We start from the raw sequence: 143,437 nt of genomic DNA, 5'->3' as shown, positions 1-143,437 counted from the left end.
TCCTTCCACTGTGCCTGATGCAAGACACAGAAGAACTATCTCCTCTCAGAAAAGGCAGCTTTGCAAGAGTCGGCGCTTTTCCAGTCAGGAGGCGCACCTTCTTGCAGAAACAACGGGGACGTTTGCTGCTCTGGTAATTTTTATCCCTTCCGATTGTCAAGATAAATCTTTGTGAGTCTTAGGAGGGAAGGATCCCACCAACTTTAATTCAGCGAGGAAAAAAGGACCCTAGCTTTGTGATGTTTGGGCAACTAGAGTTCCTGTGTCTCATGCCTGCCTTGGAGGAGCAAGCCCAGACACCAAGGAAAGGGAAAAGCCCAGTTTAAGATGTCACAACAAACCAGAGCTGGATCCTAAACCAGGAAGTCTCCAATGGCAGCACAACATGAGCTGTGGTCTGAACGCAGTCATGCGTTTCCTTTTTTCTTCAAGAGGAAAAAGACGGGGAGGTTCTTTGAGTGAGCGACAGTTGAGCATTCGGTTACTGCAGAGTAGGGGGTTAGGAGGACAGTCCCCCTGCTGCCTCGCCAAGCTTTGGAGGACCAGGGCAGGGGCCTCTGCATGCTAAGCCAAGCAAGGCGGTTCGTGCCGGAGCGCTCCCTCCTCTGGGGCTGCCTCCTCCGTGGATCTTGGCAACGAAGCCCTGGGGATGGGCTGGCCTCACCTTGCCGGCGAAGGCAAACAAGCAGCTGTACCCTGGGTGTGTTGTGCTGTTGACTCAGCAAGTGTTTGAGCTGGCAGGGGCCGATCTGGGCCAGACTCCAGGGACAAGAAGAGGCAGCCATGCCTCCTAGGTACATGCCGAGTGAGGAAGATTAGGCAGAGAGAGAGAGAGAGAGAGAGAGAGAGAGAGAGAGAGAGAGAGAGAGAGAGAGAGAGAGAGAGAGAGAGAGAGACTGGCCTAGGGTTGCCAACCTCCAGGTACTAGCTGGAGATCTCCTGCTATTACAACTGATCTCCAGCTGAAAGAGATCAGTTCACCCGAAGAAAATGGCTGCTTTGGCGAATGGACTCTATGGCATTGAAGTCCCCCCCTTCCCCAAACCCCACCCTTCTCAGGGTCCGCCCCCAAAATCTCCAGGTATTTCCCAACCCGGAGCTGGCAACTAGGGTTGCCAACCTCCAGGTACTACAAAACAATAACCTTTGCTGCAAATGGGGTTAACTCTAAATAAAGATCGGCACGTAGGTTCAGTATACTATAACCAATGCAAAGTTCAGCCAACACAAATTCTCAACGAATTATTAGTACCACATAACTTATTTACTCCTTATATCATAGTAATAATGTTTATTGGTACAGTCAATCAGACCAGTAAAAGCTATACTTACTCCTTATATCAATCAATATATTCAGGCATTAACAGCATGCCTAAACTTATCTAAATTCCACGCAAAATACACAACGACACAATTATACATAAGCTTGACTTAGCTAAATTGCGCTAGACCAAATCAGCATACAGCCGTAAATCTGGAATGTAAATACAAACTATTCCACAAATCCGTGATAATACAGTCAGGCGCACAGTTCATCAGGTAAAGTCTACAGTCTTGACATAAGGAGTAAATAAGTTATGTGGTACTAATAATTTGTTGAGACTTTGTATTGGTTGAACTTTGCATTGGTTATAGTATACTGAGCCTACGTGCTGATCTTTTTCTCCTGCTGTTATAAATGATCTCCAGCTGATAGAGATCAGTTCACCTGGAGAAAATAGCCGCTTTGGCAATCGGACTCTACGGCATTGAAGCCCCACCCCAAACCCCGCCCTCCTCAGGCTCCGCCCCCAAAACCTCCAGGCGTTTCCCAACCCGGAGCCGGCAACCCTAGACTGGCTCAAAGCCACCCAGCAAGCTTAGTGGCCAAGCACAGAGGAAGCCAGGGTGGGCATGTCCTGCCATCCCCTTTAAGCAAAGCACAGACCAGTTCCCTGCCCCATGCAGCTTACATGCGAGCCGAGCGGGCAGGACTCCACCCCTCTCCCTCCCTTTCACCAGCGCTCTGGCCAAGGAGCACTAATGCCTCGGGATGATCGACAAGCGCTTCGTTGCTGATCTTTCAAAACATTATTAAAACACATTATTAATTAAAGTCACATTGGACATAAGACTACGGACAACTCTTTAGGCCCCAGGGCTATAAAACACCTGACTTGCTTTTCCTGGGACTGGGCGGGGGGGGAAATAGTTTGTGCTCAGGGCTCTCCTGCCCCTTCTCTTGGCTTCAAAGTGCCCAGCAAAGAAGCCGGAAGAGCATGAAGGTGTTTGTTGGGGAAAGGGGTGGGGTAATCCCTCGCACGGTGCATGCAACCAGCAGGGCAGGTGCTAGAAGCAGGACGTGCAGACCTTTGGCTTCTCAGTGCTGCTTTGTGCAACTTCCCCCCCCCCCCGCCCACACCATCTCCCTGAAGCAAGAACCCCTCACCGCGCACCACCAAGCGGCGGAAAAAAGATACAAAACTCAGGAGCGGCCAGACGTCAGTGGGAAGCCCACATGCTGGGGAGGGAGGCGAGCCCCCCCACACTCCTTTTCTCGCTAGTGCTCCCCCTCCGGCCAGCCGGCCTCTCCCCCAAGATCTAGGTTTGCACATTCGTCCATAAGCATATTAAATAGATGGGGGATGCGGTGGCGGGGGGGGGGGGTGTACAGCAACCTAAGCTCCGGAAACGGCCGCTGTGGCTCTCGAGGCAACACCGAATCTCCAGCATGATCAGCACATCGTTTCCTTATTTGCCTTCTGCAGTCAAGGCGATAAGAAAACTGCCTGGGCCGATCCTTTCAGCTTCACCGCCAGCCAAAATCCTTCCCCTCTGTTGTCCCCCCACCACCTTTCAACTTAATAAATACTGACTAATTACATTGTACTTTCCCATCTATACACCTGCGGCCCTCAAATCAGCCCCAATGATCAATCAAGTCATTCAGTGCACCATGTTCACAGACATGAACACATGAAGCTGCCTCCTACTGAATCAGACCCTTGGTCCATCAAAGTCAGCATTGTCTACTCAGACCGGCAGCGGCTCTCCAGGCAGAGGTCTTTCACATCATCTACTTGCCTAGTCCCTTTAACTGGAGATGCCGGGGATTGAACCTGGGACCTTTTGCATGCCAAGCAGATGCTCTACGACTGAGCCACAGCCCCTCCCCTCACAGACGACAGAGATAACAGAAGCCTCTGGGCATGGGCAGAGTGCTCTTGCTCATGATGAAAAGGAGAGAGAAATATAGCCTTAATCTTTTCGGCATCCTGAATGATGCGGGATGCGCACAGTGGGAGCACATGCGTACTGGTGGTGGGGAGGAACCCCAGGAAATAAAATAAATAATTGTCCAAGCCCACTGCAATGTCTCAATTTTGTACCTTTCACCAGACCACAGGAATGAATAAATCAGCTCCATCCCTTGGAGAGGTTCATGTGCACAGAAGGATGTGCCCTGCGTTTTGGCAAAGCTTGGGGTGCAGAATTTGGGGCTGCCTCGGTGTCAAGTCCCCCCCCACAAATCTATTAACATTAATTTGCATTATTTTGGCTACCACTACTGCTTCTGGCAAGGCACCGCCTCCCCCTCCCTGGAAATTTGAAGAAGAAGAAGAGTTGGTTTTTATACCCTGACTTTCTCTCCCACTTAAGGAAGAATCAAGCTGGCTTACAATCACCTTCCCTTCCCCTCCCCACAACAGAGGTAGGTGGGGCTGAGAATTTGGCTTCACCTGCTCTCTTTTGTTCTCTCTCCTCCTGCTTATGAGTAGAGAGTTGTTACGATCCGCATTCCTCATAAAGCTATGCGCGATCTAAGCCAACAAACCTGATCAAGGACATCTGCAGTTATCACCCTTCGTTCAAAACACTATGGGCCACTCCCTGCACACTTATTACCACACATCACATCCATGAGAGAAATCAATGTGAAGCATACGAGAGTGTAGACAGTAATAGCCCAATAGCATTTGTATCCCATTCATGAGTGCCAGCCAAGAGTGCCTCCCCCTGGGAGGGCCTGGCTCTGGTTTATTACTCTCATTTTGAGATGGATTGTTGCTAATCCTGAATTTTTGCAATGCAGGGCGTGATCCCCAAGCGTGCAAGGAATTTCACCACCTTGTTGCCAGCAATTCCCCAAACCTTGTTTACAAAGTCACCTCTGGTAGACTGGTGGAACCAAAACTGAAATTCGGTCAGAGTGCATCAGAGAGATTTAACTAGCACCGAAATGGGCCCTGGGACAGGGCATCGGAACAGCCTGCTGGATCCAACCTGCAGGCCACCTAGTCCTGTTTTTGCTCAGTGGGCAACCCGATGCCCCAGCAGGAGCACAGAATTAAAACCTGCTCCTGTTTTCACCCAGCAACGGCCATTCAGAGGCGCACTGGAGGCTCCATGGAGGTTCCATTGAACCACCCTGCTAGCAGCTCTTGACAGACCTCACCTCCATGAATACGTACCCAGCCCCTTATTAAGCCATCAAAGCTAGTCTTATATCCTGTGGCAGTAAGTTCCACAAGTGAATTATATGAAGCAGTCATCCGCTTTGACCGTTCTGCCCAGCAGCGTCACCGGTTGCTCCCAAGTTCAGTCGCTTGAGCAGAGGTAGAAGAAAAATTCTCTCAGGCCACTGGTCAAGGCCTCAATGGACAATCTCATTTTATGAGCAGGTTCAGACAGCAGAAACCAACATCTTTGAAATAACTTGGTGCCCCTCTGGGGCTTTAAAGGTCACAACCAGCACTTTGAACTGTGCTAAAAAAAGCACATGGGAAGCCCTATCTGTTTTGCTGTAGGATTTTGTACTAACTAAATCTTCGGAAAATGAGTATTCAAGGCAGCACCTGCTGTGCCACCTCACAAAAGTTATAAGAACATAAAGAAAAGCCATGCGGGATCAGACCAAGGCCCATCAAGTCCAGCAGTCTGCTCACACAGGGGCCAACCGGGTGCCTCTAGGAAGCCCACAAGCAAGACGACTGCAGCAGCACCATCCTGCCTGTGTTCCACAGCACCCAATATAACAGGCATGCTCCTCTGATACTAGAGAGAATAGGTATGCAGCATGACTAGTATCCATGGACAGCCCTATCCTCCATGAACATGTCCACTCCCCTCTTGAAGCCTTCCAAGTTGGCAGCCATCACCACATCCTGGGGCAGGGAGTTCCACAATTTAACTGTGTGTTGTGTGAAGAAATACTTCCTTTTATCTTTTTTGAATCTCTCACCCTCCAGCTGTGATCGAAGCATGGACAACTGTGGCCAAACTCAGGAAAGGTCACAGCTAGTGTGCTAACCGAAGTGGAGGAAGGGTAGTAGAAGCCACGGAGGTGAGTGTAACTTCTTTCCATGGGCCCAGATTTAAAAGACCCCTGAAGCTACAAATCTGCTCTTTCCAAGGGAGCCCAAACTTTTCCAGCAGAGGCTGACCCCTTCCTCCCGACCTGACCACCACATCATCAACCAATGATGCCTCGGGATTATTTGGGGTGAACTTCACTTTACTGGCCCCCACCCAGCCCACTGCCACCTTCAAAGTCTGCTTTATATCCGCCTTCTAACTGGACTCTGTTGAAAAGGAAAAAATAGGGCTGAGTGTCACGTCAGCTGACGGCAACTTATCCCACATTTCCAGCAATGCTGTACTCTTTCATGAGCACATGATGAACAATGGGTCATTATTCCAAAATAAGGTACTTCTAAAATTGTTCTCTTTTAGACGCGTAGAGGATCTCTGGATGACTAGAAGCTCGCCTGATTTCCAGAAAACGAAAGCCGAGATTCTCCAAAGGCTAATCCTGCCCCCAGTTTCAAGAGCCGCACTTGCAATGCAGATGCGGAGTGTTAGTCATCTTTGTCTCTCAAAGATTTGCACAAAGATTAAGAACAGAAATAACGAGCCGGCACACGCAAGAGCCGTAGAGCTTCTATCAAAGTCCAACCACAGAAAATGACATTTGCAGCAAAGGAGGCCATAGCATGTCCCAAACAGCACAGGCACCAAATTTGAGAGGGGAGTATGGACTCTGGCTGTGTTCACATGAGGTGGCACCAGCAAAGGTGTGTGTGTGTGTGTGTGTGTGTGTGTGTGTTGGGGAAAAATAATAACAGAAATCAAAATGTGCCATACAACTCCACTCAATCACCCTGTTCTGAAACCTCCAATATATAACTGTTCAACACCTGCACAACCCTACCAAATTGCACAAGCTAAAAACTGCAGCAAAATTAAATGGAATTGAATTGCATTATTTGGAATTGCATTTAAGAGGGGACATGTTCATGGAGGAGAGGGGTATTCATGGCTACTAGTCAAAATGGATACTAGTCATGATGAATACCTATTCTCTCCAGGATAAGAGGAGCATGCCTATTATCTTAGGTGCTGTGGAATACAGGCAGGATGGCGCTGCTGCAGTTGTCTTGTTCGCGGGCTTCCTAGAGGCAGCTGGTTGGCCCTGTTGTGAACAGACTGCTGGATTTGATGGACTTTGGTCTGATCCAGCATTGCCTTTCTTATGTTCCTATTGCCCTGGGAATTGGAGCCACGTGCACACAAGAGCAACGACACATGTCAGAAACCGGGGACAGTGGGACGGGACATCGACAGTCCTGCAGTGCCTTCAGTACCCAGAGAAGGGGTCAGAAACTGGCATCCTTCAGGGCCAATCCAGGCCTCCCTGCAATGTTCTCAGAGGGTCCTCAATTGCCAAATTAAGAGGGAGGGGTCACTGAGCAGTTTCTGTGGCAAGAGGCCATTTTGCAGGGGGGGGGGCTTCCGCTCACCACCAAAACTCTGCTCATTAGGAAAAGCAGCTTCCAGCCAGACTAGCTGCTGCCCAGATTTCTCAGGAAACATGGAAGAAACTTGAGCCGACTCTTGTCCTGCACTGGAGCAGTACTGCCAAGATGGCTTTTAGCTAATTAAAACAAGAGGGGGGTGGACACTGACAGCAGGTCAACAGGTTTCGAAGAAACCTTTCCCCGCACGCACACACCCAGAGTATACTATCAGCAGTTTGATAAAGCAAGTGATCTTCCGTCAAAGGGTTTACACCAGAAAGGAGGGACGGAGCAGCCCGCCCCCTACCTATTCAGAATTTGAACTGGCCGAACACAAAAGCCACATGGCACAGCGTCTGGGTTGTGAAAGGAACAGGCAGGGTTTGCCGATCACTCCGGGCACGTCTAAAAACTGGGGACCAGAATTCAGCATCCTCAAAATCTCATCATTGCTTTTTTAAAGAAAGAGGTATGTAGTCCCTATGGGTTTTGAAGACCGTCTTGGAAGCACGTGACCCACGTGTGCCAGGTATTGCCAACACCCAGCACAATCTAAGAAGCAAGTCGAACCAAGATTCTCTAGGGGCTGCCTCACATAACCCTTCATCCTTCCCCAAGAAAAAATTATGTGCCTAATAGAGCCAGAACACACACACAAAACCACCCCAAACATGTCACGATCAAAGCCTAGCTTTTTATGACACAGATTCTCAAAGTCCTTAAACACAGAGCATGCACCAAGCCCTGTGGCACAGAGTGGTAAGCTGCAGTTCTGCAGTCAAAAGCTCTGCACACGATCTGAATTCGATCCTGACGAAAGTCGGTTTCAGGTAGCCGGCTCAAGGTTGACTTAGCCTTCCATCCTTCCGAGGTCGGTAAAATGAGTACCCAGTTCCATAAGTGCATGGCAGAAATTGAACAGATACAGCCTCCACCATTCCTGAACTTCCTTGCTAGCAAAACCTGCCCCTGTTAAATTTCTGCTGTTTCAAGACAAGGAATATAATGTGGTAATTTGAAATACTTAAACGTGAGCATCTCATTTCCAGCATTCAAGGTGACCTTCCTTTCTGGGAATGGTCATTTGGGCCGCTTATCAGCTAGATCTGCCTCCCCGTCCTGGGCTAAGGGGCCTGTCAAATGTTAACCAATCTGTGATCCGATTACACCCAGGTTCACCCAAGAGGCAAATAATTCCAAAGTAGTTTGTAAAAGATATTTCACACTTTGACGTTACAACTTCAAGAGTAGCAAAAGGGTGTACGTAAGGGAAACGAAACAGAAATTCAGTGGCATCTTGAAGACTAACACCTGACAAAGAAGAAGAAGAGTTGGTTTTTATATGGCGACTTCCTCTATCACTTAAGGAACAATCACACCTTCCCTTCCCCTCCCCACAACAGACACCTTGTGAGGTAGGTGGGAGTGAGAGTTTGGAGGGAACTGTGACTAGCCCAAGGCCACCCAGCAGCTTCATGTGTATGAGTGGGGAAACAAATCCAGTTCACCAGATTAGCATCCGCCACTCATATGGAGGAGTGGGGAATTAAACCCAGTTCTCCAGATCAGAGTCCACTGCTCCAAACCACCACTCTTAACCACTACACCACGCTGGCTCCCAGAGAGTGGTACAACCATGCAAAGCAATAACAGGCCAGAGAATATGACAGGGTCTAGAAGACAGCGGCCCTGACCTGGATGGCCCAGGCTAGCCCAATCTTGTCAGATCTTGGAAGCTAAATAGGATCATCCCTGGACAGTACTTGGGTGGGTGACCACCAAGGAAGTCTAGGGTGGCTGTACAGAGGAAGGCAATGGCAAACCACCTCTGTTCCTTTCTTGCCTTAAAAACCCTATGGGAGCACCATAAGTTGGCTGTGACTTGATGGCATTTTCCACCACCAGAAGATACTCCCCACAAACCACTTGCCTGGTCTAATTTTCTGCCCCCTAACCCTGTCGGTTTCAGGTAGCCGGCTCAAGGTTGACTCAGCCTTCCATCCTTCTGAGGTTGGTGAAATGAGTACCCAGCTTGCTGGGGGTAAAGGGAAGATGACTGGGGAAGGCACTGGCAAACCACCCCTCAAACAAAGTCTGCCTTGGAAACGTCGGGATGTGACATCACCCCATGGGGTCAGGAATGACCCGGTGCTTGCACAAGGGACCTTTACCTTTTTTAACCCCGTAAACAAAGTCTGCCTAGGAAACGTCAGGATGTGACGTCACCCCATGGGTCAGGAATGATCCGGTGCTTGCACAGGGGACCTTTACCTTAACCCCTTTATAACACCCAGACTCACGGCATGCCACAAACCAAGTGGAGATGCATCACCGCCCAAACTGCACCAGATGAAAAACGCCTACCGATTGCAGAAAGGTTTTTTTGTGTGTGCAAAGATAAATAAAACAAGCTAAGAAGAATCTAGGTTAAAGAGTCTTTCTGTCCCCGTATTAGACAGATGCCTCCCCACACTCTCTGCAATGCCAAGCAATGGCTTGTATATGTAAACGGGCCATTAAAGTTACAGGAGGACAGATTTTTCACGTCAAATCAAATGTAACATTGTTTTACCAAGTCAGTTGGCCTGTTCAGCAACCAGTTCTCAAGAGTAGCAAATTGTCTGTTGGCCCCCTGCGTGAATCTGGCCTTGATGACTGCGAGGCAAGCCCGTGAACTCATTCCATCGAAGAAGACCGGAGGGGCATCAATGGCAGGTAACGTCCAGCCTCCATTTGTGGCGCTCATTCAAACACGCAAGGCATTGCCTAGTGATGAACTCACACATGGGAACCCGTCTCCGGGCAAACAAGATCCATCCTCTGTTCTCCCAGGAAAAAAACCCCAGACTCTGATACAGCAGATCTAGTAAAGAACCATCTGAGAGGCCTGGGAGAATGGCGACCCTCAAAACCCCAGGAAAGCGCCCCTCGCCCATGCCACGCGGCCTGTGCCAAGCCCTGACATTCAGAACTGGAACACAGCCCATCGCACAAATGAAGGCTCGGGGTGTGCCAGCCTCAAAGTCTCCCCAGAGAGAGGAAGCTCTCAGACAGAGAGATATTTATGCAGCTGAACGCACCAAAGGAATTTAACAGATCCAGAGTCTTCAAAGCCAGAAGGAACCGGCGCATCGCTGAGCTTTCGTGCAGCCCCAGGAGATGTTCTTTCTTAAGCATGTGCCCCCATGGACCCCCTCAAGATGGCATGCTGTGAACTCTCTGAGCCACAACCTGCCAGAGCTTGGCACTCTGGCCAGTTTACACTGCCATGGTTGGGTGTGTGTGTATGAATCCGGGCAAAAGGGCCTTTGAAGAAGAAGAGTTGGTTTTTATATGCCAACTTTCTCTACCACTTAAGGAGGAATCAAACCGGCTTACAATCACCTTCCCTTACCCACAACAGACACCCTTTGAGGTAGGTGGGGCTGAGAGAGTGTGACTAGCCCAAGGTCACCCAAGCTGGCTTCATGTGTAGGAGTGGGGAAACAAATCCAGTTCACCAGATTAGCATCCGCTGCTCATGTGGAGGAGTGGGGAATCGAACCCGGTTCTCCAGATCAGACTCCTCTAAACCACCACTTTTAACCACTACACCCCGCTGGCTTTGAACATGTGCAAAGGGCTGAATGACCTCTCCCCACAAAACAACAATTCTCTACACATCTGGGATTAGGAACTGGGTTTCCAGGCCAGAAGATACAATGTCTAAAATGGCATTGGGTGGTGTTTGAGTTTTGAACATTAACAAACCAGGATTCAATTGGAGAAAATGTCACCTGGGAGCATAAAACATAATGTCCTACTGATAAAAAACAGCCATCTCCGTGAACCTCTCTTATAAAAGCAGACCTTGGGGAAAGGATCCCACAAAAGACACCAGCGACAACAGAAAATGTCTTTCCACCCAGGGAATTCACTTGTGGAACTCTCTGCCACCAGATGTGAAGTCAGCCCCCGGCTTTAGCCAAAGGTCAGACCAATTCACCCCGGCCTGGATGGCCCAGGCTAGCCTGATCTGGTCAGATCTCAGAAGCTAAGCAGGGTCGGCCCTGGTTAGTATTTGGAGGGGAAACCACCAAGGAAGACGAGGGTGGCTGTGCAGAGGAAGGCACTGGCAAACCACCTCTGTTAGTCTCTTGCCATGAAAACCCTCAAAAAGGGGTCGCCATAAGTCGGCTGCGACTTGATGGCACTTTACACACACACACAGGCCATTTATTCATGGAAGGTTTTGCATTGGATTTGCCACTCTATAGCTGCACATTTTCCCCATCCGGATTCTCAAACCTCTGCATGGGGGGCTTATTGTTGAGTTTTGAGAATCTGGATCGGGAGAAAGTGCATCTAAAGAGTGGCAAAACCTCCCAGGCATAAATGGCCACACAGACCAATTCAGGTCCGACTGCTCTGCGAGGGCGAAGCGGAACCTCCCTGTGCCGAGGCAGTCTACCTGCGAGCGCCAGACCCACCTGCCGAGGAGGCATCCTCGCGGTCGGAGCCGCCGCTGCTGCTGCTGCTGCTGGTCCCGCGGCCGGCGCCCCCCGGCTCGGGCTCCCCGCCGCCGCCAGGCGACCCCCGCTCTGCGGAGCGGGGCTGGCGGCTCCGGCGGGGCAGCGGGACGGGGGGCTTGCGCGCGCGCTGGCCCGGCGGCGACCCCCGGGCGCTGCCGAGCGCCGCCTGCAGGTAGCCCGCCTTGAACCGCTCCTCGGCCAGGGCGCGCTGCAGCCGCCGCAGCCGCCGCCGGCACCGGCCCAGCTCCTCCTGCAGGCCGGCCGCCGAGCCCAGGCGCAGCGCCGGCGCCGCCGCCTCCCCGGGGAACTCCGCGCGCCAGTGCGCAGCGAACGCCAACGCCGCCGCCTCCTCCTCCGCGGCCTCCGCGTCCCCCATGGCGGCCCGGCGCGCAAACTTCGCGGCGCTCCTGCCTGGAGGGGCTGGGCTGGGCTGGGCTGGGCTGGGGCGGCCCCTCTCCGAGGGGAGGGACCCGCCTCCCCGGCCCTGCGCGCGCGCAGGGCGCTCCGGACCGCTCGGCCCGGGGTGGGCGCGCTTCTCGGCAGCGCCTCGGGGCTGACTTCGCTGGAAACGTCCGCAGCCGCTTGGGTGGAGCGCCGGATCGGGACCCCGGGGTGTTCCTCCTGGCCGCCCTGCTTGAAAGGGCAGGGGCAGCCGACTTATGGCGACCCCTTCGGGGGGTTTTCCTGGCAAGAGACTAAATGGCCATTTATTCATGGAAGGTTTTGCGTTGGATTTGCCACTCTTGAGATGCACTTTTCCCCCCGTTCATATTCTCAAAACTCGACAATAAGTTGCCATGCAGAGTTTTGAGAATTCAGATGGGGAAAATGTGCAGCTATAGAGAGGCAAATCCAATGCAAACCCTTCCATGAATAAATGGCCTAACAGAGGTGGTTTGCCATTGCCTTCCTCTGCACAGCAACCCTGGACTTCCTTGGTGGTCTCCCGTCCAAATGCTAACCAGGGCTGACCCTGCGAGGTTTTATTATTAATAAAAGCGAGGTTTTATTATTAATAAACTCTTGAGTAGCAGATATCACCTTTCTCCTCTTTAAACTTTTCCCCCACTGTGATCATGAGGGCTGGAGGCATATCTCTTTAAAAAAAAGTAGGTGCAGATCCCCTGGAGTGTGATGGAGTTTTGTGTGTGTGTGTGTAAAGTGCCGTCAAGTCACCGCGCCGACTTATGGCGACCCCTTATGGGGTTTTCATGGCAAGAGATGAACAGAGGTGGTTTGCCAGTGCCTTCCTCTGCACAGCAACCCTGGACTTCCTTGGGGGTCTCCCATCCAAATGCTAACCAGGGCTGACCCTGCGAGGTTTTATTATTAATAAAAGAGAGGTTTTATTATTAATAAACTCTTGAGTAGCAGATATCACCTTTCTCCTCTTTAAACTTTCCCCCCCCTGTGATCATGAGGGCTGGAGGCATATCTCTTTAAAAAAAAGTAGGTGCAGATCCCCTGGAGTGTGATGGAGTTGTGTGTGTGTGTAAAGTGCCGTCAAGTCACAGCCGACTTATGGCAACCCCTTATGGGGTTTTCATGGCAAGAGACAAACAGGTGGTTTGCCAGTGCCTTCCTCTGCACAGCAACCCTGGTCTTCCTTGGTGGTCTCCCATCCAAATACTAACCGGGGCTGACCCAGCTTAGCTTCGGAGATCTGAGGAGATCAGGCTAGCCTGGGCCATCCAGGTCAGGGGAATGGGAAGAAGAAGAAGAGTTGGTTTTTATATGCTGACTACTTAAGGGAGACTCAAACTGGCTTACGCCATTTATGCATGGAAGGTTTTGCTTTGGATTTGCCTCTCTCTAGATGTACATTTTTGAGTTTTGAGCATTCAGATGGGGAAAATGTGCATCTAGAGAGTGGCAAATCCAAGGCAAAACCTCCCCTGCATAAGTGGCCTTACAATCACCTTCCCTCCTCCTCCCCACAACAGACACCCTGTCAGGTAGGTGGGGCTGAGAGAGTGTGACTAGCCCAAGGTCACCCAGCTGGCTTCATGTGGAGGAGTGGGGAAACAAATCCAGTTCACCAGATTAGCCTCCGCCACTCATGTGGAGGAGTGGGGAATCAAACCCGGTTCTCCAGATTAGAGTCTACCGCTCCAAACCACCGCTCTTAACCGCTACACCACCCTGGCTCCCAAAAGAGAGGGCAGCACGTCTCATGTGCTCTCTCAAAGCCTCTGGCTTCTTGGGAGAATCTTGTTCTGGTGCGGGTCTTGCTAGAGAGGCGTTTTCACACATGCTGAATAATGCACTTTCAATCCACTTTTGATGCACTTTGGCTATCGTTTGCAAGTGGATTTTGCCACTTCATACAGTAAAATCCAGCTTCAAAGTGCTTCAAAGTGCTTAGGGTTGCCAGGTCCCCCCGGCCATGGGGGGCGGGTAGGGTTGCCAAATCCAGGTTAGGAAATTCCTGGAGGTTTGGGGGTGGAGCCCGGGGAAGACAGAGCACTGGGCAGGGGCACAAAGTCCACCCTGCAAATAATCCTTTTTCTCTAGGAGAACTGATCTCTGCAGTCTGGAGATGAGCTGTAATTCCAGGAGATCCTCAGGTCCCATCTGGAGGCTGGCAATGGACCTGTGAAGAACTGGGTTGGGTTATAAAAACATGGGGGACCAAGAGTGTTGGCAGAGCAAGAGTAACACAGTGGAGTTGCACAATTTGATTAAGGTGTAGATACATGTTTATTACGGAACTACGTACTGTTGAGTAAAGAGTAGAGACGGAGATAAACTCCTAACTACATAACTAGCTGAGAGATCAGAGTTAGAGTCACAGAAGAAGGAGGATATTGCCCTAAGAATATCAGTCTGGAGTCAGACAAGAGGTGACACTTAGAAGGAAAGAAGGTCTTGCCCTCACTATCCTATCTAACTGCTCAATTGTTGCCCCCTGTAAGACCTTCTCATCTGTGCACACTAGTCATTGCATATTCCAACAAAGAGAGGGTCCTTCAAGTCCCTCATCCTGTTTTCCCAACAGTGTCTAGCTAGATGCCCCCAGGCAGCCCATGGGCAGGGCTGCAGCACCCTTCCTCCCCCACCCCAACATCTAGTCTTCACTGCTTCTGGATATGGAAGTTCTATTTGGCTAGTATGGGTTGACAGATCTCCCCTCCGCGACAGCTGGCTGGGCAAGCAGCTCAGGGGAGCCAGTTCTGTGTTTGGGCTTTTTTACTAAGAAGCCTTGATTGGGGAAAAATTCTGTAGTTAACAACGTCCTGGATGATTTGGGGGGGCACAGTTGCCCACCTCCAGGGCGTGCCTGGAGAAAGTTTCCCTGGTTGCCAACCTCCAGGATTTGCCTGGAGAAAGACACTGTTTTTGCCAACCTCAATTGCTTGCCTGGAGACGAATTATATGGTTGCCAATCTGTAGGACTTGCTTGGAGGAAACCTCCCTTGGTGCCAAGATCCTTGGACCAATGAGGTGGCATCATCTGCTCCGACTGGCAGTGGCTCTCCAGTCTCAGGGCAAGTACACCTCCCAGAAAACCTTGATCTAGAGATGCCCAAGACCTTGCGTATGCCAATCAGGGGCCCTGCCAGGGAGGCACAGTCCTTGCCAGTTAGGAATGGGAAGAATCCGCTCATCTCCACCACAGCAACCATTAGGGCCACACAGCTGCTCCAAGAGATCCTGGACGTTGGGGGTGAAACAGGTGCCGAGGAACTGCATGCCCCCCTGCAAATGTGCTTTGTAGTTAGCAGCTCCTAGCCTGGCACGGCATCCACCCACCTGTTGAAAGAGGGTAGCAGAGGTCAGGGCAGCCATTGCCCTCTTTTTGCCTCAGACAAGGACCCTATCCCTACAACTCCCATCCAGCCCCCTGCCAGTGGGGCAGAACTGTCCATTTCCTTCTCCGCTGCCTTGAATGGTGCCCACACTTAGCATGATTCCTGGCAAGACCACCTTCCATTGAGCTCCAGCGTGGTGTGGTGGTTAAGAGTGGTGGACTCGAATCTGGAGAACCGGGTTTGATTCCCCTCTCCACATGAAGCCTGCTAGGTGACTTTGGGCTAGTCACAGTTCTCTCAGAACTCTCTCGACCTCACCTACCTCACAGGGTGTCTGTTATGGGGAGAGGAGGAGAAGGCAATTGTAAGCCCCTTTGAGACTTCTTTCTGTACAGAAAAGTGGGGTAGAAAACCAACTCTAGACAGAGGTGATATGATAACCATCTTCAAGTACTTGAAGGGCTGTCAAATAGAGGATGGTGCCGAGTTGTTTTCGGTTGCCCCAGATGGTTGGACCAGAACCAATGGGTTGAAATTAAATCAAAAGAGTTTCCGTCTAAACATTAGGAAGCACTTTCTAACAGTTAGAGCAGTTCCTCAATGGAACCGGCTTCCTCAGGAGGTGGTGAGCTCTTCTTCCCTGGAGGTTTTTAAGCAGAGGCTAGATGGCCATCTGTCAGCAATGCTGATTCTATGACCTTAAGCAGATCATGAGAGGGAGGGCATCTTGGCCATCTTCTGGGCATGGAGTAGGGGTCACTGGGGGTGTGTGGGGGAGGTAGTTGTGAATTTCCTGCATTGTGCATGGGGTGGACTAGATGACCCTGGTGGTCCCTTCCAACTCTATGATTCTTCTTCTCCTTCTCTCGAGAGTGACAGTCCTTTGGGAGGGGCTGCAGGCAGAGAGGCCTTCTCTCAAGGCAGGCCAGATTGGCATCTGCCTCTTTCTTTCCTCAAAATTGGCTAACCCACCCCAACCTTGCAATGTAGTGCTGCCCAAGTGCCCAGCTCCCCAGCAGGCTCATTTGGCCTTTGCCTGGCACCACAGAACCTTTTCTCCCAGTTGTGGGGCGGGTTTGGGAGGACTTGCCCAGGATCCCTCTTCTATCAGTTTTCATGGGTTGTGCCATTCCCCCGTTCCCAACACCTCCAAGGCCTGCCGGTCAACGCTCCTTTGCTCGAATAGGCAGTTTTGTAGAAACAAATCAGCTAATTAAAAACAGAAAGGAAATGGATTGATGGTTTTCCCGAGAAGGAGGGGCTGTCTGGCACTATCAACCTCGTCTGGCACTATCAACCCCTTGGAACGGGGGGGGGGCAGTGCTGATTTAGCATCGACTCTGTTGCATGCGTACACACACACACACACACACATGGCACACACAATGAAAGCAAAGGCTCTCTCTGGACCTGGAGACAACCAGCTATTGTGGCTGGGGAGAGGAATAAACAGCTAAGTGCTTTCCTGGATTCCCTCCCAATGCTGATGGAGCAAGATTCTGCTCGGCCTGGTTTATTACGGGGGACAGCTCTCTTGGGACTCCCTGTGCCCCCCCCCAGACCCTCCTCCAGTAATATCTCTTCAACAGTCACCAGCCACCGGAGAAGGGTCGAGCAGAGAGCAGCCAGAGGGCTTGATAAAATAATAACGAAACACAAACTAAAGGTAGAGGCTGTGGCTCAGTGGTAGAGTATCAGCTTGGTATGCAGAAGGTCCCAGGTTCAATCCCCGGCATCTCCAGTGAAAGGCACCTGGCAAGTAGGTGATGTGAAAGACCTGAGACCCTGGAGAGCCATGAAGAGGGGCCATGGCTTAGTAGCAGAGCTTCTGTTTGGCATGCAGAAGGTCCCAGGTTCAATCCCCAGCATCTCCAGTTAAAGGAACTAGGCAAGTAGGTGATGTGAAAGACCCTCCGCCTGAGACCTTGGAGAGCTGCTGCCGGTCTGAGTAGACAATACTGACTTGGATGGACCAAGGGTCTGATTCAGTAGAAGGCAGCTTCTGGTGTTCATGTGTCCCTGGCTCCTCTCCCCACATGGCAAATAAAAATTTGGAGAGTGCCAGAGACACTTTGCAAATATCTTTATATGCATTTTGCATGCAACCTGTTTGTCAATGCTGCCCTTTCAAGCCTGCTCCTCCTGTGAGGTTGACAACGGCCTTTTATGCAGGGGTATTCCCCGCAGTCACCCCCACTGACTGCTTTGGGGCTTCCTTTTGATTATGCATGCCTTTTCTGCCCGTCAGAGGTCTCCCCGCGCGTTTTGCCTGCATTTTCCAGATTCTGGCTAAAACAGCATCTGGAAAACACTGGCAAAATGCGCGGGGAGAGCGAGGCGACCTCTGATGGGCGGAAAAGGCAGGCATAAGCAAAAGGAAGTCCCGAAGCAGTCAGCAGAGGTTGACTGCAGGGAAACGCCCTTGCATAAAAGGCCAATAGCGCATTCTGCTCAAGGAGGAAAGTGTCAGTGGTGGAATGTTGACAAACTATGCTCTAAACTGTGGGGAGGGGCCGTGGCTCAGTGGCAGAGCATCTGCTTGGCATGCAGAAGGTCCCAGGTTCAATCCCCAGCATCTCCAGTTAAAGGGACGAGGCGAGTAAGATGTGAAAGACCCCTGCCTGAGACCCTGGAGAGCCACTGATAGTGTGAATAGATAATACTGACTTTGATGGACCAATGGTCTGATTCAGTATAAGGCAGCTGCATGTGTTCAAAAGTAAGACTGCTCAGAATGTGGTCAAAATGCCATTCATATATAGGAAGGAGCTGCTTAGGGAGGGAATACGCCCAGCTCTTGCAGAAGTGGGATCTGGCGGCAGGGGAACCCCCCACTCCCTGACCCGGCCAGCAGCATCTGCCAAGCACAGCAGCTGCTCTGAAATCTGCCCCTGGGCCACATCGGCATTTTTGTGGTGACCTCTCGTCCCCCCACTCCTGCCATTCCCACGTGGGCAACAAAGGCCAGGAATTGTTGTGTGGGCACAGATATGGTCACTGAGTGGAACTTATGCCAACTGCAGACACTCAAAAGGGCAGCCTTGTGCCAGGCTGGCAGCCCAAGACTGCCCCCATGAAGCTGCGGCCTGCGGCATCACAGAAAAGGCAGGGCTCAGGGTGGGAGCCTGACAAAGTAGCATTTGCTGAGCCCCCTTACCCAAAAAGTAAAGAGCCTTCCTTCCTTCCTTCCTTCCTTCCTTTCCTTCCTTTCCTTTCCTTTCCTTCCTTTCCTTCCTTCCTCTGTCTCCTTCCTTCCTTCCTCTCTCTGTCCTTCCTTTCCTTCATTCCTTTTCCTTCCACCTACTTTTCAGCCAAGAAGTTCCAGCTTTGTGTGTGTATGTGTCTTTTTTGTCTGTTGTGATGCTTTTCTCTGTCTCCCTCTCTCCTTCCTTCTTTTCTCTCTCTCCTTCCTCTCTGTCTCCTTCCTTTCTTCCTTCCTTTCTCTCTCTCTCTCTCCGTCCTTCCTTCCTTTTCCGTCCTTCCTTCCTTCCTTCCCCCTGCTTTTCAGCCAAGAAGTTTCAGCTGTGTGTGTGTGTGTGTGTCTTTCTTGTCTGTTGTGATGCTTTTCTCTGCCTCCCTCACTTATTTCTTTCATGCATCTCTAATTCAAGTAAATTGCTGAATCTTCCTAAAAGGCACAATTTATATTCCTTTCCCCCACCCTCCGCACAATGATAGAAGCTTCACCTGGAGCAGATTGGTCATTTAACTTACAAGGAAATTTCTCAGTGGGCCACTGCCCTAGAGGGCCACTGGTGACCAGGAGCAAGCGGAGCTAAGCTCCAGCAGCTCTGTCAATGCCTCGGGGACCACTCAGTTTGAGTGGACCTCGGTGGACATGAGGAGAAGTTGGACTTGGTGGTGGAAAGAGCTGTGAAGTTGCAGCTGACATATGACAACCCTGTAGGGTTTTCAAGACAAGAGATGAACAGAGGTGATTTGCCATTGCCTGCCTCTGTGTGGTGACCCTGGTATCCCTTGGTGGTCTCCCATCCAAATACAAGCCAGGGCCATCCCTGCTTAGATCGGGCTAGCCTGGCCCATCCAGGTCAGGGCAAAACCCTATATACCTGTCAAGTATTACAACTTCCTACAGAATTTGGCATGCTCTGCTTTCATTGGCTTTTAAATAATCAAGGTTCTAGTCCTGAGGACTATTGAGATGAGAGCGCCTTGCCCCAAAACCCTCCCCAGCTCTTCCAGTGCTGGAGCTGAAACTGTCCAGGGATGAAATCTCAGGTTGCTGCAGCCAGTTGTTTTGCAGCTGTTAACACTCTTAGTTACAGATGTTATAGAATTGATTTTGGCACTGTTATGCTACTGAATGAAGGCCCTGATCGGAATAGTAGAGGCTAGCCCGATCTCAGAAGCTAAGCAGGGTCAGCCTGGTTAGTACTTGAATGGGAGACCATCAAGGAAGTCCGGGGTCACTATGCAGATCCAGGCAATGGCAAACCACCTCTGAACGTCTCTTGCCTTGACGTCACCATAAGTCAACCATGATTTGAAGGCAAAAACACACAAATAAAGGATGAAGCAGAGTCATGTTCCATCTTGTCCTGGCTGGTACCAAGCAGCCACACTTTGGTCTTTGCCCAGCAGAGGATGCTAGAGTCCAACATAATCTCCTTCCTGGCTGTCCTTCCGTCGCCTCCTACTACCAGAACACGCCTGCGGGATCACACCAAACCCATCTAGTCCAGCATCTGTTTCCCACAGTGATCAAAAAGATGTCCTGAAGCAGGGCCACCTTAATGCATGGGCCGGATGGACACTTGCCCAGGGGCCCCACGAGCATAGGGGCCCTATGCCAATCTGTGTATGTTATGTGACTTGCCATAAATAAATACTACTACACAGTAGTCTAGACTATACTAAACTATAAAATAATATTTGCTACAATGTTATTGTGTTACAAATGGACATTGTGATTTGTCTCTGATTTAGTATCCCTGGGTTAATATTTCAGTTTTGTTGAAGTGCCAATAAAATAAATATACGTTTAATATTATTGACCATTTACTTTTTCGGTTCTTGTAGGTTATCCGGGCTGTGTGACCGTGGTCTTGGTATTTTCTTTCCCGACGGGAAAGAAAATACCAAGACCACGGTCACACAGCCCGGATAACCTACAAGAACCGATGAACACTGACCGTGAAAGCCTTCGACAACATTTACTTTTTATTCCTGTGAGTGGTTGTCATAGGGGCCCCAGCACACTGGTTTGCCCAGGGGCCCATAATGCTGTTAAGATGGCCCTGCCCTGAAGGCCCAGCAATTCCTGGAGATTTGGCGGATGTAGCCTGGTGCGGGAGGGGTTTGGGGAGGGGAGGGAACTCAGTGGAGTATCGTGTCATAGAGCCCGCCCTCCAAAGCAGCCATTTTCTCCAGGGGAATTGATCTCTGTAGTCTGGAGATCAGTTGTAATTTGGGGGGATCTCCAGGATCCACCTGGAGGTTATTCAAGTACCAACCCTGATTAGCTTCCAAGATCTGACGAGATCAGGCTCTACCATGCTTAGGGTTGCAAACCTCCAGGTACTAGTTGGAGATGGCCTGCTATGACAATTAATGTCTCCATCTAGGCATTAGGAAGAACTTCCTAACAGTCAGAGCAGTTCCTCAGTGGAACCGGCTTCCTCTGGAGGTGGTAAGCTCTCCTTCCCTGGAGGTTTTTAAGAAGAGGCTAGATGGCCATCTGTCAGCAATGCTGATTCTATGACCTTAGGCAGATGATGGGAGGGCATCTTGGCAATCTTCTGGTCACTAGGGGTGGGGTGGGGGTAGTTCTGAATTTCCTGCATTGTGCAGGGGGTTGGACTAGATGACCCTGGTGGTCCCTTCACATGAACACATGAAGCTGCCTTATACTGAATCAGACCCTTGGTCCATCAAAATCAGTATTGTCTACTCAGACCAGCAGCGACTCTCCAGGGTCTCAGGCAGAGGTCTTTCACATTACCTACTTGCCTAGTCCCTTGAACTGGAGATGCCGGGGATTGAACCTGGGACCTTCTGCATGCCAAGCAGATGCTCTACCACTGAGCCATGGCCCCTCCCCTTCCAACTCTATGATTCTATAATTCTATGACAACAGATCTCCAGCCGATAGAGATCAGTTCCCCTGGAGAAAATGGCTGCTTTGGCAATTGGACTCCATGGCATTGAAGTCCCTACCCTCCCCCTAACCCGCCCTCTTCAGGCTCCGCCCAAAAAAACTCCCGCCATGGCGAAGAGGGACTTGGCATCCCTAACCATGCTGCCTTCCCTCCTTTCCTGAATCTACAGTTCAACAATTTCTTTGTGTGCTCCCAATTATTGACTAGCTTTAGTTGGGCCACAACCAACATATTTTATTAGAAGTGCCCACATTGCATGCCTGGAGTTTTAAAACCAGTGAAATTTGGGGAGGGGGGATACTAGTACACCAAACCCATCTGTTCCTGCCCCCCCCATCCACCTGTGCCAAGGAGAAGAGCCCCAGATGTGTCTAGGGGGTTTCACTCACACAACCCCACTGCCCTCCCACACCCCACATGCAGGGAATGCCTTTCTCGGAAAGCTGCCATTTGAGTGAGAAGATGAAGATTTACAGTGTGGTGAGAAAGGATTGCTCTTCTTTCATCACCTCTCTGGGCTGCTGGGCTGATCACACATTTCTGGCTCCCTGGAATCATAAATTTCCCTGGTAGGAAAGCAATAAATCAGAAGGGGAGAAGGCATTTCCCCATCTTGATCCCACCCCACATTTCCAAAAGGAAACCTGTGGGGAAAACGTCTAAAAAGAGATGATAAGGAAGAGGCAGAGTCATGAGACAGAATAACAGGCTGCAGATGATAGATTCCAGCTTCAAATGTTCCTTGGCATTAAAAACTCCCTGCAAGAAGGAGAAAGATTCTATCTAATTTATTTGCTTGCTAGCCTGGTTTTCCATTTGCTGGGGGCGGGGGGGGGGTGTTAACAGAGGAGAGCATTTCCACGGTACAATCTGCTTGCAGCCAGAATCAACACAGTCCATCTCAGCATCTTAACACTTTGTTCTTATACATGAGTGAACCAAACCTTTCTCCCTTCTCTGCTAGATTTCTAATTGCAGGAAGTTTTGATGCAAAGGGACATCAGAGCTGGATTCCACCAGTGGCAAATTGGAACAGTGCAGGCCATTCTAACACATTCAAGGTTTTGAAAAGAAAATTTCTTTATTTATAGGTTGTGTCGTCTTATGTGTAAACTAGGCCTGCCTTCCTTATCCGACACATTTCTGTTTGCAGGGAGTTTTTAATAGTGGGGAGCCTTTTAAAATGAGATCCTTCCTTTGCGATCTCCCCCAGCCTCCCTCTTCTCCTACACATATGAACCTGGTCTAGCTGCGTTTTTTGCAGTATCCATGTTGATCAAGATTTTACACTGATCAGCTTATTATTTTATTATTATTATTTTATTCCATGTATAGTCCGCCTTCATTCCCAGCCAGGCCAGGCTCAGAGCAGGTCACAACACTGAAAACCTATTTGCTGGTCTCGGACCGTATTAAACTTATTACATTTAAAACCATAAAACTAGGGCTGCCAGGTCCCTCTTCGTCACCAGCGGGAGGTTTTTGGGGCAGAGCCTGAGGAGGGCGGGGTTTGGGGAGGGGAGAATATTCAATGCCATAGAGTCCAATTGCCAAAGCGGCCATTTTCTCCAGGTGAACAAATCTCTATCGGCTGGAGATCAGTTGTAATAGCAGGAGATCTCCAGCTAGTACCGAGAGGTTGGCAACCCTGCTGCTACAGCAAGGTTCCTTGTGGGTACTTAGGGCCGGGATGGAATTTTGTCATGCCTACAAATCCTCCCCAGGGGTGATAAACACTTAGCTGGCTCCCCCAGAGGCACACACAAAAAAATTGCTTCTAAATCACCAGCCCTTACCTCTCAGTTATGTCTGGTGAGCTATTAATTTAAATTCTCCCCCTCGAAAAACATTGGCCTCTTTTGTCAAAGCGAGATTCCAGGTCCCAGGAAGGGATGTGCAGGTGAGCGCCCAAAAATATGTGCTAATCTCTTTGAAGTCTCCCTTCCCTACCTCCCCTTCCCCTCGGGCTCTTGCGGCTGATTTACGAGACGCAGGCACCGAAATTAGCCACCGCTCGGAAACATCCAAGGAAGGGCAAGGCAACAGACAGCCGGGCCGGCTACTAATTGCCACTATCGACTGGCCACAAATCAGAGACCGAGCCCAGGAAGCCGTTCCCGGGGCTCGACTGAGGCCCCGGCAATTTGTCAGGCGGCGCATCCATCTTTCACGAGTGCCTCGCACGCAGGCACAAGCCTTTCACGCTGATGTCCACCAATGTGATGGACAACACGGGCGAAGGATCTACCTTCTCCATGGAGGAACCCGAGCCGAGGGCGGCCCTGCGTTTGTTTCCTTTGTTGAATGAAAATTCCACAGGATGCTTCAAATATAATCATGTTTCCTAGCTGGAAAGCACCTGGACGCTGGGAAACATGAATGAAGGTCATCACACATGATGAAAGCACGCTCGCTGGTTTAAGAATGCAAGTGCGGCCTTGCTGGATTGGACCCAGGTCATGTTTCAAAAAGCAGCCGAGCAAATGCTTTTGGGATGTTCACCTTCTTTCCAGTTATTTGCATTTGATGTTCTGAAGTACACTGCTTCTGAACATGGAAGTAGTTCTCTGTTTTCTCCATCCATCTGTCTATGGTGTACTAGTAGGGTTGCCAACCTCCAGGTTCGCCATCCGCTATTACAGATCGGCCACAAGCCTTGCTTATGGAACATAAGTTCTGTGGAACAACGACCTACCATCATGGGATTGCCAGAATCGAAAAAGCTTATGCGAAATAGGACCCTCTACCAGAAACCTATCTTATCTTGGCATTCTTGGACTTTTTCCAACCATACGGTCGTTTTGCCACTTACCTTGCAATTTGGGAGTGTGCACGTTTATTTGTTGTGAATATTGTTCCTGTTTATGCTTATGCGCTCACATTATATTTTCAGTGTTAAGCATTGCAGTTTCTTGCTTCTTGCCATAAGTGTCCACAGTTTGTTTGTTTATCAACCTCCAAGTACCAGCTGAAGATCTCCTGCTATTAAAGCTGATCTCCAGCTGATAGAGATCAGTTTGCCTGGAGAAAATGACCGCTTTGGCCATTGGACTCTATGGCACTGAAGTCCCTCCCCTCCCCAAACCCCACCCTCTTCAGGCTCTGTCCCAAAAACCTCCTGCAGGTAGTCGAGAGGGACCTGGCAACCCTATGTACTGGAACCCAGGGACAGTTAGAAATTGCATAACATTGCTGAATAGGGTTGCCAACCTCCCACTGGAGATCTCCTGCTATTACAACTGATCTCCAGCCCATAGAGATGAGTTCACCTGGAGAAAATGGCCACTTTGGCAACTGGACTCTATGGCATTGAAGTCCCTCCTCTCCCCAATCCCCACCCTCCTCAAGCTGTGCCCCAAAAATCTCCAGGTATTTCCCAAACAGGAGCTGGCAACCCTATTGCTGAAGCTTAGAAAGTCTCTTTATAGTCCAAACCTGGAAGGGAGACCTATAAATTTGTTTCCCCTGGTTCTACGATGGACGAAAAGCAGGCTTTTTTGTATTTATTTGTATGTATTAAAACAGCTTTATCTCACTTTCCCCCCAATGATTCCAAGTGGGTGATATTATACCATCTTTCTATCCCTCTCTCTCTAGACTGACATGCTTAGAGACCTTTCTTTGCTACCCAAACCATACATGCCTTCAGGGTAGGGAAGATCAGCAATGGATGCGTCTAATATTGCTAAGCTCTAAAAAGGGCATTCTTTGTACTGCTGCCAAGAGAGCGCCAATCTGCTGGCTGAAACACAGGGTATGAGCTAGCCCAGACGTCTCCCTGCCCTGGGGGTCCCTCATCCCACCACCCGATCTGAAGGGACAGGAAGGCCTTTGCTGGAAGGAAGGCACTTCTAGTCCCTTTATCACCTGCCCAAATCGGTATTTCCACTTCCTTCCTTCCTGCTCCTTGGGCAGAAGGCGTAACTGGGACCCCCCACCCCAGCGAATTCTTCCACTTTGCAGCTTGGTGGCAGGTGTGGGAGAGCGTCAAATCTCCTCCCTTTGGAGATGAACGGATGGGAGAGGGAGCAGGTAAGGGGTGATACACGATTGCCCTGTTGATCTATCCTGTGAGTTGCTGCCCTGCGGATCTCTGTCTCAAATCCAGCCCCTGCAAATTTGTCCACCAGACCCTGAGGAATGAGCGGGGAAGCTGCCGGGTTGGCTTTTTTGACTGCTAAAAGCACTGCAGCTTCTCAGGAAAGAGCTGACATCTTTCCCAGGGGGTTTCTTATTTGAGACATTCAGCATTAAAAGTCACAAACCAACCATGAAAGAAAATTAAACTGATTGTCTGTCTGTTTTTAAACCTTTCAGTCCATTGAGACAAACTTTTGATCAGCTTCCTCCCAGCCCTGCAAAATCACCCAGACAAAAAGAAGTGGGCACAAAGAGGGTGCAGAATCACCCCTGCAAGGAGAGACATCGAGGGCTTTTTTCCCCAGCAGAGACTAAACTGGGGACTGCCCAAGGTCACCCAGCTGGCTTCATGTGTAGGAGTGGGGAAACCAACCTGGTTGACCAGATTAGAATCCACCACTCATGTAGAGGAGTGGGGAATCCTCCAGGTATGAAACAAATGAAGTTCTTCTTTGCGTGCCATGACTGCAGGATTCACACTTCCATAAAGGTAAGGTAAAGGTCCCCTGTGCAAGCACCGGGTCATTCCTGACCCATGGGGTGATGTCACATCCTAACATTTCCAAGGCAGACTTTGTTTGCGGGGTGGTTTGCCAGTGCCTTCCCCAGTCATCTTCCCTTTACCCCCAGCAAGCTGGGTCCTCATTTCACCAACCTTGGAAGGATGGAAAGCTAAGTCGATCTTGAGCCGGCTACCTGAAACCGACTTCCGTCGGGATCGAACTCAGGTCGTGAGCAGAGCTTTTGACTGCAGTACTGCAGCTTAACACTCTGCACCACGGGGCTCCTAACACACACTTCCACAACATGTGGCTAAAAAAGAGGATTTGTTAAACGGAACCTCCATGTGCAGGAGCAGTATATCTCTGAGTGCTGGATGTCAGGGATGAACAATTGGGAATGGTCATGCCTGTCAGAGACTCCTTGTGAGCTTCTGTGGGTCATGGTGTCGTACACTGTCAGAGACGGAGCGAAGTTGTTTGGAGATTCACACTCTCGGTGGACGTGCTTGCTTTTTAGCTTCACGACCTGTGCAGAAGAAGAAGAAGAAAGAAGGAAGAAGGAAGAAGAAGAGTTGGTTTTTATATGCCGACTTTCTCTACCACTTAAGGGAGACTCAACCCGGCTTACAATCACCTTCCCCTCCCCTCCCCACAATCGACACCCTGTGAGGTAGGGGGGCTGAGAGAACTGTGACTAGCCCAAGGTCACCCAGCTGGCTTCGTGTGTAGGAGTGGGGAAACAAATCCAGTTCCCCAGATTAGCCTCCGCCGCTCATGTGGAGGAGTGGGGAATCAAACCCGGTTCTCCAGATCAGAGTCCACCGCTCCAAACCACCACTCTTAACCACCTCAATACGCTATAAAACATATCAGTCAGCCCCCTTTCCTTACAAGAAAACCAACATTCTTCTGGGTGACAAATGCCAGAAAGCAGTCTGAGTCTGCCAGAGCCCGGCAACAAAAGCGTTTTGTGACATCTTCCAGATCAGGGGTGTCAAATATAAAGACCCGTGGTGGACCAGATCTGGCCCCTTGAAAGCTCTCATCCGGCCCACAAGCCTGCTGAGGCAGCCACAAACACACACACACACCACTATCTATCTGGGCTGGCGAGGCATGACCAAGCCTGACCAAGTGACATTTATGTCATATCCGGCCCTTGTAACAATTGAGTTCAATATCCCTGTTCCAGATCAAACAAATCTGTTGTGGCAAACGATTTGTGCACCGTCATGTTGACATGCGCTACAGCCACAACTCTCTCTTGTTATGCATCATGCAATCTGCACCAAGATGTTGCATGAAATAATCCTGTCGCTCTGTGACCCTTCTATTTTCTCCATTTGGGTTGACTCCCCAGCCTTACGGCCCTTTCCTCCTCTCTCCCCCCCCTCCTTCCGAGAGTTGGAGTGGAAGGCGCAACTAAAGGCATGCGGTTGCCCTCTGTGCAGAAGTACAGCTGGGGAAAGGCTCGGCCTGCTGGCCACGCCTGCTCCTTCCCGTGAGCCAGGGCCTAGCCCAGGATACCTGGAGGCAGGTCATAAAAGGGACCTGCAACAAGACTCCACAGGGAACAATTGCGATTCAGCCTTGCAGAGGTCTGAGGCAGAGGCTGCCTCCTGGAATTGCCGGGCAAAGCTCTGCGCAGGGTTGACAGCATCGCAGGGAAGCGCTTGACTGCGCCATGCCCAGCTCGGCTCCGGAGAGAGGTGCAAGCCAGCCCCAGGAGCTCCATGGCGGCGGAGGAGAGCTGCACAGCACACCGGCATGGAAGGCCCGTTTCCTGCAGCCCAGCAAGGCCAAGGTCGCCCCAAGCAGCAGCACGGAGGAAGCCAAGCAGAAGCGCAAGGCCAGGCCTATGCGCTCCAAGGCCCGGCGCATGGCTGCCAACATCCGCGAGCGCAAGAGGATCCTGGACTACAACCAAGCCTTCAACGCCCTTCGACTGGCCCTCAAGCATGACCTGGGGGGCAAGCGCCTCTCCAAGATCGCCACCTTGCGCCGGGCCATTAACCGCATCGCCTCCCTGTCCATGTCTCTTCGGTCTGTGTCTCGGTGGCCCTGTGCTCATGCGGAATGCCACCGGCCCTTTGGCCAGGGAAGCATCAAAGGCCCCCTCCTCCCTTCAAGCGTCTTTCAACTGCCTCAGGAGGCCAACCATGCTGACCTGCCGCCCTCCCAGCCACGTCCCACATCCCCGGCATGTGGCAAGTGCCTTCCGGACTCTTCTCTCCAGCCTTTTTATGAAAGCCCGAAGGAGGGCAACCATGTCCCCAGCCCTGCTTATTACACCAGCGGCCACTGTCTCCTCGGGAGCCGTGCCGCCTGCCAGCCAAGACGTGTGGACCATGGCCGAAGTTGTCCTTCGGGACCTTTCCCTTGGGAATATGGATTTTTCTCCTCTCCTCCCATGGCTTGATGGACAGAGGCGACACCAGAGGTAAAGCACATTTGATCTGGGATCTAACCGGGACAGACCATGGATGGATCCTTGCCTGGCAGCCCCTGAATAAATTAACTTCTTTGGCCCCTAAGCTGATTTGTAAAGATAAGCAGCAACATGCCAGTTCTGGATATTGCCAAAATATAATTTGCATCTTCCAGATGCTAGATTTGGACAAAAAGCATAGTTGCTGTTATTCCTCTCTGGAATTCATTGACATAGGCTCTGTCTGAATGGTCATTCTGACCCAGAAACCAGTCCAACCACACCATCCCCGGGAGGGGGGATCCTGAGGAGCAATTTGAGGGACTGCTGATCAGGGTGGTAAAATGCAAAATGCTTTGGGCCAACCCTGTTCTGATCCTGTCTGCCAGCAGTTAAGCTCTACAGTCGGATCCTTCTTTCCCTTGTCTGCAGTTGCAATCCTAGGCACGCTGACGGGGGAGCAAGTTCCATCCCGTGGAAAGCAGGGAGGCTTCCTTACAAGTAAATATGGTCCTGCCACAAGGGTGTTTTCACAGCAGCAACTTTTTGTTCTCAATAGGACACTTGTGAAGGTTGCCTGTCCCCTGCATTATAAAAATGCATGAAAGGGAATAGCTATTTGTTTAACTGTGTCTTCTGATCACTACAGAACTTCTGTTCGATTTAGCAGTACAAGATTTATACCTGGGCTCTTCCAGTATATGAAGATTTAAGGGGGGGACAGCCGGACCAAGATAAAAGACAAGGCAACACTTCAAAACAACCTGTGAAGAAGTACAGAAGGGAGGAGGGGGGAACTCACCTTCTTACTGGTGATGAAAAAGAGTTAAAAGTCTTGTTGAAGGCTTTCACGGTCAGAGTTTATTGGTTCTTGTAGGTTATCCGGGCTGTGTAACCGCGGTTACACAGCCAGGATAACCTACAAGAACCAGTTAAAAGTCTATTTAGAAAACATATCCTGTTACTTGAGAGAAATAAATGCACCAGGATACAAGTGAATCCAATAACTACTACTTGCAAGAAGATATGAATGCGAACAATCATTAGTGAACATTTTTTGAGGCATTCAGCTCATTGGCAACAGGTTGCAATAAATGTTATTCATCTGGCCTCCAGGGTTTTTTTTTATGGGTGTCTGACCTTCAGTGATATCATTTGGTTCTGTTGTATTTTTCTCATTCATGTCTTCTTGCAAGTAGTTATTGGATTCACGTGTATCCTAGTGTATATATTTCTCTCATGTAATTGTATATGTTTTCTAAAAAGACTTTTAATTCTTTTTCATTCTTAGTGGTAGGTGGTTTTCTCCCCTTCTGTACCACCGTAAGATCCCCAGTTCTGTTTTGTTTTGAAAGATATCCTTGTGATTGCTGTTAATTCCAGACCCTGGCTGCCTTAGAATCGCTCCTTCAACTTAAGTAACCACAGTTACGTATGTGTGTGTGTTAAGTGCCGTCAAGTCGCTTCCGACCCTATGAATCAAAGTCCTCCAAAATGTCCTATTAGCCTTGCTCAGGTCTTGCAAACAGAGGGCTGTGGCTTCCTCTATTAAGTCAAACCATCTCTCATGCTGGGTCTTCCTCTTATAGGACCACCCTAATCAGTTATACCCTTCTAAACCCATTGATGCCAGTATTTAGAAGTGTATAACTTTGCTTTGGATGCCACTGTTAGTTGGGAGGGGAAAGCTTCATGTTCAGATGCCGCTCCATTCCACAGTGTCAAGGATTTATGGCAGGATGTTGAAGCTCTGGTCTTGGTAAGCCCTAAACCCATGTTAAACCATGTCATCTCTGGTCTGAGCTAAGAAATGTAATAAAAAGTGTTAAATCAGAGCAAAATTGCCCAGTTTGGTTAGCTGTAGGGGCAAGGACAAAAATGGGATAGGGCAGAGCTGAGTGGACTTATTTGGTACCTGCAAAAGGAACAAAATATTTCTTCACCCAATGCATACTTGTGGAACTCCCTGCCACATGATATGATGAGGGGTGCTTGCTGAGCTGGCTTTAAAAGAGGTTAAATGCCTGGAAGAAGGGAGATACACCAATGGCTGTTAGCAATAACAGCTGAATGGAACCTCCAGGTTTAGAAGCAGTCTGCCTCTGAATGTCAGTTGCTTGGGGGCAACCACAGGGGAAAGGATTTGACGTCTTTTCCTCCTTTTGCAGGCCTTCTGAAGCATCTGATTGGTCACTGTGGGAAACAGGATTCAGGGCGAGACGGACTATGGTTCTGATCCAGCATCTTCTTATATTCCTATGGTTTAAATAGAACTGTGGGGGCCGCAGTTGGAAACCAAAGTCTGGAGAACCAGAAAGGCAGCTCTCTATGTAGTATTGATTTAGTGGGTCCCAATAATCCCACGATTCAGACGACTATTTATGTTGGCTAGACTAAATGCCATTCCATCAGGGGGGTTAATAGGTCGTTTAAATAGGGTACCATACTGTGAGAGAGTATGTCAATGTGGTTCTGGCCAAATAGACACTCCTCAGCATTCCCTGTTTAGCTGTGACTTGCTCAACGAGGCTAGAAACAGATGGATAAAGCCTTTTATTTGGGAATCTGACTCTAAACTGGATAATCTGAGGGTTCTTTTAGCAGGGGTGGATTTTAATATTACATTGGCAGTAGCCAAATTTCTTTCCCAGTCAATTAAAATTAAAAAATACTAATTGCCTTATGGGCTATTCAGATAGTTCCTCCCCCCCCCCTTTTTAATTTTGATCTCAGTGCGACATTGTTCAAGGCTGAATTGGCCATGTGAACAATATTGTTAAAGTAAGTGGGTCCCAATAAAAAAGTTGGAATCCCCACTCTGCCGTGTAACTTGCTGGGTGACCTGGGGCCAGCCACACACTCTCAGCCTCGACCCTGGCAAGTATTTGGATGGCAGACCTCCAAGGAATACAAGGGGTACAGTGTTCCCATATGTTGGATGTGACTTGATAGAAAACAAAATACTTTTTAAAAGGGAGGCCCGTGACCTGGATGGCCCAGGCTAGCCTGATCTCATCAGATCTCAGAAGCTAAGCAGGGTGGGCCCTGGTTTGTATTTGGATGGGAGACCTTCAAGGAATACCAGGGCTGCTACACAGAGGCAGGCACTGGCAAACCACCTCTGTTAGTCTCTTGCCATGAAAACCCCACTGGGTTGCCATAAATTGGCTGAGATTTGACGGCACTTTACACACACACACACACACACATATAAAAAGGGATGCCACTGCTGTTCTTCTATGTTCCTCAAGATGGCACACCCCACCCCTTAAATGTTCACGGATGGCAATTTTGGAAATTGCTGGATTGAAAACTAAAATTTGGTACACAGGGCTGAAAGGGGGACATTTTTGCTTTAGTTCCTTGAGACTGCGGGCATGAATTCTGCAGTTTAACAGTGGCCAGCCGCAACCATCCCAGCCTCGACCAACAAACCCCAGGGTGGCACACACTTTGACAGTCTTCAAATTAGAGCAACAACAAATAAACAGAGGAGCCTTGTGGCACCTTCAGGGATTTGTTGAAGCATTGGATTTTGAGGACTTCATCAGATGCATGAAGTGAATTCTCAGACATATATGTATGCACCAAAGGGGGGGGGGGAATGGTGATGGTGAACTGTGGGTTTAAAAGGCCAAGATATGCAAGTGGTCCAGCTGGGACATTTCTATGCCAAACTGAAGAGTAGACAAAATAAACACAGGGACCATTTGCAAGAGGTGATAACACCATCCATTTAGTAATCTTCAACAATTCAACATGTGTAGGGGTAAAAAAGGAGCCCCATGGCGCAGAGTGTTAAGCTGCAGTACTGCAGTCAAAAGCTCTGCTCACGACCTGAGTTTGATCCCGATGGAAGTCGGTTTCAGGTAGCCTTCCAAGGTCGGTGAAATGAGGACCCAGCTTGCTGGGGGTAAGGGGAAGATGACTGGGGAAGGCACTGGCAAACCACCCTGCAAACAAAGTCTTCCTTGGAAATGTCAGGATGTGACATCACCCCATGGGTCAGGAATGACCCGGTGCTTGCACAGGGGACCTTTACCTTTTTACCTTTGGGGTAAGAAAAGTGTTGGCTCTCTTTCAGCCCCACCTAACTCCACTGGAGGTTGAGCTCTCTGGAATGGGGAGGGGCAGGATTTCCAGAAAGGACCCTTGAGGGATGTATTGGGGGGGGGGTGCCACACAGGCCCAGGACAGGCAGGGGGTGGCTGAGAAAGCTGGGAGCAATTGGGGGCAATAGAGGGGGAGGGGCTGTGGCTCAGTGGAGGAGCATCTGCATGGCATGCAGAAGGTCTTAGGTTCAATCCCAGCATCTCCAGTTAAAGGGACTAGGCAAGAAGATGATGTGAAAGACCTCCGCCTGAGACCCTGGAGAGTTGCTGCCGGTCTGAGTAGACAATACTGACTTTGATGGACCAAGGGTCTGATTCAGTATAAGGCAGCTTCATGTGTTCAATAGATCATTAAGGAGCAGTGGCCCCGTTTGAGGATGCTGGTTACACATACACACACCTATATCAAGCTATGTTTAGTTCTATTCATATTGCTGGTAATTGTGAAGTACAAGAATGTTCCCACAACAAATCCTTCGAAATCCCATTTGTTTGCAGTTCAGTCTGAAATGTATCCAACCGGAGGTCAGCCTTTTTAGGGGGGCTGCGATTCTCTTTTCCCGCTCTTCCCAAAGCCTGAAATGGTACATCTGCAAGAAGTTGGGGTGGGGGCTGCCCAGAAGGCCTGCCGACAGGGGGGGCTGTGGCACTCTTGTTTGGGGGGGGGCTTTTGGGCACGGCTGGGCTCAAGACCCCTTTGTAGCCAAACACCCTCCTGGTCCCTTTGGAGAGTGGTCCACAGACACTCAGACTACGGAGCAAATCCTCCCGATCTCTCCCAGGGCTTCTCCCTCCGCCTTCAGCCTGCAACATCTGTCCTCAGCCAGCTCCAGCTGTGACTTCCTAATCTCCAGCTGCAGGGCCAATTCAACCACTTCCCACAAACGTTGCCCACTATATTAACCACACCTCGCTGGAGTCGATATCCTCCCAGGCAGAGAACCCACGGGCGTGACCAATGAGCCCAGAGATCGATTACCCCCCTCTTTCATTCTCCAAGCATGCCAGAGAAGAAGCCACACAAGGGACTTCACCACTTCAGCCTAGGAGGGTGGGAGGGCTTTACCCTTTGGAATACTCCCCCCAGGGCTCAAAAAATCCCTGCCAATGTACAAGTGCTCTTTGGGGTCAGATATATTCAAAACTTCACTTTTGTTAATTATGTGTCCCTATTTGCCACCAGAAACTTTCTCCTTTTAATTTACTTTTTACTTCATTTATACCTCACTTTAATTGCTCCCTAGTGGGGACCCAAAGCAGCTTACACCAGCCTCCTCTCCTCCATTTTATCCTCACATTAACCCTGTGAGGTAGGTCAGACTGAGAGTATGGGACTGGCAAGCTTCAATGTTAGAGTGGGGATTCAAACCTGGGTCTCCCAGATGTTAATCAGACACTCGAATGGCACTACGACACAACACTGTTTACTGATCTTAAAACTAATTGTATTGTTGCACTATAATGTATACCTACTACCTATCGTATGTCCTATTTTAATGTAATATTGTCAGTTAAAAAGAACTTCCCTACAAAAAGAAATAAAGCACTGCAAGCAAAGAGAGAGGGCAGACCCTTTCTTCTGCTAGTTTTCTGCTTGCAAGGAGTTTTTGGTGAGAAGGAACATTATAAGCTGGAATCTGCCTCCTGCAGTCTTCGAATCATAGAGTTGGAAGGGACCACCAGGGTCATCCAGTCCAACCCCTGCACAATGCAGGAAATTCACAACTACCTTGCCCCCACACCCCCAGTGACCAGAAGATGGCCAAGATGCCCTCCCTCTCATCATCTGCTTAAGGTCATAGAATCAGCATTGCTGACAGAGGGCCATCTAACCTCTCCTTAAAAACCTCCAGGGAAGGAGAGCTTACCACCTCTCGAGGAAGCCTGTTTCACTGAGGAACCGCTCTGTTAGGAAATTCTTCCTAATGTCTAGATGGAAACTCTTTTGATTTAATTTCAACCCGTTGGTTCTGGTCCGACCTTCTTGGTGCGGTCCATCCTCCTGTTCGGAGGCTCTGCCGCCACCTCCTCCTCCTGCGGGTGGGAATTAGTGCCTGACATTTTCGTGCAGCGTGGTGTGTGTGTGCGTGGGGTGGGGGGAGACTTTTGAATCTCCCTGTCCTATAAAGATCGAATTAAGCAAGCTTTCCAATCAGGTTTCCAATAGGAAATAAAACAATCCCAATGTGGATTCGTTGTGAAAATAGATCTCTTCTGCATTAATCACATCCATCAATTTGCAGGAGAGCCAGCAGGGTGTAGTGGTTAAGAGCGGCGTTCTCTAATGTACCGGGTTTGATTCCGGGCTCCTCCACATGAGCGGCTGACTCTAATCTGGAGAACCAGGCTGAATTTCCCACTCCTCCACATGCAGCCTGCATCCGTGGGAAGAAGCTTTGAGAGCTGGCGTGGTGTAGTGGTTTGGAGTGGCGGGCTCTAATCTGGAGAGCCGGGTTTGATTCCCCCACTCCGCCACATGAAGCCAGCTGGGTGTCCTTGGGCTAGTCACCGTTCTCTCCGCCCCCCGCCCCCTGCCTCACAGGGGGTCTGTTGTGAGAGAGGAAGGGAAGGTGAGTGTAAGCCGGTCTGAGTCTTCCTTAAGGGGTAGAGAAAGTCGGCATCTAAAAACCAACCCCATTTACGCACGGGAGGTTTTGCCTCGGATTCGCCGCTCCCTAGATGCACATTTCCCCCGTCCGAATTCTCAAAACTCTGCATGGGGGCTTATTGTCGAGTTTTATGGACGGGGGGGGGGGGAAGCGCATCTAAAGAGAGGCAAATCCGAGGCAAAACCTTCCGCTGCCGCACCCAGGCTATGGTTACATCCGCCCAGATCCTCCTGATCTGACAGTTACCGACAGCCCCAACTAACCAGCTGCCTGCCACAACATGATAGCATGCTCGCATTTCTGACGAGACCTCCCATGCACAAACGGCACGACTCTTCTTCGACTCTGGAGAGAAGCCAGCTCGGGCTTGGGGCTTCGCTTCTGGGGCGTAAAAGGCGCGGCGCCTCTCCAAAGGGCAAAGGCGCAGGGTGGCCCCGGGCTCGCTTGATGCAGGCGCCGCCGGCTGGAGGACGCCCCGGCCCCCGGAGGACGTCCACCCCGACCCCCTCCAACTTAACCCAACCCAACCCATCCCAACCCAACTCAACTTAACCCATCCCATCCCAACCCAACCCATCCCATCCCATCCCAACCCAACCCAACTTAACCCAACCCATCCCATCCCATCCCAACCCAACTCAACTTAACCCATCCCATCCCATCCCAACCCAACTCAACCCATCCCATCCCAACCCAACTCAACCCATCCCATCCCATCCCATCCCAACCCAACCCAACCCAACCCAACCCAACCCCGGCGGGGCGTCCCGGGGCCGGCTGGCCTGGAGGGAAGGCAGGCAGGCAGGCAGGCAGGCAGGCAGGCAGGCGGGGCCGGGCGGGGCTCCTCCCCATGAGCTCAGCGCCCGGCGGGGCGGCGCAGTGGAGCGGGAGGCTGGGGCGGCAGAGCAGGCAGCGGCGTCGGGGCGTCGGGGCTGGGCATGGCCATCAACGCGGAGGCGCCGCTGGCGCGGGCGCTGGAGGGCTCCCCGCCGCCGCCGCCGGCCGAGGCGCACGAGACCGAGGCGCTGCTGACGGCCGCCCCGCCGGGCCAGCCCTCGCCGTCGGGGGCCGCGGATCCGGCCCGGCCGGCCGAGCCCAACGGCCACGGCTGGCCCTGCAAGGCCGGCTCGGAGGGGCGGCTGGAGGGCGCGCCGCGCTCGCCCTCCGGCCTCAGCCTGGGCCGCGCCTCCTCCACCCTCACCGCCTCCCACCTCCACGAGCCCCACCGGCCCGACGACTACCTGCTGCTGGCCATCTTCTCCTGCTTCTGCCCCGTCTGGCCCGTCAACGTCCTGGCCCTGGTCTTCTCCATCATGGTGAGTGGCCCCGCCGCGCCTCGGGGAGGGGGCCAGGGCAAGGGACCCCCCGGGCAGGCGGCCTCCTCCTGGGCCCCCCGCCCCAGGGGTCCGCTGGCTGGCTGGCCGGCTTCTCCAATGCCCACCCAAAGGGGGATCTGGGGAGCGAGCGGGAGACCCGACGGCCGGGCGGCCCCTTCTCTCCAGGAAAGACCCCCGGAGGGGAATCTGGCAGGCTTCTCCAAGGGGAGGGAGGACGGGCGTTGGCTGCAAGCGGGGCCGGGATGACCGCTGCAAAGACGCCTTGCCTGCAACCCAAACGCTGGAGGGACATCGGCGAGAGCAGGCGGGAGGGCTCCTGCGACTCCCTCGTGAAATAGGCGAGCCCTACACCCCAGGGAACGGGCTTGAAGCGAATGAAAAGCGCCCTTCGCCATGCCCATTCGGGCTGTTCACTCTGCAGAGTGCATTAAACTCTTTGGCCATTGATGCGTGGAAGGTTTTGCATTGGGTTTGCCACTCTATAGCTGCGCATTTCCCCCATCTGAATTCTCAAAACTCTGCATGGGGGCTTCCTTGAGTTTTGAGAATATGGATAGAGAGAAAGTGCATCTAAAGGGTGGCAAAACCTCCCAGGCATAAATGGCCACGCAGACCAATTCAGGTCCGACGGGCCCATCAACTGCTCTGCGCGGGCGAAGCGGAACCTCCCTGGGCCGAGGCAGTCTACCTGCGAGCGCCAGCGCCTCCAGACCTACCTGCCGAGGAGGCATCCTCGCGGTCGGAGCCGCCGTTTATTCGTGGAAGGTTTTGCATTGGGTTTGTCACTCTGTAGCTGCACATTTTCCCCATCTGAATTCTCAAAACTCTGCATGGCGGCTTATTGTCGAGTTTTGAGAATCTGGATAGGGGGAAAGTGCATCTAAAGAGTGGCAAATCCAATGCAAAACCTTCCATGAATAAATGGCCTTTGCCTCTGATGCTCCTTCTGGTTCGCAAAAAACACTCTCCATACACCAGTTAGGTTCAAGCCCGGCAACACCTTAAAGCCCAACAAGAGTTTCAGGGTCTCAGCTTTCCAGAGTCAAGGCTACCTTTCTCAGACACCAGCAGAGTAGAAATGCAGGTCGGAGTCTTTGGCCAATTATGCATAGGAGGTTTTGCCTTGGATTTGCCACTCTCTAGATGCACATTTTCCCCATCCAAATTCTCCAAACTCAACAGAACTCATGCAGAGTTCTGAGAATTCGGGTGGGGAAAATGTGCATCTCGAGAGCAGCAAATCCAAGGCAAAACCTCCCTGCAGAAATGGCTCAAGTCTCCCAGTCCGAAGGTGGGAGGGGTGTTGTAAAGAATGCTTGTAAAGGATGTAGAGGTACAATACATTTTGTTATTAGCCTGGTTAGAGTAGAGGGGAAATACTTGGGAGCAGAACATTAGCATCTGTAGTCAGATAAGTGCCACGGCACCTGATAGTTTTAATGTGCAAGCTACACTCTGGACAAGAGGCTATAGTTAGGTGCCCTCTGTTTCTCCATATTCTCTCCTAACAGGGGAGGGGCCTGGCTCAGTTTGTAGAGCATCTGCTTGGCATGCAGAGGGTCCCAGGTTCAATCCCCGGCCTCTCCAGTTAAAGGGACCAGGCAAATAGGTGATGTGAAAGATCTCTGCCTGACACCCTGGAGAGCCGCTGCTGGTCAGAGTAGACAATACTGACTTTGCTGGCCCAAGGGTCTGATTCAGTAGAAGGCATGTGTTCATGTGTTCACACACAGTGAGATAAGAGTACCCAGTTTTCAGGGGGTGAAGTGTAGACGCCTGGGGAAGGCAATGGCAAACCACCCTGTAAACATAGTCTGCCTAGTAGACATCATGATGTGACATCACCCCATGGGTCAGTAATAACCCGGTGCTTGCAAAGTTACCTTTAGTGAGATAAGAATCCCATGTCTCTATTCAGTCCTGGGGGGTCCATTTCCATGCCCCCCCAGCCATTGCTTAGTCCGGTTGGAGTTTGGCCCCACATAGGGGTGCTCCGAGGAGTCTGTCATTTGGCTCCTGGGCAGCTTTCGCACATCCTTGGATAACACACTCTTGATGCACTATGGCAGCCATTTGCAGCAGCTGGATTTCCTTATGTGAATGACTCACCTGTCTGGATTTCCCTGGTCTCTCCAGAGGGAGCTCCTGCCTGGTTTTGCTTGCCCGAGTGGCCCTAGCACTAGAGTGAGTGAGTCGTAGCGCAGGCCAGATGTTTTCAATTTTGAGGGCAATCTTAAAAACCATCCCGGGCAAGGGGAGAGACAGAGTTGAGAGGAGCCCGGAAACTTGTGATGCCCTGTACTCATCAGGAAGAATGCTTCTGAACATGTGCAGAGTGACTCCATCACCAAGGAAAGGCCACAGCCTCCTGCCAGGGCCCCAGGACTTGGTAGAACAGAGGGTGTGGTTGGCAGGTAGGACTTAGCATCTCTTTGAAGAGCCAGCATGGTGTAGTGGTTAAGAGCAGTGGTTTGGAACAGTGGACTCTGATCTGGAGAACCGGGTTCGATTCCCCACTCCTCCACATGAGGCTAATCTGGTGAACCGGGTTGGTTTCCCCACTCCACATGAAGGTCTCCCATGGAGACCCAAAGCGGCTTACATCATTCACCTCTGATCCATTTTATCTTCACAATAACCCTGTGAGGTAGGTCAGGCTGAGAGTGTATGACTCAGTTCACCCAGTGGTGTAGTGATTAAGAGTGGTGGACTGTAATCTGGAGAACCAGGTTCGATTCCCCACTCCTCCACACGAAGCCGGCTGGGTGACCTTGGGCTAGTCTCAGCTCTCTTCAAACTCTCTCAGCCCCACCTACCTCACAAAGTGTTGTGGGGAGGGAAGGGGAAGGTGATTGTAAGCCAGTTTGATTCTTCCTTAAGTGGTAGAGAAAGTCGGCATATAAAAACCAACCTTCGGCCTCTTCCTCTTCTTCTTTCTCCTCCTATTCCAGGGGAGGTTTGAGAGTCTGTCTCTCTGCACCTCCCTCCTCCAGGGGCATCTTCCCTGCCCACCTCCTCCCAAGCCTGGCTGTGCCTCATTCTCTCCAAGAAGCTCTCAGAAACAGGGGGCTTTCTTGCCCCACAGCCAGCCTGGCTTTAGCTGTCCTGCTTCTCCCCTCCTTGATTCCCAAGCCAACCACCTGCCCACTGGCCAGAACACCCTGAGACCACACAGAGCAATGGGGGCTTCTCCAGCTGCTAAGCCGGGTATCTCCACTCCCCCCCCCATTTCTGGACACAGCCAGTGTTCCTGGGATATTATAAAAAAGAAACCGTACTACTCATGAATACAAAATTGACTATATTCTGTTCTAAACACTAGGATACATCAACTTCAATAACAAAGTGAATACATACAATATCTACAATTATACACATATGAACAAAAACAGACAAACAACACTTCTGTGTACAGCATAACAGCTATCTCCAAAAAGAAGGAGACGACTCGATATCAGCAGCCCATTTTCAGTGGGAGCTTAAATGATTAAAAAATGGGAAAACTGTAAACTCAACATAAGAGTCTTTAATATTTTTGATATAAAAGTATACACCTCCCAAACAAGTTAGAACGGGCTTTATCTTGTATTTTTTGAGGCTGATGAAGCTATGCTTTGGTGAAAGCGCTACATATATCTGGAATGGCGTTTCCTCCGTTCTTCTCGCTTTCGGTTCTGTCTAGCACCTTGGAGTGAGTGTTTCATCTGGATGTGAAGTTTTTTCCGTCTTCTATTTGGACTCCTTTGCTCCTTTTTGGAGATAGCTATTATGCTGTACACAGAAGTGTTGTTTGTCTGTTTTTGTTCATATTGTAGATATTGTATGTATTCACTTTGTTATTGAAGTTGATGTATCCTAGTGTTTAGAATAGAATATAGTCAATTTTGTATTCATGAGTAGTACGGTTTCTTTTTTATAATATCTAACGTTAACAGTAGAGTGAGTCTTTTTCTAGTGTTCCTGGGATGGCTTGCCAAGGGAATGTGTTTTCCAGGGCTGGGGAGGTGCCTGCTGGCTGGCAGAGACTTCTGCAGCCTTCGAGGTGAACTTGGCTCTGGAATGAATGCTGAGGAAGGGAGGGAAGGAGGGTTGGGAAGGGGCCGGGTCCAGAGCCTGCTTGGAAGCCACACCCTTAGACCTTAATCCTGCTTCTGTGAAAGTGGATAGTCAGTAGACAATGGAAGGTTTCTTTCCATGCTCAAGCGAAATCTTTTTTTAAATTCAACCTTGTTTTTTTAAAAAACAAGTTTGTGCATTGAAAAGAGCATCTAGGATGGAGGTTTGATCCAGAGGAAATCCTGGGCTCTGTTTAAAGAGTGTGGTAGAGTTGGAAAGGGGCAACCCAAAGGATTCAGAGACCGGAGGACCTTCTGTACCTGGAAAGGCTTAGAGGTTTTTCAGTTTTTAAAAAGATGACTAAAAATGGGGGGGGGGACATGACAGAGTTTCATAACATTGTGCAAGGTGTGGAGAAAGCTGACAGAGAGACCTTTGCTCTCTCTCCACCATAACACTCAGATTTGGGAGGGGGGTCACCCAATTGAATTTATTGGTAGCAAATTCAGGATAAACAAAAGAAATTCAGGATAAACTGGAAAGCCAGATTATGAAATGTGCTGTCACAGCCAGAGGTTTAGATAGCTTTCAAAGGAGACTGGGCAAAGACTTAGATGATTGGACCATCAAGAGCGCTCAAGCATGATACCTGAGTGGAACCTCCAGTTTCAGAGGCAGCGTGCTGCTGAAAGCAGATGCTGTTGATCACCCAGTGGGGTCTTTATACCCTTCCTGCAGACTCCAGCCCAGGCAGGAGCCTCGAATCAATCCTCCTGATTTCTTGCTCCTTTGGCACACTTTAAGAGCCTCTTCCTGTTTCACAAACAGGATGACTAAGGAGAAAGAAATGGGGGAGTTTTCCCTTTCATGGGTCAAAAATGAGTCTGCGTGGTCTAGTGGTTAAGGTGTCCGACTAGTATCTGGGAAACCCAGGTTGGAATCCCCCACTCTGCCATGGAAAACTTGCTGGGTGACTTTGGGCCAGTCACACACTCTCAGCCCTGATCCTGGCTAGTATTTGAATGGGAGACCTCCAAGGAATACCAGGGTTGTGACTCGGAGGCAGACTATGGCAATCCGCCTCCTAACATCTCTTGCCTTGGAAACCACATGGGGTTGCCATAATTTAGCTGTGACTTGATGGCAAAAAAATGAAAGAAAAAACAGGGAGAAGCTTTTCTCCCTCTCTCATAATACAAGAACGCAGGGTCATCTGCTGAAGCTGGAGGGTGAGAGATTCAAAACTGATAACAGGAAGTATTTCTTCGTACAACGCATAGTTAAATGGTGGGACTCCCTGCCCCAGGGTGTGGTGATGGCTGCCAGCTTGGAAGGCTTTAAGAGGGGAGTGGACATGTTCATGGAGGAGAGGGCTATCCATGGTTACTAGTCAAAAGGGATACTTGTCGTGATGCATACCTATTATCTCCAGGATCAGAGGAGCATGCCTATTCTATTAGGTGCTGTGGAACACAGGCAGGGCAATGCTGCTGCAGTTGTGTTATTTGTGAGCTTCCTAGAGGCCCCTGGTTGGCCCCTGTGTGAACAGACTGCTGGACTTGATGGGCCTCGGTCTGATCCAGCAGGGCCTTTCTTATGTTCTTAAAGAAATGGGGGAGTTTACTCACCCTTTCATGGGTCAGAAATGGCAAAAATCCCTGTTAATGACCAAGCTTGTGAGGTTGTTGTTATTCTGGACTGATAGGTGGTACCAGTGTGTGTGTGTGTGCCATTATGGAAAAGGTGGGCTGAAAATAGTGAGCAGAAAAAAGTGGGGGGCAAAGGACCAACTTCTCCTGAGACAGACTTCTACGAAATCTGCAGAGCCAGTGTGGTGTAGCGGTGAAGAGTATTGGACTAGTATCTAGGAGACCCGGGTTCAAATCCCCACTCATGCCATGGAAGCTCATTGGGTGACCTTGGGCCAGTCCCAATCGCTCAGCCTAAACTACCTCACAGGGTTGTTGTGATGCTAAAATGGAGGAGAACAACGTAAGCAGCTTCTGGGTCCCCACTGAGGAGAAACGCAGGATACAAATGAAGTCGATAAATATATAAATAAAAAGAAATGGGAAAGCTTCTACTGCCCGGTGTAAAGACAGTTTTCGTAACCAGCCTTTTGACACCTCTTCTTAGTGTCCTGGCCATCCCATCTGTGGGATCACCAGAAGTGTGGTGGGGAGGGGGACACAATCCAGCTCAAAGGGGCTTTTCTTCACCAGTGAGGGTCGTGCAGATGGTAGATGACGCTGGTGGGGGGGTGGGAGGGGACAGCAAAATGAATGTCTGAGAGCAGTCAGGCTAGGGAAGAGATTGCTTGGAGCTGTCCATGGTAGCACTTTCCCTCTCCAAGGGAAAAAAAGCTTCCAGCCCTGCTGACTGGAGACTCTTTCCCTGGAGATACCGGGAACCAAACCCGCAATCTTCTGCACTGCAAGTACATGCTTAGCCCCTGAACCCCTGAATAAATAAACCCCTGAACCCCAGAGTAAATGTTTGAATACAGGTCTCCTTGCTCCTACACTGACACTCTAATGCGGGGATCCCCATGGGCACTATGGTGCCCGCCGACACTTTTCCAGGCACCCATTAAGTGTTTTTAGAAAGTGGGTCAGGTGGGGCTTGTGCCCCCCCCCCAGGGCTTCTGAATGGCCATTGGAGAGTTGATGGGGTGTGGAGATCTTTAAAAACATTACTTTGGCAGGAGCTTGCCAAGAATCTTCACTGTGCGACTGAAGGATAGCTGTGGACGGGGGCAAGGTTCCTCGGTCTTTGGCCTCCCCACCCCAAACACCATCCCCGCAGCATAGGTGGGGGGGATGTCCTGCTTATGATCTAAGACCATTTGCTGACAACCCACTCTGCTGCATGTCCACGCTAACAGGACTTCAGGCAGTGGAACTCCCTGACCAGGAGGTCTGTTAGCATCTCTCTTTCAGTCTTCTGGACCCTTGCAAAAACAGAGGGTGCACGGTCTCTTAAGTCCTTGATGCTGTTTCAGTCTATGGCTTCCATTACTGAATTGCCAAGCTTTATCACCCACTGGCATTTTGTTTTGTTTTAAAGTTTAATTGCTCGTCTCTTGCTGGCTTTTATTCTGCAGCTTCTGGATTGCCGTCCCGCATTTTAAAAGACCTGTTTTATAATTTTGGCATGTTTAAATTTCATGGGGTGAGGCCCCCTTGTGCACCGTTTGTATGACACAAAGCTGGGATACAAATATGCAAAATAAATAGGAGTCCCGGAGAACCTCTGAGACTGATGGAATGCATTCCGGTATAAACTTTTGTGAGTCAACTTGCTTTGTCAGGGGCATGAAGGTGCATGAAGTGTACATCTATTAGGATGATATTTTTATCTACCCAACAGACAGGCCATGGGCAAGGAGGGGAGATGCTACAAAGAGAGGCCAGTTTAAAACAAGACCCAGTCCACAGCATAATCAGAGTTTGTGAGGACCACTCTTGGCGGTGGTTATTAGACAGGCAATGTTGTACTAACATAAAACCTCATCTAGGAAAGTGCGGTATGAAACGAGAGAAGGAGAAGCGTCACAGAGGCAGAGCTGAACTAATCAACATGTGCAATGTCATTCGCTATAATGAATAATTGTACGCAGTCAAGTTGCAACTGACTCATGGCAACCTCTCATGGGGTTTTCAAGGCAGGTGATGAGCAGAGGTGGTTTGCCAGTTGCCTTCCTTGGAGAGACTTCTTTGGGGGACTCCCATCCAAGTACTAACCGTGGCTGACCCTGCTCAGCTTCCAAGCTCTGACACGGCCGGGCTAGTCAGGGCTGTACTGCTATCTTGTATGTTTGTGTGTTAAGTGCAGTCAAGTCTCTTCCGACTCATGGTGACCCTATGAATCAACGTCCTCCAAAACGTCCTATCAGCCTTAACAGCCTTACTCAGGTCTTGCAAATTGAGGCCATGGCTTCCTTTATAGAGTCAATCCATCTCTTGTTGGGTCTTCCACTTTTCCTGCTGCCTTCAACTTTTCCTAGCATGATTATCTTTTCCAGTGACTCTTGTCTTCTCATAATTTGACCAAAGTACAATAGCCTCAGTTTAGTCATTTTAACTTCTAGGGTCAGTTCAGGCTTGATTTGATCTGCAATCCACTAATTTGTTCATTTGGCAGTCCACAGTATCAGTAACACTCTCCTCCAACACCACATTTCAAAGGAGTCTACTTTCTTCTTATCAGCTTTCTTCAATGTCCAGCTCTCACACCCATACATAGTAATAGGGAATATGATGGCATGAATTAACCTGATCTTGGTTGCCAGTGTCACATCCGTACACTTCAGAATCTTTTCTAGCTCCTTCATGGCTGCCCTTCCCAGTCTCAATCTCCTTCTGATTTCTTGGCTGCAGTCTCCCTTTTGGTTGATGATGGAGCCAAGGAATACAAAGTGTTGAACAATTGCAATTTCCTCATTGTCAACCTTAAAGCTGAGTAATTCTCCTGTAGTCATTACTTTTGTTTTCTTGATGTTCAGCTGTAGTCCTGCTTTGGCACCTTCTCTTTTAACTTTCAGCAGCAGCAGTAGTAGATAAAAGCTATCTTGTATAGACCTCCCCTTATGGATGTTAACTCTTTCAGCTCTCTCTCACTTCCTATTGTTTCTGCTTATTTTGCAGTAGACATATATTTCTCCTGTTTGTCTAACTACGGTTGGATTCAGAGTCAACTTGAGGACTGTTTGGATTGGATCTTGCCTTAAACCAGCTTCTCTTCATGTAATTCCCCACCCCAGCTTTTCCATTGTGTATATAAATGGAACAACCTGATGAATGTACACTCCCATGCATCTGAGGAAGCGAGTTCTGTCTCACAAAATTAATGCAGTTAATTGAGAAAAGTGCCATGGGACTGTTGTTTTGATTTGTTGCTGCAAATTAACATCTGGAATTAACATTTTTAAATGAAAGCGATGGATTGGGAGGGGAGTTCAGTGCAATTGGAGCACATAACCTAACCTAAATGACCCCCACCAGTAAAATCTCTGAATATAAGAATTGAAATTGAGTTTATTATTAATTGTGGTCTCTCTGGACTTAAAAAAAAATTAGTTCAAATGAACAAGCAAAAAAGAACCCTAAAAATCCAACAATTAATTTAAAAAGAAAAAGCTATATTTAGAGACAAAAATATAACAGCAGTGCTGGCAGAGATACCCATAGGTTTCTAGAGAAGGTTTCCAAATATCTAAAAATAAGTCCATCCACAATTGCCATGTATATGTCAAGCGTTCAAATATTGATAAAGTTCTAAGGTCCTCAGTCCATTCATTTACCAGAGGTGGGCATTTGTGTCTCCAATATTGTAATACTTTTAGCTGTAATAAGGGTCTGGAGGGTCTGTTTTCATTAGTGGTTCCTCTGGATTTGACAGCAGAAACTAAAAGTGAGATTCTAAGCCAAGATAAACCCTTCTCACCTCCATGTCAGAGCTTCATGCCTAGTCAGTATCCCCTTCCATAACCTCAGAATAGCTTTTATCTCCCTCCGGTTTCAAACCATGCCAACGGCTTGGATAGCTGGACGTTACTCCCGAACACCGTGGGCCTCTCGCCTATGTATTTGTGGAGCCGCCCCAGAGGACCTAACTCACTACACCTTATTCTGTCCTCTTTACACAGAGCCCAGATCTAAATTTCTTGGAGCATTCCTAAAGGGCCTAAATCATTTTCCAGATCCAGAGAAGCTTCTCTTTCTCCTATCAGACGCCAATCCGGATGTTTCCTACAAAGTTTCACTATTTGCTTTAGCAGCCAAAAAAATCTGAGCTAAAGCTGTTTTTTAATCAGGGAGTTTAACAAACTTAATTACTAGCTTATTGGGGGTCAGACTGTTTTAAAGTTATTTCAATGTTATTTTATGTTATTTTAATTATTTGTATGATAGATTGTGATGGCCTTCGGCCACAAACAAACTTTATCATCATCATCATGTCCATTGACTTCAATGGACTTGGAAGTGTTTCTGTGCTTAGATTTCCCGTTAGGGTTAACATTTTTGCTTGCTTATGTTACTTTAATTATTGTCATGATTTATAATGCAGTTTTAAATCTGCAAAAATGCTTCACAACCATTAACCATCCCATTTCAATAACCCTGTAAAATAAGCAAACGTCTGGTGCCCTTTTCAAAGGTACTTGTCCCAAATTCTCTGCAAGACCGTATTTGTTCCACCCCTGTGACTGACCCAAAAAGGATTACATGATGCAAAATAAGCAAACGTGCTTGGCTGCCCCTTTGATGCACTGCAGAATCCGGCTTTTCTTGGCACAAGATTAAAAACAAAACAAAAAACCAAAGGTGTGACTGCCATGGGAACCAGGTTCTGATATGCAGGGATGACTGGGGAGAGAGGAGGCCCCAAATAATGGGAGGGGTTTTGGTAATAATGAAGGGGGCCCATTGCAGGGAGAAGAAAGGGCCAGCTCACCTGGGGTCCGGATTCAGGGCAGGAAGGAGTCAAGGGACTGAGAAGGTGCATACTAGTAATTGCTAATCTTGCACTAGATTTTATATTGCGTGCTAGACAAGCGCCGGAATCATGAACTAAATCACAGGATTCATACTTATCTCACCCTGGCCATTTATACACGGCTGTTTCCTCGCAGTCACCCCGCCAACTACTTATGCTGCTCGGCACTCCCACGAGACAGTCCAATGCCTCTCTCCTTTCTGCCAGTCTAGGAACAGTGGCCAGCAGGGAGATATGGATGGTGCACACAGGCTCGGACGCGTGGCCAGGTATCTCAGCATCCTTTCTATCGTCCTGGGTGTTATCATCATCATCTTCTGCTCGTTGAAGTTTGCAGGTAAGTGCCACAGCAAAAGATCTTTTGCAGGTTTTTTTGGGGGGGGACTTACAGGACTTTTTATACGCTCCTGACTACCATGGGATAATCTTTCCCCCTCATTTTTACATGTGTAAAAGATTGCTTTTGAGTAAGAATTACCTGCATTTAGGGGAACCTACCCCTTTGTGTTTCTGCTTGGGTCACTAATCTGGATGTGCCCTTGGTTTGAATGAGGCTAGTTAGAGCAGTGATTCACGCAGAGATACAATGATCAGTATCCCCTGAGGCATAGGTAATTTTGTTGCATCCCTGATTTAGGAGTGAGTCTGCTGCCTTCCATGCATCTTTGTACACAGGTGTGGCAGAATGACCAGCCTCCAGCACAAGTTGATCGGAAAGGCTACTGCAGTAACTCACAGAGAGATGCAGCAGGAAACCTCTTCTGTGGGGGATCTAATGAAGTTTATCTCTTGAGGCTCACTTGCAGCCTGCTCTGCACTTCTATCTGACAATCACTGGCTCGGTTCCCAAATTCTGGTTATTTTTTAATACATTTATAGAATTCTTAGTCCCTTTACAATCAATAAAGCCACAGAATAACAGCACATTTGAGGGGGTAAAGCAGAGGTTGCAATGGAGATACCAAATGCTTTAAGAGGGGAGTGGACACATTCACGGAGAATAGGGCTATCCATGGCTACTAGTCAAAATGAATTCTAGTCCTGATGCATACCTATTCTCTCCAGGAGCAGAGGAGCATGCCTATGATATGAGGTGCTGTGGGAACACAGGCAGGATAATGCTGCTGCAGTCTTGTTTGTGGGCTTTCTAGAGTCACCCGGTTGGCCACTGTGTGAACAGACTGCTGGACTTGATGGGCCTTGGTCTGATCCAGCATGGCCTTTCTTATGTTCTTATGTAGGGCTTTAAGAGGAGTAGACATGTTCATGGAGGATAGGGTTATTCATGGCTATTAGTCAAAATTGATACTAGTCCTGATGCATACCTATTCTCTCCAGGAGCAGAGGAGCATGCCTAATATATTGGGTGCTGTGGAACACAGGCAGGATAATGCTGCTGCAGTCTTGTTTGTGGGCTTCCTAGAGTCACCCGGTTGGCCACTGTGTGAACAGACTGCTGGACTTGATGGGCCTTGGTCTGATCCAGCATGGCCTTTCTTATGTTCTTATGTAGGGCTTTAAGAGGAGTAGACATGTTCATGGAGGATAGGGTTATTCATGGCTATTAGTCAAAATTGATACTAGTCCTGATGCATACCTATTCTCTCCAGGAGCAGAGGAGCATGCCTAATATATTGGGTGCTGTGGAACACAGGCAGGATAATGCTGCTGCAGTCTTGTTTGTGGGCTTCCTAGAGGCACCTGGTTGGCCGCTGTGTTGAACAGGCTGCTGGACTTGACGGACCTTGGTCTGATCCAGCCTGGCTTTTCATAAGTTCTTATGTTCTAACGCGGAAATCCCACTCTGAAGTGTTTTTCCTGCTTGTTAAAACTGACACCTGTTTTGTCACAGAAATTAAAATTACATAAAAGAAACAAAGGCATTGGCAAAAGGCCATTTCAGCCACCTCCTGGCGGTTCTTGATTTGCTTCCCTTGGTCTGTTTGTTTTCCAGGTGTCCTTGAGACGAACTAGCACAAGCAAGATCTGAGAGGAAGAACATGGCAGGTCTTCCGGTTCTGAGCAGCAGTAGACTTTTCAGTGGGAGGGCCCCAGGAGCTGTCTCCCCCCAAAAGGAGCGCATGGCTCATATCCTCATAGCTGTTTTGGAGCACAAGTTTGTATTTCTTTGGAAAATTAATGGACAGAGAGGCCTACTGCAAGAGGCTGGGAAACACTTTTGTCTTTCTTGCTTGGGGATTGCCCACCTTGTCTTTCACCACCCACAAAGAGGAGGATGAAACAGAGCGAGGCAGCAGGCGCACCCCTGGGACAAAGCCATTTGTCGCAGAGAGAGGAAAACAGTCCACATTTTGGTGCAAGCTCTAAGGCGGTACATTACCAGGCGAGGCGGAGACGCAGCGAAGGAGCAGGAGAGAAGCCACAGTGGCGTGTCCAAAGCAGGCTTCTCCCGGCACACAAAGTCTGGGCTGCAGGGGGACTTTTGTATTTTTGATGACAAAAAAGCTGACCATTTGCATGCCTGTAGGAATATCCCTTTGGGACTTAAGCATTGGACTGTGTTTTTGTTCTACACCAAGTCTTTGGCCTGGCTCTGCATGACAGACGTTGAGTTTTCACAAGAAATCCTGTTTTGCCCGTTTTGGACAAAGAATGCCGTTGGCTTTCCTTTCAACCCTGGCGCTGAATTCCAACTGCAGCTAACCCAAAAGGGCTGTTTGGGACGTGCGGGCACTTTGTGATCGGCAGCAGGGGGTGGCACTGAGCCTCGCCAGCGTGGAGAGTTCTGACCCCTTGGCCTCTGTGGAAGTGTTCCCTTCTCCACCAGAGGCCAGGAGGAGGCAGATTTCCACACCACTTCTCTTGCTCTGTTCACCCTGGAGCTGTGGGCAGCCATACACACAACAGGTCAGGCAAAATGTTGTTAGCCTGAAGTATGTGGTTGGGTGCATTTGGAAACGGCAAGTGCAAATGCATCTCCCACTTTAGGAAGGGAGGGTGTATTTTGGCTTGAGGTATGCCCTGTTGAAAGCTCGCATGAGCACTCATCTACAATATCTGCTTTTGACAGCCAAACCTGATAGGGCTCCGGGGGGTTTCTGCTTTACTATTCTTCACATGCCCTGGGGAAATCACTTGCCACTGACAAAGCTGAATCTGAAGCCCTTCACCCTTGCGAGGGCTTCCCTTGGAAGAGTAATAGCATATATGCCCCCCACACATAATGAAACAACCCCTTTCAGCCTAAATGAAGAAGTATGTTTTTATACCCCACTTTTCTTTACCTTAAGAAAAAGAAGAAGAGTTGGTTTTTTATATGCCGACTTTCTCCACCACTTAAGGAAGAATCAAACCGGCTTACAATCACCTTCCCTTCCCCTCCCCACAACAGACACCCTGTGAGGTAGGTGGGGCTGAGAGATCTGTGACTAGCCCAAGGTCACCCAGCTGGCTTCATGTGTAGGAGCGGGGAAACGAATCCAGTTCACTGGATTAGCCTCTGCCGCTCATGTGGAGGAGTGGGGAATCAAACCCGGTTCTCCAGATCAGAATCGACCACTCCAAACCACTATACCATGCTGGCTCTCTTAAGGAGATTCAAAGTGGCTTACAATCACATTCCCTTCCTTTAACCTTTGCTATGCTTGACTTGCACTTATACATGCGTGACATACAATGTGTACCCACTAGCTAGTTAACAATGGTGCCCAGAACGCCAGAGGTTACTCCCTGCAGTGCTACCGTTTCCAAAGGCATGAAGATTCAGGTTGCACAATCCACTAGCTGGCCTTTAATGCATGGCTGTTTCACTCGCCGTCACCCCTCCTATGACTATGGGTCTTTGTTTTGATTATGCATGCCGTTTCTGACTGTCAGAGGTCACCTCGCTCTCCCCCTATGTTTCCCGTATTTTGCCCGTTTTTTCAGAAACCTGTTTTATCTCAAATTCAAAAATGAAGGCAAAACGTGGGGAAACGCAGGGGGAGAGTGAGGCGACCTCTGATGGAAACAGCATGCATAGTCAAAACAAAGACCTGGAACTGTCAGAGGGGTGACCGCAAAGGGAACAGCCACGCATAAAAGGACATTGTGTGCCTACTAGCTAGTTAACAATGGTGCCCAGAACAACAGTTTACTCCCTGCAGTGCTAGTTTCCAAAGGCACGAAGGTTCAGGTTGCACAGTGCGCCAGCTGGCCTTACCCACCCCATGTCTTCCTGAAGTGAATTCTTAGTTCAGCAAATCTCCAACTTTACACCACAACAGAGCTGTTTGTGTTCTGGGAAGAAGTAAAGCAGTTAAAAATTAAAGAGCCCAAATTAGCCAAGGAGGAGGGTGCCCACTACGTCTCTGCAGGATTGGTTGCTCCAGCCTGCGCTCTTTCCCGTCAGCCTCTGTGGGGGGGGGATGGTCAGTTGTGCCCCATCTCTGCAACTCTGAAGAGTTTGATCTTAGCTCCCCCACGAGTAGGACACAGCCAGTAGCCACCAGCCAACAGAAGCCAGTGACAAAAGCACCTTCTAGTAATCAGGAAGAAAGTAGATTCCTTTGAAATGTGGTGTTGGAGGAGAGTGTTACAGATACTGTGGACTACCAAAAAAACACACACAAAAAAACACATCAGTGGGTTCTAGATCAAATCAAGCCTGAACTGACCCTAGAAACTAAGTTGACTAAACTGAGGCTATCATAATTTGGTCACATTATGAGAAAACAAGAGTCACTGGAAAAGAGTCATGCTAGGAAAAGATGAGGGTAGCAGGAAAAGAGGAAGACCCAGCAAGAGATGGACTGACTCTGTAAAGGCAGCCATGACCCCCAATTTGCAAGATCTGAGCAAGGCTGTCAAAGATAGGACATTTTGGAGGACTTTGATTCATAGGGTCGCCATGAGTCGGAAGTGATGGCACTTAACACACACACACCAATCAGGACCCATTAAAGAAGCAGTTTATTTATTAAAAAGCCTATAGCTAGTTGAATCTTCATATGACTCCACCTCAAGAGAATTCCTGCTGCAGGGCATTTGGACAGGGAGAGTTCATATCCGCTGGCATGCCTAACAGCGAGTCCAAGGGAAGTTTGCCAAAACGACTGCCAGGGAAGGGGAGGGATACAACAACCCTGCACTGAACATTACCTCCTGGCTCAGGTGAAATGCCCCGCCCACCTCCCTGCCTGCAGTGAAGGTTGGCCAATCCCTCTGGGGTCTTTAGCCCCACCTGTGCCTGGGTGGCATACGAGCAATCCCAAGCCCCGTGCAGATGTTGCCAGGAAATGCCTGTGCATCTGTCGTATGTCAAATCCAGCACCACTAGACCTGCTCACAAAACCCTGACAGGGAATTCACATGTGGCGTCTTCTAAGAGGATGACATGTGCATCATCCAGTCATAAGCATCTAGGAGCCAGGACCCTTCTGAGCAGATGCTCAGTTCCAAACTGGTGCGAAACCACGACAGTCTGGGCAAGAGAGGATATGCCACTCATGTTTTCGACTCTCCTGAACAATTCATGTGCATGAGATTTTTTTTTATATGCCAGCTTTCTCTACCTTTTAAGCTCCTTCCTACCTACAAGCTCTTTCCCTTCCTCTCCCCACAACACACACCTTGTGAGGTAGGTGGGGCTGAGAGGGCTCGAAGAGAACTGTGACTAGCCCAAGGTCACCCAGCAGGCTGCATGTGGAGGAGCGGGGAATTAAACCAGGTTCTCCAGATTAGAGGCCACCTACACCACGCTGGCCCCCAGCTTTCATTCCATTGGCCTAGGGATGCCCTCTCTGTCATCCCCCGCTTTGTGTGGGGCTCTGAGCTGTACAAAACAAACCTCCAACAGATGGGGGGGGGTGCTTCTTATGAGCCAGGAGGGAAAAAATGGCCTTCCTCGGCCTTCCTTGAATGCTCTTGAGAGTTCCAGGGTGGTGTGCGAGGGGCACTCCTGTTCAGGATAAAAACTTTCTCTTTTTAAACTTTTCTGCAAGATGATGCATCATATATATATTTTTCTTGATATTTCTTGGCATGAGGAAATAAAACAATAAAAATTTACCATGCATGGTCAAAAACACTGGGCTTTGCTTGAGTCTGTCGAAATGCCAGGAGAAAGGAATTTGTTAAATCGTCACAGAAGGCTCAGATGAGGCCAACATACACATTAAGAAAAGAGGCTGCCCTGTAGGATTCACAGCTCTGGTCTTCCAGTCAGCCTCCCCTGAGGAGTGGGTAGGTAACCATGTTGCATTGGGTATGGCTAGATCGTCCAGTTGCTACCGCCGCAGGCACAGTGGAATAGCAGATGTCTGTTATGTCTCTGCATGCGTTACTGTCTCCTTTCAGCTAACAGACACATCCAGATCAGCAGCTTGCAGAGAGATGAATGGGTGCACCTCTTGGGACGGCTGACTTTCTCACAGACAGTGGTCTGGACCTAGCAGCAGTCCCAAATGCTCCCCTGTTCTGTTTTCAGGGGGGGTGTCTATCAAGCTGTTATGGGAGGAGGGAGGGAAAAAGTCATGCTCTACAGACCAAAGTCCTTGCAAGGCATGTTGGATGGGGGAGTTCTTAGGAACATGGGGTGGGGCTCCAGCACCTGCAGAACCCTTTGGCTCCCCCCAAGAGCAGCAGAATAAATGGTGCAAAAGGTACATACACAGACTTCCTTCATTTCTACAATTACCCCCCCTCCCGCAAAATGCAATTCTTTTAAACATTTTTTGCCATCAAGTCACAGCTGACTTATGGTGACCCTGTCGGGTTTTGAAGGCAAGAGATGTCTCCTTGTCATGACCCTGGCCTTCCTAGGAGGTCTCCCGTCCAAATACTAGCCAGGGCCGACCCTGCTTAGCTTCTGAGATCAGGCTAGCCTGGGCCACCCGGGTCAGGTATGTTTAATTCTAGAGCAGAATAAAAGCTCCAATCTACAGGAAATCTTTCCCAGAACGCTGCTGGAATGGAGGGACTGGGAATCGGCACGGCCAGTTGCTGGAACTCCACTGCATGCATTGAGGGCTCCTCCTTCCTTGAACTAGCTGCATAGGCAGAGCATCTGGCTCTCGCCCACTTGGCTCCACCAGCCAAATGAAAGACATTTGGCAGAAAGGGCCAACTTTGCAAAACTTGGCATCTAACTAAGGGAGCTTTGACTCTTGAAAACTCAAACCCTGAAAATCTTGTTGGTCTCTCTGGTGCTAGACTCGAATCTAGCTGTTCTAACTGCAGACCAACACCCTCTGAAACTATCTAAATGGGGCGGGGGCTTTTAAACCCCCATTTAAATTTGAACTGAGCAGTCAGTGGTCAGCCTGCTGGGCTTTAGCATATATGGACAAATGGCTCCCATGCCTCCAGAACTCATGCAAATATTGTGCGTGTGCAAAGTGCCTTCAAGTCGCAGCTGACTTATGGCAACCCAGTAGGGCTTTCAAGGAAAGAGACGGTCAGTGGTGGTTTGCCATTGTCTTCCTCTGCATAGCAACCCTGGTAATCCTTGGAGATCTCCCATCCAAGTACTAACCAGGGCCAACCCTGCTTAGCTTCCAAGATCAGCTGTGACTTGATGGCACTTCACACCGATGCAAATATTGTTGCTTGCAGGATATACGCTGCAACAGGAAGCACTTGCTCCCCCCATTCCCCAAGATAGCTACAGATGTGTCTTCCCCTGTGTTGCATCAGATACTGGCTCATAAACTCCTAGGAGTGAATGCACACATGAACACATGAAGCTGCCTTATACTGAATCAGACCCTCGGTCCATCAAAGTCTGTATTGTCTACTCAGACCGGCAGCAGCTCTCCAGGGTTTCAGGCAGAGGTCTTTCACATCACCTACTTGCCTGGTCCCTTTAACTGGAGATGCCGAGGATTGAACCTGGGACCTTCTGCATGCCAAGCGGCTGCTCTACCACTGAGCTATGGCAGGGGAATGACAGTCACTGGAGGCCCATGGCTCAGAAGTGGCTTTGCTGCCGAGCAGCTTGACTTGGCTTGCAGAGCAGCTTGGCTTCACTGGGGAGGGAGGTACTCTTGGCCAGTATGCCAGGAGAGCCAACCGGCAGGGGCTTCCTGGAGCTCCTGGCTCAGCTGCTACGGGAGCTGTGCAGAGTTCTCACTGGGCTGTCAATGGAGGCATTCAGCTAAAGCAGGTGGGCCAGTTGCTCCCTCTGCAAGGAAGGGCTTTGGAAGAAGTACTTACTGGAGAGCCAGCATGGTATATGGTTAAGAGGCGTGGTTTGGAGCGGTGGAGGCTGACCTGGAGAACCGGGTTTGATTCCCCACTCCTCCCCAGAGCTGCGGAGGCTAATCTGGTGAACCAGGTTGGTTTCCCCACTCCTACACATGAAGCCTTGGGCTGGTCACAGCTCTCTCAGCCCCACCTACCTCACAGAGTGTCTGTTGTGAGGAGGGGAAGGGAAGGTGATTGGAAGCCTGTTTGATTCTTCCTTAAGAGGTAGAGAAAGTTGGCATATAAAAACCAACTCTTCTTCTCCTTCCTGAAGGGTGCATATGTGTGTGCGCGTTGTGCGTGGAGAAATCCAGCCCCCTGTGTGTGTGCGGGGGGGGGGGGGAGAAGTGTCTTCTAAAAGCAGAATTCATTAGCGTCCCATGGCACCACTTCAGGAATATTTTTTCTTCTTCTTTTATTATTCTCCCAGATTAAAAAAACAAAACACCAACACACACCTAGCTGTAGTTAGCAATCTAGATCAAGGTTCTAGTCTAGCTTGTGCTAGCTCTCTATATGCAGAGAGGTCACATCAACTGGGTATTTCAGAGCAACTTTTATTATTGTTTCCCCCTGTTAACAGTTTAAGGTCATGGCAAACAATCGTCCACTGAGATCCAGGGGGGTGGGGGAGAAAAAGAACAAATTCTAAGATTAAATAAATGCATTTTATTTATTTAGTATAGTACTTATTACTTTGCCAGCTACACGAAGCAACCAAGCCCTTCCCAAGTCAGCAGGGTAGAACCACCAATTTGGGGGTAACACAAGAAAATAAGGGGATCAGGGGCGGTGCATTCAATCTCTAAACACAGATCTGGTTATAGCCTTTATCATTTTGTATGACATTTTTTGTTTTCTTAAAAGGCTAACAATGTTTATTTCAAACCAGGAATTGCCTCTAAATCAACTGATAAAAGACCCCTTTACCAGCAGAAGAGATGAACCCCGCCAGTCCTTTTACCCACTGTGGAAACCTGCCAGCCAAACCTCAAAGAGAATCAACAGCTGATTAATCAGTTTATCTGGAATCAGAGGACGCTCATCTATACAGTGGCCACTTCCAGAGCCCATGCGGATTGCAACACGTGTGCCAATCCAGCATTCATTTCATCCCCAGTGCGGCCACAGGGTTTTGCCCTCCACAGGCTCTGCGCTAAAAAATTAGAGCTGCGAAGGCCAGCTCATCTTTCAACCAGAAGAGGAAAGATACAGGCAGAGAAGCAGCCCAAATTGCTCAGTTGGGAGGGCTTGCAATAGAACTGTCCATCCATTTTAATCCCCACCTTTTCGGAAGTTCAGAATGGGTGTGCATGTGTGTGAGAATAGGATTAGCAGCCCATTAGGCAATAGACCCTTCAGTCAGGATATTGGGAGACACAAACAAACACACTCACAAAAAAGCCTGCCGTTTGTTGAGTTCCCTTGTTAAGGAGACACCTGAAATTAGAAAATAACCATCCCCAGGTAAACACGACAAGGACGACATTGGATGCTGAAAACCTCCGAGAAGATTTCCCCGGAACAGCGCCAGATCTAAAAGGTGCCTCTGGCTTTTTTCAGAGGGGGCCCCTGAAACCTTCCTCGGTAGGGCCACGCCCCACCAAGAAGGGCTTCCATGTACAAGGTGCCCACGCTCCTACCTCCTCCGCCTTCCCTTTATCCAGTGCAATTTTGTTTACACTTAAAAATAAAACTCAAGAGTAGCTTTGTGTCTAAATTAAAATAGAATCTTTTAAACAAGTTGGGTCTTCCATGAAGTCTGACGGGTTGGCCAAAGCCGAAACATGATCCGAGATACTTTGGTCACTCTCAACGCTGTGGAAATGAGACCCACAGAAGGCAAACCCCCCCCCCACATCTCCCCAAAGTGTGTGTGTGGGGGACGTCTACGTTCCACTCCTACCCTCTCTTTGGAAGATCTTCTCCCTTAAAGCGACCAACAATCCCCCTCCAATTTTTCTCCTGAAGTGCAGTTTAGTGTTTTGGGCACAGTATACAAAGCGATATGATTTCCTTTGGGAATTCTGGGATGGTGGCAGACATCTGAAGCACTTCAAAAGTTCCTGACCAACCAGGAAATAAGCTGCCTATTTGTATTGAACCAAACCGTTGGCTAAAAACCGCCAGTATGAATGGAATACTTCAAGAAGGGCTCGGTCACAAAATATTTGGGAGGGGGAGGGTTTGGACATCAACTTGAGAACAGTATGCAGACATTTCTGTTCTGGAGGAGGCAGATAACTGCCTTCCCCTTAATTTCAAAGGTGACCGCGAACATCGCTAAGATGCCGCTAAGCTTTACTCACCTTGAGCCAAAGAGAGTTTTCACAAGGGGTGGCGGGGGAGGGGGAAGAAATGTTACAGCAAAGTTTTAATTCACATGCTGCCACTTCAGAACAGGTGAGCAGCATCGAAGAGGGAGAGAGCCCCTGCCGTAGGTCACCACCCTTGGCCTAGCCGGAGAGACAGCCGCTCCGCAGTCTTTGCCTGCCCCTCGCCTCCTGGACCAGGATGCAGAACCCAGGCGCAGCAGTCTCTACGGAAGGCGTCTGTCAATGGAACGCGTACAGCAGCAACAAGATGGTGCAAATGCCGATGACGCCGCCCAGGATGAGAGAGTCTCGCCGCTTGCGTAGGTTGATTCGCTGGATCAGGCTGTTCACAGCTGGAAAACGATCTTTGGGAGGCAGGGGTTAAGGTCACTCTCGACAAGCAGTGCACATTTTCAACATCTGGCTCCCCTCCCTCTCCCTCCTTTCATGGAGAAATGCACTGCCCCACGAAGAAGTGGAAAACCAACATCGGAATGCAAAAGTCTCATCTCGTGCAAGGGCTTACTTTCCACCCCACTACCATAGTCGGAGTGCACAGCTCCGGAACTAGTGTCATCTCTAGCGAGTTCAAGAAAAGCTACGGAATCTGGATACAAAATTCAGCCTTCCAAGGGCCTCAAGCAAGTTTCTAGTCCTGAGGGGCTGCAAAAATAGATGGCATTTGAGTAACGTGAGGATCACTGCCAGATTCCCAGTGGTGAGCAGAACAGAGCTTGCCCCTCCACCCAGGAGTAAAAATACGCCGAGGACAGCACAAGCACGCATGGTCTAATGCACATAATTTACACAGGGTGCAGAATCCAGCCTCTTCTAGCATGGAATACACACAGTTCTATGGAGGATCTTCTATGAACATTAATATTACTACGGTTTCCTCCTCTAAAACTGTGTATGAATCCTTTGCACACACCCTTTGAGGCAAACTCCCATTTTACAGACAGAAGAATTAAGCTGCAGACGGTATCAGGACCCACAGCTCCCCGATTCAGCCACAGTTCCTTGATACAAAGAGTTCTTTCTGCACTGATTCATCTCTTGAACCTCCCCCATAAAATAGCAACAGGCTGCAAAGGATTCTGGGTCATGAACTATGGCATCCACTATTGAGCCTCACCACTGGACTAAGAATGTGCCCCCATCCCCCTGAGCATACCTACCACTCCGAGTTTGTTTCCCCACTCCTCCACATGCAGCCTGCTGGGAGACCTTGGACTAGTCACAGTTCTCTCAGCCCCACCTATCTCACAAGGTGCCTGTTGTTGGGAGGGAAGGTGATTGTAAGCTGCTTTGAGACTCCTTAAAGATAGAGAAAAGTGGGGTATAAAAACCAACTATTCTTCTTCTATTTGACTGCATATGGGAACTGTTTGGGCTAAATTTTACAGATTTCCCTAATGAGGCATATGCAAAACACGTGGGAGGGGGGTTTCACCGCTCAGGTGGAGGAGTGGGGAATCAAACCCGGTTCTCCAGATTAGAGTCCACTGCTCCAAACCACCGCTCTTAACCACTACACCATGCTGGCTGGTTGGGGACCCCTGGTGCAACATATCCTGCTGCACGTGGAGATTATGTCTTAAGGGGGTTAACTAAGAACAAACACTGAAATATTTATATATAGAGATTTGTATATAGAGATCAAATATCACATAGGCTCAAAAAGGTTGGGGACCCCCTGTCTTGCAATATGGATTTTTGTTGGAGCAAGCGGAGGATGACCAGATGAGCATCAGCTCCCCCTCCCCCCCCATAAAAAAGCTGAGATGCTTCTTCAAGAGCTGAAGCCGGAGATCATTTGACTGAAAGGCGGGATGCACGTCTTCAAAACAAATGCCGCCATGCCGAAGGCTCCCCCCACATGGGTCTAATTAGACAGCAATTACTGACAACGCCAGGCTATGCCTTGCATGAAATTGCTCTGAGGACTGGGCCATTTATCTCGGCTTCTGAGCAAAAGGCGACTGTGCCACCAGTGACTCTTTTTGCCAAGAGACAAGCCAAGAGCCACACTCTGTCTGGAGTGGGCGAGAAGAAGCCCGGCTCCTTACAGACCTACAGCCACTGAAGTTTGGTGGCAGATGTTGGGGAGGGGCCAGTGGAGCTATTTTCCCTGAATTTGCTGCAGGCCCCAAGGACACCCAAGCCAAGCCATGTTTCTTCCATTAGCACCTGGGCCAAAAGGCAAGGTTTCAATATGCATAAACAATGATAGGAACATACGGATTTGTATAGCAAGGCAAGGAGGGCACTGGCAGAAAAGGGCTCTTCCAAAAGGATACTGGCCAAGGTGTTCATTTTGCTTTGTATGGACTTCAGCATCCCTCGCTGTGAGGTCATGTTTTCTTTCGTCGCCATGGCAATGCTGGTGGGCACACAAGAAAGAGGTAAAGATTTATAAAATCGGTACCCAGAAGAAACCCCCAAGGCTGAAGCAACAAGAGCAAGAGGATGTGACTCAGGGGCACATCTCTACTATGAACTCAGATCAGTCTTCTACCACTTTAGCCATCATGGTGTCCTCAAAAGGATCCTGGGAACTGTAGTTCAGCCTCCTCTCCCTCCCAAACAATGGGTCAAACCTGTGGTGCACAGCAGCAAGGCCCTTAACAGCTACCTGCTCCTCTTCCCCAACAGAACGGTGCAGCTAGACGGCTGGTCGGGGCCAGCTATCGGAAGCACGTGATGCCGATACTACAGCGATTGCACTGGGTACTAAGCCACTAAGAGCCGTGTGGTGCAGAGTGGTAAGCTGCAGCACTGCAGTCAAAAGCTCTGCTCACTACCTGAGTTCGATCCCGACGGGAGTCAGCTTCAGGTAGCTGGCTCAAGGTTGACTCAGCCTTCCACCCTTCCGAGGACGGTAAAATGAGTACCCAGCTTGCTGGGGGTAAAGTGTAGACGACTGGGGAAGGCACTGGCAAACCACCCCGTAAAGATAGTCTGCCTAGAAAAAGACAGGATGTGATGTCACCCCATGGGTCAGGAATGACCCGGTGCTTAACCTTTACTAAGCCACTACCAAATGCAATTTAAGGTGTTGGTTTTGACCTTTAAAGCCCTACACAGCTTGGGACTGGGGTATCTGAAGGACCGTCTTCTACCATATGTCTCTTCCTGGGAATTAAGATCACAGGGAGAGGCCCGCCTGACTGCCGCACCAATCAAAGATGCTTGTTTAGTGGGTACATGAGAGAGGACCTTTTTAGTGATAGCCCCACAATTATGGAACAACCTCCCTAGGGAGGTGCACCTGGCCCCCTCACTGTCGATCTTCAGGAGGCAAAGGAAGACAGTTTTACTTAGGACTGCATTAAACACAGATTCTGAAATCGGGAACTGTTCCTTGGTTTAAACTTTTCAGAACTGACCATCTTAGAGCTTCTTATTTAGCCAAAATACCAAATCTAAAGCTTAGAGCAGCCTTTATGTCTCTATGGGTTTCAAACAATGCCAACGGCTGTACTGACTGGGAGTTATTGCCGAATTCCCAAAGACTGTCTTTGCATCCGTGGAACGTCTGCTCTGGAGGATTTCTCCCGCTATGTATTTAAATGCCCTCTGTATGTGGAACCCAGGGCTAAATTTCTTGCCGGGTTGGTTTCTGGCCTAAACACTTGTCCTAGTGCTGAGAAATTAGTACTTTTGTCAAAAGACTCTGATGGGTTTGTTTCTTACAGGACCTCCCTGTAAGCTCTGGTGGCAAAGAAAATAAGGTCCCATAGGGTTGCTAAGAGAGTTTATCCTTCAAGTTGATATTAATGGTTGCTAGGTCTCATTGGCCAATAGGGACATCACTGCAATTTTCAGCTATTATTGTTGCGTATGTATCAATTTACCATAGTTTTGTTATGTATATTTATTATCAATCTACAAATTTTTAACCGTGTTTGCAATTGTGATATTGTTGACATGTTTGTAATGGCCTAAGGCTATATGCGATTAAAACTATTCATTCATTCATTTAGGACTGCATTTGGTTAAGTTCAGTAGCAGTCATAGGTAGTGATTAAAACATTGGTTTTATGGTTTTAATGTATTTTATTGACATGTTGTTATATATGTTTGTAAGCCACCGTGAGCTCTGAAAGGAAGGAAAGCGGGTAATAAATGTTCTAAATAAATATATAGTGATGCTTGCTGATGAACTATTTGCCCCTGCTCTCCAGAGAGCTGCTTGATTGACTTCCCTCTTCCAAAAATCGTACCAGTGAACGGCACGTTTTTATAAGGCAGAGAACCATAAAAATAAACAAAGATCCAGAAACAATACCACAGATTTTAAAACACACACACACGTGATGTCACCAAGTAAATTCAAAACAGTTTGTTTTTATACAGCAAGGAAAACTCAAAGTGCCACACTCCTTCACAACTGATGCGAAGTTGGGGGACAAACCTGTGATGCAAAGAGGCCCTGTGCAAAAGGCAGGCTTGCAAACAAGTCTGCAAAAAGCTTGAGCCCCACACGGTTCTCTTTCGTGAGCCCACCTCTGCCCACACTCTCCTGCCAAAGACAAAAACCCTCTCTGAATATGCTGCTGGCTTAGCAGCTGGTGTTCTTGGGGCACAAAGGTTTTCTCCGCTGGCTTGGCTGTTTGCTTGGAATTCGCATTAGCCACCCCGAGTGCTTCTGCAGAAAGGCAGGATATAAAACATACCCTGTTGCCCTAAGGCGGGATATGTTAGAAATGATTTCAGCAAATACTCTGGGAAAGATCACAGAATCATAGAGTTGGAAGAGACCACCAGGGTCATCTAGTCCAACCCCTTGCACAATGCAGGAAATTCCAAACTACTTTCCCCCCACACACACACCCAGTAACCCCCACTCCATGCCCAGAAGATGGCCAAGATGCCCTACCTCTCATCATCTACTTAAGGTTACAGAATCAGCATTGCTGACAGATGGCCATCTACCCTCTGCTTAAAAACCTCCAGGGAAGGAGAGCTGACCACCTCCCGAGGAAGCCTACTGAGGAACCGCTGTTAGAAAATTCTTCCTAATGTCTAGACGGAAACTCTTTTGATTTAATTTCAACCCGTTGGTTCTGGTCCGACCTTCTGGGGCAACAGAAAACAACTCAGCACCATACTCAGCATCCAAGTACTTGAAGATGGTTATCATATCCCCTCTCAGTCTTCTCCACTCCAGGCTAAACATACCCAGCTCCTTCAACATTTCCTCACAGGACTTGGTCTCCAGACCCCTCACCATCTTTGTTGCCCTCCTCTGGACACGTTCCAGCTTATCTACATCTTTCCTTAATTGCAGTGCCCCAAAACTGAACACAGTACTCTAGGTGAGGTCTAGCCAACCGAGATGAATGGCTGGGATGATATGTTCATGGAGGGAAAAATCACAAGGTATGGTTTTTGAGGGCTGGTAACAGTTCAGGCTGGAGGTAGGAGAAGGGTATGCTTCAAGCCTGTGTTTCTCGAAGTGCCAGTTTTCTATCAGGAGTTTCCCAGATGAGAAGGCATTAATCACACACAAAGCAATTCCCCCACTCGGAAATTGTACAGCCCAGGAAAAACATCGCTGCTTGATTTTGATGAATCAATAGAAACAGTATTAGGCGTTTCTGGAATGAATCCCAAGTGTTCAAAGCACTTTGCAGAACTTTATATCAGTGATCTGAATGATCTTATCTTCATATTGGCCAGGGTGGAGGGTGGTGGGAAATGATACTGAAATGTAGAGAACAGCAGCGTCTCTAAGGTCACCTTACAGGGTAAGATTTGAGGGACCTGATTCATTACTAGGACCCAGCAGCCTCCCATAGTTTTTGAATCCAATGGAGAAAAGAGGCGTTTTCTCTCTCCCCCCACCCCCAAATTCTCATTATTATCATATCCAACACAACCAAAGCATTTCCTCCAGTATGAAGGATCAGAATGACAAAAGTCTGAAAAGCAGCTCTTCTCTGGGTCCACCATAGGAGCCTGTAGCAGTGACACCCTTTCCTAGTACATTTGTAACGCCTACACAACCTACAGAGCAGAGTGCAGGGCCCTCGGCCAAGCAGGAACATTAAATACATCTCAGGCTACTCTAAGCTGCAATGAACAAAACGCTGCCAGATACTCTCGCTTGCATTTATTAAAGCAAACAAACAAACAAAACCCATTAAGAAAGGAATAAAAGCTTGAACGCAAAGCCTCTCCCCGAAAAGCCAATTAAAAATCTTCCTCGAGTCACGCAGGCCAGTAAAACCCTCTTTTGCAGAAGGAGTTCTGCGAGCTCCCGTGTGGAGCAGCAGGGGGAGGGGGCGAGAGGAAAAAGGTGGGGGGTCCTGCAAGAAGCAGATTCTCAAGGACATGGTGCCAAACACCTGCCGCTCTGTGCACAAAGCTCACCTGGCTACAGTCTGCATCGTGTTTCATGTGGCCCGTTTCTCACATGAACAGGTAAAGAAGACGGATGAGGCCGGGATCCAAAGGGACAGGCGCCTTTCGGGGTTTTGTATTGTTTCACCAACCACCGTCTAAGCCACAGAGCAAGCGGCACCTGAACCAAAGGGGTGTTCCAAAAGCAGTTCACGATGCACATGTGCAGGAAAGCCACAGGTCATGCGCTGGCTCCCTATGACAAGAAGCCCCTCTCCACCTGGTGAATGTCCCTCCAAAGCCCATGTGGAGGTGGGCAGAAGGAATGGCTCTTGGGCTTGATCCCAGGGCCATGAGGAGAAGGAGCAACAAGGAGGAGGGAGATGGAGGAGGAAGATGAAGGAGGAGGAGGACAAAGAAGAGAAGGAAGAAGAGGAGGAAGAAGAAAAGTTGGTTTTTATATGCCGACTTTCTCTACCACTTAAGGAAGAATCAAACCAGCTTACACTTTCCCTTCCCCTCCCCATATTAAACACCCTGTGAGGTAGGTTGGGGCTGAGAGAGTTCTAAGAGAGCTGTGACTAGCCCAATGCCTTGGCAGCCACTCAACATTTTTGGTTGCCACTGTGCTGCCCATCGCATGGGACGCTTGGAGGCAATTACAGCTCCTCTGAAGCTCATTGCCAGGGTAAATGATCCCCCAGCACTTTCCCAAGTACGGGAGGAGGGTTATGCTGCCCTTCATGAGCAGAGTGATACAGAACATCCCCCGTCCCTTCTGCACCTGGTGCTCATCGCGGGGAATTGTCCCACTGTTGCCCCGTATTTCAAAGATGCCCAAAGCAGCTCAAAAGGGGCTCTCTTTGCTGCTGAACTCTAAATGTGGGAGGCGAGCCAGGGACCAGCACATCCGCCAGAGGCAAGAGGTATGCCAGCATGGTGTGGTGGTTGAGAGCGGAGGACTCTAATCTAGAGGACTGGGTTTGATTCCCCCACTCCTCCACATGAAGTCTGCTGACCTTGGGCTAGTCACAGTTCTCTCCGAACTCTCTCAGACCCACCTACCTCACAGGGTGTCCGAAGTGAGGAGGGGAAGGGAAGGCCACTTTGAGACTCCTTAAAGAGAATAAAACTGGTGCTATCTTACTGCCCTTGTACAAGCCTATAGTGAGACCACACTTGGAATACTGTGTATAGTTCTGGTCACCACACCTAAAAAAGGATATTGCAAAGCTTGAGATGGAGAAAAGAGCAACCAAAATGATCGGGGGACTAGAGCAACTGCCCTATGAGGAGTGGTTAAAATGCTTAGGGCTGTTTAGCTTGGAAAGAAGGCGGTTAAGGGGAGACTTGATAGAGGTCTATAAAATTAGGCATGGCATGGAGAGAGTGGAGAGGGAGAAAAGCTTCTCTCATCATACTAGAACGTGGGGTCATCTGCTGAAGCTGGAGGGTGAGAGATTCAAAACAGGTAAAAGGAAGTCTTTCTTCAGACAACGCATAGTTATTGTGGAACTCCCTGCCCCAGGATGTGGTGATGGCTGCCAACTTGGAAGGCTTTAAGAGGGAACATGTTCATGGAGGCGAGGGCTATTCATGGCTACTAATAAAAATGGATACTAGTCAAGATGCATACCTATTATCTCCAGGATCAGAGGAGCATGCCTAATATATTAGGTGCTTTGGAACACAGGCAGGACAATGCTACTGCAGTCGTCTTGCTTGTGGGCTTCCTAGAGGCATCTGGTTGGCCACTGTGTGAACAGACTGCTGAACTTGATGGGCCTTGGTCTGATCCAGCATGGCCTTTCTTATGTTCTTAAAGGTAGAGAAAAGTGGGGTATAAAAACCAACTCTTCTTTTTTCTCGGGAGGCAGGTTAGGTGGAGCAAGACCAGTTGGCACAAGATTGTTCTGGGTGCTACCCTGAATGGGAATCCTAATTCAGATCTTCATGGCCCAATGCTGGCTAGTTTCCCACCCAGGCACTTGGAGAAAATCTCATACGAAGTGTCATAAGGAATCTTAGGAAAAGCCCTCAGCCAGGAGGGCAGCTGGGCTTGCTGCGTTTCCCTCACCCGAGGCACTGTGACTCAGCACAGCTCAAGCCCTGAAAAATCCCCATGTGTGCTCCTAACTGGGTGACGTGGGGCCAGGCGACTCGTTAAGAGGTGGGTAATTTTCTCGGAGGTAAATTCCCCAGAGCCGCAGCAGCAGGCTCAACCGCCAATTAACCACATACACAAATGTTTGCAATTACAGCGAGGAAAAGAGAACTGGAGGGAGGATGGAGGAGAGAGAACGAGAGAGAGCACACACACAAAAACAGGCACCTATTTCTCAAGGGTATTTTGTTTAGACAACGCTGGAAACCAGGTAATGTAAATTCGGCCTTGCTGCTGCCTGGAGCCCTACATCAGGAAATAAAAGCAGAGGAAACAAGCATGGTACGATGCAGGCCCTGTGGCCCAAGGATTGAGAACCCAGAAAAGAGGTCAGACTAACACATAATAGGGAAAGTGGTGGGGGATCAACTCTGGCCTGACACTGAGCTTCAGAGGAGCTGCAACTCCCACAGCCCAGTGCAGGGAGGGAAAGCCTTGCTTCCATGTACACAGCTGTAAAACAGATGAGGTTAGCAACACGGTGGGAAAAATGGTTCCTACCTTATTGTCTCTTCTATCAGCCGGTCGGAGCTGAAAGAAAGAAAAAAGGAACACGTGAGAAACATGGTCTTTTGAGCAGACCTGGGAACTGCTCTCAGCTCATAAACTGGCACATCCCACCAGCCTTCTTCTCAGAACATTCAGAACCTATGGAATTTGCTGCCCGCAGGAAGGGTGCATGGACAGCTTGTGGCTTGTGTCAAGAGTGGCTAAGATCCGATATGGGAGCTGTTGGCCGCTCAAGAAGAAGAGTTGGTTTTTATATGCCGACATTCTCTACCTTTTCATGAAAATCAAACCGGCTTACAATCTCCTTCCCTTCCTCTTCCCACGACAGACACCTTGTGAGGTAGGTGGGGCTGAGAGAGTTCAGAGAGAACTGTGAGTAGCCTGAGGTCACCCAGCTGGCTTCACGTGTAGGAGTGGGGAAACCAACCTGGTTCACCAGATTAGAGTCCGCTGCTCATGTGGATAAGTGGGGAATCAAATCCAGTTCTCCAGATTAGTGTCCATCTCTTTAAAAAAATTAAATTTATTGCCAATAAAATTACATCAAGATGATAAACAGGATAAAAAGGGAAAGGAAAGAAAGAAAATAAATAAAAATACGAACATAGACAAAAAGATACTTCTGTTTTTGTTTGTATGGAATATAAATCTAATTAAGAAATTACTACCTGTTCTTTAGCTACAAATACAAAATTATTTTTAAAAATTATTCTTACAACTAAAAATCAAACTTTCTCTACCATGCCTACATTCTTATTCTTTTAATCTTCAAACCCACAAATCATCAATTCTTTTTTTTCCCTGTATTACACAAAAAGTCAATAAAGGGTTCCCAATTTTCTACAAACTTAAAGGTAAAGGTCCCCTGTGCAAGCACTGGGTCATTACTGACCCATGGGGTGACGTCACATCCCGACGTTTACTAGGCTGACTATGTTTACAGGGTGGTTTGCCAGTGCCTTCTCCAGTCGTCTACACTTTACCTCCAACAAGCTGGGTACTCAAACTTACTGTACAAACTTAGATAAGTTATTTTCTCTAATCAGAGCAGTCAGAGTCCACCACTCCTAACCACTACACCTTGCTGGCTCTCAAAAGTGCTGAGATCTGATATGGTCGCTCAAGGCAGATACAGTTCTATTTTTCTCCTGGTTCCAGCACCACCCTATCCACTCAAGTGGCCCATTGGCTCCCTCAGGCTATATATACCTCCTTGGCTAAGTGCCTTCCAAGTGCTGGACCTTCCCAGCTTCCCTACCAGCTCTCCATTCCGACCACCTGCCTGCCTAGGCCTCCTGCAGATGCAGCCACTACAGCTCCTTCGCACTGAGGTCCCGTTTTCCTGCAACTGGCATCTCCTGTGCTCATGCGCCAGCCCTGACTGTTTGCTAGTTTAACCTGGACAGGGAAAATCAACTGCAGATGTAACCACCATGGCAGGGAAGGGCTGAGGGATGCCAAGACCATCCTCCTTCCCAAACTCAACAGTAGCTCTCACCCCTCGAGTTAGAGCCTGTAAATCCAAAGGGCAGCTCCTGAGCGCAGGGAATAATTCTGTCTCTGATTTGCAAAGCGAGGATCTGCTCCATTGAAGGTTTATCCCCAAACACAATCACATACCTTTCTATGCTAGCAGAATGGCCCTAAGGCAGCAAAACCTTTACAAGATACTCTGCTTCACATATTTCTTTACAGCAGATGCTGGCACAACATAAACACCCCCTTTGCCTAATTTCAGAAGGACTGAGAAAAACAAAACAGTTTGCTATCTTGCAGTGAATGATGCTTTGTTTAAATATTCCAACATTAGATAGAACAGAGGGCCACGAAAACCTAAGAATATTTGATGTGAGCTGAACAGCTGTGTCTGTGTGTGTGTGTGGGGGGGAGAGGGACAGGCGAGGAGGAGAACGAGAAGAGTTGGTTTTTATATGCTGACTTTCTCTACCACTTAAGGAAGAATCAAAACAGCTTACAATCACCTTCCCTTCCCCTCCCCACAACAGACATCCTGTGAGGTTTGTGGAGCTGAGAGAGCTCTAAGAGAGCTGTGACTAGTCCAAGGACACCCAGCTGGCTTCATGTGGAGGAGTGGGGAAACCATCCCGGTTCATCAGATTAGTGTCTGCCACTCATGTGGAGGAGTGGGGAATCAAACTCGGTTCTCCAGATTAGAGTCCACTGTTCTTAACCACTACATCATGCTGGAGATGCACCCAAATCAAACCTGTCTGAATTTGATCCTCCAATCCCACTAGAATTTGGCCACTGCATTAAAATGGGGAAATGGTTTTAAGAAAGTGCAGTTTTCTAATCATGAAGCCTTTCTGGCAGTGATGGAGGGCCCTATTCTTCTCTTTTTGGCAAACGTGAGAGCAAGCAGCTTCTCTTTGCAGATGCCTTTTAGTCCTCTTTCATTATTTAATCAAGAGCTGAGATCCCAGAAATTGTCCAGTGGAAGAGACTCGATATTACAGCCTGGGTGAAAGATTTAACGTCCAAGTTGCTCCAGTGCAGCTGGCGGGGGGGAGGGGGAGGGGAGAGAAGAAACATGAATGGAAACAGCCGTCACATTTTTAAATGCTAGTAAATCAAGAGCTGCCCCCTTGTTAAGTTCAGCAATCAGGAACTGACGTACCCAAACCGAAGGTCCAGCTAGTTCTGCATCTTGTCTCCAGCAGTGGCTGACTTAATGCCACTGCAAGCGCACTGCTTTTCAGAGGTACACTGCATCTCAACATGGAGGTTCAATTTAGTTAACAGGGCTAATAGTTGTTGATAAGAAGAAGAAGAGTTGGTTTTTTATATGCCAACTTTCTCTACCACTTAAGGAAGAATCAAACTGGCTTACAATCACCTTCCCTTCCCCTCCCCACAACAAATACCCTGTGAGGCTGAGAGAGCTCTAAGAGAACTTTGACTAGCCCAAGGTCACCCAGCTGGCTTCATGAGAAGGAATGGGGAAACCAACCTGGTTCTCCAGATTAGCGTCCGCCGCTCATGTGGAGGAGTGGGGAATCTAATCCGGTTCTCCAGATCAGAGTCCACTGCTCCAAACCACTACACCACACTGGCTCTCTTGATTAATTTATTCAACAGTATCTTATGATTGCCCTGATTGGATAGCCTGATCTCCTCTGATCTTGCAAACTAATCAGGGCCAGCCTTGGTAAGTATTTGGATGGGAGACCACCAAGGATTTCCAGGGCTGCGACATGGAGGCAGGTAACGGCAAACCACTTCCAAACCTCTCTTGCCTTGAAAACCCTATGAGGAGTGGCTGCGACTTGGTGGAAAAAAATAAAATCTTATGATTACCCTAGGTAGCAGACATCAACACACCCTGTGAGTGTGAATTCTATCAGCTAATTATGTGCTTGGTATATAATTTATTTCTGTTCCCCTGTCTATCCTGAACCTACAGCCAATTATTGTTAAGAAGGGGGGGGAATCACTTTCTTTAGGCATAGTTCTATACACGTCCATCATATTTCCCTTACCTTTCAATCATATTTTTTCTAACCTAAACTCCTTATTAGCCTTTCCTTGTAGAAAAGATGACCCTTTGGTCATTGGCGTTGCTTTTTCTGCACCCTTCCCAGGTCAGTGACATCTTTTTGAAATGGGGTGACCAACAGTAGCCTTAGTCATTGTGTGGAAGGAGGGGTGCTAACAGGAACCACAAATACTAGCTGGTCAGAAAACCAAGTCACACTTCGTAGATCACTGGTCACTGAAAAATTAGAATAAAATTATTTAAATGAGATTGGGTTTGGAAAGCCCCACCCATTTTGCCATGGCACCTTTCAACAAGATGGTTAAAACTTCCATTCTGACCAAGAGTTTTAAAACAAATTACTGGTAGTTGCAACACGTCTTAAAAGTTCAGACCTAGATTTCTAAACAATGTTGAGACCCAAATGTGGGTTCATGTGATTTAGATCTGAAGTACTTCATATAATTTTTGATGGGAGAAAGCAGCTCCGGAGAGACCACAGTACCTTCATTAGTAGGTAGCGATGTTGCTTATGATGAGAAGAAATAAATTACCTCCATCTGCTCTGAAGGAGTAATTAACAGCAGAGCCAAGAAAGCTGCATTTAAAATTTAAAGCCTGGTGTGGGGGGAGGAGAAATCCAGGTCACTGTCTAAAACCTCTGTGAGACTGCTGTGCACCCATTCGACAGAGAAGAACTGCAAGCCAATGATCGGACCAGACGTTAAGTCCAGGAATTTCAAAACAAGCAGCGTCTTTTCTCCACAGCAGGCTAACAGAGGTGGATTTGCCATCTGCCTCACGTGCCACGGAGGGTGGTTTTTCCACCTGGCAAAGGCAGCAGGAAAGCTGACAGAACATTTAAAAAAATAATAATAATATCCCAACCCCCAAAAGGGATGGCAAAAGCCTAGACCAAAATAACAGTTCAGATGCAAACTTAACCAGGCTTCCAGGAAAGGTGGCCAACCAAAAAGTGGTGTAGTGGATAAGAGCGGTGGTTTGGAGTGGTGGAGTCTGATCTGGAGAACTGGGTTTGATTCCCCACTCCTACACACGAAGCCAGCTGGGTGCCATTAGGTTAGTCACAGCTCTCTTAGAGCTCTCTCAGCCCCACCTACCTCACAGGGTGTCTTTTGTGGGGAGGGGAAGGGAAGGTGACTGTAAGCCGGTTTGATTCTCCCTTAAGTGGAAGAGAAAGTTGGCATATAAAAACCAACTCTTCTTCTTCTTCTACTAGACACAGCACTGCGTCTCTCCCAATGACCAAGCCACAAGCAAGGGAAGAGCCAGTCTGCTCCTCCCCGGCCAACGGGCCTCTGCTTTGAATCTGCACACTGCTGATTTCCTTAAGAATGCAAGAGTCCTGCTGGATCAGACCAGCAGTCCACCTAGCCCAGCACTCTGTTTCGTGCAGCATCGCCCTCCTTCCTCCTGCAACGTTACTTTAAAAAGTGCGAGCTTAAATGAAGATCAAGGGGACCAAACACACGCCCAAAGCGAAGTGACCGACACAGCACTTCCTTCTTTCGCTCCTTTGTAGCCAAGGCTCATTTATTAAGCTTGCAATTTTATCCTGTCATTCCTCCAGCGGAAAGATTGATTGCCAACTTGGATTCTGTCAGGCAGCTTGCATTAGGCAGTTCCTGTACGTACGAGCCCCGGACCACTGTGCCAGAAGAAAAGAAGCTTAAAGGAAAGCAAGCCCATTAGGAACTGTGGCCAAGCCGAGGCGCCCACTCTTTCGACTCTCCATAAACTCACCAATTCCTTTTCCTCTCCTGCTCCTTCCTCTTTCCAATCAGCTCCAGTGGCTGCAATGGCTTCTCTCTACTTCGCACTCTCTCATCCTGGGAAATTTTCATTTATTAAATTTATACCCCATCCTATGGCCAAACAGTGCTCTCAATACTGCTCACAGCCATTAAAAATTATCTAATAACTGGCAATTAAACAGATACAAAGCTCTCTCTCTGCTACACATAAGATTGAAAACCTGATACGCAATGCATACAATATACCACCGAAGGCAGCTTCTTTTTTTCCTCCATTTTACCTTTACAGCCACTGATTGGCCCTGTGTTGCTGTCCCATTCTGTACCTGCTGGCTGGGCATGAGGGTCCCAGGCAGCCACTCAAGAATTAAAAATACAATCAAATTATATCAGAATAATGATACCCAACAAATTGACTTAGAAGAATATATACAATCAGCATGTCTAAATAAGTTTTCTGAAGATGATCGCCACTCTTTAAATCAGCCCATCACGACGCAAGAGATTTCGGATGCTATTAGAAAGCTGAAATCAGATAAAGCACCTGGCCCAGACGGACTAGCTCCCAATTACTACAAATTGATGGAACACATCTTGACTCCTTATCTACAGAAATTTTTTAATAAAGAATTAAAAATACAATCCACGCAAGGCTTTTTATTAGGACCAGCCCAATAATGTATAACCATGTACAAGCTTTCGAGTTCACCAGAAGTCTTCTTCAGGCTGGATGCTCTCCCCCTCCCCCGCAAAAGCTTGGACACTCTCATACCTCACTGAGTTGTTCCTTATGTGGCCTGTGTTCTTGGGGGGGGGGGCGTTGTTTGCCGTCAAGTCACAGCTGACTTATGGTGACCCCCTAGTGGGGTTTTCAAGGCAAGCGATGTTGGGAGGTGGTCTGCCATTGGCTACCTCTGTGTCATGACCCTGGTTTTCCTTGGAGGTCTCCCATCCAAATACTAGCCTGGGCCAGGGCTGAGAGTGTGTGACTGGCCCAAGGTCACCCAGCAAGCTTCCCTGGCACGAATGGAGATTTGAATCTGGGTTCCTCAGGTCCTAGTTTAACACCTTAACCACTACACCACGCTGGCTCTCTGATCTTGGTTTTGAGGCCTTACTTTTGGACTCATGTGGCTGTAAAAAACTTTCTTCTACTATTATGATACCTGAAATCAGCTGAGAGATGTGGGACACCTGGAGGCCAATGTGACTAGCAATAGAGCATGACTATGAAAATGCAACAAAACTACTTGATTTAGTTTCAATTGGTCTATACCTTGTGCAACATCTTACATTTGTCTCCTGAGTTCATAAATGACTTCCAAGGGATTTCCAGTCTCCCCCCTCCCCCCAAAAAATGAATTTTAGAGTCTTGCTGGTTTAGAAAGACACCATAGCCATTTGCTGAATTTTTTTCTTCCTTGCCTCCAACATGAAAACGCAACCAGAACTCTGTGAAACAGAGTATTAAGTTTTAAAAAAAAAAAGAGAGAGAAAGAGCAATGACTCAAGATGAAATGGATGTGTTTAGGACTGAACAGCTTCTGTTTACAGAGCAAAAGGAGAGAAGTGCAGATTTCCAGTCAAAGCACAAGCTTGCAAGATGATTTTGCTTCATACAGTAAAATTTCAAGCCACTCTGAGATAATTTGCATGGATACGCAGAAAGGGGCAGGACACCAAGACCAGCCATCGCAACCATTCAAGATGCGAGTGCATGCACCATCGCAGGGCTCGGAGACAGAGCACCTCCCCCAAAATGCAAACCCACTTCAAAGTCCAGTTCACATGGGAACCCTGGTCAACATTATCCACAATTAGCTTAGGTGCAAATCAATCAGAGTCCACTATGGAAGGAAGTAGGGGAAGATACGGGAAAACCAGGTATGACCCAAAGGATGGCTCTGTTCACAAATGTTGCCTCTGCACTTCTGAACAGCTGTCCTACCAAAGGGTTAAATATTGGGCAACTGAGCACACACAAGGAGCATATCAGACTGTTTGACCTCTACTAATGCCACAAAAGGCTAAGAAACTGAGGGAGACACATGGACACAAGAAGCTGTCTTCTACTGAATCAGACCCTTGGTCCATCCAAGTCAGTACTGTCAGAACAGCAGAGGCTCTCTAGGGTCTCAGGAAGAGGTCTTTCACATCACCTACTTGCCTAGTCCCTTTAACTGGAAATGCCAGGGATTGAACCTGGGACCTTCTGCGTGCCAAGCAGATGCTCTACCACTGAGCCACAGTCCCTCCCCTAGCAGATCTTATCTTATCTATGTGATTCTCTAATTGGCTCTAGGTTTGTCTCTAGGCCTACCCACACCCCGTCTCACTGCATTCCCAAACCTTTCCCTTCCATGCTGACCACTGGATCATGACTACAGGGATTCTTAGGATGGGTTTCTCAGTTTGGATGCTGGCTGGTGACAGCTGGCATGGCCCTCCTTTGGCTCTCCTTCAGCACTCTGCCCACCTCTAGCCTCAGTCCTGCCACCCCCTCCCACTTAAAAGGCTCTGCTGCCTGTGGAACCAGTGCTGACAACTGAACTCTTCTTAGGAAAGGCAGTTCATGGAGAGGCTGACCCTCCCACACGCATGCAGCAGATTCCCCAAAGGAAGGGGCTAAATGAACTTCAAAACAACACAACGGACATTAATGTAAGTCATTTCCACCAACCACATCTGTCAGAACAAATTCCGGTAATTCACTAATGGACTATGCAAACCTCCCCCCCAATACGTTTTTCACAGCCTGCACTGCTAAGAGCTAGAGAATCTGCTTTACTGAAAACTGCAAAGGAGTTTTGATCTGAAAGCTCTCATATTCAATATACACCACTGCTTCCTTTGTGTGTGGGGAGTGTTAATTATTTTGAAATTTAGAGAAAGATCTGCTAAGGCACGCCAGAATCTCAATACAAGCAGACACAGAAACACATGCAGAGAGAGAGAGAGGGAGAGAGAGAAATCAGGAAACAATCATTCCAAAAATTCTATTATGTGATATCTGACTGCAAAATAGTAAAAACTGCATTCTTGTCCAGCGCTGCATTATCCACCTTTACCTAATGCATTTTTTAAAAAAAATGTGGAATGCAAACAGTCCTGATCATAAGGGACAGAAACTTACCTGTAAACAAATTAAAACTGAGATCGTCAGGATGCGGCCCTTTGCAAGCTTCGTACTTGCAAAACTGCAGTTGTATGGAATATGTACAACAAGGAACAAACTTATGAAGATATGCATTTTAAGATGTGTTTCTTTAAAAGGCCGAAAGCAGCCCTTACCAGTGCTAGTCCCCCCAGTCTCCACAGAGTTTCTTAAAAGGATGAACACAGCCCCAAGCCCATGGAGGGTGGGGGAGACTTGTTTTTGTTCCAGACCTGAACAGCTAAGCCATGCTTCCCTGGATTCTATCCCACCCCATCCTACAAAAGACATTCTTCATTTTGCTCATCTCAAAGTCAAGCAAAAGGCCAACCTAACAGCTCTGCAGCAGCAGAGTATCAAATCCTGACATGCTCCACAACAGTGGTCTGGTTGGTCCTGCATCATTCCCAAAGGGGCCAGCCAGACGTCTTGGAATGTCCACAGCAGGGGGCACCAAGCCCAAAGATTCCCTCTTTTGTTGCCCCTGTACCTATCCATTTAGAGGTATACTGCCTCCAAACAGAGACTCCTTTTAACTCTGAGGGCTGATCACCACGGGACCTCTGAGTCTAATCCTAATTAAAGCCACCGAAAGTACTAATCCTAATTAAAGCCAACGAAGGTACTCGAGCCTTTGAAGGGAATAAAGACCATGCAACACTGACCCCTGCGATTGGCAGGAAGCACAGAGCCTTTGGGTTGGCCAGCCTGATCGATACAAATATGCAGCGATGAGCCTTCTGCCCTTGCTTGGTCAACACCGCAAGACCTCTGGACTTCGGGGTCTTCTGCCTCTGAAGGGGAAACTGGGGAGCAGCTACCACATCCTTCCTCCTTCCCCCCCCCAATTTATATTATTCCTCTTACTTTCCATCACCTCCTGATTGCCTGTAGATACACATTTTGCTTTTCCAGCAGCCTAAGACCTGCCAGGCTCCTTCTCCTGGGGCATTATCTGCAGGCACCTGGCTTTCCCATTTGCACTTGAAGACGTGAGTAGGAATCCCAGGGACCCTGTTGCAAACCTGACAAAGGCTGGTACTTTTTAAACACACACCAACTGATGCCCTTAAAGGGGTGAAACAAACATTTATGATACTGGAAGCAACATAATTTTATTACAAAAAAATTGTGCAAGAGGGTCTGAAAAACAAGTGTGATGTTAGAAAAAATATATAAATTTAATAAACAGTCAGGGACTGTGCTCAGATGTCATATTCAAGTTCTGTGCACGTTCAGTGCTAAGAAAATGACTTTTGGTTATTGTTGGGATCCCAGCTTTCAATATATCTTGGAGGGGTGTGTTGGGTGGGCTGGCCTAGTTAAGTAAACTGGAGAAGAAGAAAAAGTGAAGAAGAGTTGTTTTTTATATGCCGATTTTCTCTACCTTTTTAAGGAGAATCAAACCGGCTTACAATCTCTTTCCCTTCCCATCCCCACAACAGACACCTTGTGAGGTAGGGGAGAGAGTTCAGAGAAAACTGTGACTAGCACAAGGTCACCCAGCAGGATTCATGCGTACGAGTGGGGAAACCAAACCGGTTCACCAGATTAGAGTCCACTGCTCGTAACTACTATATCACGCTGGCTCTCTAAAAATGTTTCGCTTTTCACCAGAAAGGAAAGAGCCTTTAATGTACACACTGGCGGGAAGAGAGAACCAGAATCCAGCGAAGAAAGCTTAATTTCTCTTGTCTGTTTCCCTAAATGCTCCAAAGCAGGCAGCTCTTAATATCTGAAAGCTTGGCTCCTCAAACCCTTTTCTCCATCTACTGTTCAACACCCATCCATGAGAAGAAGCGAGGCTCCACACCTGCAAGTGTTCTCTCCAGCAAGCTGAGACTCAAAGTCTGCTGGCAATTTGCCACAGTGGCTCAGAGGGTAAAGTGCTCGAGGCTGGCTGCCACAACCCCTGGCTGGACACTTGAGTAATGATAGTTCATGGGAGACAGGGAATGTGCAGAACAGTGGGGCCCCTTTGCATGCACTCTCACTGCTTTGAACGCAAATATGGTACCGAACTCCTCCAGTAACCAACTCACGTTGTGTGTGTGTGGTATGTGTGTGTGTGTGTGGGGGGGAGAATCATGGTTCTGCAACTTCGTAGCAAAAGTTGGCTATGTTGTGGGCTTCCTAGAGGCACCTGGTTGGCCACTGTGTGAACAGACTGCTGGACCTGAGGGGCCTTGGTCTGATCCAGCATGGCTTTTCTTATGTTCTTATGACAGCACCGAATGGCTAGTGCCTGTGACGTCATTAAGATGCTTCTCACCCCATCTTCTGGGCATGGAGTAGGGGTCACTGGGGTATGGGGGGAAGGTAGTTATGAATTTCCCACATTTTGCAGGGGTTGGACTAGATGACCCTGGTGATCCCTTCCAATTCTGATTCTATCCCTGGAGCAATTCTTTTACAGAATTAATGAAATACTTTATATGTGGTACGTAAAATAAAATTCTAAGAAAGCAGTGGGAAGGGGGCCATGGTTTAACGGTAGAGCAGAAGGTCCTAAGTTCAATCCCAGGCATCTCCAGTTTAAAGGATGAGGTAGAAGGTGGTGTATAAAGACCCTGGAAAGCTGCAGCAGGTCTAATCACAGCCCTTGTGAGTCTCCAAACTTGGATTTCTTTAAAGAGGGAGTTTATTTGCATTTTAAGCCACAGGAACGTTAAAAACGTCAGTGCTTTTGATGCCGTTTTTGCATGCCGAACCCTGTGTTTTAAAAGTAACCCGGCCATCTGGAAAGGAACAGATGCACAACCATGCATCAGACAACTTTATTTGCAGTCTAACTAACCGGGTGGGATAAACAGCCAAGCTGGATTTTATGTTTGTTTTTAATAGCAGGCGTTGCAGTTGGGCAAGCAGGGACTCCACAGCAAGCTGCAGCCAGCTTTCGGTGCAGCCCTTGCATGACATATGCAGGGTGCGATTATGTGTGGGGGAACCCAAAGATAATGATGCCCTGGCTACTTAACAACTCTGGCCAAAATGGAGCTGGGTACCTGCAGACGGACCCTGAAAATCAGGGGCTACCTGCAGGCGCGCACTAAGAAGATCCACAGTAATCCTCCTGTTACAGTACCAGAATTGCTCATTATTTTATAAAAGCCTTAATTCTCCAGGCGTCGAGTTTTCAGCAGAAGGCTTGCACAGCTGGTTCCTCTTCCCAATTTTTTGTAAAAAAAGCAAAGCAAAAACAACCATCTTACAGTCATGGCTCTGTATTAGCAGTCTGGGTTTGTTTGAAGATGTGCCCGTCTTTACGCTGTTTGGTTCTGTGTGCATTCAAATTAAGAGTAATTAGTTCTTGTGAACTTGCACCATGAATACCACTACACCACGCTGGCTTTCATAACCTTGTTTCCTATTGTAAGGTTATGAAAGCCAGCGTGGTGTAGTGGTTAAGAGCAGTGGGCTCTAATTTGGAGAACCGAGTTTGATTCCCTGCTCCTACACATGAAGGCTGCTGGGTGACCTGCTTGTCACAGTTCTCTCAGAACTCTCTCAGCCTCACCTACCTCACAAGGTGTCTGTTGTGGGGAGAAGAAGGGAAGGCAATTGTAAGCCACTTTGAGGCTTCATAAAGGTAAAGAAAAGTGGGATATAAAAACCAACTCTTCTTCTACTATCAGAAGTGCCTTTCATTTAGGACTGGGAGATACCCACCAATTCCCCATCCTGTTACAGACCACCACTCTGCTCCCATTTTGTTTGGGGAGGGTTCCCTAAGTTCCAGGAGCAGAATTTCAAGAGGTTCCTGAGGGATGCAGCAGAAGGGGGTGACATGGGGAAGACCCATTCCTTGATTTGTGGCACACTTGGATACAAGCAAATATCAGTAATCCCGGCAGCATCCCTGTAAGACAGGCCAGTATAATTATCCTACAACTGCTTGCCTAGGGCCACACAGGGAGTCGGTGGCAGGAGGAATGAGATCTGAACTGCAGGCTCCGGCTCACCCACTCAGCCACGATGGCTGCCTAAGCTGACAACCCCCAATGTAGCTGCCAAGCCCTTCTCCAAAAGAGGAAGCCACAGAATAGGTCATTCTTCAGCAGCCACAGAGGACTGACAGAGGACCATTGCCATAGCCAGCTGGTCTTTGGGCCCAGGGCTGGCTCAGGTGTGTGCCTCCCACAGCTGAGCTTCCCAGTTGAGATACAGAGCACACACCCACACCAGAACCTGGTGGGAGAAGAAGAAGAGTTGGTTTTTATATGCCGATTTTCTCTACCTTTTAAGGAGAATAAACCCGGCTTACAATTGCCTTCCCTTCCCCTCCCCCAAAAGACACCTTGTGAGGCAGGTGAGCCTGAGAGAGTTCGGAGAGAGCTGTGACTAGCCCAAGGACACCCAGCAGGCTTCATGTGTAGGAGTGGGGAAACCATCCCAGTTCGCCAGATTAGAGTCTGCCGCTCATGTGGAGGAGTGGGGAATCAAACCCGGTTCTCCAGATTAGAGTCCACCGCTCTTAACCACTACACCACGCTGGCTCCTGTCCAAAGGAGATCTTGCGGAGATTCAGCATGGGGGCATGGCTCCGGGAGTGATGGATTGCTCCAGCTGGCTGGGAGAAGGCAACATGGAAAGAGCAAGAGGGAGAGGCAAAGGAAGCAGGGAATACAAGAGAGGCAGCAGCTCCTGCAGGGAGGAGGCAGAGCAGGAAGGAGGAGTGGGGGAGCCGGACAGCCTGCCTGGAAGGGGAAGAGAAGAAAGGTAGGTGGCCTGAGTGATGTTAATTGTCAACCTTTAAACAATACAATTTTTAACAGTTTAAACAGCTGCTTCTTAAAACAAAACTCACATCCTTAGTTCTAACATCGATGACCTATTCAGTGCAATTTTGACGCCTGCTGGCAAGTTTCTGGAAAGCGACCTGGATACTTTGGGGGAAAGTGGGATATAAATATTTTACGTAAAAATAGGAAGAAAAGCAGGAATTTATGCTTCAAGGCACTGCAAAGGAAGTGTGATCAGTCACCTAGGTCACCCACTGTGAACCAGGCCTATGAAGCCCTCTCCATTGCAGCACCTCAAATGCCCATCGCACCCAGCACTCTGCTTCCAACAGGGATCATCAGGATAACCCCGGAAATCCCAGAAGCAGGACACACACACCTTCCAGTGTTGTTTGTCCCCAGCTGTTACTACCGCTGGACATGGAGGTTCCCTTTTGGTCCCTCCGCTGTAGATTTAGGAAATCTCCTCCCCCAACTCTGCCATCCATCACTAAGTTTTGGAACTTGTCAGGGATTCTGTCCTCCAAAAATACAAGTGCTGAGCTGACAAACCGTTTCCCCCCCCTCTTAGCCCAGCGCTTTGCAGAACGAACAGCTTGTCCATTCATTACCAAGTCTTGTTTGATGGAAAGCCTCATCACAGACGGGGGGGGGGGAGAGGAGAACCACATAACGCATTAATTATTTACTCCCTTTGCCTGAAAAAGTATTAACAGTTGAAGTGGACAGGGCAGTCAGGGGGAGACACAGGCAGACAACAATTGTGCTTCTCTATTACACACCCAGACACACATGGAGACCCACATTCTCTGAATGCAATTTCAGACAGACCACCGCAAAATGAACGAAGGTGAGAAACACCTTCTTGGATCAGACCAAAGGCCCATCAGAGTAGGTCTTTTGCCTCTGGGTCTTGTGACAGCATGAGAGCAACAGCTTCCCCCGCGTGTTGAAGCAGCCCGTCTCTGGGCATGGGAGCTGCCCTTCAGCTGCCAACAGATATCGGCTCCTCCATATATTTGGTGCATGCCTTTTAAAAGTCCTCTAAACCAGTGGCTACTGCTACATTTCATGGCTCTGACACCCATAAGTCTGCAGATCACTGGGGTTCTTGCAAACAACCCAAGACTAAAGGATAGATGGTACTGCTTCACAGATCTAGAGTCTGACTCGGCCAATTGATTAAACATTGGTGGGCCGCAGAGGAAGGAACATTGGCCAGAAAAGAATAAAGCCAGCCGAGACCTGCCCTGAGTTCCTTACATGAAGAAGAGTTTCTCTTTGTCTGACTGGAATCAAATGCTAATGCTGCTAACATTCCTAACATGCATGGACTGTGGCTCCAGCAAGGAAGTGACAGGAAACCTGACAGGAAGGAAGCCACCAGGCTGAACTCTTGGAGTCATCTTTAGCAGAACATACAGCCATTCGCTTGGGTTGTCCACACTGTGCATCGTAGGCGACACCTGCGGCCACCCCAATTCCATACTTCTCAGCACAGAAGTCATTGACCACACTGAATCAAGGACGTTCTGCCACCTGTAATTATACCGGTTGGACTCAGTTTTCACAACCTCCCTCCCATCAGCTATTGACCCACCTCACCATCATCAGAGCCTTTAAAAAAAACTAACTATGCACAAATCAACCCATTCAGCTAATCTTTCTCCCTCTTTGGGGGTGGAGAGGGGTGCAAGCACACCTGTGCCCCTTTCGGACAGCTGTCTCATCATCCCCAAAGCCATTAAAGCATCCCCCTTCTGTTTTGTGTCCTTCATACAATCTCTCTTATGTGATTATGCTGCCCTTCCCTCCAAGGAGGGTGGCGTACATGGATTCCCCTTCCTCCATTTTTTCCTCACAGCCACCCTGTGAGGTAGACTGGACCAAGAAGAGAGACTGACTACCACAATATCACTCAATACATTTCATGGCTGAGTAAAGATCTGAGTAAAGTTGGGTCTTCCCAATCCTCCACTCTAACCACCATACCATGCTAGTTTTCATACCCATGGCTCGTTCTAAACACCACTGTGCATTTGGAAATAAGGGAATTATCCCAAATAGCATAAACTTCTTCCAGCTGGCACAGGGGCCCAACTTGCAAGGGGGTTTCCTCCTGCCAGTGCAAACAGCAGTGGGTGTGGTGTGGGCTAAAACAGCTGTTCTCATATGTAAGCACGGATTCAATGGACAGACATCAAATCTTTCTCAGGTGTCAGGGAGGGAGGGAGGATTGTCTAGCTTACGTGGACATTAGATCAACAGAGGGTGGGGCAGACAAAGAGAAATGAGCAACTTGAAAAGAGAGACTCCGCACAAAACAACTAAAGAGTGAACCAGAGAGATGAAAAACAAATGACAATGACTTTGGAGTCATAAAAGTGTGAAACGGCCAAGGATCCGACCGGGGCTTGCCATACCCTCCTGCACACATGGCAGGCAGAGCCACCTCCAGCTGTCCCCACATCAACCCAAAAACAGAAAGGCAGGTACGTCCTAAACAACGTCTTTGGGTTTTTCTACTTCTGCTGCCAAATATCTTTGGCAGCTGTGTGCATGCATGCACATTCGAATGAGTGGGCATGTTTCTTCTCCCAGTTCTAATGAGAGGCAGAGGTCTCGGTTTGATCAACTAAAATCTGCTTATGGCTTCAAAATCTCAGCAGCTTTTGACTCACAAGGCAAAATGGGCAAATGCAAAACACACTCCAGAATTGCAACCAAGTTCCTTTTTGGGTGAGACATTGAGACCTGCACTGCCTTTCCTCAATTTTTGCTCCCCTCTTCCATTCCAGATGGGCTGCTCCTCACACTTCAACCATCCAAAAGGGAATTCAGCATGAATCCCAGATGTTTGATAGCAAAACCACCCAGCCAAAACAATGACAATGTGAACCCTCGAAGATTATCCCCCCACAAAGGACATGAACATTCATAGCATATACCAAGCTCAGAAAAAGAGAGAGCCCAGCATGGATACTGCCGGACTCCTAGATCGCCACAAGTATTCCAAACTGATTTCAAACTGTTCTGGGAACTTTACAGTGAACACCAGGTTGGCAGCTGGATGATTACTTCGAAAAGGTCAAGAACATAAGCAGAGCAGACTAATGGTTCAACTAGCCCAGCATCCAACCAGATGACCCCAGAAGTCCCAAAAGCAGGGCACAGAGGCCAAAGCCCCCCCTCCTAGCAAATGGCATTCAGAACATGCCTCTGAACATGGAGGCTCCATTTTGTCACCACGGCCAGTAGCCTCCGATAAGACCCTGGCTATTCCCACTTTGAAAGAGCTAGCTGGCAAGTCTTATTGCTCCATACATTTAACCGATTCTCCTTTAAAGCATCTATCCACCCATCTTTTAACAGTGAATTCCCCAGTGCATGAAGAACTGCTGTTTCTCTGTCAATTTTCCCTGGGGGGAACCTCCAAATTCTAGTATTAGAATTCTAGAAGAAGCTCCCTTGGATCAGTAGAGACTTTCCTTCACATCTTTTTTACCCATTTCTCTTTCTTGCAGTATCTGATCTACACAGCACCCATCCACTGCTGGTATTTTGCGGTCTAAAAACAAAGAAGAGTATTTTCCTAAGCAAAAAAATAGACTGGAAGTAGAGTTACACCCTCAGTGTGAAAAGCAGGTGCTCTCCTACCATTCCACAGCACTTTTGCTAGCATACCATGTAGAAAACAGGGCCTCTCTCACTTATACACAAAGCTGGTCCCATATTGACTGATGAAATCCCACACCAAGACAGTAGTCAAGGAGAGACCCTGCCTGTGCTCCATCAGCCTCAAAACAAAGGAGGGCTTGTCTTCTACAAAGGGTGCTGTCAGCAAGTGCTGGCAAGCGCTGGAGGCCCAACTCCACCAGCTTTCAATCAAAAGTACATCATGAAAAAGGGTGATTAATAGCCACCTTTTTTAGTAACGGAAAGCCAAGCTTTTATAATTAAAGCCTCACGCTGCCCTGCCGAAGATAAATCAGACACTCCGGTGCCTTGGCTGACAGGTGCTGGACTGTAAACGAGAGAATAGCGGCATCTCCAAATTATGCCCGAGGCATGATCCGCGAGGAATACTCCCTGCACAAACCGCACCGTAGTAAACGGGAGTCACACAGAATAAGCTTCATTCTGGTAGAACCTGCACACTGGAGAAGCTCCCAGTGGATTGTGACGAAGACCAGCCGAAAAAAAGCTTTCCTGCAAAAAGTCATGGGGTGGGGGTTAAACACTTGGGAATCCTGCAGCCACAGCACCGCTGAGCTCATGTTCATAACATAAGAAAGGCCATGCTGGGTCAGACCCATCAAGCCCAGCAGTCTGTTCACACAGTGCCTCTAGGCCAGGTGCCTCTAGGAAGCCCACACACAAGACGGCTGCAGCAGCACCATCCTGCCTGTGTTCCACAGCACCTGATATAACAGGCATGCTCCTCTGATCCTGGAGAGAATAGGTATGCATCATGACTAGTATTTTGACTAGTAGCTGTGGATAGCTCTATCCTCCATGAACCTGTCCATTCCCCTCTTAAAGCCTTCCAAGTTGGCAGTCATCACCACATCATGGGGCAGGGGGTTCCACAGTTTAACAATACGTTGCGTGATGAATTACTTCCTTTTATGTTTTGAATCTCTCACCCTCCAGCTTCAGCAGATGACCCTGCGTTCTATTATTATGAGAGAGGGAGAAAAGCTTCTCCCTGTCCACTCTCTCCATACTGTGCATAATTTTATAGACCTCTATCATGTCTCCCTTTAACCGCCTTCTTTCCAAGCTAAATAGCCCTAAGCATTTTAACTGCTCCTCATGGGGCAGTTGCTATAGCCCCCTGATCATTTTGGTTGCTCTTTTCTTCACCTTCTCAAGTTCTGTGATATCCTTTTTTAGGTGTGGTGACCAGAACTGTAAACAGTGTGGTCTTACCACAGATTTATATAAGGGCAGTATGATAGCAGCAGTTTTATTCTCTATTCCTCATCTAATTATGGCCAGCATGGAATTTACCTTTTTCACAGCAGCCGCACACTGGGTTGACATCTTCATTCTGGGTTCACTTCACCCAGAATCTCAGCGGCCTAGAGCTTTCCTACATTCGCACTGATGGCTGCTCAGGGTTAAGACAGCAGAAAATGGCTCACTCAGCCTTGAATCAGAGATGTTCAATGCAGGAAAGGGTTGTTTACTTCCTTCCTGACCCATATGGAAAGCTGGAGGGTGGGGAGAGTGAGAGAAGTTTAAGTTTCTCACAGCATGCATCTTCTGGCCCTACTTCATCGATACATATATACATACTGTTCCAACCCAATAAGCTGTTGGGGTTCTGCCTCTGTTTGAAGCTTTAAAAAACCTGTATGCAATTACTTAGGAGTAGAAGCCAGCGTGGTGTAGGAGAGACAGTGTGGTGTAGTGGTTAAGAGCAGTGGTTTGGAGTGGTGGAGTCTGAACTGGAGAACCGGGTTTGATTAACCACTCGTCCACATGAGCGGCGGACGCTAATCTGGTGAACTGGATTTGTTTCCCCACTCCTACACACGAAGCCAGCTGGGTGACCTTGGGCTAGTCACTTTCTCTCAGCCTCACTCACCTCACAGAGTGCCTGTTGTGAGGAGGGGAAGGGAAGGTGATTGTAAGCCAGTTTGAGTCTCCCTTAAGTGGTAGAGAAAAGTCGGCATATAAAAACCAACTCTTCTTCTTCTAGAAAGAGCACTCTTCCTATGATCCCGATTAATCTGGAATCCCCAAAATACTTTTAGCATCAAAGAGGTCACTGCCTGGAGCTTCTCAGACAGGTATGTGAGAAGGGAGAGAATCCTCCAACCCTACATTTCTCCCTTTAGGATACTGTAAGCCAGGGGTGTCAAACCCAATTGTTGCGAAGGCTGGATAGGACATAAATGTCACTTGGTCTGGTCAGGACATGCCTTGCCAGCCCAGATCAAGAGCGGGGGGGGGGGGGCTGGCTCAGCTGGCAAGGGGCGGGATCCGGCCCATGGGCCTTACATTTGACACCCCTGCTGTTCTACTAGATCTACTGCAGTTGGCTACCCTCTGAAATGCCCTTTATGTTGTTAAAGCAAAAAAAAAAAAAAAGTTTAAAATTTGATAAATAAGATAGAACAAAAAATCTCTCCATGGCTTCAAAATTTTCAGAAGGTTTACATCTCAAGTCCAGAACTAACTCTATGATCCCAGTAATCCTCAATAATCACGAGTCACGACCTATTCAAAATCTAGAATGATCGTCACCATTTTACAGCATGGAACCAAAAGGTATTTGCTTGTCTAACACCTGCAAGGGAATTCCTGGCTGAGAAGGAGACCTGATCCAAAGACTTCCTGCCTTTGGATTTACACTGTCTTGTGCATGCAGTCTTCCAAGCAGCATCCTGTTCTACGAAAAATCAAACTCATCAAGTTAAAGTGGGGGGGGGGGGCAAGGAAAAACACACAGCATTCTGCAGAGCATGTTTAACCGGTGAATATCCCCACCTTTGGAAAGTGAGCATTCAACTCCAAGGCTTTAAAAAAACCCCACTATAACCTAATTTGTGAAATTTTAAAACACTCAACCATTATTAATTTACTGCAACAGAGGCAAACTGAGCAAAAAGTCACCCATCTCCACCAAGTCTTCCAAGCCATCTACAGATGGCTGCTGCAGAGCCAAAGGAAACCACAGAATACGCAACTGTTGTGTGTTTCTAGCCCGCTTCTCAGCCTACCCCAACAAGGCAGACAAAACCTGGAAGAGTTTTTCATGCACCCTCAATTACAGAATGACAAAATTGTCTTCAGGAATAGACGGCGAGAGATATTCACAGGGAAAGGGCGCCCCCTTGTGCATGCCCGCGCAGAGTTAAATTTCAGCAGCCTGATTCCAGTACCTAAGAATTCAGATACCGACTAGTACCTTTCAGTACAGTTAATCTACAACACTTGTACTCAGTTGAAGAGACTCGAGGCCATTCATTTTACGTGTCCTCCCTCCCACCCACCTTAGCCTGGTGGCTGTCCCAAGTTTTAAACAAGCCATGCTAAACAATTATTCTCAGAAATTGGGGGAGATGATATTTCAACTTGAATGGGACATCTTTTTGTGTTTTGTTTTTAATGTCAAGCTACGCCCAGACTCCATCAGCAGCCAGCCACTCTGCAGAAAAGGAGAACGATACCCCTCCTCCAAGCACGCAGTAGCAAAAGAAGGAAGCAGCTGCCAGGGCAACAGAAAAGTTTGCAACAGCCCAACATTGCCAACGTTAACTAGGAAGCGGCTGCCACTTGGCCCTCACCTGGCCATTTTCTGGGAGGGAGGAATATCCCCCCCTCGCATGTCTTCTGAAGAGCAGCCAAGACACACAGGAGGGTAAGCTTCTGACTTTATGTAAAAATCTCCTTGGCAGCAAATCCCTGAAGGGCATGGCATAAATCTTTAAATACACTAAAGGTAGCACTGAAGCCCTTACTGTTCAGTGCTACCGACTTTATCGTGCAAAACCTTGACAACCTGCAGCGAAATTGCTAATTTTCAGCTCAAGAAATTATTTGTTGATCTGCGTTTTTACTGTTCTATTTGAGTGCCACAGGCAACATTCTGTCCCTGCACGGCTGAGTCTGTATGCCCCTCAGATCACTGCAGTCTCCAAGAGAGGAGGGGATTCTGGGGCAGCTGGGTCTTCCTCACCTTCCCCTACTCTGCTCCTGCATGGCTCGGAGCCAGAGCTGGTACATCTTCCTCCCTGCTTCCGAAGACAGCACTGAAGTTGGCGCCTGCTTCCTGGGTATTGCCTAGCTCCTCCCAGTGCTACCATGGCTTCTCTGCCCCTGTGGGGGATCTGTTAGAGCCAACTCGTCACGCACAACTGGCAGCTGATTTTTAGCTATCTCCTGAATGATTCATTTTATCTTTCCCAATCTTCACTGCTTGCCTAACTCTCTCATTTCTTCTCTTTTAATCTTATTCATATCTAGAACCACATCAACAAACAAGCCTCTGCGATGGATTTAAATGCCTCCCACATAATTGCTGAACTATCTACAGAACCCATATTTTTTAACACTGTTCTTCAGTATCTTGATCATGCCCTTTGATCTAAATGCAAAGAGGGAGCTAATCACCAAGATTTCCCCTTGCTCCATTTTGTATTGGAATGACTACACGATATTACCACGCATCATCAAATATTGTAAGATCTTCGGTATCCACCAAGGGTACGATGAAAGAGGAGTCTACTGCAAATGAAAGAGGAGTCTACTGGAGATAGGCTGATAAACATACAACATACAGTTTCTCCCCACTCAAGATTCCAAAATCTCCAACTGTCACCTAGGAAATACAGATCGAAGGCACTGGTGACTGCTTCCAAACTCGCCATTTGGTGGTAGGGACTCCTTTAGAAACATCCCTATCTGGCCTAAGGCAAGACAAGCATTTAAAGAGAGTGTCCCTCATGTCAGCCAAATGACAGCCTTTGCCTCCTTACATTTCTTGGTGTGTTGAGATATATCAATATAGTGATAAAAAGTCTCAAAGAACATTAAAAGCTGGAATCTGACTATTCCCTCTCCTGTCCAATAGAGTACATTCCTTACTAAAAACAAACCCTTGATCATTTTAGCAGGTGATTACTGGCCCCTCGCTGTCTTCCTTGGATTCTTCTTTCTTTTGGGTGCCATAATTAACAAAAAAATTTCTAACTATGGCAATATCTTAATTTGATTCAGTCAGTGACTCTTTATACCAACGACAGCTACTGCAGAGGCAGAATACCTTCCCTCAGGTCACTTTGAGGAAGACCCCAACACCATAAAACAACGCGAAGACTCACTTCCGAAGGTGTTCGTGCTCCTTCAGGAACAGCTCCGTCCGCCGGTTGTTCACGCCACACCCACTTTTGTATGACCTGAAAGGTTGGTTAAAAGCAAGAAGTGATGCAGAAGAAAAAGCGCTGTTCCTCCTTACAGGGGTCATTTCTACTGACTTACTGACAGACCATATTTAGACAGCAAAGCAGGGTGGCATCTGGCGACCTGTGGGATTGATCCCCCTGCCTCTGGTACAGCCACCCAACCGTAATGAGGAATGCTCTCCCCCCGCCTTCCTTTATCATGCACTCCAACAAGGAACTTCTTTATCTCCTCCTTGTTGGTGTGGCTGGCAAGAGAGACTTTGATAAGATCCTCCCTATCACCGTGAAGACCTGATCCTTGCCCTCCAAGCAAAGGGGTGGGTGCTAAAGAGGATTAAATAAGCTTGATAGAGAGATCTTTTCCTAAACCAGCCATTGCAATCCCAAAATGGCTGCAGTAAAAGTGAATGATAAGTCACAGGGACTTTTCCAAACTGAAGCAAAACGAAAATTTTGAATTTCAGAATACTTTTTACTCAGGGCAAGATCCATACAGCAGATCCTGAGGCTTCAGGTAGAGCTCTTTGACAGACAGAAGCCCCAAAAGGCACCCCAGGGAAAGAGGGATAACTCCTCTTATGACGAGGGGTTGCTTGCCTACAGCCACCCAGAGAATTCAGAGCTCAGGTGAAGCCTGAGCTGGAAAATTTGTAGTTCACAGCTCAAGGCCTGGTTTACACATGCAGGAGAAGGAGGCAATAATAGTGGTCCAGTCCTGAGGTGGTAGATTAAACTGCAACACTTGACACTACAGACAGTGGGATTTTAGCTTTCAATGTGCTTTTGCATTAAAAAAAACTCCCTGGAGACAGAAAACCAGCACTGCAAGATAGTGGGATGCGTCCCCCTCCCCAATCCAACTTTTTGCTTGCTTTGTGAGTTTTATTAACATATGGTTGAATTCTAAAATGTGATCCTCCAAACAAAGTCTGAAGTAGGCAAGTCCATTCTATCACCTCATGCTCCAGCATGTGGGACCCAGACCTCACTCTTTCAAAGCAGCAGCCGAGGTATGCCAGCACTAAACGGCTCTGCTCTAAGTGGTCTAATTTCAATGCAGTAAAAGCCAGAGAACTCTTAACCAGCATGCCGGCGCTTGCTCTCAAAGAAGAACAGGGCAGTACACATGGCCCAGATCCCATCACTCCCCCTTGTGACCAATCAGCTGTGGGGCGGGTGGGGATTTAAACAGCTGAGCCCCATAGAGTTCTAGCCGTTCAAATCCTGACACGTCAAACAGGTGACTGATGGTAATAGGGACAGAAGGCATATTCTGTGGCCACCTCCAACTTGTGCTGCTGCTGGGTGGGCAGTGCCCATGGCTACCGGCCCACTGGAAACTGCTGCCCTCTTCTCCTCCACCTGCTCTTAGGCTATGGAGGAGCAAGTAGTACAGGGGCGTCCAACTCAATTGTTACGAGGGCCGGATATGACATAAATGTCACTTGGTCAGGCCGGGCCATGCCTCGCCAGCCCAGATCAACAGTGGGGGGACAGGGTGGCTGCCTCGGCTGGCTCATGGGCTGGATAAGAGCTCTCAAGGAGCCGGAGCCGGCCCGCGGGCCTTATGTTTGACACCCCTGAGGTAGTGGGTCCCAGCCATGGCTGCAGTCCAAGCTTAGTTAGCATTTTTTGGTTAACCAGCAACCTGTTTCCCAATGATGCAGATTAACAAAGTGTTTACTGTATATAGTTTCACATCCTGTTGTACTGCAAAGCAGGTAACTTCAAGTGGAGGAGAAACTGGGCTATAAAAGCATACCCCTTCCTTTTTTGGTGAAGTTTAATGTTCCACCCCATAACCAGCAGCAGAACTTACTCGATATCTTTCCGGACCGACCCCAAAAGATTCTCTTTTTCCCGTACTGCCAGGAAGTTTGCTTTGGTTTTATGGAATTCATGTGTGTAATCCTGTAGGAAAACAAGTATTTCCAAGTGTGTTAAGACTGTTGCACAATCCCAGTGAAGAGATTTGGCCCAGCTTGGCATCAAGGCCCAAAATACGTCATTAGTCAGTAAAGCATCTAGTCAGAATCTTCCAAGATTATCAACCAGGTGCAGAATTCAGTACAATAATCATGGCTACCAAGTGACTGCTTGGCTCACTGAAGACCCAGTCAGTGCTCACAAATGTGGGCAACCTGTTGGAAACCCAGTCAAGATGGGGATTAGAGGTTGCAATTAAAATTACCACCCCAAATGAATGAATGGCTGTCTGCCACTCTGAATGATGGGGCAATCAGTCGTGAACTTCTCCTGCCTTAAGCCCTGTTGATTTCAATGCAAGTTATAAGAATAAGGCAAATTATTCATCTTGTCCAGTGTTTTGCTTCCATCAGTGATCAGACAGTTGTCTCTGGGAAGCTAAGAAGCAACACAGAGTCATAATGATTTTGTTTAGACACAGCATATCGTACTCACAATGTACTGTTTCAGAGTTGGAGGTTCTATATTGCTGTTCTGGATAGAATCCATTGATAGTCTGGCTCCTCCATGAATTTGTCAAAGCTTTTATTTTTATTTTACTGTCCAAGCAAATTCCATAGGTTAATCATGGATACAGGGTGATCTCTACATGATCCTGCATTCTTGGTTTATGAAAGAAAGAACAAAACCCCTCTTTGCGGACCCCACTCATTTCAGCTGCCTTTATGCCAGGCAATTTCCCTCACTTCTGACAACACAAAGAAAAGTCTGAGACCATTTTAAATGATTCCCTGAAATAAGAACAGATCCAGATTTGGACTCATCTTGACAAGAGAGGTTACACCAAGCAGAGGAAAAACAAAGCTATGGAAGAAAGGCCATGCATCTCTCAGAGAGGGTGGAGGAGAATACCATCTTGCCCTGGCCAAGCAAAATATGCCAGCCGGATTCTGCCTTTCTTACCTGCAAGATGTCTCTGTGCCGCTGCAAGGTATGCATCAGAGCTGCGTTCAGGGATGGCACTCCTGCACTGTTGGCATACTCGGCCATTTTGTCATTTATCCCTGTAAGCTGTGGCGGAGAGCAGAGAATGATTCAATTGCCTTGTAGGAAATGTGAAGCATGTGTTTGGACAAAAAGGCAACTTGCATCGCGCATTTTTATAAGAGATGATCAGAACTTCCACCCTCTCCAGTACTTTAGAAGTATTACAGTGTAATCCATCATATGTCTAAGACCAATTCTAAATAAGACTGAGGTCTAGAGAGGTCTCCACAGTCCTTACAATAACCCTGCACAGTAGGCCATATCGTTATGCCCCTGTTGTTGAGGCTGAGACAGGAGATGTATTCAGACAAACAATATTTATTTACTGAAAAATTTATACGGTGCCTTTCTTTGTGGCTCAAGGCTGCTTGCAAAAATAGTTAAACTGTGGTTTGAACAAATCTCAGTTGAACAAATCTCAATTAAACGCATTCTGGTTGGCACCAAACCAGGATTACAAACTAGGGTTTGTAGCTGGATTGTTATCCAGTTTGTACTAATGGTCTGTTGTGGCATCTGAATTCACAAACCACAGTTTGTTGAATAACATCACCTCCTCACTGCCACAAGGCCCCAAAGAAAATAGGAGGAGGTCCTGTCTGCTGGGAAGTAGAGGAAAGAAAAAGCCGACAAATCTGGGTTTATGCATAAATTGGGATTATTACCCACCGCTGGTAGACCAGCCAGAGTTTTCTTTGTGTAGTAACCATGCTGTAAATATTGTCACATCTGACTGCATGCAGAGCGGCTGGCCTAAACCCAACAAATTAGTTCAACGCAGATATGAGAACAGTCAAAGCTCCATTGCTAATATTACATGAGCAAACCACAGAATAACAACTCAAAACTAGAGGTAAAATTTCAAGAACTGTTGATGCCATGTAAAACCCATTTTTCCAGGGGGGGAATTAGATTTTGGGGGAAACTGAAGTATATGCATAGTTATTTTGATATCAAACCTAAATTTATTTTGCTGCATTGTCCAATGTAAAACGTTTCATTTTGAGTGAACAGAACCTTGTCTTTAAAAGCATTTCACTTGTTCTGAAAAAGAAAAATATTTCACAAGAGTTTTTTGTTTTCATTTCTCCACATTTCCCCATTTTTCCACATCTCAGTCAAGAGCTCCATAACAACAATTCTGCAGCAGTGAGTTCAGCCTCCTTAAGCTGCGAAACAAAGAGAACTCTCAAGGAAGCACATTCTCCTCGGGGCTCATTGCAAACTTACACTATGACAAAAAAAAGGTAATGGTAGTCTCCTGTGCAAGCACTGACCCATGGGGTGATGTCACATCACGACGTTTACTAGGCAGACTATGTTTTACAGGGTGGTTAGTCATTGCCTTCCCCAGTCATCTACACTTGACCCCCAGCAAGCTGGGTACTCATTTTACCAACCTTGGAAGGATGGAAGGCTGAGTCAACTTTCAGCCAGCTACCTGAAACTGACTTCCATGGGGGTTGAACTCAGGTCATGAGCAGTACAGTACTACAGCTTACTGCTCTGTGCCACAGGGCTCACACTATGACAAAAAGTAGCTGGCATTCCTTGAAATCCATCTTGCATCCTCAAAGCAAACTTTCCAAGCGTTACAACCGTTAATGTTAACACCCTAATACGCTTGAGCCAGGGATTTACCAGATCAATACGCCACTCACCTTCCCCAGGAGCTGTTCAATTTCCACAGCCATTGTTTCAAACATTCGGTCTTGGCTTGAACCATTCAGGAGAGGAGTTGTGTCAGAGCTGAGTGGAGAACAAGAGGAGAGATGAACAGGAAAGTGTACTTCATGCTCCAAAAGTCATGTGGAGCACATAGAAAACCCAGACAGCTGTTAACACCTGGCCAAGGGACTACATGTTCACCCTTGCAAGTCCACCCTCCTTACACAGCAGACTTCATGGCATTCAAAAGTCACAAAGTGGGGCATCCTGCCCTTCCCAAAGTCCCAAGGCGGAAACAGCAAAAAACCTGTGCTTTGAGGAAGACTGATCTGGAGAACCGGGTTTGATTCCCCACTCGTCCAAATGAGCAGCAGACGCTAATCTGGTGAAACGGGTTGGTTTCCCCATTCCTATACATGAAGCCAGCTGGGTGACCTTGGGCTAGTCACAGCTCTCTTAGAGCTCTCTCAGTCCCACCTACCTCACAGGGTGTCTGTTGTGGGAGGGGAAGGGAAGGTTATTGTAAGTAGTTTGATTCTGCCTTAAGTGGTAGAGAAAGTCATCATATAAAAACCAACTCTTTTTCTTCTTAATTTTTTTTTACTTATGAGCCACACTGGCAAAGGTTTGAAAAATATTGGACTGATGGCCAAATACAAAGGGTTCCATTGTCTCTAATGCTCTCATACACTGAGACAAGTATCCAGCCATGTGGCTCTTACCCACAGAGGAAACAGGTATACACAGACTCTCCTGGCCTTAAGGACATAACTGGGTGTGTTTCCCCTACTGGAAAGAAAAGCACAGCATGGCTTACAAGTGCTGTAACAGGCAACCCCCGAGAGGTTAGTCTGCTGCAGCCGAAACAATACTCCCCATACAGCACCTTTCAACACCCCCACCAGTTTATTATAGCATCAGCTTTCATGAGACAGAGCCAAATTTGCAGATTATCAACAAAGTTGGGGAGAACTCAGAAATCTCCTCTGAGGGCCCTTCTCAATGATGCTGAGCACTCCTGAACCAGGGTTTTTAAAAAATAGTTTAAAAATCCAGAAGCATCAAGCAAACAAATAGCCAACAACTGAGTACCCAAGATATCAAGAACGTTCAATTTTTTAAAAAGTACATTTCACATTTAAAACAAAAATAACTAAAGGAGCATAAGCACCTATATCTGTCGGCTCTTCCCTCTCGGTTGTTGCTGTGGCTGTAGCTGGTGCATAGTTTGCTGAAGGACACGAGTTTGAGATCCAGCTCATTCTCGAGCTGCCGAGCCTGCTTCCGTAGATCTGCACAATGAGAGTTCACAGAAGAGAGAGAGCAACTCATCAACTGACTTCCACACCTCTCCCTGAATCCCTCCCCAGTGTGAAAAATGAGAGGTTTAAGGTCATTTCTGCAAGACACTCATTGCCTAGTTAGCCTACATTATGCATCAATTAATATGACCCATCACAGATCCTCAAGAGGAAAGCATACTGCTTTTGTAATGTAAAAAATTGTGACAGTAGAAAGCAGTGAGAAAAGGAACACTTTTATGAAGAAACAGTAGTAGATGTAGTTCAAAGGTAAAGCACTTGCTTTGCATGCAGAAGGTCCCAGGTTTATTCCCAATACATCTGGTTAAAAGGATCCTAGGAAACAGACCTGTGAAACATCTTTACTTAAGACCCTGGAGAGCAACTGTCAGTCAGTGCAGACAATTCTGGGCTACATGGACCAGTGCCTTGACTTAGGATAAGGCAGCATTGTAAGTTCATGGCACTTAAAGTAACATCAGCCCACAAAGAAAACGTCTCCACTCCAAGGAGTTTACAAACTAAAATTTAAAATTAGGGGAGAAGAGCAGGAGACACCTAAGCAAGAGATTAATGCAACCAAAGACCTGGGCTTCATTTTGGTTGGACTGATGGCTTAAAGCAAAGTCACCACAGAAAATAAAGAGAAAACAGAAATAAGGCAAAGAGGAAGCAAACAGCTGCCCTGGGAGAATTAAAACAGTGCAGTGATCTTGCCAAGAAGATTAGTTTCATTCTTCACATGTGTACCACATTCTCTCCTGGGGAAGCATGAAAGTGGTGTGCATATTAATGACCTTTCTACACAAACATAGATCTTTCCCCCTCTCCCGTGTTTTACTTTGATATGCTCCTTCTCAGCACAAATGACCCCATGTATAGACTTGGGCTCAACTACAATTCCACCCCACCGTATTTTAGAAACCTTCCTCTCCCTTTTGACAATCCTTTCCCTTTAATTTCTCCTCATAGAACCGGATAAAAACAAGACCGAAACATATAATGGTATGCCCCTTTACAGCCCTAAACTCTATTCCTACACGCCTCAGGATTATTTCTCTCCACAGCAGGTCACCCTGCTGGGGCCAGAAGCTGGCATTCAGAGGTGCCTCAGTAGAAAAGGGCAAGAGTCCAGTAGCACCTTAAAGACTAACAAAAATATTTTCTGGTAGGGTATCTGAAGAAGTGAGCTGTGGCTCACGAAAGCTCATACCCTACCAGAAAATATTTTTGTTAGTCTTTAAGGTGCTACTGAACTCTTGCCCTTTTCTACTACTGCAGACAGACTAACACGGCTACCCACTGTGAATTATCTTCATGAGAGGCTTCCCGAACCCTGTCTTCTCTCCCTTCTTCGTAGTTACACCCTTCAAAACCCTCCCTCTCCTTGGATGGAGGCAAGGCAAAAAGTAAGTAGTCAACAAGACCGTTCTACTCTTTAACTAGCCTAACTCCTGCTCTCCCGATGATGCCCCTTTACAGCTTCTCTCCATGCTGAGTAGACCGCCTCTGGATAGACGGGCTTCCCACCTAGTTATTACACTGCTCCCCAACTTTAATGGCTCTCTCAGCCCTCCTCACCGCACACCACCGCCTCTCCTGCCAATCCTGCCCCACATTTCCAAGTAGTAGAAAAGGGCAAGAGTCCAGTAGCACCTTAAAGACTAACAAGAATATTTTCTGGCAGGGTATGAGCTTTCGTGAGCCACAGCTCACTTCTTCCGATAGTAGAAAAGAGCAAGAGTCCAGTAGCACCTTAAAGACTAACAAGAATATTTTCTCAGTGGGTAGCCGTGTTAGTCTGTTTGCAGTAGTCAAAAAGGGCAAGAGTCCAGTAGCATCTTAAAGACTAACAAAAATATTTTCTGGTAGGGTATGAGCTTTCGTGAGCCACAGCTCACTTCTTCAGATACAGCAAGAATGTGAATCCATCGGTCTTTAAGTAGAGGAACAGTATGTAAATGTGAATAGCAGGCTTGATTGGATTAGGTGTGATATGCAGAAGAGTCTGTGATGTCCAGGGGAGAGATGGGTGTGGAGAAATCAGCATTGGTAATGGGCCATGAATGCAAAGTCTTTATTCAGCCCAGGTAAATGCATTGACTTTAGTTTGAATATCAACTGTAATTCAGCAGTTTCTCTTTCCAATCTCCCTTTAAAATTCCTTTGTAAGAGAACTGCTACTCTTAAATCTGCAACAGAATGTCCTGGAAGGTTGAAATGTTCACCCACTGGTTTTTGAATATTGTGGTTTCTGATGTCAGACTTATGTCCATTTAATCTTTGTCTAAGAGACTGACCTGTTTGTCCAATGTAGATTGTGGAAGGGCATTGCTGGCATGTGATGGCATAAATCACATTAGAAGATGAGCAGGAATATGAACCTGAGATAGTATGGCTGACATTGGTGGGTCCAGAGATGGTGTTCCTAGAATCTATATGAGGGCAAAGTTGGCACCTTGGTTTGTTGCAGGCCTTGGTGCCAGAGTCCATGTTCTTGTTAAGTAGTTTATCATCATGGGTGAGAAGTTGTTTTAGGTTAACCGGCTGTCTGTAAGCAAGAAAGGGACATCCCCCCAGTGCTTCAGCGAGGGAAGTGTCACAATCCAGCATTGGTTGTAGGTCCTTAATAATACGTTGGACTGGTTTTAGTTGGGAGCTATAAGTGACAACCAGAGGTGTTCTGTTATCATTCTCTCTGGGCTTATCTTGTAGTAAGTTGTGCCTGGGTATCATTCTGGCCTTCTCAATCATCTTTCGCACCATATCTGCAGGATATTGTAGTTTGCAAAAATGTTTGCTGTAGGTCTCTCAAGTGTGTATCTCTGTCTGAAGGATTGGAGCAGATGCGACTATAGCGTAGGGCTTGGCTATAGACAATGGATTGTCTGATATGGTTGGGGTGGTGGCTGGACGCATGTAGATACGTTTGCCGATCTGTCGGTTTCCGGTACAATGTGGTGCTTGTGTGTCCCCCATGGATCCGTACTGTGGTGTCTAGGAAGTTGATTTCTTGTTTGGAATAATTCATAGTTAGATTGATGGTGGGGTGGAAGTCGTTGAAAGCCTGGTGAAATCTCTAAATCCTGAGAAGGAGTCTCTATACACCAACATCCCCCATGACGATGGGCTACAAGCCATTAGAAATACCATCCCTGACAACAACACTGCAGATCTGGCTACACAACTCTGCAGATTTGTTCTCACTCACAACTACGTCCGGTTTGGTAAGGACTTATACCTTCAAATCAATGGCACTGCCATGGGCACTCGCATGGCTCCACAATATGCCAACATTTTCATGGCAGATCTAGAACAACGTTTTCTGAACTCATACCCACTGGCACCTCTCCTTTACTTGAGGTTCATTGATGACATTTTCTTTGTCTGGACTCATGGCAAAGAAGCCCTTGAAAGATTTCACCAGGCTTTCAACGACTTCCACCCCACCATCAATCTAACTATGAATTATTCCGAACAAGAAATCAACTTCCTAGACACCACAGTACGGATCCATGGGGGACACACAAGCACCACATTGTACCGGAAACCGACAGATCGGCAAACGTATCTACATGCGTCCAGCCACCACCCCAACCATATCAGACAATCCATTGTCTATAGCCAAGCCCTACGCTATAGTCGCATCTGCTCCAATCCTTCAGACAGAGATACACACTTGAGAGACCTACAGCAAACATTTTTGCAACTACAATATCCTGCAGATATGGTGCGAAAGATGATTGAGAAGGCCAGAATGATACCCAGGCACAACTTACTACAAGATAAGCCCAGAGAGAATGATAACAGAACACCTCTGGTTGTCACTTATAGCTCCCAACTAAAACCAGTCCAACGTATTATTAAGGACCTACAACCAATGCTGGATTGTGACACTTCCCTCGCTGAAGCACTGGAGGGATGTCCCTTTCTTGCTTACAGACAGCCGGCTAACCTAAAACAACTTCTCACCCATGATGATAAACTACTTAACAAGAACATGGACTCTGGCACCAAGGCCTGCAACAAACCAAGGTGCCAACTTTGCCCTCATATAGATTCTAGGAACACCATCTCTGGACCCACCAATGTCAGCCATACTATCTCAGGTTCATATTCCTGCTCATCTTCTAATGTGATTTATGCCATCACATGCCAGCAATGCCCTTCCACAATCTACATTGGACAAACAGGTCAGTCTCTTAGACAAAGATTAAATGGACATAAGTCTGACATCAGAAACCACAATATTCAAAAACCAGTGGGTGAACATTTCAACCTTCCAGGACATACTGTTGCAGATTTAAGAGTAGCAGTTCTCTTACAAAGGAATTTTAAAGGGAGATTGGAAAGAGAAACTGCTGAATTACAGTTGATATTCAAACTAAAGTCAATGCATTTACCTGGGCTGAATAAAGACTTTGCATTCATGGCCCATTACCAATGCTGATTTCTCCACACCCATCTCTCCCCTGGACATCACAGACTCTTCTGCATATCACACCTAATCCAATCAAGCCTGCTATTCACATTTACATACTGTTCCTCTACTTAAAGACCGATGGATTCACATTCTTGCTGTATCTGAAGAAGTGAGCTGTGGCTCACGAAAGCTCATACCCTACCAGAAAATATTTTTGTTAGTCTTTAAGGTGCTACTGGACTCTTGCCCTTAAGAATATTTTCTGGCAGGGTATGAGCTTTCGTGAGCCACAGCTCACTTCTTCCGATAGTAGAAAAGCGCAAGAGTCCAGTAGCACCTTAAAGACTAACAAGAATATTTTCTGGCAGGGTATGAGCTTTCGTGAGCCATAGTTCACTTCTTCTGATAGTAGAAAAGAGCAAGAGTCCAGTAGCACCTTAAAGACTAACACGAATATTTTCTGGCAGGGTATGAGCTTTCGTGAGCCACAGCTCACTTCTTCCGATAGTAGAAAAGAGCAAGAGTCCAGTAGCACCTTAAAGACTAACACGAATATTTTCTGGCAGGGTATGAGCTTTCGTGAGCCACAGCTCACTTCTTCCGATAGTAGAAAAGAGCAAGAGTCCAGTAGCACCTTAAAGACTAACAAGAACATTTTCTGGCAGGGTATGAGCTTTCGTGAGCCATAGTTCACTTCTTCTGATAGTAGAAAAGAGCAAGAGTCCAGTAGCACCTTAAAGACTAACACGAATATTTTCTGGCAGGGTATGAGCTTTCGTGAGCCACAGCTCACTTCTTCCGATAGTAGAAAAGAGCAAGAGTCCAGTAGCACCTTAAAGACTAACAAGAACATTTTCTGGCAGGGTATGAGCTTTCGTGAGCCACAGCTCACTTCTTCAGATAGTAGAAAAGAGCAAGAGTCCAGTAGCCCCTTAAAGACTAACAAGAATGTTTTCTGGCAGGGTAGGAGCTTTCGTGAGCCACAGCTCACTTCTTCAGATACAGCTAGAATGTGAATCTAGATACAGCTAGATTCACAGTCTAGCTGTATCTGAAGAAGTGAGCTGTGGCTCCCGAAAGCTCCTACCCTGCCAGAAAACATTCTTGTTAGTCTTTAAGGGGCTACTGGACTCTTGCTCTTTTCTGCTACTGCAGACAGACTAACACGACTACCCACTAGTCAAAAAGGGCAAGAGTCCAGTCGCACCTTAAAGACTAACAAAAATATTTTCTGGCAGGGTAGGAGCTTTCGTGAGCCACAGCTCACTTCTTCAGATCTACCCGCTGTGAATTATCCACATTCCCAAGGTCCCCTCCCTCACTGAGCGGGGCTCTGCCTCAGGCCTCCTCCCCACCGGCCCACGAGACCCCTCAGGGCCGCCGCCCCGGCTGGCCCTCGCTGCTCCCTCTCTCCCCCTGGCGAAACCGGTCCTTCCTCCCCGCGACTTTCCCGCCCCGTCCCAGCGCTGCCCCCCTCACCCTCCCAGTAGTTGCTGCCGCTGCTCCCTCCCGCTGCCGCCATCTTTGTTGTCCAACGTCAGCCCTCTTCGGCTTGCGCGCCGAGCCATAGAGAGGGAGAGGACCAGAGCGTCTCTTCCCGCCATACTTCCGGCCTCGGAGGCGCGAGAAAGCGGGAAACCGAGCCGGCTCGTTGGATATCTTGCAGCGCCCCCTGGCCGCAAAGTTTGGAGCGTGGAGGAAGAAAGCGCAGCGCCGCTGCACCCTCGTGGCCTTTAAAGGTAAAGATCCCCTGTGCAAGCACCGGGTCATTCTTGACCCATGGGGTGATGTCACATCCCGGCCTTTTATAGGCAGACTTTGTTTATGGGGATAATTCACAGTGGGTAGCCGTGTTAGTCTGTCTGCAGTAGTAGAAAGGGGCAAGAGTCCAGTAGCACCTTAAAGACTAACAAAAATATTTTCTGGCAGGGTGTGAGCTTTCGTGAGCCACAGCTCACTGCTTCAGATACAGCTAGAATGTGAATCCATCTGTCTTTAAGTAGAGGAGAGTGAATTCAGACAACCATTAGTATGTAAATGGGAATAGCAGGCGTGATGGGATTAGGTGTGGTATGCAGAAGAGTCTGTGATGTCCAGGGGAGAGATGGGTGTGGAGAAATCAGCATTGGTAATGGGCCATGAATGCAAGGTTTATGGGGTGGTTTGCCAGTGCCTTCCCCAGTCATCTTTCCTTTACCCCCAGCAAGCCAGGTACTCATTTGACCGACCTGGGAAGGATGGAAGGCTGAGTCAACCTGGAGCCGGCTACCTGAAACCGACTTCCGTCGGGATCGAACTCAGGTCGTGAGCAGAGCTTTGGACTGCATTGCTGCAGCTTACCACTCTGCGCCTTTAAGACGTTTTAAAGGCATAAAAACATGAGGTCTGTTGGATCAGACCGAGTTTGTTCCGCTACCAGCCGCATGCCCTGAAAGGCCCCAAGCAAGGAAGTAGAAATGCGCGAGTCCCCTTGTTTTTGCTGAATGGGAGATCCTACTTAGCCATTATACTGAGTAGCCTTTGACAGATGTCCTTAGGATTGCCAACCTCCAGGTGGGTCTTGGAGCTCTCCTAAAACTACAGCTGATTTCCAGACATCAGTCCCCCTGAAGAAAATGGCTGCTTTGGAGGGTGGACACTATGGCATTATTCCCCACTGAGGTCCCTTCCCCAAACCCCTTTCCTCAGATACCCCAAATCTCCAGGGATTTCCCAACCCAGAGTTGGCAACCATAAGTCCCTTCTTCGCTTGCATGATTTCTTTTTGAAGCTACCAGAATCAGTATTCCTGGCAATAGCCCTTCCAGTTCAATTATGCATTGTGGGAAGAACATGCTGTCAAGCAAGCCACAACCAAATCACTGTAACCCCATCCACAGGGCATTCCAGGCAAGAGACGAGCAGAAATGGTTTTCCACTGACTTCCTCCACATATCAACCTCAGCCTTCCTTGGTGGTCTCCCATCCAAGTGTTAACCAAGGCCAACCTTGCTTAGTTTTCAAGTAGGGTTGCCAGGTCCTTCTTTGCCATCAGCAGGAGGTTTTTGGGGCAGAGCCTGAGGAGGGCAGGGTTTGGGGAGGGGCGGGACTTCAATGCCATAAGTCCAATTGCCAAAGCGGCCATTTTCTCCAGGTGAACTCATCTCTTTCAACTGGAGATTGGTTGTAATAGCAGGAGATCTCCAGCTACTACCTGGAGGTTGGCAACCCTATTTTCAAGTTCTGCTAAGCTGGGCTACCCAAGCTGCTCTGTTTTTAATTAGGACCAACTTGGAACTCATCTGGCTGTATTTCACAAAATACCACATTTATAGTGCAATCCAGCCTAAGCTCACTGAAATCAATGGACCTAAACTGGAGTTACTCTGCAGAGGATTGCACTGTTAGCCACCTAAGCAAAGGATTCTGGAACTGGAGGAAGATGGTCAAACTCATGTGACTTTGTTTATAGGAGTTTCATGCCATCCAAACACTATAGTAGTATTATTTAGATTGTTTCCATGAACTATATAATCCTTTAAAATAATAACACCTACAGAAATGCCATTGACCCATCATCAGCAAGTGCTACACACTGTGTACAGCACTTCATCTTGCACCCCTTCTGCATGAGGATACACAAAGTAGGGGTCTCTTGCAGGAATCTCAACACAGCCCACTTATAATTGCCAGAAAAATTTACAGTGCAATGCTAGTATGGAACACACCACTTTTTTATTTCATGTTGTGGTGAGCCCTTTTGTTCCACCCCATTTTTATTGCCGACACTCCCAAGTTAGGGGTCTTTATTTCAAAATTAACCAAAAGGAGGGAAAAAAACTTTAATTGCAGCATGATAAATGAAGCATACACTAGGAAACCCAAAAGGTCATGTCAGTTAGAGGAGGGGAAAAGGAGAATATGGGTAATTTCCCCACTCCTACACACGAAGCCAGCTGGGTGTCTTTGGGCACGTTTACAGCTGTTATAGCTCTCTCAGCCCCACCTACCTCACAGGGTGTCTGTTGTGAGGAAGGGAAGGTGATTGTAAGCCAGTTTGATTCTTCCTTAACTGGTAGAGAAAGTCAGTATATAAAAACCAACTTTTCTTCTTCAAATACCTGAGTATACTACACCTCTGGAAGTATGAATACAGTAAAGGTTTTTAAAATGTTTCAACACCTGCCTCAGGGGCAGACTCTTCGGTTACCCTTCCTATGTTATCTTGGTAGTGACAATCCAGAGTATACCTATAACCAGCAGGGATAGGTTAGGTGTAGCCCTACCTGAAAGGGAAATGTCCCTTTAAAGGCAAACATACAGGAGGAAAATAGAAGACTCCAGGAACGCAGCCAGGTCTATGACTTCTATTCCACCTCTCAAATAATGTTACAATCAGTGAAGCAAACATGACACAGGGAGAAGAGCCATCATAAAATAGTTTTATACAGATTATTAGATCCCAATGTACACATAAAACAAAACATACACACATGCAGATGAGACTGTTGGTGTGGGAAAAGATACAAAGTTGTCATCAGATACACCAACTGGGTGTTATTCTCAATTCTAGCGCCTCACTGCAAAATCTGTTTTCAAAAGGCACACTGTGCGTGGATCAAAGGTCAGTGACAAAGGTACATAAAAGCAGCTGCAGGCTACACTTTGGTGCCAGAGGCAGACACTGAGGTGGAAAGGCAGAGGACACAGGTGCCGTTTCATCAGTCTAAAAAGTATGCATCAATTGCTGCAGAGAGGTTGCCTGTTCCCCATTAGCAAGGCAAAATTTGCCTCCAAGTTGCAGTACTAGCCAGTTTTGAACAGGCTCCTTCAGCAAGTTAAAGGGCCAGTGTGATGCTCAACCACCACTTATTGCTTGATAAGAGAAGGTTGTGGAGAAATGATGGGGGGAAATCTTGATATACATTAGAAATGCCTGCCCCCAAAGCCTGAAATGTGGCAGGAAGAATGTTTGGAAATGATAATCTACAAATTAATTTTAAAAGAAAGCCTACCTGGCTCCAGATACAAAAAAACACCCTGAAGATCAATTAAGGCAGAATATGACTGGGATACTGTCACAAAAACCCACAACAGGCCTCTTCATGTGGATAAATGGGTCTAACCTCAAGCAATTATTAGGCTCAGGCACTTGGTTTCTTACCTCATTTTCATGACCTAGAATCTCTTATCATTTTAAATCCTGTTCTTCCTGGGGTAGTATTTATAGAATTTTCTCCCCTACCTTGCAAGGTAGGTTAGGATAAAAAACAGCAACTAACCCAAGGTCACGCGATGCGCAAGGTCATGCAATGCGCTTCATGGCTGAGCTGGGATTTCTGAACCTAGATGTTGCTAGTCTAAATCTAATAGGGTAGCCACCACACTGCACAAACTTTCAAAATCTATGGAGATAGTAGAGAGTAGATTTTAAAATGCAGAAAATTGGTCCCACACTATAATTATTTAATAATTTGAAGCAACAGAGGCTGGAATAAAATTATACAGTTTACTTGTGTGCCTCAACTATCATATGACTGTAGATAGACAACTAAAGTGGCAAACTGGTTCTATCAGTTTGCTACTGATGGAAATCAAAGCCCAAGTTCAACTCCCTACTATGAACCCAAACTTAACCTTTCTCACATTTCAGAAGGGAGGCTAAAGGTATTAGGAAAATCTTTTTAAGAACCCCCAAACCAAGAAATAAAGCTGCCAAGGCACATCAAAGAATCACACTTTTGGCAAGCTGGGAAACATCTTGCTAGATAGTTTGGTTTTAGGCTTAGGGCACATAAGAAAATCTTAATAGGCTCATCTGTTAGTGTTTCTGAGGTGGAGGTAAAAGATATTAGCCACCATAGACCCAAGGGGCCAGGAGGAGAGCTACAAAATGCCAGTGAACAGACACTTGCCTGTTTTTGTGCAGAGTTTAGCCTCTTTACGGAACAGGTCCTTTGCACGCACTTACTGTGGGTAGGGAAGGCAGAAAACCATAGACCACAATCCAACATACACTATGGGAAAGAGTCCATTATCCAGTCATAAACTAATGTGCAAGACAGTTGTACCTTCTGTCCTTTCGCCAGCTAGCATTTTGGAGTATCCCATTATCTGAGAGCCAATCCTCATTCTTTAGCAAATTACCTTCATTGCTTATCAAGATTAATAATTCACTCAACTGAATTCTGATCTTCTCCCTTGATAAAAAAAGAGTTAAAATGTGGGTTTTTTTAAACGGCACAGATGGGAGAGCTGAGATCGTCCTTTCTAAGACAGATTTTGTGGTCCAACAGCTACTATCCAACAGCTTCAAACGCTTCCCACTACATAGAAGCCCTCCCCGCCAAACCCAAAGTGCTTTGAGGAAAAGGCTAGACAGATATGTACCTCAGATCTTGTGGCACGAGAATACCACTACACAGCCTCTACCCTAAAATATGACCACTGCATGGTTTGGACACAGAGCAAATAAACAGCAAGATATCGAACAAAATTCAGGTTTGGCAGAATAACCGAGGTCTGCAGTAACAAATTCTGGCTGGAGACAGGATGATGGGGCAATTTTTTAAAAAAACGTGGCCCTATGAACTGTCAAAGTAGTATCTAGGTTAATACTCTTATGTATTACGAGGCCATTTTAAAAAGAATTTCCAGACTGCAGCTGCACAAAGAGGCTGACCCCCAAAAAACGAGCCACAAAAATTCCCATTTGGCACCAATCTGGGAGATCTGGCTCCTGGTATGAGCTAATATTAGACAGACTGGAAGTTATCCTGTTAAGTACAGAAATGCATCTTTTGCTATTCTACATTCTCACACAGAAAACAGTAGACCAACGGTGTCAAACATAAGGCCCATGAGCCAGCCAGCCAGCCCCCCCCCTCCCCCCCGCAATCTGGGCTGGTAAGGCCTGGCCTGGCCAAGTGACATTTATGTCATATCCGGTCCTCATAACCATTGAGTTTAACATCACTACTGTATATATTTTGAAAGCAGTACTTGTGCAAGAGAATTCAAATGAAACAAACATATTGGTTTTATTTTGCACAGGCTACAGCCTCAACCATAGATTCTCACATCTGGATACAACAATCCTGTCCTGTAATCTTTGTGGCAAGTGACCTGCCAACATTTTTCTACTCTGAAGTCCTTATCAGAAGATGTTTTACGCTTCCAAGAAGGGAGCAAGACTGCTGGATTTGAACAAAGGCAGAAGTGAAGGAAGTGCTGAAGCCACCTTTATGCTGCTGTAGCAGCTTAGAGAAAAATCATGGTTGCAACAACATAGTTCCCTCGAGTGAATATTCTCAGACACTTAGGCAAAAAAAAAAAAATTTGCTGAAGTGCTACCAAGGTGGCCACCAACAGCAGCTCTGCTTCCCTGGAGTGGATTGCAAGCAACCAGGTTGCCAATAACAGCTCTGAGAGAGCCCCAGTTCAGATTCTCACTGGAAAAGCAGCCAGTGGCTGAGCAGGGTCTCCATGTGCATAAATAGGAATGAGAGTGATCCACAAAGGTTCTGGCTCCCGACGTTGCGCGATCTAGGTCCGTCGCTTGGGAAACGCTCAGTGTTGCAGGATCTGTCTCTGCAGGGAGCCTCCCTGCCAACCGATGGGTCAGTGCTTGCTGGAGTATAGTGTTTCCTCCTCAGTGTCTGTTTCATCCTGGAATTCGTGGCTCAGAAGGGACTTTTTTGAACCTGTGGACATCATACGGATCTCATCCTCGTAGTCATTGTGGTGCTGGCGCAGGCGGTGGAAGCCATCCTTGTGCCGGTTGGACTTGATGGAACAGACGCACCAGATGATGCAGGCTGTGAGAATCAGAGCCGACATGGTGGCCCCTAGACAAAACACAAATGCTTGTCAAGTCCGTTGCCAGCACAGGGCATTTCCCCTTCCATATTCCCCTGCCCCCCGCTCCTCCCCACCAATTGCATTTTTATCCATCTCTTTCTCCATGAAAATCAGGAGTCTTGGGTGCGCGCAAGAGAGCAAATCAGGCCCAAGATCACCCAGGGAGCTCCATGGGATGTGAACGACGGTTCCCCGAGGCCTGCATTATAACACCCCACACCGCCTTCCTAGATTACTGCTTAGCATTTATGCAGCACTTTCAGTGTTCAGGTGCGGCAGACCCTTATCCGTTACAGGTATTGGCAGAACAAACAGAGCTGACAATATGATTTGGTTTTCCAATTTGCAAAACATGTACAAGTTCTACTTTCTTGGCTGTGCACTCAACGCCCTATCCTTGGGGAAGAAATAAGTTGGAATAGATGGGTGGATGCCCAGAAACATCTCTGAAGAAGTTGATCTAATAGTTCACAGTTTTGAAAAATATGTTTTTATGAGAAATTTCTTTTAAGTTCAGAGAAGCGCTCACCTCGTGCCTTCAGAAATGACAAAATGGAAGGTTTTGGTATGGTCATGCGGGTTTTATGTAACTGGTCCTACAGCCACACCCAAAACACCCTTGAATCTCTCAGGTGTGGGTTGCATGAGAATATGGAATCTTTCTGAAAGCACATGGTGAGAGTCTCAAAAATTGTATTTTATCTTTTAATTGTTAGCTAGGTAAGGGATAAGTAATGATATGTATGTATTTCCAATTGCCTTTATATATTCAAGTAAATTTTGTATTATTATGAGCCTTTCCTATTTACTCATTTCAAGAATTAGATTTAAAATTTTTAAAATCTTAAACAAGATAAACACAAGTGATCTTTGGCTGGGATACAAGACTTTCACTTGGCGCCTTGAAACCAATGAATATCTTTTCAGTCAGAGGGCTGTAACCTATCGAGACTGTGTATTGAAGGGAGTAGCACCCTCAATATAGCCCTGTGATTTAGCTGTTAATGTGTTGCTTTGGAACAGGCAAACAACTTTTATTTCCATGCTTCCCTTACAAGGGGGGGTTCATCTGTTACACAAGAGTATCACATACGTTATCTTTCTAATACCCTTGTACCTATCCCTTACAAGGGGGGGTTCATCTGTTACACAAGAGTATCACATACGTTATCTTTCTAATACCCTTGTAACTATCTTGTAAGGTAGACCATACTGCACACCTGAGGCTGAGGAAAAGTGACTTGCCTGTTGCCACCTAGTGAATTCACAGCAGAAGCAAGATTTGAACTTGTGACCTCCCAATCACAGCTTATTCTCTTAGCCAGTGCACTACACCACACCACCTCAGTTCCTCACCAAGATTCAAGGAAGTGTCTCATCATCTGGAGTAGTTTCCCTCTGCTTCCAAAGGCTCCACACATGACACAACCAGCCACTTAGAGTGCCGAACTCTGGTGCTTGAAACAGCTGCACTAGCTACCGGTTTGCAAATTGGGCCCATAACTCCAGGTATTATCTTTAAAGCCCTTCACAGCCTGGGGCCCTCACACCTATCAGACTGCATCTCCCATTATGCTCCCATGTACATTTTGCATGTCAGGCACCCTCTCCCTTTCACCCCCCCCCCACCAGATGATTCATTAGGTAATCAGCAGAAGTAGGGAATTCTGTTATGCATTAAGTCCTTTGAAATGGATAAGAAGGGCACCTTGACTCCCTAATTTTCAGAAGCACGCAAGAGCTTTTTATTTCAGAGAGTTTACTGTGGAGAGTGAAGCAGCTGTTGAGAAGCTTTTGCTGGGAAAGCCTAGCTATGATTTTTGTCAATGCAGTTTGTTTCAATTTTCATTGCAACTAGTTATTGCCTGCATGAGCTGCCTTGAGTGTTCACAGAAAGGTAGAAATAAGTGTTTTAAACATGTAAGTATTCCTCTGCTACTGCAGATACATGCCCACAAATCCTGGCTTAACATATCTGCATCATTCAAGTTATCATGTACATATGTTACATTTGTGTGTATATGCATATAATATTTTACAGGCATACAATGAAGCCCAAGGCATACCAGGTGAAAGAGCAATACGGAAGACTTAGGAAGGAGAGGATGGCTCAAGACCTTATGGACCAGCATGATGAATGATCTAGATGCTTGGCTTGTGAGATGGTATTCAGTCTGCAAGAGAAGCAGTGTGGCCCCTTACCTGCTACAGTGACCACCAACTCCCTTGGAAGACCAAAAATCCTGTTGTCCATATCAAACTGGATGTGCACGAAAGTAGCCACGTCATGGTGAACTAAGACCTGAGAATTAGCAGTACAATGTTTAAGAATACTGCAGTTGCACGTAAAGGTTGAACTGAGGGTGGGGAGAAGGTACAGTAGGCACAGGTTTAAGCAGCAAAGGTAATATTGGAGAGGGAACCAGCCTTTAAATTATGGGATAAGCCAAGTTAAGGTGTGAAGAGAGAAAAGAGGGAGAAATCTGCAACAAAAAAGCACTGTAACATAGGCCAATAATCAGACCTGAAAGCTCAGAAGAGAGCCATCTATTCTAGTTGCTCCCTTGCAATTTTCTAACTTTCAAGTCCCTTCTCTGCCAACAGTGCAAAGCCCCCCCTTCCTTTCACCAACACCAGCTTCAGTTGCTCCCGCCCCCCCAGGCGGTTTCCATCACATGGCCCCAGCCCCCCAATTCCTTCTTTTGTGGGGAGCCATCAACTTTTATTTTTAAAAAAGCAATTATGCCAGACATTTGTTCCGTTGCTTTTTTTTTTTCTTCTCTCCTTGCCTCTACACCTCGAGTCACAGCAGCTCAACCATTACTTCTACCAGGATTGGGGGAGGTTACAGAACACCCATCTTCCACACCTGGATATGCTGCTGCTGATAGCCATCGGCTTTGGCATGAAGGTTATGGTAGCCAGGAGCCAGCAACACATGGAAATAGCCACCTTCCTTGGTGCAGACTTTCACCTGCTCATTCAGCACAATTTCAACTTTAGAAACTGGCCTTCCGTGCCTGTCATGGACCAGCCCGTAGATTCCCTTATGAACCTGAAATAAAAAAGACAGCCAGTGAATAGCATCCGTATCAACAGCACCTTATCTGTACAAGGCACATTACAAAGAAAGATGTGCAAAAGTTCAGCTAGACACCAGAGAGAGTGGTCCCTGATGTTACGTTTAGTGAGATTTCTTTGCTGCCCTACCCCAAGGACTCAGAACTCATTACAACTTGTTTTGTTGAATGTTGTCCTTCCATGAAACCTGGGAGGTATGATATGCTGCAAAGAAAGCAGTTTACCCCAGGGCATCCAGCCAATCATACAGGCAAGGAGGAATCTGAACTGGAGGCTTCCTCATCCCAAATCCAAGCTCATCCACCACCTCCCACGGGCTGGGCTCAAGCACCAAAACAATTAAATCTCATCTGACTTCTGCTCCATTTTGAGCCATTCCAAACTAAAGTCTGAATACTTTCTGTCCAGCCGTGTGTCACCAAAACTCACCTCGACAAGCATGGCAAGGAGAGCTTTCTTGTTCTCTGCCCACAGAGTAGGGAGCTGTCCTGCGCCTGGGAAGTAACAGCAGCCAGTGTACACTGTGATCTCTGGGCAATGCCCATACGCAACACTGAAATCCTAAAAACCCAAACAGGAAAGGGAAAGTACAAACAACAACAACAACAAAAAAGGTACCGAAAAGGATTAACTGGAAAAGTGTTAAGCACAAGATCCAAATAACTATTCTGAAATACCTTCATGCTGCCCAAGTGACTGTGCCACTCTGCGCCAAGCATCACTCCTCCTGGGATGTTTTCATCTGCAAAGATAATGAGCAATCAGAAGTCCTCCATAAGCAGCAAGCCAGCCCCAAAATGGCCCATAATAAAGTAGGAACATACCTGACTTGTTTGGACAGCTGGACTGGCCAAGGTACATTGTGGGATGGTTGTTTGCATACAGAGACGCCAGATGTCTCAGAGTCTCTTTGTTCTCGACTGAAGGGGAAAAAAGAAAAGAAAAGTCAGCAAGATTGTTATGGAAAGTATGGTCACTGTGGTGTACATGTTTGCAGACAGCAAACATCAGCTTCCCCAATTTTACTGCACTATGCAACAAGAAGCCAGTTTTCTTTGGCTTACCAAGTAGGGAGGTAAGCCAGTTTAAACAAACCATTTGCAAAGGAGCCCGAGGAAGACACACGCCATACCTGTCTGCACCGGCTTGTCATAGGGGTAAGTAACAAGCAGTGCCCCTCCATCCAAGGCAACAGAGAGGCTGAAGTCTTGCTTCATTATCAGGTTCTCGATGATGGCCTTGGTTTCTGGTTCTCGCACTCTGGACTGCTGGGTGGAATTATCTAATAATAGAACAGATGGTGAGGTTCTTAAGAGACAGGTACAACCCATTCAGGCTTGCCTCAGGGAGGTGCTGGCTAGTGACAGCCAATGCCATGCACGCCCTCTAATGTTAATTCTGCCACGGCATTCAACCACCTCAAAGTCAAGCCACAACAAGGCACAGTTAGATGTTAACGCAGTTAGATGTTAACGCAAGTATTCTCCTTCACACAAAAGCAATTAGTAAAGCAGGATGTCAAGGGTGGCTCCTTAAATCAAAAGAACCTCCCTTCCCTGGGAAAGAGGAAAAGATGTGGTGTGCTTTACTTGTGAAATCAGTGTCCAATTCTTTGCCGTGTGCGTTGGTTTGCCCTATCTTTGAAGTGCAGTCTCTCTCCTGAGCAATCTCACGCCCATCGGGGTTCAGAGATGGCACTATCACAATTCTTGTCTTGTCGATCAGCTGGAAAACATACACAGAGCTAGTAAGACAAAAAGCACCTAGCCAAGCATACAGATGGCCCTCCCTATTTCTGTACCACACATGAATACAGATGGCGGAGATGCCAAATAATTCCTCACACAGAGTCCAAGATCTGGAAGGGATGCTAAAAAAAAGGCTGGGACACTTTCACAAGGGGCAGGCTCATCCTTCTTAAAGTGCTTTTTGAAGCTGCCGGTTCATTTGGTTGCCACGGTTTAATTTGCCTAGAAAGGAGAACTACTGCACCAGAGCAATCTGGTTGACAGCTTTTTCTTAAGAGATACTTAGATGCATCAGAATACAGCCATGCTTTTATGCCTGGTGCTTTGCCAGAAGCCTCGCAGTGGCTGCAGAGACTGGCAGCTATTGCTCAGCATCTTTTGTACTCAACATCTCTTTGGGCAGCCCCAGAAATTGTCAATTACTGACATTCACAGTTTAAGCTATACCCCAGACTGCACTAAGACTTCATACTACAGAAGAAACTGACCTAGAACTATCCAGCTGTCATTGACCAGGGCCAAGGCTTTTTTTGCTATGGCCCCAGCCTGGTGGAACTCTGTCAAATGAGACCCGTGCCCTGCAGGACTTAGCCCAGTTCTGCAGGGCATGTAAGACGGAGATGTTCCGTCAGGCATATGGTTAGAGACAGCAAGGGTTGTAGATAGGCTGGCCTCCCTGCCCCCATCCTGTCTTTTCATTCCTTCGTCTTTCCTTTTCCCTCCTCCTTCATTTATTCCTTCTCCATCCCTGTTGCTATGGCCTTCCTGGACTTGGGCCAGTAGGCCCCCTGGAGGTTATTGGCCCTGCTGACTAACATTCTGACCAATCTCCTCGGTGAGGACATGTTTGTAGGAGGTAGCATGTAAATTAGGGTGCCATCTTTGCTAAACTGGGCTTAGTTTAAAAGGTTATACAATATAAGTACACACTGATAAAAACATAACATATGTTTGTATACAGTTGTAAGCTGCCTATTGTTGTTATTAATAATAACATTATTATTATTATTAATGATGATTATATTAATAATACTGATACTACTACTACTACTACTACTACTACTACTACTACTATCTCAGACCTGCAGGCTGCTGAGCAAGCTGGCCCCTCTGCCTTTATATTTTTATTTGAGTTCAACTTTGTAATTTATATGCAACATTAATTTTTTTAAAATTAAATTATATTGAATAAGAAACATAACAGTGAAGTCATAACTATAGATATCATATTCTGGAGTCCAGCCAAGTTTAACTACATAAATAATTCTAGCCCGTGACCCTTAAATGCTCTCCTACCTGTGTGATGGCCAGATTCTTTTTGTAGTTCATGCAGAGGAATTCTGCCAGCGCCAAAAGCAACTCTGTGCCAACTGGAGCGTTGCCATGGATGCCAGCCACAAAACGGATCTTTGGCTCCTCTGGTTCGGATTGGTTGGGTTTGTTGGAGATTTCCAGGGACCAGATCTGACGAAATTCAACGCTCTGGCCCAAACTGCCAAGACAGAGGAAACCTGAAGCATTGGCTTTTTAGAAGAGACAAGTGGGAAATTCACAGTGCCACGCTAAGCAGAGATGCAGCCTTTTAAATCCATTGAAATCAAAGAGCTGAGAAGGGTGTACTTCTGCTTAAGATTCGCCCTCTTAGCCTCACATCTATAATGTTGTGGAAGTGAGCTTCCAGCAGTACTAAGGCATCCATTTGCATGGCAGGATAGGGATATTTTCTTGAATAAGTACACCATGACAGCTTAAGTCTTACCCCTCTGTTACAGTAGAATCATAGTTGGAAGGGACCACCAGGGCCATCAAGTTCAACCCCCTGCACAATGCAGGAAATTCACAACTACCTCCCCCCTCTACACCCCTAGTGACCAGAAGATGGCCAAGATGCCCTCCCTCTCATCATCTGCCTAAGGTCACAGAATCAGCATTGCTGACAGATGGCCATTTAGCCTCTGCTTAAAAACCTCCAGGGAAGGAGAGCTTACCACCTCCCGAGGAAGCCTGTTCCACTGAGGAACCGCTCTAACTGTTAGAAAATGCTTCCTAATGTCTAGACGGAAACTCTTTTGATTTAATTTTAACTCATTGGTTCTGGTCTGACCTTCTTGAGCAACAGAAAACAACTTGGCACCATCCTCAATATGACAGCCCCTCAAGTACTTGAACATGGTTATCATATCCCTCTCAGTCTTCTCCTCTTCAGGCTAAACATACCCAGCTCCTTCAACTTTTCCTCATAGGACTTGGTCTCCAGACCCCTCACCATCTTTGTTGCCCTTCTCTGGACACGTTCCAGCTTGTCTACATCTTTCTTATATTGTGGTGCCCAAAACTGAACACAGTACTCTAGCTGAGGTCTAACCAGAGCAGAGTAAAGCGATACCATCACTTCGCATGATCTCGACACTATACTTCTGTTGATGCAGACCAAGACTGCATTTGCCTTTTAGTTACAGCATCACACTGCTGACTCATGTTCAGTGTTTGGTCTACTAAGACCCCAAGATCCTTTTCATACACACTACTGCTCAAACAAGTCTCCCCCATCCTATAATTATGCATTTGATTTTTCCTATCTAAATGCAGAACTTTACATTTGTCTTTGTTGAAGTGCATTTTATTAGTTCTAGCCCATTTCTCCAGCCTGTCAAGATCATCCTGTAGGAAGGGGGGAAATGGTGCCTTTTCTTGCTGGGAAACTCCCTTAGACCAAGGATTCCCTGGAAAGTACCCTTGTACACCACCACCATTCAGGACCTCTTGAGAACCTCTAGACTGTCCGACTGAGAAGGCCCTCTTCCAGCACAATACTAGAACAATAACAAAATATGGAACATAACATTCAGCGCAGAATTGTCTCCTGAGAAACTGTTTAACTTTAAAATAAGCTCTTGCAGTTGCAAACAGATACTTCGAAGTGCACAGGGAAATGAGCAAGGTGGCTGAACGACATGGGGGGGCAGTGCCCTGCATACCCCCACCCCACAAAAGCCAAAGCAGCTATATAAAATTAGAGAAATCATTCATGTTTGCATCCAGGCCTCAAAATTCTACATTTTTTGATGCTGAATCTTAAGGGGTATTTTTTTAGTACTGAGAGCACACAGCCCCAGCAACAGGGCTATCTCAGACTAAAGGATTTCTGATGCTCCTTTTTCAGACTTGCACAACACAACAGACTCCCTTTTTTCAGGACAAAGGACAAGAGCATAATTTACCTAGTGAGATTTGTGATCAGAGGGTAATTCAGGTTCAGGCCTCGAAGGAACATGGACAGATCCTTGTAGGGGCGGTACCGATAAGGTAGGACATCTGCCATGGAAGTCAGCAACAGGTGTTCCATCCCATTCTCAGCTGAGAGGTTTTTAATCAGCATCTCAAACTCCTTGGTGACTGGGTCGCTGGCATCTGCCATGTTAATGTCGGGGACTTTCCCTTCCTCCATTCTGGAATCTTTTCGGGTCAAAGTGAAGTTGACTTGCACTGCTGATTTGTCACCTACTTTCACAATCTTTGTTTCTGAATTATACCTTTTTTTAAAAAAAGAGGAAGAGAGTATTTTTTTAAGTGAATGTTCTGGCCAGCTTGTGACATTAACAAAGTTTTCTGATAAGACGATGTGAACATTGGTTTATATGCCGCTGGAAAAGAATTATTCCTTCATCCGTCATTTGGATTATAATAACAATGAGCAGCTAAGAATCTGAGCTGGGAACTAGGAAATTTCTAGTTTAAATCTCACCTGCACCATGGACTCACTAGCCTCAGCTCTCCATCTGGAATATGGGATGATAACAGATAATAACAAAAAATAACAACAATGGGTAACATTACAAGGCTGCTGTAAGGATAACTGATTACAAAGGTCGTGGAAAACTCAATAGCTATAGAAGTGCAAAGCATTGTTATTAAAATATCCACAGTAAGCACATATACACACACCACTTTTGGGAACTATCTATGCCAAGCAGCAGTAGACATACGATGAGCTGCTTAGTCAGTGCACAGAATGCTGTATCTGTGAGACCGGGGTCCTTTGGACCGGCCAGTCTCAGAAGCAGCTCTCCATCTGTAACACAGAACAGCAGTGACACAGCACAGGATTGTTCACAGCTAATAAAGGCCATGAAAGGATTTGGCAATTTAAAGTACCATCTAAAGCACAATAGTCCTGCAGGATATTGATGGACACAACTGAGGACATCTGTTTTCTTTGTGGAACTGACAGCATCAATCTCCAGCTTTATCATGATTTACCACGACATTTCAGGAAATAAGACACCTAAGAAGGCAAGGTATTAGCAACGTCCTACACTCTTCCTTCCCCCCCCTTGCTTCATTTCCTGTCTCAGTTACCGATGTTGTTCACAAGCCTACTGGCAAGAATGAACTGCAGCACTGGCTGATGCTTATTTCAAATGGGGAAACCAGCAGGCCAGGTGTGTGCAGAGATGCTAGAAACAGCAGGTGAGCAAGGAAAGTCAGTATTGTCATTTGACCAGCAGATGGTGCTACAGGCTGAAATTCAACTACTGCCAAGCAAGGCTATAAAGCAGAGGCAATATTTTAACAGCTTTGGCTGAAATGTCCCTGAACCTGCCAAACAAGTCCCTGAGTATTCTGTTGGTCCCAAAGTATCTGCCTAATTTGTTGACCACAGACTCAGTCCCACTCAATAACTTCTTACAATATCCAGCCCTGCTCAATCCTTCAAAAGAGATTGTTTCCTTATAGCTGCTTAAAACAGTTCAGAGTCTTCTCATATGAGGAAAGCATTTAACCATGCAATCCTAGGTGACCCTAACAGATCTATATTACATGATTAATCTGAATGCACAAGCAGGCTCTAAGTTGTGACAGCTAGGAATGGAACCCCAATGGTGTTCAGAGGCAGTGTACCACCAGCTGCTAGGGAACGGCTGTCTCTCATCTTGTCTTGCTTGTGAACTCCCTGGCCACTGCTGGCAACAGAAAACTACCCTAAATGGACCTTTCCCAACCTGATCCAGCAAAGGCAGTTCTTGATGTCTTAATCAGAAGAATTACTCCAGGCAATAACAAAGATTGGCAGGCAAAAGGTAGAGCAAGGGGAAGGAAATAAGTCTAAGTAGCATCTTTTATTGGATGAGCTTTTGCCAGAAAGAGAACACAAGCTTTTCAGAACACCTTTCTAACCAGAACACCTATTTCCTTTCGTATAATATAACTTATTTTTGCTCTTTGATCAAATCATGACAAGAGACATTTCTGAAGGGTAGAAGCCTCCACTTAAGCTCCTAAGAATATTCTGAGTGTTGGGACCTACCACAAGCAACGTTATGTTTTCAGATCAAAGCTCTGCATCAAAAGGGGTGCTGTTCTTCGCCGAGCCCTGACACAGTATAAACCAAGAACAGTAGGAACCCTGCCCACCTCTCTAGGCCTTGTAAAGAACTCACAACAGCAAAAGACCTCACTGCTTTGCACATGAATACTCACCCTCGGGCAGACACTGTGATCTTGTAAGTCCCCTGGGCCAGCAGGCGCCAATAGTCTCCACTCTTATAAGTAGAGACAGGGTGATCGATGTTGGCAACACTGACGGTTGCATTTAAGATGCCCTGTCCATCTGTGGCATCCAACACAACCCCTTTGACGCCTCGGTGAACCTAGGCGATGAAAGGAACATTGAAATTCTGCAAGTAGGTTCAGCACAGTCATGGTCATTTGTCTTATTTGCATCTATTCATCAATCCAGTATCTAACAGAAAGAAAGAGGAGTGCAGTGGAGAACATGGCCAAAGGAGCTGCCTTATTTAGAAGATGCTTACTAGCCCTAGCCTGATAGAATGAAAAATAATACAAAGCCCTTATGTTCAAAGCATACTCAACAGAAGAAATTTGTGAGGGTGTTTTCTGGCCTAGGCCATTCTGAAAGCTTTACTATATGAAAACAATAAAAAAATCAAAGGTCTACTGAAACAACTCCTAGTTAATGTTCATCCCTGGTCACAAGAAGGGAAAATCACACAAAGATTTTGGAAACACCTCTGGAAAAGGTTCTAGTTTTGAAGAGTCTCCTTTGTTTTTGTGTAAAGTGCCGTTAAGTAGCAGTTGACCTATGGCAGCCCCTGGTGGGGTTTTTAAGGCAAGAGACTGACAGAGGGGGGTTGCTGTTGCCTTCCTGTGCCCAACTCTGGCATTCCTTGGTGGTCTCCCATCCAATTACTATGCAGAGCACATCCTGCTTAGCTTCTGAAATCTGACGAGATCAGACTAGTCTGGGAATCTCCTATAACTGCTACCAAATAACATTTCTCATGATCCCGGTTATCCGAACAATGGTTGGAATCATTAAGAAGGTACTTTTCAAAGACAAAGGAAATCAGAGAGGCAGCAGGTGATAACTATTAAAGAAATGCAGACATCAAACCTTTTAGGGATGTACATAGGGATTTGTTCATCTGTGTAACCAAACGAAGTGGCCAAAAGGTGCATACAATGGAAGATGAGCCCACCAAGTAGGAGGATTCACAAGGAAAGAAAGATGCTGAGAAACCGTTGCCCCTGTGCATTGGCATTAGAGGGGTTCAGAGAAATGCTCATGCACAGAAAAGATCTGGCAACAGATTCTGAAATTGGAGTTGGTAACCATGTACCAACAGAACCATGATATCAACAAAGGCACTTGGAGAATGCCAGGTAATACAAAACTGTCTTAATCTTTAAGGACTATTTTCTCTATCAAGTGGACACCATTGCTTATGGCCAAATATATAGTCAAGAGATGGATACAGCAAAGACTTGTAGGCCTCCTAACCAATATGAGACCTTGAAAGGTTCTGTAGAGGAAGAAATTGTATGCAGCAGCTCTCAAGGCGATTCTTTATCCCTAGTGGGATAACAGGCTATACCTCACCTGTTTAATGAACTGCAGCAGAGACCTGCGATTCTGCTCCCAATACCTGGGCAACTCCTCTGCCTTGGGGTACTTGACACAGCCCAGCTCAATGGTCAATTCAAAGCAATTAGTGTTCACATAATTCCAGTCCTGCATTCCACCTGAAACAAAAACATCAGAAGAGCCATCAGAAACTGCTGCTTAATAACGACAACAGGTTTTACTTGCCTTGAAAACCCTACCAGGCTGCCATAAGTCGGCTGCGACTTGACAGCACTTCCAACACATACATGACAAACCGCAACCTCAAGTCCCAAAGACTTTTGCAACTCCAGTTGCAAAATATTTGCCTTGAGTCTGTCAAACAAAACAAGACACACTGCCTCAGGGCAAATTAAACTTCTTAGATAAAGCAGTCACAGCGTGGATTTCAGAGAACTGGAAAAAAGACAAGCAAGATGTATTATACGTTTCTTCAATGTATACCACGTCTGACTCTTTCTGTAAACACAAGACAACAGATTCACAACACAGCATAAAAGCAAAACAGGAAAAGAGTGTCAAGAAGGGAGAAAGTTCAGAAGCGGGTTCCTTGAGGTAGGGAAAGTTGGGGAAAATGTATAGCTGCTCTTTCTGAAGAGACATTAAGCTGCGCAAATGAAGCCAGAAGTCACAATGTGCCATACACCCAATTTCCTTAGACCAGCTTTCCCCAACCCACTTTCCTTAAGTTAAAACTTACTGTCAGCTCCAGACACATATCTCTACCTTAGCTGTTAAACAGGGAAGCTCTAAAATACACAAGTGTGCACAAGCACACCTAGCAGATTTTTGATAGCCACACACAATGCCTTTGGTAGGCAAAGATGGTTTTGCAGATTCCAGAACGCAGACCCCCTCCAACTTAACAGAGTACTAAATAACTCAAAAAGTTACTTAGGTAAGTTATTAGGGACTGTGGTCTACGCTACTCTGTTCAGCTTACTGATACTAGGATCCTACTGTGTCATTTCTGTATCATTTAACGTGTCATGTTAAGACTTCTGCTTTGCTTCAGTTTTGTTTTTAGATTTCTGATTGGTTCTACAACCCTAATCCTATTGTACTGTTTATTGAATACCCCATCATGTTGATTGTATTGACTCATTCTGTGTAATCCGTCTTGAATCCAAGTGAGAAAGGTAGGCTATAAAATGACGTAAATAAACACATAAGCTCTTCTTACCTGGAACATTATACCAGTGAGCTCCATTAGTGATACCATGAGGGAAGTATTCATCAGGATACATTTCTGGACATGGGTGACCCTGGAACATCTGTGCATTTTCCTGAAAAGAAGGATGATGACCTGTGAAATAGGAGCTTCCTGGAATTATGCCATCGCCACCCACCTGCCTCTCACAGAAAGCAGACATGCTTATGTCTCTCAAATCAACTATATGTCTTCCACCCCCATCTTCTCATAACTAACCTTCCTGCAATGATTTTATACACACAACCTAAAAATCAAAGCTTAAAGACTGAGGAAAATGTACCGCTATTTTGACTTTGCTATGGAATGACATGTTGTGCACTTTCATTAGAACTCCTTAAGGACAAAATGCAATGCTATGCATCCCCACAAGAGTCTCTCTCCAGCCTTCCTTATTCTATGGATCCAAAAGATTTTAGGATCACTTACAGAGAAACATCACACAGCATATTTACCTTGGAATAGGAAAGAGCAATTTGTTGAAACAGGGAATCATCTGGGGATTTACTGTATGTGGCAATGCCACGCTGGCCATCGTCATAGGGGTAATTAACAACCAGAGAGCCTGCAAAGAAAAACAAGAGATTCACCTTGCTGGGATTTATCTTTAGAAGAATAGCTAATCCCAGCATGGAAAAAATCTTTTGCCAACATGCTTCTGTTTTTCTAGGGCAAGGAATTAGCCAAACTAAATGGGGTAAACACAGGTGACAAATGAACTATAAAGCAACAGATAACCCACCTTGTTGGGATGCTTTTGCTGTAAGAGAAGTAAGAACCTGCATATAAATAGCTCTACCTTAAACAGGAGAAGAAATATTTACTTTTATTTATGTCTCGCCTTTCTGTGGGGACCCAAAGTGGCTTAAATTATTCTTGTTTCCTCCCTTTTATCCTCACAACAATCCTGTGGGGTGGGTTAGGCAGAGAGTGTGGGTGACTGGACCAAGGTCACTCAGCAAGCTTCCATGGCAGGGTGGTGACTTGAACCTGGGTTTCCCAGACTCTAGTCTCACATTCTAATCTCTACTCCACACTAGCTCTGGAAAATATTCTTATAAAAGAGCACATAGATACCCAAGACAGGGAAGTGTGGACTTTGAAACAATGGCAGGGGGGATTTAACTGATTCAAGAAGTCTTATTTTCACTGAAGGTTGTATTTCGCAATTGCCTTTGATCAGCAGACTCAGCTGGTTAAAAGCTACCATAAGGAATTCTACTTTGAGACCGAGGTCACCTCAAGCCACAGCCCTAGCAGTCACTCACTGGTAACTTCGTACTTTGAATTTGTAAAAAAAAATAAAATAAAATAAAAACCCACAAAGAAGTCATTATATCCCTCCAGGATTTTTATATTTATAAAGAGAGCTAGCGTGGTGTAGTGGTTAAGAGCAGTGGCCTCTAATCTGGAGAACCGGGTTTGATTCCCTTCACCTCCACATGAGCGGCGGAGGCTAATCTGGTGAACCGGGTTGGTCTCCCCACTCCTACGCATGAAGCCAGCTGGGTGACCTTGGGCTAATTACAGCTCTCAGCCCCAACTACCTCACAAGGTGTCTGTTGTGGGGAGGGGAAGGGAAGGTGATTGTAAGCCGGTTTGAGTCTCCCTTAAGTGGTAGAGAAAGTCAGCATATAAAAACTAACTCTTCTTCTTTCAGAAGGCATCAAAAACAGAACACAAGTAGAAAAACACAGTTTGCGGAATGTTCTATTCACAGAACACCCTCACTGGGAGATTTATCAGAGATTTCCAGCCCATTCAATGTTATGTTGCAATGACTCTTGGTCAGAAAGAAACACACGGAGCACTGCATCTACAGAAAACATTTCCAGATTCAGTTTAGCTCTACCGCACCTTATTTAAGCTTTGCCTCTAGGATACAGCAGAGTGCAATTCATAATACTAGTGCAATTCAGCCTCTACAAAAGAAGTTCCACAGGTTTTCAATTCAGGTTGGTCTTCATTCTCTTACCTCCGTGCAGGTTCGCAGACAGCACAAAAGGATAGGTCTTCAGCCAGTTCATGACAGCCATTGTCTCTGGCTGCAGAGGGTCTGAAATCTGGAAGAACTGATCTGGAAAATTCCTATTCAGGTCATAATTGTTGCTGTTATCCCTGCCAACAGTGCCCTCTTTGTCTCCTGAGAAATGAAACAATCTGTTGAGATGACACTTTCTTGGTTTCATGGCAACATAAGCACCCCTAGAATAATTTGCGATCCTAGGAAACTGGGAACAATGATAGGCATTACTGTTGAAATATTCCTAACCCAGGCTTCCTCTGCTCAAAAGAGTCAGGAGCCATTAAGAGGAAAACTCAAACTGGTTTTTCAAAACACACTGCCTGTGCCAGCAGCTTTATAAGTTTGACAGAGGCCTGTCCATTTGTGCAAGCAATCACAAACTTTTCCTCACACTGCACTGTTTCCAACATCACTCCTGAAATGTATCTTGGGATGAGTATTTCACTAGAAAAACAGGATCTGGGGCGCAGTCAAATAAATCAAAGAGCTGCTTGATAGGCCAGCAAGACCTGACTGCAAACTTCAGCCTACACTCTTGCATACATTTTAGGGAAGTCTAGTACAGAAAGTCTAAAGGTAAAGGTAGTCCCCTGTGCAAGCACCGGGTCATTCCTGACCCATGGGGTGATGTCACATCCCGACGTTTACTAGGCAGACTATGTATATGGGGTGGTTTGCCAGTGCCTTCCCCAGTCATCTTCCCTTTACCCGCAGCAAGCTGGGTACTCATTTTACCAACCTTGGAAGGATGGAAGGCTCAGTCAACCTTGAGCTGGCTACCTGAAACTCCAGTCGGGAGTCTACTTGCTCAAAAAAGTCGGTTTCTTTCCTCAGGGAATGGTGCAAGCAAGTATCTTCTAACAGGTACCTCCACTTCTAGAGTTCAGTACACATTTAGCCACCTAGTTATGAATTCCCCAAAGAATTTGTAAGCAATGATACCTTCTTGAGATTTCTCATAGCCATCGGGGTTCATGGAAGGCATGATGTGGATTCGAGTCTTCTGAACCAAGTCTGTTACTTCAGGATCGGTGCCGTAGTTCTTGCAAAGGTACTCAATGAGATTAAGTAGCAGCTCTCGGCCCACCACTTCATTGCCATGCATGTTCCCAATGTACTTGAATTCTGGTTCACCTGGAAGAGAAAGTTACGTTTCTCAGCCCTGCTAGATCAGAACAGAGCACCACTAGCACCAGCAGTCTCTTTCTCACCATGATCAGTCAGTTTTTGTTTTATCTACCACATTTATACCCTGCTCTTCAATATTACTAGAGAAGCTAACAACAGAACTTAACAGTATTATTCAACACACAAATAAAACTAGGACTTGCCCAATAATAAAAACAAGTGATGAACATCATCTCCACAGAAATTTCAGCAAATTAAAATTTTTATGACTCAAGCATAACAACTGTCAGCTGAAAGGGAGGGCTGGCTCAGAGCAGGAAGTGTGCATGATGTACTTTTGTGTCATCATTCCCCCATGTCTGCTGGACAACAGTGGCAGTGGTGGTGGGGAACCTGGAGCATAAAACATGCCCCGTAGGCATTGCTTCAAGCCCAGCCCCCATCAGCCAGCTGTTTTTAGGAACTGGGCAAGGCCAAGTAAGGCTTTTGCCCAGCAAGACTTCTGGTTGGCTATTGGGGATTTGATCGGCTGTGCAGATTTTTTTAAAATGTTGCTTTGGCAGCAGCTGCCACCACAGCACAAGGATTTGCACTGTGTTACTGAAGTTAAGACGTGGCAATTGTTTTGTGGCTGGCTCTGCCTCCTGTGACAACCATTTTGTTGTTGCGCCCACCATGCCATATCAGAATTCCAAATGCGCCTACAAGCTCAATAAGGTTGGGGATCCATGTTCTAAACAAAGACCCCCATATGATCTAAACTTGTTGCCTAGGAAAGTTATGTCTGATCAAATATGTTTCTTTGAAAAAACATCTCATTTAACACTTTCAAATATTTGAAAACCAATCACAATTTGAGTATACTGCTGAGAGTGGAGATGAAGGAGCAGAAAAAAACAACAGATTTTTAAAATGGAACCCCCCCATTTTTCCCCCAATGGAAAAATTGAGAAATTTTGGGGTACACTGAAAATGCTCCTAAAATTCCTTTCCCTGTTGGAATGAGTGAAATGAAAGACTAGTGTGTGTTTTTTCTGTGGCTTCAAGATCTTAAGTATTTACCTGAGACATGGATCTTATTAGCAGCCCTTTCCAAACTCAAGTAGCCTCTTGATCTATTTTATGTACTGAAACAGCAGCTCAGATACAAAGGAAATATGGATCTCACTGGGTTCAAAGAACCTAAACCTCAGGTGTGCACACAAGAGGAATTAAGAATGGAAACCCAAGGGGTGTTCCCTGGGCAGTGGAAGAATCCATTTTATACACTTAGGTGTATCCTCATGTGCAGAACAAGCAAATGGTTAACAAAATGTTGCCATCTGAGCTTTCCTATGCATAAGGGTTTGGGGGTTTTTCACGAGGGAAAGAGAAGAAGTTCAAATAATAAGTCTTTCAATTAAAAGAAAACAAGAGATATAACGCAATGGGGAAGGAAAGGCAGCAGCTAGTGGTGGGAAGGGGATAAAGAAGCAGGAGGAAGCAGCTGGGACCTGTGGAAGACCCTCCCCTATTACTTCCTCACAAGTCCCTGTTTGTAATCATGCTAATAAACAGAACAATATGGGCAACCAACTCTACATTTTGCTGTGCTTTATGAAAAGTGGCTGCTAAATATTTAGGGATGCTGGTAGCAACATTTTCTAGATGAAGCAGCCCTGGGAACAAGGCTTCATCCAATTCTGGTTCCATTGTATTCAAAATGCAAAAATGTGCAATACCTTCCCATCTACATTCAGATGAAAACTGGAGCCTCTGCTCTGTCTTTGCCAATGTTTTCCCCATGTTTGCCACTGGTGTTCTTTTGCTTGCACCCTGGTAGGAACATCCCCCACTAAGGACCCTGGAACACTTTCTGCTCTGAGTTTAACTATGCAGTCTTAGATCTAGGGTAGTTAAATGAGTTACCTAATTCATGGATGCCTGGGTTGTCCGATATCTCCATCACATACAGCTCCCTCTGTTCCACTGACTTGCCCACTGAGTAGAGGCGTGTGATGCTTGGGTACTCATTGGCATACTTCCTCAAGAAGATTTCCATGTCTGGGAAGTGATGATGACGGAAGTCCTTTGGCTGGATCGCTTGGTGAGCAGGGGTTGGCCTTTCTGTAGCAGTTGCATTGGTAGTATTGGGAGCAGAGTCTGTGGCAGTTATCACTGTGTCCTGGGTAGGGTCAGAGACTGGCACTGCCGTTGTAGGTTCCAAGGAGAAGTCCACTGCAGTTGCATTCCCTTCCTTCACCTCAACATTTACTACAGTGACCGGCAGGTAACTACAAAAGAAAGGTGTTAAGTTCTTGTCTTCAGCTTTAAATTCTTTCACCTAGACCTGGCCCAAGAGAAGGCTCCATAAGAGTTAACTGAATTCCATCACCAGGTACAATGTTTCACAGGTCAAGAAATGACCTGTCCAATGCAATGATAGTTAGAGCCACCTTCCCTTCGGGACTAGTAACACTAAGTAGTATATACTGCACTTGCTGCTAGTGAAGTAGTTAATTCATTCTCCATGCACCCCATGTTATAGTTCATTATTATTCCCATTTCACAGAACTGAAGCTGAAAGGTGATAGCCTGCCAGAGGCCACCAAGTGAGTCTCTAATGTTGAATGAAGATCTGAAACCAGATTCCCCAAGTGAATGCCTAATGCTATTTGCTTAGCAACAATGGCTCCAACCAGCAAATAGCAATTTCCAAGCCCTGTAGAGCCGCCTTAGCTAAGAACAAAAAACAGTACTTAATACCCATCTAATCCTTCCCCTTTTTTGCCGCTGTACAGCCTCTTGCTCGATTCCTTAGTACAAACAATACGAGCAAATGGCAGGACCCAGCTGGCTCATGACAAAAATGGGAAAAGGACAACAGTGTCTATTGTTTTCAGCTCCAGAATCAAGAACCACCTTTGCCAAATGCCAAAAACATAACAGCCCAGCCCCACACAAGTTCCAGAGACATTACCCCACAACAGCCGCTGTGATGTTGTAGGTTCCGGGAACCAGCAATCTGTGATAATCACCAAAACGACCAGTTGTGATGTTATGAGCAATCCCAGCCACAGCAATAGTAGCATTTTCCAAGCCAGCCTGAGTGACGGAATCACGGACAAATCCTTTGATCCCAATGTGGACCTGGACAGATTAACACAACATGAATCAGATACAAAGATACTTATTGTTTATTTCAATTTGTATCTGACCCTCTATGAATAATTAAATAATTCTTCCTGGCACTGTGGCTGTGTAGTTCTTCACAACAATAAGCAGTGTCTTATTTCAAACTAACCATCCTCTACCAAACGGTCTACTCTGACCCCAGATAGATATGACAGGCAGGAAAACAGTTCTATATACATAGAGAAAATGAAGCAACAAAAAGCATAAAAATATAACATGACTACACCCATCGCCAAACTACTAATGCACAGAAGGGCCTAGAACAGAGACTGCCCTAATAGATTGGTAAAAGTCAGATATATTTGTGTACATTCATGGTTCTCTGAAGTGTATAATGTTCAGCAGAACTTCAGACAGAACCTAGACACCCAGCTCCCAGATCTGTCTGAAATGTGAGATGCTGTTTCCTGTGGAAACCCAACAAACTAAATCTGTTTCACGATGCCACAGAATCTAACATAACAGAGGCTGCCATTCAGTCTGCAACAAAACAAATGCAATGGAAGAGGTCGGTGGAGCAAGAGAGGACCACAGCCGGGCACTTTATCACACTTGTAAAGGGGACAACCAGAGGCCTATGTGACTGACCAGGGCCCCCTCTCCTCATTCCCAGAGGCCCCTGGGAACTGCTGAGAGAAGAAACATTGGCTTTCTTCAGCACAGAGAGGAAGAAGACTCTAGGACCGTGTTGGCGAACTTCTGGCACGCGTGCCACTTCTGGCACGCGTAGCCTCTCTGCCGGCACGCACGGTTCCTCCAAGCCGCTGGCCTTTCCGGCTCTGCCCCGCCCCGGATGGGGGAGGCTATAGCCCAGGAGTGGGGAACCTCCGACATCATTGGCGGTGGCCCCCGGACTCTCCCACAGAAGCTGCCGCCATTGCTGCCGCTGGAGCGTGCGCGGCCGGCCAGGCGGGTGGGAGAGCGGGGAACAGAAGCCAAGCGCCCACACATGGCATGGCCAGCGGCTTCTCCGGCGCCCTCTGGACCTGTAGGGGCGGAGGGGCGTGGCTGGCCGGTGGGTGCGAAGAAGGCGCCCTCTGTCCCACCCTGCTCGCCTCTCACAAGCCTGCCGCCGCCGTGCCCCACCGAGTGGGAAATCCAAGGCAAAGCCTCCCATGCATAAATAGCCTCTTTCTTTTTCTGTCTCCCTCTGTCCTTTTCTTTCCCTACTTTTCTTTCTCTCCCTTGCTCCATTTCTTTCTCCCTTTCTCTTTTTCTTTCTTTCTCTCCCTCCCTTCGCTTTCCCCCTCCCTTCCCTTCTTTCCTTCCTTCCTTCCTTCTTTCCCTCCAGGAGCTTCTCCGGTGCCCTCTGGGTCTGTGCGGGCGGAGGGACGTGCAGTCCTATTCTACCTTTGAGGTGTCCACAAGCCATCCTCCAAACACCTTTCCATTTGTCTTGATATGCAGAGAGAAAACACTAAGGAACTAGTTGCCAATCTCCAGGTACTAGCTGGAGATCTCCTGCTATTACAAGTGATCTCCAACCAATAGAGATCAGTTCCCCTGGAAAAAATTGCCACTTTGGCAATTGGACCCTATGGCACTGAAGTCCTTCCCCAAACCCCGCCCTCCTCAGGCGCCACCCCAAAAACCTCCCACTCATGGCGAAGAGGAACTTGGCAACCCTAGCCTCTCCCTCTGGGCCCCCTCTGGGGGTGGTATTCAGGTTAAATTGCTGCATTGGCACTCGGCGATAAATAAGTGGATTTTTGGTTGCAGTTTGGGCACTCGGTCTCTAAAAGGTTCGCCATCACTGCTCTAGGATATCACTCCCCTGACCTTCCTGAATAATGAGACACTTTTCTAAACACAAAGAGTATGTGAACAATGTAGAAGGGAGGTACTCTTGAAAGCCAGGATAGTGCAGTGATACCAGATGAGAACATTAAGCAACTTGATATGCCTGTGACATTTACCAGGATGGTTCCCTGTCCCTTTCGTTGCACCATTCCATCTTACAAGTGCAGAAACAAAGACTTACTTTTTCAATAAAGGTGAGAAGAGATTCCCGGTTATTTTCCCACTCCTTTTCAAGCTCCGACGCTGGTGGGTATTTGCAGCAGGAAAGCTCGAAGGTGACCTCAAAGCAGTTGGCCCACACATAGTTATAATCCTGCATGCCACCTAAGGAATTTAAAACGCAAGAAAAATGAAGTAATCAAAGTAAGTGTCATTAGTCGGGTGCCTCAGTATCAGTAGAAACTCTCCCCATCGTGTCAGATTAGTGGATCTCTCAGCAGGATGGGCAAGCTCATATGTTCAGGCTGAAGAAGGGGAGGATGTTAAGCCAACAAGGAAGACAATTGTCCCTGGGCACTACTGCAATGCCTTTGAAGGGGAACAATGCAGCAGGGGATTACACTACATCTTTTAAGACATAAAAAAAAATTAAGAAACAGACCCACGGCGCCTTAACCACTACACCACACTGGAATAGCCTGGACAATGGCAATTTCTTCCAGAGAGTCTCAAGCATTTCCACATCTCTGCCACAACCATCTTATCAGACAAACTCTGTTTTTGCAAGGTTGGGCACCTAGTAATAAGCATAAGATTAAGTCACTCTCAAAAGCCATTGGCCGGATCAACAAAGATTTATACCGCCAATAAAATACTATGAAGTTATAGGGATTTCACAATAACAAAGCTTTCTGTTGTTTGTTAGACAGCCTGCACGTTGTGGGCCATCCCTTGCTATCTGCAAGGCATCTCTCGGGAAGAAACTGCTCTGTGGAAAGCAAGTTTCATCCCTTTGCAAAAGATTACCAGAAGAGGTTTATAATTGTAACCAGTGATGGAAGAAAAGCTAATAGGAAACCACCACCCTGCACAAAACATAAATGTGAGGAAGTGAAAGTGACAGGGGGGGCGGGGGGGGACACAGAACGGTAGCCACACACCCATCAAATATCTGTAATTTATTATCTTATCCTCTGCATCTTTAGAAATGGATTGTGATGAAAATGGTCCAAGTTCAGCTACAACTTGCCCAGAACATTAGGACCGTTACATTTGGAAGAATGTGCTAATTATTCAGACTAACACTTCAGATCAAACAAAGAATGTGGGAGGAGTATTTAACAGGTGATTTGCAGCCATTCTCAAGGCATTTTTTCATCCTTCCTTTCGTCCTGCTCTGTTTCAGTAAATGTATAATTGAGAGGAAGCAGAAAAGATGATGTAGTCTGAGGATGAAAGCATCTTCAGATGTGGTTTGAGGATGAAAGCATCTTCAGGTAGTAAATCAGCTAAAGTTTGAACCTTCTTTCTACATCCCTGGAAACCTACATCAACCATTCTGTTGCACTTTTCTTTTAAAGACACGTTTTACACAACATTTACAAGAGAGGTGTGTGATGTACTGGTTAAATCATTAAACAAGGATCTGGGAGGCCCAGGTTCAAATTCTCTCTGTGTCATGATGCTCAGTGGATGACCTAGGGCCAGTCATTTTCTCTCATCCTAGCCTATCTAACTGGGTTATGGTGAGAATAAAATGGAGGAGGTTGAGAGTGAAGTACGCCACTTATAGCTCCCTTGAGGAAGGGCAGAACAAAAATGTACTAAAATACATAAATCCTTAGTTCCCCTATTTTCCATGCAAGTTATGTTTTAACACAACTGAGTAAGGAAGCCCAAAGGGATTTCCATTACTAAACAGGAAATGCCTAGCCTCTACAAGGCTCTCTGTTTAGAGATGTCAGAGTAGAAATTGAGAGGAATTCATCACGGTGAAAGAAAGGCAACGCTGAAGTCCTCAATCAACTGTAAAAGTTGAAGCGTCTATGAATCTTCCACAGATTCATCAACTCTACGGGTCACAGATGTTGTACAAGGAACAGGATTCATACCATTTTACCATATTCATAATATTCCCAAGATTGGTAAACTGAAAAAGCACAGCATATTTAAAAACTAAGGGAGCTAGCAAACTGAGCCCTAAGGAACAATTCAGCAAAAACAGCTGCCCAAGAAAAATGACTGTTTTCAGACATGAAAAATTTCATTTAATGGTATGACACAAGAACATGCAAAAATCCTTCCGTTAGTCACGACTTGTAATATAAGCCTCTTGGTAGGACAGCTCTTTATAACATGCCCATACGAACATGCGTGTACACACGCATAGGGGTCTTATGAAGAGCAGTTCATCATTTAAGAAGACAGACACCCATAACACCCACACAGGAAGACAAATGCTGCATAACATGTGCTGTACACAGTGGTGGCTGTCCATCACATTATAAATATGGATAGCTTTAAGTTGCACCCCTTAAGCCCTCCTTCTGAGAAGATCAATTCTCAAAGGGTTTGAGAATTCCAAAGCCAGGGCTGCCAAGAGCCACCCACAGAGACGCCCCATGCCACCTCCTCAGACTACATTTGGCAATGCAAATGCTTGTATCTTCTCCAGCTCAAGAGAAGAATGAGGTGCTGTTCTTGGTGTTTGAGAAAACTGAAACTAAACCAGTTGCTGGCCCGATTCTTTGTAAAGCGACATGGGGATGGAGATTTCAGACAGCACATTTCAGTCCATTTATGAGCCTTGTCTGAACCACTCTGCCCATTTCAAGCCACACAGCCTTTCCCCCACACACACACTTCTGTTGCAGTACATTGTTTCAGCTTTTTAAAAATGTTCTAACTTTTGTGCTATAGTGCTACACCAATATAGCAATTCAATGAGAGCAGCAAGCATCTGAATGCTGTCAATACAGCATTGAACATGTCCAGTACTACAGCTCAGGGGGGAGCAGAAATAAAATGCATTGTGAAAAAAGGTAGGAAAAGAAGTGGCACTTTCAGAAGTACTGTAGCCAGACTACAGTGACTCAGAGAAGCAAACACGTCAAAATGGAAGAAAGGAGTTTTCATTAAAAACCAACAAAACAGCTCAGCCCAACTTTGCAAACTGGGCACAATCAGCTTTGTTTGAAAAGGTAAATAGAATCTGTTAGCAGCCAGGAGCCAAAACAGCTGTGTCTGAAATGACCCAAAAAAACTATTTAGCAACTGGCAGCTAAAATGGATTACAAAGGCTGTTTGAAAGAGTCTTTTGCTTCAGCTTGTTGTGAAATGTTGGCCAAACAAGACAAATATACCATGGACAAGCCTAGTCCAAACCCAGGAGCCAACTGCATTGTTCATAGGGAGGGGCTGTCATACCATATTTTCCCACTTGTCCACAGTCAACTGAACTGAGTGAGCACTGGAGTTCCTCAATGCTTAATATCTTACATTTAGCCCACCTAACAGGATGGATTTGCAGCACAACAGCCCTGACAATTATATACTCATTGTAACAAGTACACTGTTCCTATTTTACTTAATATTTTATGCTATTTAATGTGCAACATGCAGTCTCATACCTGTATCAGCTAGGGCAACCTGATGGCCTCCCCACCCCGAATTCTGGACCTCTAATCCTCCCCTCTCAGCAGCCCTGTTCAAAGTTCATTAGTATTAGATAAAAACTGTAAGTATTAAGACCTTGAGTACTCAACCATACTACAAGAGACCGATTATATTAAGCTTTAAATGAACCACAGAGTAATTACCGGTAAATTAATGACAGCTCAATGTTTATATCTGGTAAACAGCTTCCATGAAATACCAGGCTGGTAGTTATGTTAGAAGTTCGCAGCAAGAAATCAATGAGTCCTGTAGAAATCTAATTATACAAGCCCTATCCACACTACTTGACAGCTATCACCACTGAACAGTGGTTTACTTACAAAAAACATGCATAGTCTTGGACAGTAAATATGAAACAGGTGATCTATATTTGAATGAGTTTTATAGGCAAAGGATTATCAATTAAGATGTAGACTATAGAGCCACATGACCAAAAATATTACCAAGAGCTAAAGTTTATCAGACAGAAAATATACAATCGCACAGCCTAAACTCCAAATACCAACTTATATGAGAGTTTGTAAATTATGCAACAGAACTTGCCCCTACGATGACGTAAGTTGTTCAGGATATCCTGCTTCACACTAAACATTCACTCATCCTGCACATTAAATACAGTGATCCTTGCTGATTCAGTCAGCACACTGCTTCTGTCAACATTTGGGTGCGCTTACTGTGAACAGAGATGGGAAGAAGCGGTGGTGGCAGCTGCTGGACAACAATATTAAAGTAAAACTTACATATAGCATGATCCCACTCAAGGTTTCTCACCCTCTCTACCCCTTCTGTGCAAAGAGGGGGTGGGGGAGGATATGAGAGTTTGGAAGAAACTCACAACCCCTGAGAGATTCCTCTCTATTCTCCTCTAAACTCTTCCTGAGACTTTGAGATGCAGTAGGAAATCTGCAATCACTCCAAGATTAATCTCCCCCAAATCCTCTGATGCCTGGAGTCATCAAGAAGGGTGAACCGTGCAGCGCAGTGATCCCCAATCTTTTCCAGCCTGTCGGCATCTTTGGAATTCTGCTACAAGGTGGTGGGCGCAATCACAGAATGGCCAGGGCAGGAGGCAAAGACACACACAATACAGATGAACCCTAAATGCACTGGAGGAGCAATTTTTTAAAAATACACTGGGAAAGAGGAGAGAATAAAGGTCACATTAGTGGCAGTTGCTGCTGAACTAATGTCATTTTAATATGCACAGCTAATCAGAGCTCCAATGGCGAATCAGAAGCCCTGCTGGGCAGGAGCCCCACCTGGCCACACCTACCTTCTAAAAACATTTGGCAGGCGCCACGGTACCCATGGGCACCACATTGGAGAGCCCAATGTAGCTTAAGGCTACTTAAGACAACTAGCATGCATTCTGCTCAAAATATACCAATCCAGCTGAAGCTAGAAATCATCAACTTGCAAAGAATAGTTTCCAGTAGACAGAAAAGAGAAACACTAGCTATCTGACTTGTTACTTTGTACAGTTAGCATCCTTTGGAGAATGGGCTTCAGATGCCAGGAGGCAGGACTGAGGATGCTTCCCATTCCCTCCTGGACCTGTCTCTCCACATGCCCTTTTCCTCAACTGGCAGGCTGTTTTAACCCTTCCACTCCCAGTTACATAGATATTTATGCGGCCAATACTATCTCAGTGGTTGTCTCTAAAAAGCCAGCCAAAATTCTGTTACCCAATCCCCCCCGTTTTGCTCTTTATGGGTACATCTGGAGGCATTAAAGCCCAACAATCTCCCTCTCTTGACAGTGCAGTCCAATTGTCTCTGCTCTCCCACAATAAAAGCAAAGGCTTCGTTCCTGAGTGCGCCCAACAGGGTTTTTAAACCACTTTCACACATCTCTCTGTGTGCTTTCTTTGAAGGCAGCCTCCCTTCATCCACAATGACTTGACTCATGACATTTTCAGCAAAAACATAACAGGCTATTTTAAATTAAGCCAGCCCAAATTTTAGGAAAAATAATCATTTTTCAACCCCCTGGGTTTTGTATCTTAATGAACATATTTCCTAGTTATTGTCACCACAAAAAAGGTAAAGTTAATCCCCTGTGCAAGCACTGGGTAATTACTGACCCATGGGGTGACGTCACATCATGATGTTTAGTAGGCAGACTTTGTGGTTAGCCACTGCCTTCCCCAATCATCTATATTTTACCCCCAGCAAGCACAAAACCTAATCCTAAATTCTTCTGTTTCTCCCAATTTTATTAAATCTATTTACATAGATTTAATAAAATTGGGAGAAACAGAAGAATTTAGGATTAGGTTTTGTAGTATATAGATAAATATGAGACAACCCTGGCTGTCATCACAACAAATAGCTAATCTCTAATCCTCACCTAACTCCTCCTCGACTTCTAATATTTCATTACTGCTTTTTAAAGCTCCATTTAACTTAATATTGGAGTCAGTATAGAAAAAAGCAACGGATTCAAGAAACAAATTCTTCTAATGGTATAAAGCTTACAAACAAGCAATGACAAAAACTCCACGTACATGCATTTTTATGTCACACACCAAACATTCTCAAGTGAATTTATAAGTAAGTTGTGTACTTCTACTGAGGTACTTCTGCTCCATAGGAGCCCAATAATGGTGCCTTCTCAATATGCAATCCTGGCCTTGTATTTCATGGCCACAAGATAACCCAAAACTTTCCAGTGCAGATGTTTAATTGTAACTCTATTACAGGGTAATAGGGATATACAACAGAAAGGTTCAGGAAAGCATTTTATAAAGGGAAAACGGATTGCGGACTACATCACTATGTACTAGACATTATCAGCTGCGGCACATATTACTGTTGCTGCTCCACTGTTTCTACTGAAGCAATATAATTTTTCTTCATTATATCTGTTTACCGTATACATAATATGTTTATTCAGATTTCTGTAATCCTAGTACATTGGCATGTTTTCATACTGATTGTTTCAACTTACATTGTGTGATTTGCTTTGAGTCACAGTGAGAAAAGTAGACTATAAACATATTTATAATAATAAATCAATGAATTGTATTTATACCCACCCTCCACCAGCGAGACGGGCTCAAGGCGTCTAACATCATGTATACATATACCGTATATACCCGTGTATAAGCCGACCTGTGTATAAGCCGAGGTGCCTAATTTCACCCCCAGGCCGCTCCCGGTGGCGGGAAGCGGCGCAGGCCCGGCAGCCTGGCGGCGCAGCCCAGCGGGGGCCGGGGCAGCCTCCCTGCGGATGCAGGAGGCTTTTCCAGGCCGCTCCCGGCCAGGGAAAGGCGCGCGGGCCCGGCGGCGGCGGCAAGTTCCCCCCTCCCTCCTCCCCCCCTACCATATTGACCAGCGTATAAGCCGAGTTTGGCTTTTTCAGCCCTTTTTTTGGGCTGAAAAACTCGGCTTATACGCGAGTATATACGGTAATACAATATTTTAAAATACGATAAATTCTAACATATTAATACAATTCTACGCAGTTGGCACCCTAAACAATATTCCACCCTAGGGAGGATGGTTTAATAAGGCAACTGTGCACTAACAATTGGGGGGGGGGCACAGCCAATATTAATACCATTCCTTTGGGGGGGGATGGAGACAGAAAGACAGGACGGAAAACACCATGAGAAGAGAAGGAGGACAAAAGAGGAAAAAGGGAAGGTAAAGGAAAAGAGAAGGAAAGGGAAAGGAAGGGAAAGGGGAGGAGGGAGAGGGGGAAGGGAGGCAAAGCTCAAGATATATTTCCGCCACTATCCTCAACCATAAGCCTGGCGGAACATCTCCATCTTGCAGGCCCTGCAGAACATGGCCATGTCCCAGAGTTCTTAACAGAGTTCTATGCCCTTACTTGAGCCAGGCAATGTGTAAAGAAACTGCTTTGTGGTAAAATCAACATACAGTATCACCTTGGTGCTGCCATGGCTTGCTATATCAATAACACTTGAGGTCTCACAAGGCCCCTTCAGGAAGCAAAATTTCACAGATGGCTCAAAACCAAGAGGAGGCTTTTGTCAGAAATCTGAAGAGTCAGTCCCGGCAGGTCACTTGAGCTACTTACCTTCCACATCATACCACTGAGCACCATTAGTGATTCCTCCTTCGAAAACTTCTTTTTCCTCCCCAGGGCAGTTTGGAGTGCCAGTTTTCATTATTGGATGGTTTGATGCATAAGCCTTTGCCAAGTACTTGAAGACTTCGTCATCAGCAGATTTGCTATACAACCCAGAGGTCTGGTGTGCAGCAGAGTCGTCATATGGATAGCTCGCAACGACAGAGCCCCCATGCAGGTTCGCAGAAAGCACAAACCTGAATGAAAGACAGAAGTGCATCTGTTATCCACACTGCAGAGGAGAGTAACTCAAAGTAAAGATACACATCCAATTAACGTGACATGTTTCATCCCACTGCTCTAGATTGGACTAAAGAAGCTGCAAACCAATTTGGAGGAATTGTGGCATCTTAAAAGCTGCAACACAGAAGCGGTCTATTACTGAGCAAATGCAACATACTGGATAGAGTACTAGGGACCGGGGGGGGGGGGGGAAGAGAGAGAGACAGAGCCTCCCTTTTGAAAAACAGGCACAGCAGAAACTCCCCAGCAATGTAGCAACCAGAAAATGAGATAGAAGCCTATTTAACTTCAACAAAACAAGTTTATTAGGTGTTAGTGTAAAGGAATCTAGACAATAAAAATATATTCAGGAAGAAGTTTCTAGGTTACCCATGAGTACAGGACCTAGGAAGATAATTTGTCCAAATGGGTGTCTCTGGCTTGGTCATGGGCAACTACACAAATCTTAACTTTCTTCTCACCTGTTCAAGGCCTTTGCAATTCCTTCCAAACAGATATCTAAACACTTGGTATCTAAACACTTGCATTATAAAAGGCACCAGCAGAGCTTTCTTTAACAAGTCATTGACCAGAGCGGCATTTTCCATTTAATTAACGAAGCTGGATATCACGCAAGCTTCGGTTTGTTTGTTTTTAGTTTCGTGCCAGTCACTGAGTACTCCAATGATAAAATTCTCTGAGCACTGTGGCAAGCCAGAAAGCAACCACAATGAGCTTCTTTGTTGAGCCTGTTTTAAATGATATTGGGGATCATAAGTACGGTCAGTCAGCTGACATAAAAAGTTTATGCAAGCAGACTGCAACACTCACATGACTGCCTTTCCTACAGCTTCATACCAAATGTTTTTGTGGGTCAAGCTGCAGAACATCAAGGTAAAGAAAGACGGGCAAAAGTTGGCCTTTTTCTGTAAAGTGTAGTGTTGCATATTGTTTCTGCCACACATCCCAGTGGTCCCCCAGTCATAATGGCACTCTATTTTCTGGCTCCCCCATAATGATCAAGCAGCCTCAACAGGACCTGCTCCTGCCACAACCTTGAAGGCATCCTAATCAATCCCCATTCACCTCTAGGACTCTCAGGATTTATTTATTTCATTTACACCCTGCCTTTCCCGCCTATGGGGACCCAAGCGACTTACATCATTCTCCTCTCCCCCATATCATCCTCACAACAACCCTATGAGGTAGGTTGGGCTGAAAGTGAGTAAATGGCCCAAGGTCACTCAGCAAGCCTCCACAGTGGAATGGGGATTCGAACCTGAGTCTCACACATCCTAGTCTGACATTTTAGCCTCTACACCACAGTGGCTTTCAGGATTACCTGAAAGCACTATCCTAACATTCCTCCTACAAGGGACAACCCCTAGCCCTATACTCTAGCTACACATCTCCTATCTGATTCATTAGGTCCCACCTAATGGGACCACCCCTAGCCCTATACTCTAGCTACACATCTCCTATCTGGTTCATTAGGTTCTATTCACCTATATAGAACTAAAATGTAGTATCTATAGAAGTGGATTCTAACTGAGGAAAGCAAATACACACCATAAACTGGGTCTGTCTACAAAGTGCTCCAACACTGTTGTTGTCATACCCTGAGTGTTATCCAGTTATTTCCCGACCTCCTATACACTTGTCCACCATGCAATGAGTGAAAAAGCCTATAGCCTTCCACAAGGCACAAGCCACGAACATGATACCAACTTTCTCCTTCCCAGTCCTTAACAAGTTTCACTCCTGCGCCTTCAAGGCTTCCCATAAAAGACAAGCCACAGCTACACTGCCTTTTCCAGTCATGCCCCACCCAGCTCCTATCATATTAATTTAATGTAATTTAATGTATTTATAGGCTTGTAACCCACCCTTTCTCCCGGTCAAAGCTGGGCTCAGGGTGGCTAACATCAGATAAAAACACAATAAAAGTATACAAAATACCCCAGCCAAACACCAACATCTCTAATTTAAACCAAATGGCACTCATTTACCAACACACATGGCTACAGCCAGCCCAGGGAATCAGTCAGGTCCCCTATTAGAAGATCTGATGAAATAAACAGCAAGGCGAAAAAGGGAGGCCAGCTAAGCTGAAAACTGTTGCTGCCCTTAATCATAGGCCTGGTGGAACACCTCTGTCTTACAGGCCCTGTGGAACTGCTTTAAATCCTGCAGGGCCCTGGTCTCATTCCTCCTTTCTACTGAACAAGACCTATCTCCTGGGCTATGTTGCTTCCTCACAGAGATAACACTCCTCCTGCCTAGTTCCTGGTCAGAAGGACCACCTCCTCCATACAGAGTTCCCTGCCTGTTAAGATGTTCAGTAGCAACCTAGATCCAGGTGCCTTATCTTTTGCAGTTGTGTGTGAAGTACCATAAAGTTGCAGCTGACTTATGGCAACCCAAACAAAGGGCTTTCAAGGCAAGTGAGAAGCAGAGGTGGTTTGCCCTTGCCTTCCTTTGAAAAGTCTTCCTTGGAGGTCTCCTTTCCAAGTACCAACCCTGCTTAGCTTCCAAAATCTGAAGAGATCGGGCTACACCAGGGATGGGGAACCTCAGGCTCGGGGGCCGTATGCGGCCCCCGAGGACATTTTTTGTGGCCCTCGGGAGCTCTGGAGCCCTGCCACGGAGGCGGGGCACAGGGCAGCCCTCCCCAAGGGTGTTCCTGGGGCCGCGGCTTACAGGGGCGCTGCGGCACCCTTTGGACCTCCTCTTGCCGACTGTTGGTCGGCGAGGGAAGGGGACGCTTCCCCCAAGGCTGCCCCCTATAGTCGCGGCGTGCAGGAACGCCACGGCACATTGTAAGACCCTCTCGCTGCCTGTCGGCTGTTGAGCAACAAGGTGGGGGTGGTGGAAAGAGGCCGGTGGCTCCCGGCGGCAGAGCATGCATGCGGGAGCCGATCGGGCTTCGGGGCGGGGGCTTTTGTGGACTCTGGGAGGGGAGGGCATGGAGACTGGGGCCCGGTGTGGGGCCGGCGTGCATGGGTGTGTGTGTGGGGGAGGCTTTTCTCTTCCTCTTTTTCTGTCACTTCTTCTCCTTTCTCTCCCTTTCTCCCACCTGGGAGCGGGGGCGCCCTGCAGGCCTTCTCTGTGTGGACTCCCCTGGGTTTGCCAACCTCCAGGTGGTGGCTGGAGACCTGGCAACCCTAGCCTTTCTCCCCCCCACACTGGGAGATCTACATCTGGTATGGCCCCTGAATGATGTCATAAATATGCAAATGGCCCTTGGCAGGAAAAAGGTTCCCCACCCCTGGGCTACACCATGCTTCCTTCTCTCCCCAATCTTCTGCAGTTAGGTTGGAGGAATTTCAAGGCAGGGCTCTCTCACTGGTGGCACCACCACACCAGTGACATTCTGCTGCATTAAAAAAAACACCTGTGTTTAGCTTCTAGTTGAAAATCTGATTATTTTGTATTGCCTTTAAAATAAGCTATTCTTTATTACGTTTCCTTTAGTATTGTGCTGCAATCTTGATGCTTTGACGTAAGCCTCATTGAATAAAATGGGATTCATTTCTCCATATACCTGCTCAGAAGTGCTTTCTTGTAGAGACCCCCACAAACCACTTTATTAAGGACTATGCTGCTGTTAGTACTCAGAAAACTATCCATATTGGTCTAATGATTTCCATTCTTCCTTTTGCTTACCATTTTACCTGCTGTTGGTTTCTCTAGCTTTTAACGGTGTTTGCTGTATGTTTTGTTTTAACGTGATTATTTGAGAATGTTGTCAGCCACTTCAAAGGAGGAGAGAGGAAGCAGCAAAATAAATTCCCCCAGTACAAAATGAGCTTCGCTTTCCAATTATTTATTTGCTTTATTTCCACCCCCTCCTTTTTCACCAATGGGAACCCAAACCAACTTTCATTATTCTCTTCTCCAGTTTTGCTTTCACAACAACCCTACGAAGTAGGTTAGGCTGAGAGTTTGTGACTGGCCCATGGTTCTTATGTTTACCCACCAAGTTTCCATTGCAAAGTGGGAATTCGAACCTGGGCCTCCCAGATCATAGCCCAACACTTTAACCACTACATCACACTGACTCTCGAAGAAACTTCCAAGAAATTCCAAAAGGAACTACCCAGGATCCCCTACCTCTTGTTAACTCCCCACCAGTAGCAGACAAGAAAGGCTAGCAGGCTCCTTCACAATAGGAACATATAACCACATTGCTTCTTCTTCATCCCCCTCAAAGCCTGTCAGTTTCTCTCTTCCACTTAATGAAGCACTGCCTCTTGATCCTCCATGCCTCACTCACACGAACATAAGCCACATACAGATTCCTGCATGCCAAACCCTCTAGACCCTGATTTGGGGCCACAGCCCCACAACAAGCTCATCCCACACAGTACACCATCCCTTCCAGCACGCCATGCTCTTGCAGGTGAAGAGGGAGGGGCCGTGGCTCAATGGCAGTGCATCTGCTTTTGGCATGCAGAAGGTCCCAGGGTCAATCCCCGGCATCTCCAGTTAAAGGGATTAGGTAAGTAGGTGATGTGAAAGACCTTTGCCTGAGACCCTGGAGAGCCGCTGCCGGTCTGAACAGATAGTACTGACTCTGAAGGACCAAGGGACTGATTCGGTACAAGGAAGCTTCGTGTGTACTTAACCTTTTAAAAGAGGGGCCATGGTTCAGTGGTAGAGCATCTGCTTGGCATGCAGAAGGTCCCAGGTTCAATCCCCGGCATCTCCAGTTAAAGGGACTAGGCAAGTAGGTGATGTGAAAGACCTGCCAGAGAGCCACTGACGGTCTGAGCAGATAGTATTGACTCTGATGGACCAAGGGTCTGATTCAGTACAAGGCAGCTTCATGTGTACTTAACCTTTTAGGAGAGGGGCCGTGGCTCAGTGGTAGAGCTTCTGCTTGGCATGCAGAAGGTCCCAGGCATCTCCAGTTCAAGGGACTAGGCAAGTAGGTGATGTGAAAGACCTCTGCCGGAGAGCCGCTACTGGTCTGAGTAGACAATACTGACTTTAGGGGTTACCGCACTTGTATTCCCAGTGATGTATTAAGAGTTTGAAAACGTTATGAAAAATACTGTCTGCCCTTTCTATGTATTCCCAGCGATGTAGTAAGAGTTTGAAAACGTTATAAAAAATACTGTTCGCACTTTGTTTGGCCCTTTTAGCTGTGAAGACGTCTTCCAACCATTTATAAGCTGTGGTATCCAAAAACCCTTTTAAAGCGATGTTTTTTATAATGTTTTCAATCTCTTAATACATCGCTGGGAATACAAAGTGCGGTAACCCCCAATGGACCAAGGGGGTCTGATTCAGTGTTAAGGCTGCTCCGTGCATGTTCAAGAAGCCCCTCCTCCCTGTCCAAAAAGCCCCGCCCCTTCCTTTTTTATATATATAATATATATATATATATTATTTTCTTCATTTAACATATCAACAGAAACAATATCCAAATACTAAAAATAATAGTAATAAAAAAACAAGTAGTATCACTAATTTAACAATAAAATGACTTCCCCCTCTCCCATCTAAAAATGAACTGTATAAACTTTTGCTAACGGAGCTAATCCCAATGTTATTTTGATTAACCTGTTCTTATCCTATCGTAGCCCCGCCCCTTCCTTTTTTTCTATATAATTTTTTTTATTCTCTTCATTTAACATATCAACAGAAACAATATCCAATACTAAAAATAATAGTAATAATAATAATAAAAAAACAAGCAGCATCACTAATGTAACAATAAAATGACTTCCCCCTCTCCCATCTAAAAATGAATCGTATAAACTTTTGCTAACGGAGCTAATCCCAATGTTATTTTGATCAACCTGTTCTTATCCTATCCTAGCCCCGCCCCTTCCTTTTTTTCTATATAATTTTTTTTATTCTCTTCATTTAACATATCAACAGAAACAATATCCAATACTAAAAATAATAGTAATAATAATAATAAAAAAACAAGTAGCATCACTAATGTAACAATAAAATGACTTCCCCCTCTCCCATCTAAAAACGAATCGTGTAGCTAACGGAGCTAATCCCAATGTTGCTTTGATGCACCTGTTCTTGTCCTATCCTAGCCCCGCCCCTTCCTCACCGGTTGCGCCGCATCCATTCCATGAGGGCGCGCACCTCGGGGACGGCGGCCAGATCCGGCTGCGCGCTGCGGAACTGGTCCGGGAAGCTGCGGTTGAGGTCCCTGCCTCGCGCGTTCTCGCGCCCGCTGCCCGTCCCCGCGGGGCTCCTGCCGGCGGCGCCTGCGCAGTCCCCTTCGGCGGCGCGCGCGAAGCCGTCCGGGTTGAGGCTGGGCACGAGGTAGAGGTCGGCGGCGCCGAGGAGGCGGCGCGGGCGGGCGTCCCCGCGCAGCCAGCCGGACACCAGCTCGCGCGCCAGGCGGCCGAGCAGGGCCCGGCCCAGCGCCTCGTCGCCGTGCATGTTGGCCACCAGCTTGACTTGAGGGCGGCCGGCGATGGGCGGCCCGCCGGGGTCGGCCTCGGGGCCCGCCTCCACCGGCGGCAGGCCGGCGCTGAGGCGCAGCACCCACAGCTCCCGCCCCTCTCCCGAGCGGCCGATCGAGAAGAGCCGCGCCAAGCCCGGCGGAGCCTCGTCCTCCGCCAGCGAGCGCAGCGACGCCGCCAGCTCGGCCGCGTCCATGTAGTGCATGGCTGGGCTCGCTCCGGACGCCGAGGCGTTCGTCGAGGCCGGGGAGGCCGCGGCCTCGGCTTTCTTAATATGCGCCGTCGCCGCGCACCGTAGTAGTAGTAGTAGCAGCAAGGGCGCCGAGCCGCCCGTCAACCACCGGCCCGCCATCTCCGCCTCAGGAAGGCCGCGGTGGAGGAAAAAAGTGCTCTGAGGTAACTCGACACCCGATTGGGGGGGAGCGGAAGGGCGGGGCGCCAATCGGGAAAGGCCCCGGGAAGGGGGCCAGTAGGGAAACAAGAGGCGGGATGAAAAAGGAGCCAATGGGAAGCCTAGACAAGACGGATCCGAGGGAAAGGGTTAAGAAGTAAACGGAAGCAAGGAAAAGGAGCTGATGACCGCAAAGGAGGCGGGGAGAAGGCGGGGAGGGCCAACGGGAGGCGGGGAAGCCGGTGACGTAGGGGATGGGCAGGCAATGAGAGCTTCGACCGGCTTAGAACGTGGGTTGGGCAACTTCGTTCTTGTCCCGAGACGGCCGTTTCGTGTCAGGGCTGTAACGTTTGAATCGGTGGCAACACGGAAGAGTACAGTGGTTTCGAGGGGGCTTGTCGCGTTAAGCCTGTTACAGTTCGTAACAGAGTCTTGGGGCATTCTAAAACCTTTCCCCATGTTGTCCGTGGGTGCTTGTTTCTGTGTAATTCACACGTGTTTATGAATGACGGCTTTAAATTTGTACGGTTTCTCATTTATTTATTTTAATGGACTTACAGTCCGCTCTCCCCGGCAAAAGAATCTCCTCCTCCCAAGTGGATTTTAATAAGGCCAACAACTTTCTATTCTGTGGCTTTTTAAGCTCAAGATCTTGTTCCACAGGTACGCAGTACGTCGAAATCTGGAAAGCATTTCTCCAACTCACTCCCCTTTATGTGCAGAAGCGGTTGCTGCATGTCTCCACTTCAGAAAGAAGAGGGCTTTTTTTATTCCATTTTCTCTATCACGTAAGGCAGAATCAAACCAGCTCACAATCACCTTCCTTTCCCCTCCCCATAACAGACACCCTATGAGGTAGGTGGGGCTGAGAGAGCTGTCAATAGAACTGTGACCAGCCCAAGGTCACCCAGCTGACTTCATGTCTAGGAGTGGGGAA

At 47.2% G+C, this 143,437-nt stretch overlaps 4 protein-coding genes across 4 annotated transcripts; 2 read left to right on the top strand and 2 right to left on the bottom strand.

Moving 5' to 3' along the window:
- Window positions 1-27,485: 27,485 nt before the first annotated feature.
- Window positions 27,486-28,220, top strand: BHLHA9 (basic helix-loop-helix family member a9). The gene has a single exon (XM_056864910.1). It carries the CDS (start codon window positions 27,486-27,488, stop codon window positions 28,218-28,220), a length of 735 nt encoding a protein of 244 aa, XP_056720888.1.
- Window positions 28,221-35,888: 7,668 nt separating this feature from the next.
- Window positions 35,889-53,233, top strand: TRARG1 (trafficking regulator of GLUT4 (SLC2A4) 1). Its single transcript, XM_056865012.1, has 3 exons — window positions 35,889-36,266; window positions 47,049-47,178; window positions 53,139-53,233. Exons 1-3 carry the CDS (start codon window positions 35,889-35,891, stop codon window positions 53,231-53,233), a joined length of 603 nt encoding a protein of 200 aa, XP_056720990.1.
- Window positions 53,234-57,494: 4,261 nt separating this feature from the next.
- GOSR1 (golgi SNAP receptor complex member 1) lies at window positions 57,495-100,370 on the bottom strand. The gene is made up of 9 exons (XM_056864909.1): window positions 100,289-100,370; window positions 94,257-94,377; window positions 93,079-93,166; window positions 91,334-91,441; window positions 90,264-90,355; window positions 88,364-88,438; window positions 66,354-66,383; window positions 59,641-59,723; window positions 57,495-57,705 (listed from the first exon to the last, which is right to left on the bottom strand). The coding sequence occupies exons 1-9, from the start codon at window positions 100,329-100,331 to the stop codon at window positions 57,581-57,583; spliced, it is 765 nt and encodes a 254-aa protein (XP_056720887.1). The 5' UTR covers window positions 100,332-100,370; the 3' UTR covers window positions 57,495-57,580.
- A 5,706-nt stretch (window positions 100,371-106,076) lies between these two features.
- Window positions 106,077-142,461, bottom strand: CPD (carboxypeptidase D). Its single transcript, XM_056864908.1, has 21 exons — window positions 141,749-142,461; window positions 135,400-135,647; window positions 127,922-128,064; window positions 125,726-125,895; window positions 124,675-125,039; window positions 122,581-122,772; window positions 121,588-121,755; window positions 120,068-120,177; window positions 119,586-119,688; window positions 118,379-118,521; window positions 116,959-117,128; window positions 114,699-115,010; window positions 112,774-112,969; window positions 111,319-111,454; window positions 110,862-111,011; window positions 110,554-110,649; window positions 110,407-110,471; window positions 110,159-110,290; window positions 109,518-109,703; window positions 108,851-108,950; window positions 106,077-106,635 (listed from the first exon to the last, which is right to left on the bottom strand). Exons 1-21 carry the CDS (start codon window positions 142,459-142,461, stop codon window positions 106,409-106,411), a joined length of 4,125 nt encoding a protein of 1,374 aa, XP_056720886.1. The 3' UTR covers window positions 106,077-106,408.
- Window positions 142,462-143,437: the final 976 nt, after the last annotated feature.

This window comes from Euleptes europaea, chromosome 19, assembly GCF_029931775.1.
Source record: "Euleptes europaea isolate rEulEur1 chromosome 19, rEulEur1.hap1, whole genome shotgun sequence".
NCBI classification, from domain to species: domain Eukaryota; kingdom Metazoa; phylum Chordata; class Lepidosauria; order Squamata; family Sphaerodactylidae; genus Euleptes; species Euleptes europaea.
Note: the sequence above shows the minus strand (reverse complement) of the source record. Positions and strands in the feature narration are given on the sequence as shown.

Coding starts and splice junctions, on each gene's coding strand:
- BHLHA9 (XM_056864910.1), top strand. CDS start 27,486: ATGCCCAGCTCGGCTCCGGAGAGAGGTGCAAGCCAGCCCCAGGAGCTC.
- TRARG1 (XM_056865012.1), top strand. CDS start 35,889: ATGGCCATCAACGCGGAGGCGCCGCTGGCGCGGGCGCTGGAGGGCTCC. Junction 36,267..47,048: donor CCCTGGTCTTCTCCATCATG/GTGAGTGGCCCC, acceptor CCTTTCTGCCAG/TCTAGGAACAGTGGCCAGCA. Junction 47,179..53,138: donor CTGCTCGTTGAAGTTTGCAG/GTAAGTGCCACA, acceptor GTCTCCTTTCAG/CTAACAGACACATCCAGATC.
- GOSR1 (XM_056864909.1), bottom strand. CDS start 100,331: ATGGCGGCAGCGGGAGGGAGCAGCGGCAGCAACTACTGGGAGG. Junction 91,442..93,078: donor TTGAACAGCTCCTGGGGAAG/GTGAGTGGCGTA, acceptor TCTCCGCCACAG/CTTACAGGGATAAATGACAA. Junction 66,384..88,363: donor GAGCACGAACACCTTCGGAA/GTGAGTCTTCGC, acceptor TCTTTCTTTCAG/CTCCGACCGGCTGATAGAAG.
- CPD (XM_056864908.1), bottom strand. CDS start 142,461: ATGGCGGGCCGGTGGTTGACGGGCGGCTCGGCGCCCTTGCTGCTACTA. Junction 122,773..124,674: donor CCCAGGCATCCATGAATTAG/GTAACTCATTTA, acceptor TTTCTCTTCCAG/GTGAACCAGAATTCAAGTAC. Junction 108,951..109,517: donor ATCAGCAGCAGCATATCCAG/GTGTGGAAGATG, acceptor GCTAATTCTCAG/GTCTTAGTTCACCATGACGT.